Source organism: Equus quagga, chromosome 1 (genome assembly GCF_021613505.1).
Source record: "Equus quagga isolate Etosha38 chromosome 1, UCLA_HA_Equagga_1.0, whole genome shotgun sequence".
Lineage (NCBI taxonomy): Eukaryota > Metazoa > Chordata > Mammalia > Perissodactyla > Equidae > Equus > Equus quagga.
In genome coordinates, this window is record NC_060267.1 from 59785106 (window position 1) to 59919101 (window position 133996).

Below are 133996 nucleotides of genomic sequence, written 5' to 3' on the forward strand. Positions count from 1 at the left end.
GAGCCCCGGGCCGGCGGGCGGGCGGGGGAGCCCGGGGCACGCGGCGGCGCCTCCGCGCGGGGACAGGGCTCCGGCGGCGCCGCGGGACCCCCGGGTGCGGGCTGGGGGCGCGCGGGCGAGGCGCCCGGAGGCGAGGCGCGGGCAGTTTCCGGGGCAGCCAGGAAGCCGGGTGGCCGCAGGCGGCCGGGAGAGAGGGAGGGAAGGCGAGACCGAGGGAGGGTCCCCCTGTCTGCGGGCCAGAGATTGCGTCAGGGAGGGCTTCCCGGCGCTGAGGGGTGAGCGCTCAGCGTCCCGCCAAGGCGTGGCTTTTGCTTTGTTTCAGGAGAACAGAGTTAGAGTTGGAAAAAGCTACCAAACTGTGACAGCATCTCTGGCTGCAAAGCAGCTTGCCCCAACTAACCCTCCTAGGGACAGCTCTGAGCATCCTTGTCTTCTGTCCTTCTCCCTCCTCCCCTGAGCGCCCCCTTTGTGCCAGGCTGTGTGCCAGGCTCAGTCAGGCTCCACCGGGTACAGACTCCGCTTCCACGTTCTCTCTTGCCTCTCCCCGCCCATCCTCAGCACTGTGGGTGTCACGGTGAATGCAGATTCCCTCCTGTCACTGTCTAACGCCTTCCATCCACTGTCTACAGGTGAAAGAGTACACACTCCTTAGCTCCTCCTGGGGCCCCCCTGAGAGTTAGTGGTCCTACTTTGCTTCCTCCTCCATTCAGCTGTCCTGCGGCTGGCACACTGGTGCCTTCCGCTGGCTTCCATTTCCCAGGGCTCATCGCCCCCCACTCCTTAGATTGAAAATCCTCCCGGTCCTTACAGGCTCAGCTCCTGACCTGGGAGTCCCCCGCTGCTTTCCCCTCCCTCGAGAGGGACCGGCCCACCTGGTGTCTTCTTTGTGGTGGCCCGCCCAGCGGTCAGCTTGGGACACTACCCAACCGTAGACCTGTTTCCCATACTCACCTCACTCCTGACGTCCAGGGCCCTGTCTATCTCAGCGTAATTCCTGCCTCACAGGAGGCTTAAAGAACAGCTGCAGAGCAGAGTCCGGAAGTCCTGCTTCAGGGGAGGTTGCGGTTGTCAGCCTCAGGTGGACGAGGCTGGGTCCCTTCTTGAATCTGTCCTCCAAGATCTGGTCTCACGAGGCACCAGTGTTGCGAGTATGTGGCTTTCCCTGACACTGGTCCCAACCTACCTTATCTGTAGTCATAGGTCTGGCTTTCAGCACTGGCTTTGCCAATGACTTGCTGTGTGATTTTGAGCAAGGCTTTTTCCGTCTCTGTGCCTCAGCTTCCTTTCATGTACAGTGAGGGTGGCCCATATGATCCAGGGTCCTTTGCAGTATGGAAGGGTGATGTAAGGAGTCATGTAGTTAAAGAACTGGATGAAGGCTGGTGGTGGGGCAAGAGCATGGCAGGTGTGAGAGAGCATTTCGAGAAACCAGCTCCTTTCTCTGTAGGTTAGGGGAACATCCACAAATTCTCTAAAGTTACATTTTAATCAGTTGTTTCTGGCTTCTTCCCTAAGAAACAGTTTTCCAGAACTGCCAGTACTCAGCTGTGTTCTCATCCTTCTCTCTGTTCATCCGTCTATCCATCCATCCCTTCCTCCCTCCTTCCTTCCCTCCCTCCCTTTCTTCCTTCATTCCTCCATTTGTCAGCTCTGTACCAAGCTGTGGACCAGGGCTGTGGAGGGCGTGGCCCCTGGCCTCAGGATCGTGCATCTGATGGTGAAATAAATCGTTAAGCCGACTGAGGGGACAGAAAGGCACCACGTGGCTCCAGGAAGAGGTGAAAAGTGGTCCAAGCCCCCAGACAGTGCAAGTGAAGAGTGGTAGAGCTCAGGGGAGGGAGAGATCTCTGCAGGGGGCCCACGGAAGGCTCCTGGAGGAGGCGTTCAGATCCTAGAGGGCCTTGGAAATTGCAACTTTATCCATGGTACCTGGGGTGCCATTGAAAGGCATCGATCTGAAAGTGGCAGGACCAGAGCTGTGCCAGGGAGGAGGGTGGATCAGATGGGGAGAGGGTAAAGGTGGGGGGGTCATAGGAAGGCTGCTGCTGTGACTCCAGGCAAGAGATGACAGAGGCATCTGAGGGACTAGAGAGGATGGATTTCGAGATGGTAGCCTTGAGCAGACTTTGTGACCAACTTATTGTGAATGAGAGGGAAGGGTCAGTGGCGTGAGTCTGGATGCAGGATGGTGGTGATGCTTTCTAGGACTGAAGATGCAGAGTGGGGCAAGTTTGAGAGGAGGGGGACAGTGGCAGAAAGCAGATTTAAAGCTGGTTTAGGCAGGTGCTCCCCAGCCCCCCATACCCAGGGACTTTCCAGTTGCTGGCCAAGGCCTATCTCCCTCCTAGCCACATGCATTTTATTTGTCTTCCCCAAAGAGTGTGAGCCCCCAGGACAGTGTCTGACCTAAGGGTCCCCAAGAAAAAGTGACTATTCTGGGTGACCCAGGCCCCATCTTGAAGTTCCAGGCCACCAGCCTGAGGTTGTCTGCACCGCAGGGCGGGGAGCACCCACACACGTGTAGCCACCCAGGGCTCTATGTAGTTCCATAAAGACCATCGGAGACGCCAGTCCCTGCCTTTTCTGGGCCTCAGTTTCCTCATCACTGCATAGGAGACAGTCTCTTTTTAACCTTTAACCTCACATATACTCCAGAGCTGCTGTGGATCATGGGCATTGCTGAAAAAGTGTCACACAACTGACACAGCTTAAATTCCAGAAGACGCTTGCCCCGTGTTCAGAGACTCCCAGGTCCTGTCCTAGCCCTGATTTCCCTTAGGGCTTCAGTTTGCAGCAGGTGTCATGGGGCAGTGAAGGGCAATGGCCTTGGGCTCAGTGAAAGCCTCTAGTCCTCAGTGACAGCGACCGCCAATTATTCAGCTCCTGCTGTGCGCCGGACTTGGAGCTACGTATTTGATATATGTTACCAACTTTTGCAGCAGTCCTGCAAGGCAGTTCTCCATTTTATAGACCGAGAGAGGTTGGGTGCCTTGCCAAGCTCACACTGACCAGTGAGTGGACGAGCTGGGATTGGCACACAGCTCTCTGGCTTCCCAGCTGTGTGTACTCCCCGCTACCACACCAACCACTTGCCACCCGCTCCCCGCCTGCTTCTCAGCCTGGACTCCCCTGAGAATCTTAGTGTCCCCCTTGCCGTATGTCCCAGCATCAGGGAATATCAGAGCAGAAGGGCCTTTAGGGACCAGCTAGCCCAGGCACTTTCTGCTGAGTGGGACCCTCACACCTCTGCAGGGGGAGGTGGCGTGGGCTGGGTCAGGTCAGCAGTTCCATTTTCATCTGTTGATTTTATTGAAAAAAAGAAAAGTTCAAAGAAAGGGTTTCCCTGCTGTGAAGGTATTTGGAAAACCACAGATGCCATTATTCCTTCACAGCAGAAGCGGAAGCGGGCCCAGAGAGGCCGGCCCTAGTGTCTGCGACTAGCTGTCGCAGGCCTAGTGGAGCAGCAGGCAGGGCTGGAGAATGGACAGCCTCTCTGCTGGCCGGAGCAAGTACCTCCCTGCCCTGGCTCCTTCTGTCTTCATCAACTCCTGTCTGTCTGCAAGGGGCAGCCTGGGGCAAATTCCCTGGGACACCCTTGTTCCTGTAAGCAATTGAGCGACTCTTCATTGACTGTCCTTCTTGCTTAGGGAGAGGAAGATGTGTGGAAAGTGGAAAGCGTCTGAGATTTGGGGAGGAGAGGGGTGAAGGGAGGGACATTCTTAGATCTGGCTCTAACATGACCTTGGGCAATTCACATGTCCTCCCAAAGACCCAAGTGTCCTCATCTGTAATGAGAAGGTGTCTGTCCTAGTGCCTCCCCAGTGCAGGTGGGAGAACCTCGTTCATTTGTTCTCACACTCCTTCACTCAGCAAATAATCCAGCTCAGAGGTGCGAAAAGATGTCATCAAAGACCAACTTAAATACCCGCAGCCCTGCCCCCGTTAAAATCGGGGTGGGGGGTCTGACAGGGCACTTTCTCCTAAGGCCAGAGGCTAAAGGGTCTCCACCCTGTAGTGACGATGATGATTATAGTGGACATTTCGTAACTGTTCACTGTGTTCCAGAACTGTTCTGAAGCATTTAAAGATTGATCCTTTGAATTCCCAGGATCGCCGGCCAGGAGGAGGCAGGGCTGGGCTTCGCCTCTGGAACCTCCCGCAGCCCAGGCTGAACGAGCAGGGGCTGCTCATCTGGAGCTCGCTCTGGGTTTTTTTTTTTTTTTGGCAACTTTTTATTCTTCCTTTCTGAAAAACTAGCAAAAACAGCTGTGCCCCAAGGTGGGACCAGGTCGCTTTCCAGCCTCTTGCCAAGGGACAGAAGGGGCCTGCCCACAGTTCCTACCCTGGCCCCTGATGTCCTGGGCTTCTTGGTGGGGAGTCTGGAGGGGAGAGAAGTGAGTCAGGCTGGGCTCTGGGAGGCCTCAGAAGAGGATGGATGCTGATGGCGGAGCCTGTCCCAGCCAAAGCTGGGGGGTGGCAGGGAAGAAAGACCCCCTCAGCAGTTGAAAGCCCCGCCCCAAATGGCCTTTAAGTTAAGCGCCACCTAAGCTGCCTGGGGTCTCCCCCGCAGAGCCCGCGCTGCCTTCTCGTAGCGCAGGGAGCCATGCCCAGGAACGCCTGCCACCTTCCGGCAGCTCTAATCTTAAACCTCTAATCTGCTGCCTCTCACTTCTGCCCCACAGCCCCTGAGTTTCCTCTGGGGCCCCTCAGGCAGGTCTGTCCATAGCGGGCTTGGCGCGGAGGAGGCTCATGAGGAATCTTAGTCCTTTTCTCCTCTTCCTTCCTCCTCTTCTTTCCCCTCAGAGATCTGAAGGCAGCTGCCAACCTCGCTGGGCCTCACCCTCCTCCCAGGTCCGGTGACCCCTCTGTCTCTTCTCGGTGGTGTCCTTTGTCTCATGACCCTTGGGGGTGGTGTGGGGTTAAGGACAGGGTCTCCCTCCTGAGGGGCCTACCCCTGGACCAGTTGAGTGGATGTGGGCAGGTTACTTCCCTTCTTGATCCTCAGTTTCCTCATCCAAAAAATGGGTGCAGTAGTGGAAGCTGTCACAAAAGGTGGTGAGAAGTAATTAAGATCGTGCACAGGCCCAGCCCCTGGAAATGATTGGCCAGCAAGCAGAAGAAAGATCTCCCTCATTCTGGGCTGACCCCCTGAGGCTGTATGACCTCTCTCAGCCTCAGTTTACCCTCCTACAAAATGAGGACACCACTCCTACCTTCCCCCACTGGCGAGAGCCTCTCCCTGCCTAATGTGGGGATGGGTGGATTTTGACTTTTTTTCCTGATGTTTATCTGTATTCTTGGGTTTCTCTCCAGGAGGGTGTGTGCCTCTTGCTGGGTGTGGTCACCAGTGATATCTTGCCTCCCTGAGGCTGAGGCCCTGCCCGGAGGAGCCATCTGGGCTGGCAGTGGCTGCCCTGGTGGGAGGGGACTCCCGGGCCAGCCTGAGTGTGGCTCGGTTGGGGCCCCCTGCCTCCCAGCGAGGGTGGGGAGAGAGAGCTCCTCTCCAGATTACCGGAGTCCTCCTGACCCCTTCCTGGAACCCTGTTGGGAACTTCCTGGGAGCTGGCCCTGTTGGGGACCGTGACCAGTTTGTCTTCTGAGCTTAGGTTGGCCACAGGAACTTTCACTTTTGTTTCTCTTTACTTCCCACATTCTGGGAGTGCAGTGACCTAGTTTCTAGCAGCCTTTTAGGTCCCTCTCTGCCAAGGGGACTGCAAGGCCCACAGCACTGTGGGGTCCACTGCAGCCTGACCCCGACACTCAGGGCTGCCTCTAAACTGGCTTCGCCTTAGCTACCCCCACTACCCTATCTCCACCTCCTCCCCACAGCCCTGGGATACCCAGATCCCATCCACCCTGGCCCTTTCAGTGTCCTTTGCCTCCTCACTTCATGCCTCCTGATCCAGGAACACCTCCTCCAGGGAGCCTTCCCCCAGACACATGTGGTTCCCATTGCCCATGCCATTCAGTCCCATGCGTCTCCCGTGGGGTCCCTCCACGGCCTGCCTGGGACATGGAGCTGGGAGGGACATTCAGATGGGCCTGGCCACACCTGTCACTCGGATGGGGACCCTCCACCACCTGCCTGGGTGCACCCCGCCCTGCCCTGTGCGTCCACACACGCATCTCGATCACTCTGTCTCCTTAGAGAAGCCTGAGCTCCTAGAAGTCCCGGGCCAGCTGTTCATCTTGTCTCCTCCCACCGCCACCTTGAGGGACCTTACGGGATCTCAGGATTGGAGGGGCTTGAAGGTCATCTGACTGGGCCTCCAGTGCCTGAATCCTTCTGAGATGAGTCACCTGCTCGTATTCCCCCAGTGCTGGAGAGCTCACTACCTCGTGAGATAGCGCTTGCAGTCTTCAGAAAGCTTTGATGGAGAGAAATCTCTTTCTTAGGCTGAGCTGGAATCTGCCATCCTGCCCTTCCCACCCACCAGTCTGAGCTTTGCCCTGTTGTGGTCCCAGAATTCATCAGGGGCCTCCCCTATGTCTCCCAAAGTCTGACCTTCTCCAGGAGGAGCATACCCAGTACTTGCAGCTGTTCCTTATCAGACCCCATTTCCAGCCCCTTCTCCACATCGTCACCACCTCTGAACACACTTAGATTGTCACTGCCTCTCACATGAGGTGGGGATGGGCTGGGGGAAGCATCCCAGTGGGACCCTGGCTCGTGCAGGGCAAGCACGCATCACCTAGGAGCTCCTGGGTTTCTGGCCCCTAGGCCACCTGACTCCTTAGCATGCCTCAGTGAGTCGCTTCTCTGGTTCCCAGGAGTCACTATGGCTCCCGCCACTTCCACCTGAGATTCTTTAGAGGCCTCTGTGACCTCGTTATCCCAAACACTACATTACCATGCCAAACCCAAAATCCCTTTTTTATTATTGTGGTAAAAACACATGACATAAAATGTACTGTCTTAACCATTTTTAACTATACAGTTCAGTAATGTTAAGTATACTCACATTGTCATGAAACAGATCTCCAGAACTTTCCATCTTGTAAATCTGAAACTCTGTAGCCATTAAACAGTACCTTCCCTTTCCTCCTCCCTCCAGTACACCTGAAATCCTTGTCTCTGTACCAACAAGGCCTGTCTCTTGGCCACAAAGACCTGACGGCTTCAGGTTGTGGCTCGGTCCTCCGCCTTGTGCCCAGTTACCTCGCCAGGGTTTTCACCTCCGCACCTGTGTTCACAGCGTCTCCCATCTCTGCCTGTCAGCCCAAAGCTCTCAGATCCTGGCATTCAGTCCCAGACCGCCCCGCCACATCCCTGTGCCCCCCTTATTACTGTGACTGGACCTCATTGGCCCTCCCCGCAGGGTCCCAGAGTCCTCTAGGTCAGTGCTGCTCCCTCCTCAATTTATCGGAATGCCCTTGGACAGCTGGAGCATGGCTGGCCAGAGCTGCAGGAGCCCTCCCCTCTGCTGGGCCTGCATCGGGCCCAAAGCCCCTTGAGGGCCAGCCCTGGGCTTCCCCTCGAGCTCCCTCAGAGGCCCAGTGGGATTTGGTGTGAAAGCTCAGGAGCCCTAGAGGATCTGGCTGAGGCAGGGGAAGGAGCCTCCTTTCTGGGTCACTGCAGCCTCTGGGGTGAAAGGGCTGCCCGGCCCTGGTCCTCTTTTCTGCATCTGTGCCTCTGTCTTCTTGGTTTCTCCAGACCAGTGTGGGCACCTCTCCACCTCAGCCAGGCTTGTTGTCTCTGGGCTCCCACCTCTAGCCCTTTGCAGTCCCCCCGACACACCATAGGTCCAGTCTGAGGTGTCCAGCCCCCCAGCATCTGCTCTGCGCCTCCAGCCTGTCCTCCACTCAGCAGTCAGAGGGTCTTTCAGAAGCACAGACCCCATCAGCTCACTCCCCTGCTCCCATTCAGTGGCTTCCATTGCCTTGGATAAAGACCCACATCCCTGAAGTGGCCCATGCAGCCCAGCGTAATCCATGGGGTGTGGCCGTGCAGAGATGCAGAGGGTGCCACCAGGGATGGAGACAGGACGGGCAAAGGTGGGGAGCAGGGCGTCACGGTGGCCCCTCTGGCTGGGGTGCTGAAGGCGAGCAGCAGCCTGTCCTTGGGGCCTGAGCTGGGCGTCCCTTTGAAGCCTGCTGTCATCCTTCTGGTGGGTCTTTTCTCTGTCCTGAGACATTCTCCGCTTTGAAATCATTGCAGCTTCCAAGCAGTTTAATGACGAGGTCCTGAAGGCCCACAACGAGTACCGGCGGCAGCATGGCGTGCCCCCGCTGAAGCTCTGCAAGAAGCTCAACCGGGAGGCGCAGCAGTGAGTGCCCGAGGCCCTGGGGCGCCTCAGGCCCTCGCGGTGCTGCGGCTGCAGTCACGGAGGGGCCCTGGGGGCTGGAGGGACGTGGCTTTTGGGGGCAGATAAGCCAGGCTTAAATAATACTCTGCCGCTTACTGAGGCGGGTCCCTTTGTTCCTTGGACCCTCAGTTTGCTCCTCTGTAAACTGGGGCTGTTGGGGCTCAGAAGAGATGCTGATGCGATGCTCCTGATGGCCTCGGGGAGCCCAGGCCGGGAAGGAAGCCCAGCCCCACAGTGGAGGGTTCACACTTTGGGGCTTCCTGGGGCCATGCCGGCTCTGAGAAGCTCCGTGGCCTCCGGCAGGTATTCGGAGGCCCTGGCCAGCACGAGGATCCTCAAGCACAGCCCGGAGTCCAGCCGGGGCCAGTGTGGAGAGAACCTGGCATGGGCATCCTATGATCAGACAGGTGGGTCGCTTCCCCGGCTCCCCTCCTGTCTGCCCGAGCTGAGCGGAGGACACCGGGCATCAGGCCCCTCCTGGCCTCAGCGCCCTCGTGGTGTAGCCATGGTGTTGCCGAGGCTCAGCCACAGGCCCAGAAAGAGAAAGGAAGCCCAGCGTTCCCATGCTCCCAGGGCCTGACTGCACTTCTCCACAAGGCCTCTGATGGCTGGCTCAGGGCCAGGCCTGTGCTGGGCGCCCGGGACACAGAGATGAGTCAGGCTGCCCAGCCCGCACTTTCGGAAGAGCTCTCAGCTGAGGAGAGGGGGTGGGGGACTGACGGTTTCTACACAGAGGCTCAGCCTCACCCTGTGGGCGCTGAAGTAGCCCCAGCTACAGAAAAATTTTCCTTCCTTCACATTGTCCCTCCTTCCTTTCTTCCCTCCCTCCCTCCCTCCTCAGTGCTGGTCTCTTAACATTTATCATCAGAAAAAGCACAATAAAGCTTTGTCCATGTTAGAAAAAAAATAATGGGGAAGATAACTCCACCATCGAGGGTTGCAGCCTGGAATGCTGATCCCACCACACTGACCAAACTTTCTTGAGCTTCCTGGCCCTGACAGGGCTGTTGTGGCTTTTCAGGAAAAATGCTGGAGACAGCTGCATTGCTCTCGGAAGCTTTCTCCAATCCCAGCGGGAGAGTGAGTCCTCCCTCCGGGCCGCACATTCCTGGGAGTTCCTGGGGCGAGGGCCCTCTGGGTTTCCCCAGCGCGGCAGCCCTCAGGCGAGGTGTAAGCATGCTCCTGAGGCAGGCAGGAGCCTGCAGCCTGCAGCCCCCTCCCCAGGGCGAGGCCGTGGGCCTGAGTGGGCCCAGGAGAGGGGAGAGGGATGGGAAGAAGCTTGCATGAGCCATGGTTCCATCCCAGCCTTGCGCTGGCTCCCTGTGGAACCTGGAGCCGGTCCTCCCCTCTCTGGCCCCAGTTTCTCCCTCTCTACAGAAGAAGACTGGGGAGGCGGTTTCTAAGGCAGTGTTCCCCACACTGGCTGCACATCGGGATCTTTTGTGGAGCTTTTGAAAAATATCAATGCCTGGGTCCCTCCTCCAGAGACACTGATACACTTAGTCTGTGGCGGGCCCCAGGCATCAGTAATTGAAATGCTGCCCAGGTGATGCCAGTGTGTAGCCACTGTTCTCTGAGGCCTTGCTACTCAAGGTGTGGTCCACGGACCAGCAGCAGCATCTGGGAGCTTGTTAGAAAGGCAGACTCATAGGCTCCACTCTAGACCTGCTGAAGGCAGAATCTGCATTTAACAAGAGCCCCAGGGGACAATGTGCACACGCTGAGGTTGCAGACTTTCGCCCTGAGGTCAGAGGCTCCTGGCTCTGGCCCTGAGATCAGCAGCTCCCGGGGAGATGCTGTGGGTTTTCTCCTGTCAACACCTGCTGGGCCAGTGGATGCTCCAGGTGAGGACCCTTCTGCCTGCAGTGGAGACCCTGGCCCACCAGCCGGATTGCCTTTCCTCCTGTGGATATTTTCAGGCGCCCGACTTGGGGTGGGATAGGCCAGAGTCTCCCGGAAGCTCAGAGCATCATCAGAAGCCCTTGGAGTACGTTGCGTTCACCCGTCTTGTACAGCGGCCCAGCGAGAGGAAGGCCTTGCCCAGGATTACACAGCGATTTAGTGGCAGGGCGGGGACACAGATGCAGGTCCCCTGACCCCAGACCAGGGCTCTTCCCAACCCCCAACAAGGACCTCTCTCCAAGCTGGATACGCTGTTGGGCAGGAGTCCCTGTTTCAGCTCGTTGGTGTTTCTTCAGACGTCCAGTTGTGCGATGGGAGGTTTGGGGTTCATGGGAGAAGGTGGAAGGAATCGAGTGGGTTGACTTTGCTGTTGAGTTTAAACAGTGTCTCTTCCACACAGGAAAGGAGGTCGCTGATAGATGGTACAGTGAAATCAAGAACTACAACTTCCAGCAGCCTGGCTTCACCTCCGGGACTGGTGAGTGACGGGGTCACAGCAGGGGCCTGGCCCTGGGTGGGGCTGCAGTTGGGGCGTCTAACCTCGGAGAGGAACTAACCCTCTGAAAAGCAATCATTTCCTTCCTGTTTTACTCCTTCCATACTTTTCTGGCTTGATTTTGCCCAAGAGGAAAAACTCTCTTTCCCCCAACACACACACACACACACACACACCCACCCGTCCATCTAAGCACACAAGCTGCTGGTTCCTGCCCCCCAGCTCAGAGTCCTTCAGATAACTGGCGAGTGTCCTAAGGGGGCTGTGGGTTTTCCAGGCGGCTGTGTCTCTGCTCCAGAAGCGGTGCCTCAGCCTCTTAGCTGCTCCCCTGCTTCTACTCTTGCTCGGCTCCGTCCAGCCTCCTCCCCAGCAGCCAGGATATTCTAAAGCGCTCTCTGCCTGTGTTGCTCTCCTGAGTAAACTGCCAGTGGCTCCCTGGGGCCGTCAGGAAAAGGGCCAAGCTGCTCACTCTTCTCCTGGTCTTAACTCCCTCCTCCCTTCTCACCCCCACATCCTTCCTGCATGACCCACGCCTCAGGGCCTCCCAGGCATTCTGGCTTCCCCTTTATGGTCTAGTTGGTGGTTCAGAGAGCTTAGAATGCAAAAAGCCTGGATCTAGTCTCAGCTCTGGCACTATTAATCGTGGGACCTTGGGTCTACTTCTTGTCTTTCCCTGTCCCTGAGGGAGAGGGACAAGCTGGTGGCCTCTACAGGCCATTCTGAGAACTGGTGCTTAGATGCAGGGAGGGCCACCTGTGGGGCCATCCAGCCTTTCCCCCAGGCCTCCACGGTGACCAGCAAACATTTGGCCAGCAGCTGCCCTGAGCTCAGGGCTCCCTTTTGCCCCTCCCCAGGCCGCCCCAGGCTGCTGTCTTGCGTCAGACCCCACTTGGATCCGCCTGGGGCCCAGGATGGTTGGAAGGGGCCATGAGTTTGTCCGACCAGAAGGCACTGGGAAACTGGAAAGGGGATTCTCTGCCCTCCCCCCATCCCCCCATGGTGGGACCACTCCTAGCCTCCCACCCCTGGAGGCTTCTTCAGAAGTAGGAAGGGACACGTTCTCTGAACCAGTCACCGTTTCCTGTGGTTTGTTTGCTGCGCAGCCTTTTGGGCAGGGGTTCTTGCAGCCGTGTGGGCAGGACCAGGGGGAGGCAGAGCGTCTGCTGAAGCGTTTACCTCTTGGCACAGCAGGCCCACGACGATGAGGAGGCTGCTGTCAGGGCCCTGAGTGAGAACTGATGGTCCCGTGGCGGTTAAATCTGAGCGGGGAGGGTGGGAGCAGTAAGAGCCCCGCCCGGTGACTGAGGATGCACCGCAGAGCCTCGTCTTCCTCCCATGTGCAGAGGGTGTTTTATTTCATAGCATCTGCATTTGCTTTTCCCATAAGCAAGATTCATGAGCAATGAGACATGTGTCAGAGCAAGTTACTAGCATTGCTCATCTGTGCACAGCACTTGACAGTTATAAAGCACCTCTGCATCCATGGCCACGTAAGCCTCGCAGCACCATTTGAAGACAGGACATTTATTCCACCCATTTGGCAGAGGAAGAAACTGAGACCCAGAAAGGAGAAGAAACTTCTTTTATACCTTCTATCCTTGATCTGACACTTTTTCCATGGCCCCTGCTCCAAGGTGGGACTCTCGCAAGTGTCAGAGCTAGGAATGGGATCCAACTGTCCAGGGTCACTGACCGCCTGTTCCACCCATTGCCCCACATCTCCCACCTGTAAAGGAAAACTTCAGAGCAACTAGCCCCTCTGCCATCCCAGGTGCCAGTCGGCAATGCCTGGGGACAGACAGAGCCTGATCCTAGGAGGTGAGCACAGTTTTGGCTGGTGGTATACTGGGGGCTTGTGAGACCCTTAGAGATCCTCAGGCCCATCCCCCATGCCTCAGCCTCCCCCGAAGCTCTTCTTGCTGCCCCGTTCAGGGATTCCCTGGGTCCACGTTGTAGGTGAACAGGCCTTTGAAATATCTTATACTCTATCCCCACCCCACCCCAGGTCAGCATCTCATGATGAAGGACGCAGTTCTGTGCTCTGTGCTGAGTGGAGGGAAACGGTTTCTTGCAATTCCTTCGTTATATTCTATTTTAACGAGTCAGGTTTTTTTTTTTTTTTGAGGAAGGTTAGCCCTGAGCTAACTACCGCCAATCCTCCTCTTTTTGCTGAGGAAGCCTGGCCCTGAGCTAACATCCATGCCCATCCCCCTCTACTTTATATATGGGACACCTACCACAGCATGGCGTGCCAAGCGGTGCCATGTCCGCACCCGGAATCCGAACCAGCGAACCCCAGGCCGCCAAGAAGTGGAATGTGCACACTTAACTGCTCTGCCACCAGGCGGCCCTTAACGAGTCGGTTTTTTTGTTGATTCTGAATAAGTAATGCTTTTACATGACATGAAATTTGCAAGCCGTATACAGGCCTTTCCCGGCCTCCAGCACTCTCCCGCCCAACCCGTTTCCTGTGCTTCATTCTGGGCTTGTTCTGAGCGTACACCAGCATTCACGTGTGTATGTTCTCTTTCTCCATTTGTTATGTTCTGATGTCAGATGTAGGATCTGTCTTATACTTGTGTTCTTCACACAGCAGATTGGCAAGATTGTTCTACATCAACACAAAAAGAGCTGTCTCATTCTTCTGACTGTTGCACATTATTCCCTCGCAACGATATACTGTAACTTATTTAATGTGTTTTTCAAAGATATATTCTAGGAAGTATGGGTCCATGGCTGGAAAGAGGATGTGCTCCTGTTAGGAAAGAAAGAAAAAGAAGGAAGCTGTGGTAGTAGTCTAGGGTTAGAAATCAATGTGTATGTGATGGTTGCTAAGGAAGTTGTGTCCTTTGATTCATCTTTAAAGACCCATACTTAGTGATCTCTGTGCCGACAGAAACCTCCCCGGCCAGAAGAAAGATGACTGAGTCTCCTCTGTTTGGAAAGGCTTCCCACAGACATTCATGCTGCTGATAGTCACCTTGTGTTTGTAATCATTTTCTTGGCCACCAATGGATAAATGGCAGCTCTTCCCTGCCTAGGCGACAAAGAGAGTGGGTGGGTCAATGGCCAAAGCATTTGATCCCTTAAGAGAAAAGGCTAATATGAAAAAGGGCTCAGGTGCCGGCCCCGTGGCGCAGTGGTTAAGTGCGCACGTTCCGCTTCGGCAGCCCGGGGTTCACCGGTTCGGATCCTGGGTGTGGACATGGCGCTGCTTGGCACGCCATGCTGTGGTAGGCGTCCCACATATAAAGTAGAGGAAGATGGGCATGGATGTTAGCTCAGGGCCAGTCTTCCTCAGCAAAAAGAGGATTGGCAGCAGTTAGCTCAGGGCTAATCTTCCTTCCCCCAAAAAAAAAGAAAAGAAGAAGGGCTCAAGCCTTAATGAAAAGGCAGCCTCTAGAAGCAGGGTCACCTGGCAAAGCTGCCAGAAGCCCGGAGCTGTGACTCAAAAGAATGAATTAGCAAGAAGTGTTTCTCCTTTATTCTAAGGTGAAAATCAGAGTTTATTGGGAAATGATAAGTGCTGAAGATGCATAATTGTACTTGCGGTTTGTTTTTTTCATTCTTGCCTTGATGGCATCACATCAGCTCTGCTGATTTCTTAGGGTTCATGTTTGGCTATTTTCATAAAGAATTTAGTAACCTCAGATCTTTTGTAGATGAAGACAAAGAAATAAACTATACCTAAGTTGAAAAATGATAAAAATGGAGTTCAACTGTAGGGGAAAAAATACAGTTTAATGAGTAAACATTTATTCAGTCCTTACCATATATGAGACACAGTGGGGGATGTGACTTTGTCTCTTCCCTGAAGGATGGGCAGAGTGTGGAGGCGAGCCTCTCTCTCTTTTCCTCTTTCTTTCATTTTGTGGTAAAATGTACTTAACATAAAATGTACCATTTTCACCATTTTTAAGCATATAGTTCAGGTGGGATTAAGTACATTCATATTGTTGTGCAACTATTACTACCGTCCATCTCATGAACTTCTTTTTCGTTATCCCAAATTGAAACTCTGAACCCGTCAAACAATAACCCCCTCGCCCGTCCCCCGCAAGTAACTACTATTCTACTTTCTGTCTCTATGAATTGGACTATTCTAGGTATCCTATATAAGTGGACTCATGCAATATTTGTCCTTTTGTGTCTGGCTTATTTCACTTAGCATAATGTCCTCAAGGTTCATCCATGTTGTAGCATGCATCAGAATTTTCTTCCTTTTTAAGGCTGAATAATGTTCCATTGTGTTTGTATACAACATTTTGTTTACTCACTCATCTATCAATGGACATTTGGTCCTTTCTGGCTGTTGTGAATAATGCTACTGTGAACGTAAGTGTACAAATATCTGAGTCCCTGCTTTCAATTCCTTTGGGTATATACCTAGACGTGGGATTACTGGATCGTATGGTAATTTGATGTTTAATTTTTGAGGAACCACCGTCCTGTCTTCCACAGTGGTGGCACCATTTTCCATTCCCATCACTATTGCACAAGGGTTCCAGTTTCTCCACATCCTCACATTTGTTATTTTCCGTTTTTGTTTTTTTTAAAAATAATATCCATCCTACAGGGTGTAAAGTGGTTACCCTCTCTTTCTTAACCACCCTGTGGGAAGCTTGGCTACTCTGATCATGATTTTTCTCCTTCCTCCTTCTCTCTGTCTCTTTCTTTCCTCATCAGATATTTATTGAGCATCTAAGATTTGGGGAGTGGATGGACTTGAGATGTATTTTGGAGTTAGATTCTTCAGGACTGAATGATAGGTTGTTGTGGGGAAAATGAGAGAGAGGGAGGAATGCAGGCCAAGCCCTAGGACAGTGTGTAGAGGCACCGTTCATGGAAATGGGAGAGAAGAGAGAGGAGTAACTCTGGGGGGACCAAAATCAAGAGTGGGATTAGAGTGGAGATGCCTATGAGTCATCCAACTGGAGATGTTGAGTAAGTAGCCTTGTCTGGAACACAGAGGAGAGATTCGGGCAGGAGGAATCAATTTGGGAGCCAGGGAGAGATGAAATTGCCCAAAGAGTTCAGCAAGAAAAGAAAGGAGAGCCCAGAATTGAGTCTGGGGAAATGCAGGTCCTCAGACATTTACCAGTGAGATAGAAGAGGAGGAGGAAGAGGCAGTGAGACGGGAGGAATGCCAAGCGAGGGGGGCATCGTGGAAACCAAAAAGAAGAGTGCTTTAAAAAGGGAAGGAGTCCACGCTATTAAATGTTCCTGAGCTGTCGAGTAAGATGAAGACAAAAAGTGACCACTGGGGAGGAACATGGAGATGGTTGGTGACCTTGAAGAGTACAGTGTGTGGGGAGGGGTGGAGGCAGGTGCCAGGTAGGGTGGCCTCCTGATTATTGGGGTCACTGGGCTTTGTTATGATCTGTGGGAGAGCATGAAACCTTTGGGCATCAGAAAGTGGTGAGGTGAGTAGGGTCCATGTGGGTGACTGACGGGATCTGAGGCTTCAGAAAGTCAGGCAGTTGGCATGTTTTGTGTTTCTTTCTTCTGACTGGGGTCTGTGAACATTAAGCTTCCCTGAGCCTGGCAAGATGGTGCAGGGGTTCAAGAACCCCTTAAACCATCCTTCTCCAGGCTCTGCTAACTAGCCTGTTTCCCTCTCCCACCCCTCCCTGCCCTGTTCCCCTACAGGACACTTCACAGCCATGGTGTGGAAGAATACAAAGAAGATGGGAGTGGGGAAGGCATCTGCCAGTGACGGGTCCTCCTTCGTGGTTGCCAGATACTTCCCAGCAGGGAATGTTGTCAACCAGGGCTTCTTCGAAGAAAATGTCCTGCCTCCAAAGAAGTAATTTGTCAAATGTAATGGGACGGTAGCAAACTTAAGAACATAGATATGAAGTGCCTAGAACAACAAAAACTCAGCTGTGTGCCTGTCCCTGTGGGGGTGTGTGCTTGTGTGTGTGATGCGTGTGTCTCTTGCACACATGCTTGGATATACAGTTCTGCATGAACTCACTCTTATCAAAGGAATAAGCATATGAAGGCTTTACCCTAATGGTTACCTACACCAGAATTATTTGGACTTTGGGGGTAAAAATCAATTTTTAAACGTTTTTTGTTATTTTCTAAGCAAACTTCTTTTATACCTTTCTTACTTATAATACCCATCCTTGGGCCTTTTGTATTCCACATGTTTGTGATGCTAAGAAGTGAAGTTCATTCTATGTGATCTTCGTGCATTGTAATCTACTTTTGGTAGATATTTAAAAAAATCAAACTCTCATTTAAATGTGACACAAAATACGGCTTTAAACATGTAAATATAAAGGCAATTTCTGTCAGAAACATGGGGCAGGCAGGGGCTCTATTTCACAGAATGATTGAGATTTCTCAGTTGTGAGACCTGATGTCATCTGCATGCCTCCTGGAATTCTCTAATGGGATTGCCAAAGAACAGATGGAGAAAAAAGCGTTACTTCCTCGCATTTTTCTGCCTTTAAATAGCAAAGTACCACCGCCACCCCTTGCCCCCCACCCTTTTGTCTGAAACTCCTCTGGCATTCGAGAGTTCAGCATGCCCCCCTGGTTTCTGAGGAGCTGGGCTAGGCCAGAAATACACGCCTCCCCCTCCTCTTCTAGGTGGCCCGGGGCCTGTTCTGGGAGGGAGCCCCTTACACGCCTGGGCTCTTGGCCAAGCAGCCTTGGACAGATGAAGTCAGAGAGCGTAGGAGGGAGGGTGAGCTCACTCTGGGCCCCAGAGGAAGCCCTCCAGCTTCAGCCCTCCCCCCTGCACACAGGGCGGGAGCCCAGGCCTGGCCCTGGCAGCTGTGGCTGCAGCTGTGCTGCTGCTCTTCCCTGGGTGTGTGACAGGCCCAAATGTTCCAGGGAGACACCCCATGTGGGGGCTTAGAGTCACTAATTTAGTTCTGTGTTTTGCCTCAAACTGCACAGAGTTCCCCTGAATAACAATTTCACATGGTCCTTGTGGGAGGGACCAACCCAGATACCAAGTGGAGTGTCCCTGAAACTATGGCGTGTCCCGGTGGGAAGGCAGCGGGGTCGGGAGTTAGGGGGTTGCCAGCTTAAAACAGGAGTCTGAGCGGCCAGTCTTTGAGAGATGCTTCCTGAAGGTGGATGTTGCACTGTGAACACAGTCGCCTGCTGTGCCCTTCATTTCACCCAGGGATATTGACTAAAACCACAATAAAATCTTTCTTTTCTGTGATATCTTCCTCCCATGTAATTCGTGCCAGACTCTTAATTGGTGACTAAGGTAATCCATAACGCTGAGTTCTTGTGTTAGGTAATTCAAGCTTCTGAATACCTCCAACCTCTCTATGTTTTAAACCATACGACCTACCATCACACAGCTGATTGGACTAAAGTGGACACATGATCCAAGGGCAGCCCATTCCTGGGAGGGCCATGGATCAGGAATTTGAGCTAAGAAATACGGAGAGAATTTACCAGTGGAACTGAAAAAATCAGGATGCCATGAATTTGAATTTGGGCCATGGCAAGCCAAAGCTCGATGCAGGCCAAGTTATGAGCTGGACGTAAACAGAAGTGAGAAACCCAGTTAGAGGGACAGAAGAGGCGCAGACACTAAGAGGCTGATCCTGAGAGTGCTAGTTCCAGGCCGAATCTGTGTTCATTCAAACATGCCCCTCATTTTCTTCAGGCCTCCCAGCAAGTTGATATCAACTGATGGTTTCCAGGAGGTTAGAATATTGGGGGCCCCTCTAAGCAGTCGCCATGAGAAAATGCTGAGCTGGGCAGGAAGCTGAAGATGGATGGGGTAAAGACACCTAGCTGAGGCCTTGGGCTGAGGTCCTTTTCTGGCCACACCTGGGCAGCCACCAGGTGCAACAGGGACTCTGACCAGTCAACTTCCTGGTGGCTCCTAGAGACACTCTCCACCCGGTACACACACATACATCACCAGGTGGTGGACACTGACATGCAGCCAACCTCTTTAGGCCAGAGTCTGTTTCCTCAGTTGGCTGGAGTAAGGAAAAAGCTGACCAAGGGAACTTTCCAGGCTAAAGAAAAGCCTGACAACAAAGCTGGCTGAGCAGGTGGGCACTACTCTCACTTCTTTAATGGATTTCTTAAAGACGGCAACTCCCACAAGTTCAACAAGAGCAGAGGACAAGCCAGATTGCCAGCTCTCCTTTGCAGCCGGATTGCAGAGAAAGGCGTCAGGAACCTCGGCTCCAAGCCCTAGTTCTGTGCACTCCAAGTTGAGCAAGCCCCTTCCCCTCTCTGGGCCCCAATTTGTCCAGCTGTACAAGGTCTGGTACATGGAGTCAGGTCTACTGGACCCTTTCAGGTCATCGTGACACCCCCTAGGCCCAACTTTCTTACTAGATGGAAGCATCTGATGAGAGACCTTCCTGCTCTAGTCTTTGGGGGCTTAAAACAACAAGGGCATAGCCACCTCCTCCACCAAAATGTCCCCAAGGCTGAAGGGTGTGGGGACAAAGGAGCAGCGAAGCAGCGGGGCCTGACCCACCCATCCCCTAGCCCTGGGTAGGGAGGCTCCAGGAGGTAAAGTCTGCCAGCCTCTCTTAAGGGCAGGCCTGGAGGCCAATGGGAATGAGAAGGGTTCTGGCATCAGCACCAAGAGGCCTCATCCTCTGCCCAAGTCGCTGCCTCCTCTCATGAGATAAGGGCTGGAGAAGCAATTAGAGCTCAATTATTCCCACAGGGAGAGAACAGAAGGGGAGGAACTCACCTAAGCCACGCAGCCAGTCTGTGGTGGAGCAGCTGCGGTTAAGCCTTCTTCCCACGGGGAAAACAAGTTCTTAGCCTTCTGCAGACAGATATCTCAAGAGACTGAGTACCCCTATGCCCGTCAGGCATCAAGGTGAACAAATTCAACGCTAAAAGGTAGGTGCTTTGAAATAATTTTCAAGTTACCAAATCCCCAAATGAAAGGCTAGGTCTGGAATCAAAGGATGAGGGAGAAAGACAGTAAATACCAATGAGAACTTGACTAATCCAGGAAGGAAAGGAGCTGGCAGGTGTACATTCCCCAGGCTCTCAGTGACACTGCACTTCCCTAGTAGGACCACTGAGGACAGCTTGAGGGTCAAGAGTGGGGTTTAGGGCCCGGCTGGAGGATCAGGGGTGGGGGCCGAGCCCAGGGCCTCTCTGCACCGTCTAGCCAATGTGGCCAGGGCCTGCGTGTTGGGCCCCTTTCTGGGAGCCCCCAGAGGGGTCCGAGTGGGGCCCCCTCCGCGGGGGCCCTGCTTGGCCCTGCTCCTCTCCTTGGCACGGGCCCACCATAGGAACCCTCGGGGCCCCGCGCCCGCCTGAGGCGGGGATCCGAGGTGGCCTAGCCTGCGAACACCCCACCTGGCCCGGCACGAGGGGCGACTCCGCCGGCTGAGGCTGCTGCTCCCTGGCGGCCCAGGCTGCGCACGCCCTCTCGGGCTCAGTACTCCCCTCTGTAAAGTGGGCACAGGCGTGTTTTGTGGTGATCGTGAGAGGCCTTGCCATTTGAATTCGGGGTCGCAGCTGGGGGACCTGCGCTGGCGCATCTGCCCTGCGGCCACAGGCGCGTGGAAGCCCCGCGGGAAAGGGGAGCCCCTGCTGCTCTCCTCGCCGGAGGGGCTGCGCCGGGGTCGGGGCGCAGGCGCTGAGAGCAGTCGGTCGGCCGGCCGGCGGGCTCCAGGCAGGAGGTGACTCTCCAGCCCCACCGCGTGGCAGGAGGTGGCGCAGGGAGCCCGCCCAGAGGAGACCGAGGATTCCAGACTCCCCACCACCGTGAAGGAAGAACCAACCACAATGACAAGTATTTATGAAGTGAGCAGCCAGGAATGCCAGCTCTGGGCAAACTGATACAATATTAACCAAATAATTGCAGCAGGCAGCCAGCCCTGGTGGTCTGGTGGTTAAGATTCTGGGCTCTCACTGCCCTGGCCTGGGTACCTTTCCAGCTCAGGGAACCAGACCACCACCTGCTTGTCATACTGCTGTGGCTGCATGTTGCTGTGATGCTGAAAGCTATGCCACCCAGATTTCAAATACCTGCAAGGTCACCATGGTGGACAGGATTCAGCGGAGCTTCCAGACTAAGACAGACTAGGAAGAAGGACCTGGCCACCCACTTCCGAAAAACTTGGCCATGAAAACCCTGTGAATAGCAGCAGAGCATTGTCTGATGTAGCAGACGGTGAGAGGATGGTGCACAAATCCAGGCAGGGTTCCGCTCTGCTGTCCACAGGGTTGCTAGGAGTCAGAATCCTCTGGAGGGCATTAACAACAATATGGCACCTAGCCTTATGCGTGAGATTCCTTATGAGGCCCAGCAGTGTGCTTCCCTCTCATCACCAGTTCCAAATGTTCCAGGGGTGTCCCCTGTGTGCTACATGTGTCCTTCTTTTATGACAGGGTTGCTCTTGCTGCAGGTGCACAGGGAGGCTAGGCTGTCTACCTGGCTCACTGTTTGTAATGCTCAGCTGCATGTGGCTGCTATGGTCCCTTCCGTTACTTTATTGGCTGTGGGGAGCCCCAGGACTGTTGGCTGCAAGGTCTGATAGCACATTTGTGCTGCAGTTTTTCTGTGAAGTGTGTAGATCCCTAGCATGGCTGGTTGCTAGGCTCAGGGACTTACAATTGCTATAGGCCTCCCACCTGCAAAGTTGTTATCAGCTCTTTCAGGATTGCAGCTGGGTGGGCTGGCCTCAGGCCTTTCAGCACCCAGTTATTTCAGGCGTTGGAAGGTGGGGCAGATCCCTTATGTGGCTGTTTGAGAAGCACAAGTCTGCTGCAGCTGACAAGCCCCACCGCCTGCAGGCCCACACACCCTGTCCATGTAGTCCTGCCCCGTGCACCTACCCCACCACACTGAAGCGGACCCACCCGCCCTGCTGCAGAGGTCCCATGCACCCCGCATATGGGGCCCACAAGTTTCCTGAGGGCTTGCTGTTGGGGCTGGCCAGTCCCTAGGGCAGGCTGCCTGCCCTGGCTGACCTGGATTAAATCAGTGTGCTCTAGTGGGTGGGGTAGACCCCTGCACAAAAAACAGGTCAAGGGAAGAACTCCAATGGTGTCTGCTAGTGTCTGTGTCATCACACCAGTCCTAGGTCACAACAATGGCTGCCGCCAATGTCTCAGTCCCTGGGGAGGTGGTCTCAGCCTGCGGAGGTCTCACCTCTCACCAACATGCCCCCAGAGGCTATCGAGTGAGTCTCTTTTCACCAAAGGACTGTGTACCTCTTTCTGGTGATTTTAGGTTGCTTTCAAAAAGGGGTGAATCTGTATGTGGGCCCTTTAAGAGCAAGCTTTTTCCCCCTTGTGTCTGATAGCTTTTCTGGGGGTATTCCCCATTGTTGTTAATAGCCAGCAAAGCCAGATATTATGATATTCATCTTGGTTGTGCTGAGTCCAAAAGCTGCTTATAGTGGCAAAGCTCTCCTGCTCAGATCCCCTGCTCCTCCAGGGAATGCTTAATACCTTAAGATTGCCTCCAGCTGTGAAGTGCCATGCTAAAATGTGGCTTTTTCCTCTCCAGAAAGAAATTTCTGCCTCTTCCTCCTCAGTTAGTACTCTCCCTTGTTGTGGGGGTTCTTTTCATCTAGTTTTCAGTTATCTCTCAGGGGCAATTTTTCCAAGAGTAGTTGTAAATTTGTTGAGCTGTGAGGGGAGGTGAGTTCAGGGTCCACCTATGCCACCACCTTCCCAGAAATTCAGCATACTACTTTCAAGGTTCATGCATATCATAGCATGTGCCAGTACTTCATTTATTTTTATGGCTGAATAACATTCCATAGTGTGGATTTACCACCTTTTATTTATCCATTTATCAATTGGTTGATGGACATTTAGGTTGCTTCCTCTTCTTGGCTATTATGAATAATGTTCTATGACATTTGTGTACAAGTTTTTATGTTCACATGTGTTTTCATTTCTCTTGGCTAAATACGTAGGAGTAGAATTGTTGGATTAAATGGTAGCTCTTTGTTTAATCATTTGAGGAACTGCCAGCCTGTTTTCCAAAGCAATCGCATCATTTTCGTTCCCACCTGCAATATATGAGGTTCCAATTTCTCTGCATCCTCACCAACACTTCTTATTGTCTGCCTTTCCAAATATAGTCATCCTAGTGGGAGCAAGTGGCATTTCACTGTGGTTTTGGTTTACATTTCCCTGATGGCTAGTGATGTGGAGCATCTTTTCATGAGCTTATTTTTGATGATGTTTATTTAATAACCTAGTCTCTTCCATGCTCAATGATTATCAGAGAAAGTATGACTCCTGAGGGAGAGCTCTGTGAGGACAAAACCAAGACAGCATGGCTCAGAAACATTGACGGTCATAGTGCATTATTTCCTTCAGGCCACAGAATCATGACAAGTTTCTCTATGTTCCTACCTCTCCATCTGTCTTAGAATTACAATATCCAAGCTTTGTTGCAAGTATGTTAGAAATATTCCCTACCAAGAGGGTCCTCTCTGCATTTTCACCACTCTCTGTGATGAGAAAGAGCTCCCCTTCTCCCATGTCCAGGTGCCAATTTAGCAACATTTAAGGGATGATGTAAAAAGTTCCACATCTACTTCCAAAATGGCAGTGTTAGATCTTTGAACAAAACTAAATATATCACATGTAGGTTAAAATGCTCATTCAGCCTCGTAAGAAACATTTTAAACCTTTTTTTATTATGAATGTAACAAACATAAAAAGTGACCACACATAATTGTGTAGCTTAATGAATTATTGTAAATATTCACATAACCACCATTGAGTTCAAGAAATAGAACATTGCCAACACCTCCAAATTCTCCTGTGTAGCCCCTTCCTGATTATAACCCTTCTCTCCCCTCTGACCTTTATGATAATGTGTTCCTAGCTTTTTTATATTGTTTTGCCATCTAAGTAGGCATTTCAAATATAAAGTTAGTTCATCCTGGTTTTGAACTTTATATAAGAGAATTGTAGAGTATGAATTATTTTGTGTCTGGCTTTGTTCACTCAAAATTTTGTTTTTACATTTTATCCATGTTGTTGTATGTAGTTGTAGTTCTTTCCATTCCTCTTCTGTATAGTGTTGTGTCACAGGAATCCATCATTTTATTTATCTAGTCTCCTGTTGATGGACATCTGGGTTGTTTCCAGTTTGGGCAGTGTCAAACAATGCTGCTCTTGTGAATGTATCTTGGTGCACCTGTACTCAGGTTTATCCAGGGCACATACCTAGGAGTGGAATTGCTGTCCTCATTGCTAGATAATGTCAGACTCTTTTGCAACGAGATTGTGCCAGTTCACATTGCCATCAGCAGTGTACAGGAAGTCCCGTTGCTCTACATGCTTGCCAATACTTGGTATTGTCCGATTTCCTGATCATAGCCAATCAGATATGAAGTAGTATCTCAATGTGGTTTTAATTTACATTCTCTTGATTGATAATTAGTTAAGCATCTTCTCATGTTATTAATGATTTGAATGTCCTCTTTTGTGAAATCTCTGCTTCTTTATTCTATTTGGTTGACTATATCTCTTATTGACTTGGAATTCTTAATATATGCTCGATATGAGCCCTTTATCAGTTACACATGTGGTAAATGTCTTCTCTCACTCTGTGGCTTGCCTTTTCACTCTTAATACTACATTTTAATTTAATTAGTCTGATTTGTCTTTTCCTTTTTGGTTAGTACTCGTTGATACTTGAAGAAATCTTTCTCTAATCTGAGGTCACAAATTTCTCATATGGATATGTAATTGACCCGGCCCAATTTTCCCACTTCTCTGCAGTGCCACCTGTGTTGTAAATCACACATCCATACACCAGTGGATGTGTTCATGGGCTCTCTTATTCCATTGTCTATTTGTCTGAGCTGTGCCAATCCCACAGTCTCTGTTACTATAGCTTTATCATCTCCTGTGCAGTTTAGAATTAGTTTGTCAAGATTCACAAAAAACCTGTTAGGATTTTGGTCGTGATTGCACTGAATTTATAGACCAATTTCAGGAAATTTCATTGATTTACAATATCAGTTTTAAAACTTCATGGACATGGCATATCTCTCCATTTTGGGGAGTCTTCTTTAATTTCTCTTAAAGTTTCATACTTTACTATTTAGCAGTAAATAACTTTTGTCTCACAACTTTTGTTAGATTTATTCCTAGGTACTTGACACTTTAGAATTATATATATAGTATTCTTTAAAAAATTTATTTCCTCTTTGTATACTTAGGCTATAGAAATATAGTTGATTTTTATATATTGAATTTATATTTAGAAAATTGTAGGAGATCTTTAGATATTCTCAAGGTGAGCCCATTATCAGTTGTCCATGTGGTAAATATCTTCTCTCCATTCAAAATGAATCACAGCTCTAAATGTAAAATGTAAAACTACAAAACTTTCAGAAGAAAATGTGGAGAAAATCTTTGTGACCTGAGGTTGAGCAAAGATTTCCTAGGTTTGACACCAAAAGCATGATCTATTAAAAAACTAATAAATTTTATCTCATCAAAATCAAAACTCTTTGCTCTGGGAAAGACGCTATTAAGAATATGAAAGGACCAGCCACAAATTGAAGAAAATATTTGCCAACCACCTATCTGGCGAAGGATTTGCATCCAGAATATGTAAAGAATGTTCTAATAATTTACTTGTAGATGCTTCCATACTTTCCATACACAGTTATATCATGTATAAACAATGACTTGTTTTTTACTTTACAGAGATTTCCTCTTTTCCAAGTTTGTTAAGAGTTTTTATCATTAGATATTGAATGTTCTGCATCTACTGAAATGAGTACGTATTCTCCTTTAATCTATTAATAGGGCAAGTCACTTTTTTTTGAGTTCATAACAGTTTACATCATTGTGAAATTTCAGTTGCACATTATTTCTTGTCTGTCACCACATAGGTACTCCCCTTCACCCCCTGTGCCCAGCCCCCCTTCTCCTGGTAACCACTGAACTGTTTTCTTTGTCCATGTGCTTGTTTGTATTCCACATATGAGTGAAATAATCTGGTGTTTGTCCTTCTCAGTGTGGCTTATTTCACTAAGCAAAATTCCCTCCATGTCTTTCCATGTTGTTGCAAATGGGATGACTTTGTCTTTTTTCTGGCTCAGTAATATTCCATTGCATATATATATACCACATCTTCTTTATCCAATCATCGGTCCGTGGGTACTTGGATAACTTCCATGTCTTGGCTATTGTGAATAGTGCTGCAATGAACATAGGGGTGTGTATGTTACTTTGGATTGCTGATTTCAAGCTGTTTAGGTAGATACCCAGTAGTGGGATAGCTGGGTCATATGGTAGTTCTATTTTTATTTTTTGAGGAACCTCCATACTGTTTTCCATAGTGGCTGCACCAGTTCGCATTGCCACCAGCAGTGGATGAGGGTTCACCTGTCTCCACTCTCTCCAACATTTATTATTTTTAGTCTTGGTGATTATAGCCATTTTAACAGGTGTAATGTCGTATCTTAGTGTAGTTTTGATTTGCATTGCCCTGATGGTTAGTGATGTTGAATATCTTTTCATGTGTTTATTGGCCATCTGTATATCTTCTTTGGAATAATGTCTGTTCATATCCTCTGCCCATTTTTTGATCAGGTTGTTTGTTTTTTTGTTGTTCAGTTGTGTGAGTTCCTTATATATTATGGAGATTAACCTCTAGTTGGATATATGATTTGCAAAAATTTTCTCCCAATTGGTGGGTTGTCTTTTGGTTTTGATCCTAGTTTTTTGCCTTGCAGAAGCTCATTAGTCTGATGAACTCCCACTTGTTTACTTTTACTTTTGCTTCCCTGGTCTGAGAGGACTTGGTATTCGAAAAGATCATTTTAAGTTTGATGTCAAAAAGTGTACTACCTATATTGTCTTCTAGGAGTTTTATGGTTTCTGGACTTATCTTCAAGTCTTTGATCTATTTAGAGTTTATTTCTGTGCATGGCGTGAGATAATGGTCTACTTTCATTTTTTTGGACGTGTCTCTCCAGTTTTCCCAACATCATTTATTGAAGAGACTGTCTTTTCTCCATTGTATGTTCTTGGTGCCTTTGTCGAAGATTAGCTGTCCGTAGATGTGCTGTTTTATTTCTGGGCTTTCAGTTCTGTTCCATTGATCTGCGTGCCTGTTTTTGTACCAGTACCATGCTGTTTTGATCACTATAGCTTTGTAGTATATTTTGAAGCCAGGAGTTGTGATGCCTCCAGGTTTGTTTTTTTCCTCAGGATTGCTTTAGCAATTCGGGGTCTTTTCTTGCCCCATATGAATTTTAGGATTCTTTGTTCTATTTCCATGAAGAATGTCATTGGGATTCTGATTGGGATTGCACTGAATCTGTAGATTGCTTTGGGTAGTATGGACATTTTAACTATGTTTATTCTTCCAATCCACGTTCATGGAATCTCTTTCCATCTCTTTATGTCGTCATCTATTTCTTTCAATAATGTCTTATAGTTTTCATTGTATAAGTCCTTCACCTCCTTAGTTAAATTTGTTCCTAGGTACTTTATTCTATTTTTTGCAACTGTAAATGAAATTGTATTCTTGAGTTCTCTTTCTGTAAGTTCATTATTAGAGTACAGAAATGCAACTGATTTTTCTAAGTTGATTTTGTACCCCACAACTTTACTGTTGTTGTTAATTATTTCTAATAGATTTCTGATGGATTCTGTAGGATTTTCTATATATAAGCTCATGTCATCTGCAAACAGTGAGAGTTTCACTTCTTCACTCCCTATTTGGATTCGTTTTATTCCTTTCACTTGCCTAATTGCTCTGGCCCAAACCTCCAGTACTATGTTGAATAAGAGTGGTGATAGTGGTCATCCTTGTCTTGTTCCTGTTCTCAGAGGGATGGCGTTCAGTTTTTCCCCATTGAGTATGATATTGGCTATGGGTTTGTCATATATGGCCTTTATTATGTTGAGATAATTTCCTTCCATCCCTATTTTGTTAAGAGTTTTTATAATAAATGGCTATTGCATCTTCTCAAATGCTTTCTCTGCATCTACTGAGATGATCATGTGGTTTTTATTCCTCATTTTGTTAATGTGGTGTATCACGTTGATTGATTTGTGGATGTTGAACCATCCCTGTGTCGCTGGAATAAATCCCACTTGATCATGATGTATGAGCCTTTTCATATATTGCTGTATTCAGGTTGCCAATATTTTGTTGAGGATTTTTGCATCTATGTTCATCAGTGATATTGGCCTGTAGTCTTCCTTTTTTGTGGTGTCCTTCTCAGGCTTTGGTATCAGAGTGATGTTGGCCTTGTAGAATGTGTTAGGAAGCGTTCCATCTTCCCTAATTTTTTGGAATAGCTTGAGAAGGATAGGTATTAAATCCTCTCTGAAAGTTTGGTAGAATTCCCCAGGGAAGCTGTCTGGTCCTGGGCTTTTATTCTTTGGGATGCTTTTGATTACTGTTTCAATCTCTTTCCTTCTTATTCAGATTCTCTATCTCTTCTCTTGATTCAGCTTTGGGAGGTTGTAAGAGTCTAAGAATTTATCCATTTCCTCTAGATTTTCCATTTTGTGGGCATACAGTTTTTCATAGTATTCTCTTATAATACATTGTATTTCTGTGGTATCTGTTGTTATTTCTCCTCTTGTTTCTACTTTTATTTATCTGAGCTTTCTTTTTTTCTTTGTAAGTCTGGCTAGGGGTTTGTAAATTTTATTTGTCTTCTCAAAGAACCAGCTCTTTGTCTCACTGATCCTTTCTACTGCCTTTTTTGTTTCAATAGCATTTGTTTCTGCTCGGATTTTTATTATTTCTCTCCTTCTCCTGACTTTGGGCTTTGTTTGTTCTTTTTCTAATTCAATTAAGTGTAGTTTCAGATTGCTTATTTGGGGTTTTTCTTATTCATTAAGGTGAGCCTGTATTGCAATGAATTTCCCTCTTACTATGGCTTTTTCTGCAATGCCTGTGAGTTGGTATGGGATGTTTTCATTTTCATTTGTCTCCAGATATTTTTCGATTTCTCCTTTAATTTCTTCAATGATCCATTGCTCATTCAATAGCATGTTGTTTAGTCTCCACATCTTTGTCCCATTCTCAGCTTTTTTCTTGTAATTAATTTCTAGCTTTATAGCATTGTGATCAGAAAAGATGATTGTTATTATTTCAATCTTCTTAAATTTATGGAGGCTTGCCTTGTTTCCTAACATATGGCTTATTCTTGAGAATGTTCCTTGTGCACTTGAGAAGAATGCATATTCTGCTGTTTTTGGATGGAGTGTTCTATATATATCTATTAAGTCCATCTGGTCTAGCTTTTCATTTAGTTCCACCATTTCCTCGTTGACTTTCTGGCTGGATGATATATCCATTGATGGGAGTGAAGTGTTGAGGTCCCCTACTATTATTGTGTTATTATTAATGTCTTCTTTTAGGTTTGTTCATAGTTGCTTTATGTACTTTGGTGCTCCTGTGTTGGGTGCATAGATATTTATAAGTGTTATTTCTTCTTGATGGAATGTCCCTTTGATCATTATATACTGCCCCTCTGTCTCTCTTTACCTGTCTTATCTTGAAGTCTACTTTGTCTGATATAATATGGCAACACCTGCTTTCTTTTGTTTGCCATTAGCTTGGAGTATGGTCTTCCACCCCTTCACTCTGAGCCTGTTTGTCATTGGAGCTGAGATGTGTTTCCTGGAGGCAGCATCCTGCTGGGTCTTGTTCTTTAATGCATCTTGCCACTATGTGTCTTTTTATTGGAGAATTCAATCCATTTACATTTAGGGTGATTATAGATATATGAGGGCTTCATACTGCCATTTTATCACTCATTTCCCGGTTCTCCTGGATTTCCTTTGTTTCTCATCCTTGTGTTTTGGTCTACCAGTCGAGTTATGTAGTTTTTTATGTTGTGTTTCTTTGTTTTCTCCTTATTTATTATTTGTGTCTCTGTTCTGCTTTTTTTTTTTTTTTTTAGTGGTGACTCTGAGGTTTGTATTCAAGATCTCGTGGATAGGATAGCCCCTTTTCTGGTGACCTCTAATTTCCTTAGACTAAACCAATTCAGTCTCTTTCCTCCTCCCCTCCTAAGTTGTTTTTCTCACATCTTATTCCATCTTGTGTTACGAGTTTGTGGTTAAAATGACAAGATTATCTTTGTTTTTGGTATTTTCCTTCCTTTTGTCTTTAATGCTATACCTGAGTATTTGCCATCCTACTCTGATTCTGTCTACCTACTTAACTCCTTAGTCTATCCTTTTAACCCTTTTCTCACTTTTTTTTTCCTGGTATGAGGGCCTTCTTCAGGATTTCTTGGGGTGGGGAGTCTCATGGCTATGAACTTCCTTAGCTTATGTTTGTCTGGGAAAGGTTTTATTTCTCCATCGTATCTGAAGGATGTTTTTGCTGTTTAGAGTACTCATGGCTGAAAGCTTCTGTCCTTCAAAGATTTGAATACCTCATTCCATTCTCTCCTAGCCTGTAAGGTTTCTACAGAGAAATCCGCTGAAAGCCTGATAGGGGTTCCTTTGTATGCTATTTTGTTCTGCCTTGCTGCCCTTAGTATTCTTTCTTTGTCATTCACTTTTGCCAGTTTCACTACTATATGCCTTGCAGTAGGTCTTTTTACATTGACATATTTAGGAGATCTGGTAGCCTCTTCTACATGGATTTCCTTCTCTAGGTTTGGGAAGTTCTCTGCTATTGTTTCTTTGAACAAGTTTTCTCCTCCATTCTTCTTGAACATCTATAATTCTTTTTTTAAGATTTTATTTTTCCTTTTTCTCCCCAAAGACCTCTGGTACATAGTTGTATATTTTTAGTTGTGGGTCCTTCTAGTTGTGGCATGTGGGACACCACCTCAGTGTGGCTTGATGAGTGGTGCCATGTCCGCACCCAGGATCCGAACCAGTGAAACTCTGGGCTGCCGAAGCAGAGCGTGCAAACTTAACAATTCGGCCACGGGGCTGGCCCCTCAAACACCTATAATTCTTATGTTACATTTCCTAATTTAGTCAGATATTTCTCAGCGACTTTCTTCATTTCTTTGTAGTCTTAGTTGTCTCTCCTCCTTTGTCTGGAGCATTTCAACATGTCTATCTTTGGTTATGCTGATTTGCTCCTCTATGATGTCCACTTGAGTGTTCATGGAATCTGTATTTTGTTTTCTCTCTTCTATTGTGTCTTTCACCTCTAATATTTCTGATTGATTCTTCTTTATAGTTTCAATCTCTTTTGTGAAGTAGCTCCTGAACTCATTGAATTATTTTTCTACATTCTCTTTTACCTTGTTGAGTTTTTTGATGACAGCTGTTTTGAATTCTTTGTCATCTAGATTACATATTTCTGCATCCTCAGGACTGATTTCTGAGTACTTGTCATTCTCTCTCTGGTCTGGAGATCTAATAAAGTGTTTGATATTCCTAGAGGCTCTGTTTTTTCTTATCCTGGTGTTATTTGGTCGCAGTTACCACCTATTGCCACTGGGTGGGGGTCAAGAGCCCTATATTCTGAGCCCTCCGCCTTCAGCCGAAATCCCAGGGGCTCGGGCGGCACTCTGTGGGGGTGGGGGAGGTGGAAGGGTGCATTCTCCTGCGTGTTGCTGGGGTTTTCTCCCTCTGCTGTCCTGGGGTGTTGACTTGATGAGGTCGCCCCAGGGAGAGCTTTCGCCCTAGTAGAGGGCTTCCCTCTAGGCTGCAAGGGCCCTAGGGAGTCCTTGATGTTCCCATGAAAGACCATCCCGTCCCCCATTCCTTCCCTCTAGGAGGCCTCCCACAGTCCCAGTCACAGTCTTCAGGGGATGGAGCAAAGGTTTCTCTTACCCGGTTCCACCTCCAAGGGAGGCTCCAGCCTCTCCGCCCTCCATCGTATGGCTGCGTTTATCTCTCTGACGTTTTTATGTGTTGGGTTTGGATGTCCTCTGTTGGAGTATGAATGTGTTTTTCATTGTATATTGGAGGGAAAAGAATTCTGCAAGACCTCACTCCGCCAGGATGCTGATGTCACTGCAAGTCACTTTTATTAATTTGTCAGTGTAAAACCCTCCATCTATTCCTGGGATAAACCTAACTTGGTTATGACATATTATATATTTTTATGTAAAGCACTATATGTTTTAATAAAATTATTAGATTCAGTAATTATATAATTCCTTTAAAATATGATGATTCCATTTGCTGTAGATTCACTCAGGTTCTTATTTGTAAAGTTATAATATGCAGCTATTGTAAATGATATTTTTGCAATTTTATTTTCTAATTGTACATTGCCAGTACTGTATATAGAAATATGATTGATGATTATGTGTGGACCATCTTCCTTGCAACTCTACTAAACTCACTTTTTTCTTTAGGAGTCTATTTCTTCCTCTCTGATCTGCATGCCTTTTATTTCTTTTCCTCGTCTTGCTGTACTGGCTAGGACTTCCAGTACAATGTGGAACTGGAGTGATGAGAGGCAACATCCTTGACTTGTCTCTTGACTTGTCCCTGATGTTAGGGGGCGAGCATTCAGTCCTTCACCATTAAATATGATAGATTTTCGTACAGGCTGAGGATGTTCTGTTCTACTCCTAGTTTGCTGAGATTTTATAATTTATAAGTGGATGTCAAATCTTGTTGAATGTTTTTTTTCTCCATGAATTAGTATAATTATGTGCTTTTGATTCATATGACTGTGAATGTAGTGGATTACATTGGTTTATTTTTCAAATATTGGACCAGGCTTGGGTCCTGGGATACACTCCATTTTGTCATGATATGTTGTTCTTTTTATATGTTGTTGGATTCCATTTGCTAATACTTTGTTGGGAGATTTTTGTGTTTTTGTTCTTAGGGGATATTGACCTATAGTGTTTTTTCACTCCCTTTGTCCAGTTTTGGTATCAGAGTAATGCTTGCCTCATAAAATGAGTTGGAAAGTGCTCCCTTCTCTCTGTTTTTCCTGAAGATACTGTGTAGAAGTCGTGTTACTTCTTTAAAAATTTGGCAGAACTGGCCAGCAATACTATCTGGTCAAGGAGATTTTGGGGGAGGGGACGTTTTTAACTACAAATTCAATTTCTTAAATATTCATAGGACTATTCAGATTTTCTGTACCATTTTAGGTAAGTTTCAGTAGTTTATGGCTTTCAGGAATGTGTCCATTTCACTTAAGCTGTCAAATTTATGTGCATAGAGGTGTTCATAATGTTCTCTTATTATCCTTTTAATGTTTGCAGGGTATTTCATTTCATGATGTTGATAATTTGTCTCTTCTCTCTTTTCCTGTCATTTTTTTTTTTTTTTTTGGTGAGGAGGATTGGCCCTGAGCTAACATCTGTGCCAATCTTCCTCTATTTTGCATGTGGGACACCATCACAGTATGGTTTGATGAGCTATATATAGGTCCAAGCCCAGGATCTGAACCTGCGAACCCTGGGCTGCTGAAGCAGAGCACGTGAACTCAGCCACTACACCACCAGGCTGGCCTTTCCTATCAGTCTGGCTATAGATTTATTTTATTGATTTTTAAAAAAAAATCAATTTATTGATCTTTTCATTTCATTATTTTCCCATTTTCAATTTTATTGGCTTATACTCCTATCTTTATTATTTCTTTCCTTTCCCTTGCTTTGGGTTTATATCCTGCATCTTTTTCCAGTTTCTTAAGGTGGAAACCAGTTATTTACTTGAGGCCTTTCTTCTTTTGTTATATAAGCAGTAATACTATACATTTTATTCTAAAAACAACTTTAACTACATCCCACAAAGTTTATATTTGTGTTTTTATTCATTCAGTTCAAAAAATTTTCTAACTTCCCTTGAGACTTCATCTTTGACTTCTGGATTATTTAGAAGTGTTTTGTTTAATTTGCAAAGGTTTGGAATTTTCCTCGTATCTTTCTGTTGGTGACATCTACTTTAACTCCATTATGGGCAGAGAGCATACATTGTACTTTTTTCCAATTCTTTTAAATTTAAGGTTTGTTTTAAGACCCAGGACGTGGTCTATCTTAGTGAATGTCCCATGTGCACTGGCAAAAAATGTATATTCAGCTATGGTTGGATAGAGTGTGCTCTAAATGCCGGTTGGATCCAGTTGGTTGATGGTGCTCTTCATTCCTTCTGTATCCTTGTTCATTTTCTATCTATGAGTTCTATAGAGGTTTCTGGGAGCAGTGTTGAAGTCCCCAACTGTAATTGTGAATTTGTGTGTTTCTCCTTTCAGTTCTGTCAGTTTTTGCTTCCTGTATTTTGAGGTCATCGTTGTTACATAATACACATTTAGGATTGTAATCTTTTCTTGGTGAATTGGCCCTTTTATCATTGTGTAATATATGCCTTTATCCCCTGTAATGTTCCTTGCTTTGAGTCTACTCTGATATGAGTGTTTGCACAGTGTGTCTTTTTCCATCCTTTTACTTTGAACCTATCTATATCACTATATTTGAAGTGAGTTTCTCATAGACAGAATATAATTGGTCCATGTCTTGTTAATCGTTCTGACAACCTCTGACCTTTTTATTGGTGTGTTTTAAACAGTTACACTTAATGTGATTACTGATAATGTTTGGACTCAGATCTACCATTTTATTATTTGTTTTCCATTTTCCGCTTTTTCATTCCTCTGCCATCTTTCCTACCTTCTTTTGGGTTATATGGGTATTATTTAGTGTTTCATTTTAATTTATTGTGTTTTGACTACATCTCTTTGTATCAAGTTTTTAATGGTTGTTCTCAGGATTACAATATATATAATGAACTTCATAGTCTATTTAAGATTAATAGCTTACTTCTTCAAGTGGAATATAAAACCTTACTGCATCTTGGTCCCATTACCTCCCTTTATACGGTAGTTGGCTTATATACAACTACACACATGGAATTCCCAGCAGACACTGTTATATATATATATATTTGCCTTCAGACATCAAGCATATCTTAAAGAACTCAAGAGAAAAAGAATAGTCTATTGCCTATTATATTTACCCAGATATTTGTCATTTTTTTCACTCTTCTTTCATTCCTGATGTTCCAGGTGTGCTTTTGGTGTCATTCCCCTTCTCTCCGAAAAACTTCCTTTAGCAGTTCTCTTAGAGCACGTTGGCTGGCCCCGAATTCTCTTACTTTTCCTTCATCTGAGAATGTCTTTATTTCATCTTCATTACTGAAAGTTATTTTCACTGGATATAAAATTCTGGCTCCATAGTTCTTTTGTTCAGCACCTTAAAAATGTTGTGCCACTTCCTTCTGGCATTCATGCTTTCTAATGAGCATTCAACATTCATTCACATCTTTGTTTCTCTATCAATAATGTGGGGTTTTTTTTGTCTGGCCACTTTGAAGACTTTTTAATTTCCTTTAGTTTTCAGCAGTTTTATTATGATATGTGTGGGTATAAATTTCTTTGCCTTTATCTTTTTTGGGGTTCACTGAGCTTTTTGAATCTGTAGATTTATGTCTTTTGGCAAATTTGGGAACTTTCAGCTGTTATTACTTCAAATGTTTTTCCAGCAGTCTTTTCTCCTCTCCTTCTGGAAGTCTGATGGAAGAAATGTTGGATTCTTTTATTGTTCCACAGTGTCTGGGGCTCTTTTCATTTTATTTTCCTCACTGTTGTTAAGACTAGTTTCTACTAATTAATCTTAAGTTCACTGACTCTTACCTCTGTCATCTCCATTCTGCATTGGATTCTGTTCAGTCAGTTTTTAATTTCTAAGGTTTTTTTTTTTTATTTTCCAGTTCCAATATTTCCATTTTGTTATTTCTTTATATTTTCCATTTCCTTACTGAAATTTTCTAGTTTTTCATTTGTTCCAAGGGTGTTTACAATTATTTATTGGGTAATTTTTATAATAGCTGCTTTAAAGTATTTATCAGATAATTCCAAAATCTGAGCCATCTTGGTATTGACATGTGTCAACTGTCTTTTTGTTTGTGAATTTTCCTAGTTCTTCATATGCCAAGTAATTCTAGATTAACTCTTGCACATTTTGAATATTGTGCTATGAGACTCTGGACTCTGGCTCTTGTTGAAATTCTATGAAGAATGTTGATATTTTTGTATTAGTATGCAGTTGACCTAATTAGGCTCAGTCCCTAAGTTCCAACTGACCTTTGGTGGGCTGTAGTTAGAATTTCATTTCAATTTTCAGGCTTTGCACTGGTATTCAGATCTGTCCTGTGTGTGTGTGCCACCCAGTGGCCAGTCTGGGACCTGGCTGATGGTAAATCCAGTTCTTCAAGTCTTTTATATGCTGATTAAGACCAGATCAACCTAAGTACAGCTCAGGGCTGAGCCCAGGAGAGTGTAAACAATTTCAAGGGGTCACTTTCCCAAGCTCCTCCCTCTGTGATCTTCCTTGTACTATTCAGTTCTCTGGGGATTCTCTTTTTGGTTCCCCAGCGACAAAGCTGGAGCCCTACTCAGCCCACTCTTCCATGTGTTTCATAGCTGTGCCCATGTCTGAGGCCAAGCGGCAGGAGGACCAGAGGATAAAAAGTGGTGAACTCATTGCCAGTTCAGTACTTCATATTTTGGTCTTCCTCCCCAATTCTCCTGCCACTGTCTACTGCTCAGAGTTCTCCATAGCTTCTGCTCCCTGCTTCCTGGCTAGGTGTAATAGCTGCGTTCAGTGGGAAAGACCAGGAGGAATGTGCTTCCTCTATCTTACTCCCAATCAGTGTTTTTCCAGGTATATTCTCGAATGACTTTGCCTGTTATTTTCCTTTCTTTCACTGTCTTTGTTGGGTTTTGTATCAGGATTATGCTTCCCACAAGATGAGTTGAGGAGTTTATCCTCCTTTTTAAAATAGCTGGAAGAATCTTTTTTTATTGCAGTGACATTGGTTTATAACATTATATAAGTTTCAGGTGTACATCATTATATTTCAATTTCTGTGTAGATTACATCATGTTCACCAGCCAAAGACTAATTACAATCCATTACCATACACATGTGCCTAGTCACCCCTTTTGCCTTCCTCCCTCCCCACTCCCCCTCTGATAACCACCAATCCAATCTCTGTCTGTATATGTTTGCTGGTTGTTGTTTTTATCTTCTTTCTCTAGAAGAATTTATGAAGACTGGAATTTTCACTAATGATGCCAATGAAGTTTTCTTTGTGGGGTAGTTTTGAATCTATTAAAGTGTTTTTACTGGTTACAGGAATATTCAATTCTATTTCTCCTTATGTTATTTTTAAGTTTTACTTTTCTAAGAATTTCTCTATTTCATTTAAATTTTCAAAGTTATTAATATATAATTGTTTGTATGTCCTCTTATGATCTTTAAAATGTCTTTAGATTTTTCAGTGATCCCTTTTTTATTCCTGATTTTTAATTTAAAAAAATTTTATCAGCCTCACACAGGTGTAAGTTTTTATGACTTTGGATAGGCAGTGATTTCTTAGATATGACTCAAAAAAAATAAATAAGCATCTTCAAAATTAAAAACTTTTGGGCCTCAAAGGACATCGTGAAGAAAATGAAAAGACACAAATTGAGAAAATATTTGAAAAGTACATATCTAACAAGGAACTCGTATTAGAATATAAAAGAAGTCTTACAACTCAATAATAAAAGGTAAAAAGCCCAATTAAAAGATGGACAAAGGATCTGAGTAGACATTTCTTCAAAGAAGATACACACAAGGCCAAAAAGCACACAAAAAGATGCTCAATATCATTAGTCATCAGTTTAGTGCAGAACAAAACACACGACAATGAGATGCCATGTCACACCCACTGAGATGGCTATAATAAAAAAGACAGATAAGAAGTGTTAGTGAGGATATGGAAAAATTGAAACTTTTCACAATTTGGTGGGAAAGTAAAATGGTGCAACAACTTTGGAAAACAGTCTGTCAATTTCTGAAATGATTAAACATGGAGTTATCATATGACCCAGTAATATATATACTGGTTATATATACCCATTAATTTCATTCCTAGGTGTATATATACTCAGGAAATGAAAACATATGTGCCCATGAAAACTTGTACATGAATGTTCATAGCAGTGTTATACATAATAGTCAAGAAGTGGAAACAATCCAAATGTCCATCAACTGATAAACAGATGAATAAAAGTGGTATATCCACACAATGGAATATTATGCAGCTATAAAAAGGAATGCAGTACTGACACATGCTGCAACATGGATGAACCTTGAAAATATTATTCTAAGTGAAAGATGGCAGTCACAGAGGACCACATATAGTATTCCATATTTTTTCAATTTTTTTATTCAGGTCATAATGCTTTATAACATTGTGCAATTACAGATGTACAATATTATTTATCAGTTTCTGTATAGACTGCATCGTGCTCACCACCGGTAGTCTAATTTTTATCTGTCACCATATATATGTGCCCTTTTACTGCTTTTTCCCACCCCCAACCCCCTTCCCCTCTGGTAACTACTAATCTGTTCTCTTTATACATGTGTTTTTTAATCTTCCGCACATGAGTGAAATCATATGGTGTTTGTCTTTCTCTATCTGGCTTATTTTGCTTAATGTATTACCCTCAAGGTCCAGCCATGTTGTTGCAAATGGGATGCTTTTGTCTTTTTTATGGCCAAGTAGTATTCCATTGTATATATATACCCCATCTTCTTTATCCAATCACCGGTCGATGGGCACTTGGGTTGCTTCCACGTCCTGGCTATTGTGAATAATGCTGCCATGAACATAGGGGTGCATAAGTCTCTGAATTGTTGATTTCAAGTTCTTTGGATAAATACCCAGTAGTGGGATAGCTGGGTCATATGGTATTTATATTTTTAATTTTTTGAAAAATCTCCATATTGTTTTCCATAGTGGCTGCACCAGTTTGCATTCCCACCAGCAGTGTATGAGGGTTCCCTTTTTTCCACATCTTCTCCAACATTTGTTATTTTTTGTCTTGGTAATTTTAGCCATTCTAACAGGTGTAAGGTGATATCTCATTGTAGTTTCGATTTATATTTCCCTAATATTTAGTGATGTTGAACATCTTTTCATGTGCTTGTTGGCCATCTGTATATCTTCTTTGGAAAAATGTCTGTTCATATCCTGTGCACATTTTTTTTTGATTTTTGTTGTTGTGTTGTACGAGTTTTTAAAATATTTTGGAAATTAACCCCTTGTTGGATATATGATTTGCAAATATTTTCTCCCAGTTGGTGGGTTGTCTTTTCATTTTGTTCATGGTTTTTTTACTGTGCAGAAGCTCTATAGTCAGATGTAGTCCCACTTGTTTATTTTTTCTTTAGTTTCGTATGCCTGAGTAGACATGGTATTTGAAAAGATGCTGCTAAGACCAATGTCAAAGAGTATACTGCCTATATTTTCTTAGAGGATTTTATGATTTCAGGTTTTACATTTAAATTTTTAATCCATTTTGAGTTAATTTTTGTGTACGGTCTAAGATAATGACCTACTCTCATTCTTTGCATGAGGCTGTTCAGTTTTGCCAACACCATTTATTGAGGAGACTTTCCTTTCTCTATTATATGTTCTTGGTTCCTCTGTCAAAGATTAGTGGTCCATAGATGTGTGGTTTTATTTCTGGGCTTTCAATTCTGTTCCATTGATCCGTGTCTGTTTTTGTGCCAGTACCATGCTGTTTTGATCACTATGGCTTTGTGGTATATTTTGAAGTCAGGGATTGTGATGCCTCCAGCTTTGTTCTTTTTTCTCAGGATTGCTTTAGTTAGTCAAAGTCTTTTGTTGTTCCATATAAATTTTAGGATTCTTTGTTCTATTTCTGTGAAGGGTGTCATTGGGATTCTATGGGGATTGCATTGAATATCTTTCCATTTCTTTATGTCATCTTTGGTTTCTTTCAATAATGTCTTACAGTTTTCAGTGTATAGATCTTTCACCTCTTTGGTTAAATTTATTCTTAGAAATTTTATTCTTTTTGTTGTAACTGGGATTGTATTCTTGAGTTCTCTTTCTGCTAGTTCATTTTTTAGTGTATAGAAATGCAATTGATTTCTGTAAGTTGGTTGTGTACCCTGGAACTTTGCTGTTGTTGTTGATTATTTCTGGTAACTGATTATTTCTGAATAGTTTTCTAGTGAATTCTTTATGATTTTCTATATATAGGATCATGTCATCCACAAACAGTGAGAGTTTCACTTCTTCTTTTCCAGTTTGTGTACCTTTTATTTCTTTTTCTTGTCTAATTGCTCTGGCCAAAACTTCCAGTACTATGTTGAATAGGAGTGGCAAGAGTGGGCACCCTTGTCTTGTTCTTGTCCTCAGAGGGATGGCTTTCAGTTATCACTATTGAAATATGATATTAGCTGTGAGTTTGTCATATATGGCCTTTATTATGTTGAAGTACTTTCTTTCTATACCCATCTCATTGAGAGTTTTCACCATAAATGGATGTTGGCTCACATGAGATGATCATGTGACTTTTATTCCTTATTTTGTTAATGTGGTTTATCACATTGATTTGCAGATGTTGACTCATCCCTGTGTCCCTGGAATAAATCCCATGTGATCGTGGTGTATGATCCTTTTGACATATTGCTGTTCTCAGTTTGCCAATATTTGAGGATTTTTGCACCTATGTTCATCAGAGATATTGGCCTGTAATTTTCCTACTTTGTGTTGTCCTTGTCTGCTTTTGGTATTAGGGTGATGTTGGCCTCATAGAGTGAGTTAGGAAGCATCCTGTCTTCCTCAATATTTTGGAATAGTTTGAGAAGAACAGGTATTAAATATTCTTTGAATGTTTCATAGAATTCTCCAGAGAAGCCATCTGGTCCTGGACTTTCATTTTTGGGGAGGTTTTTGATTACTGTTTCAATCTCTTGACTTGTGATTGGTCTATTCAGATTCTCTATTTCTTCTTGATTCAGTTTGGGGAGGTTGTTTGAGTTTAAGAATTTATCCATTTCTTCTAGGTTGTCCAATTTGTTGGCATATCGCTTTTCATAGGATTCTCTTATAATCCTTTGTATTTTTGTGATATCCATTGTAATTTCTCCTCTCTGATGTCTAACTTTATTTATTTGAGCCTTCCCTCTTTTTTTCATAATGAGTTTGGCCAAGGGTTTGTCTATTTTGTTTATCTTCTCAAAGAACCAGCTCTTAGCTTTATTGATCCTTTCTATTGTTTATTTGGTCTCTATTTCACTTATGCCTGCTCTAATTTTTATTATTTCTCTCCTTCTGCTGACATTGGCCTTGTTTGTTCTTCTTTTTCCAGTTCTTTTAGGTGTAGTTTAAGATTACTTCTTTGAGAATTTTCTTGTTTGTTTAGATGAGCCTGTATTACTATGAATTTCCCTGTTAGAACCAGTACTGCATCCCATAAGAGTTCATTTGATGTATTTTCATTTTCATTTTTCTCCAGGTATTTTTTGCTTCTCCTGTGATTTCTGCATTGATCTAGTGCTTGTTCAGTAGCATGTTGTTTAGTCTTCGCATATATGTGACTTTCCTAGCTCTTTTCTTGTAGTTGATTTCTAGTTTCACAGCATTGTGGTCAGAAAAGATGATTGATATGATTTCAATTTTCTTAAATTTATTGAGGCTTGCCTTGTTTCCCAACATGTGGTCTCTTTGGGAATGTTCCATGTGCACTTGAGAAGAATGTGTACTCTGCTGTTTTGGATGGAGAGTTCTATATATATCTATTAAGTCCATCTGGTCTGGTTTTACATTTAAGTCCATTATTTCCTTGTTGACTTTCTGTCTGGATGAGCTATCCATTGATGGAAGTGGGGTGCTTAGGTGCCCTACTATTATTGTGTTGCTCTCAATTTCTCCCTTTAGGTTTGTTAATAGTTACTTAATGTACTTTGGTGCTCCTGTGTTAGGTGCATATATATTCATGCATTATGTCCTCTTGGTGGAATGTCCCTTTTATCATTATATACTACCCCTCTTTGTCTCTCTCTCTCTTTTTTTAACCTTGACGTTTGCTTTGTATGATATAAGGATGGTAACACCTGCTTTCTTTTGTTTGCCATTTTCTTGGAGTATTGTCTTCCATCCCTTCACTCTGAGCCTGTGTTTGTCTTTAGAGCTGAGATATGTTTCCTGGAGGCAGCATATTATTGGGTCTTGTTCTTTAATCCATCTTGCCACTCTGTGTATTTTGATTGGAGAATTCAATGCATTTACATTTAGAATGATTATTGAAATATGAGTGCTTAATACTGCTATTTTATCTCGTGTTTTCTGGTTGTTCTATATTTCCCTGGTTTCTCTTCCCTTGTATTTCTGACTGCCATTTCATTTTGGTGGTTTTCTGTGATGGTTTTCTCAGTATTTATTATTTGTGGCTCTGCTCTAATTTTTTCTTTAGCGGTTACTATGAAGTTTGTATAAAAGATCTCATAGATGAGACAGTCCATTTTCTGATAGCCTTTTACCTCCATTAGGCTAAGCATGTTCCATCCCTTTCCTATTCCCCATCTAACTTATTGTTGTCACAAATTATTCTGTTTTGTGTTGTGAGTTTGTGATTAAAATGAAGTGTTTATAGTTATTTTTGATGCTTTCTTTCCCTTTCCCTTTTATTTCATAATTAAGTGTTTGCTAACCTGTTCTGGTAGAGAGCTGTAATTATTTGATTTTGTCTGCCTATTTATCTCCTTGCTCAGGCTTTGTAAACCTTTGCCTTTTTGTTTCAGGTATGAGGGCATCCTTGATCATTTCTTGTAAGGGAGTTCTAGTGGTGAGGAACTCCCTTAGCTTTTGTTTATCTGGGAAAGTTTTTATTTCTCCATCATATCTGAAGGATAGTTTCTCTGGATAGAGTATTCTTGGCTGATAGTTTTTTCTTTCAGTATTTTGAATATATCATTCCATTCTCTCCTAGGCTGTAAGGTCTCTGCTGAGAAACCCACTGAAAGCCTGATAGGGGTTCCTTTGAAGATTATTCTCTTCTGCCCAGCTGCCTTTAATATTTTTTCTTTGCCATCTATTTTTGCCAGTTTTCTATTATATACCTTGAAGAGGGTCTTTTTGCATTGATGTAATCAAGAGTTCTATTGGCTTCATGTACTTATAAGTCCAGTTCTTTCTCCAGGTTTGGGAAGTTCTCAACCATTATTTCTTTGAACAAGCTCTCTGCTCCTTTCTCCCTCTTTTCCCCCCTGGAGTACCTATAATCCTTATGTTGCATTTCCTAATGGAGTGAGAGAGATCTGGAAGAGTTTCTTCATTTTTTTAAGTCTAACTTCTCTCTCCTCCTCCACCTGAGGCATTTCTCTATCTTGCCTCTAAATTACTAATTCCATCTTCCATAATGTCAGCTTTGTTTTTGAGGTTTCTAGATTGGTTTTTAAAACCTCATTCATTGTCTTCTTCATCTCCAGAATTTGTTTGTTTTTTGTTAGAGTTTCAATCTTTTTTAGGAAGAATTCCTTCTGCTCATTAACTTTATTTCTGAGTTGACTGAACTGTCTTTCTAAGTTTTCTTGTAACTCATTGAGTTGCTTTATGACAACTATTTTGAATTCTCTGTCAGTTAGGTTGTAATTTGTGACTTCAGGATTGGTTTCTGGAGACTTGTCATATTCCTTCTGCTCTGGAGTGTTAATGTAGTTCTTCACGGTGTTTGATGAAGTGACCCTTTGCTAGCACATAGTAGTAGTATCAGGTTGCAGATTCCACCTGCCACCATTGGTTGGGGGCAGGAGCTGTGTCTTCTGAACTTACCACATCGGCTGGAAGTTTTGCCAATAGGGCTCACCTGCATTTTCCCACTGGCTTCAGCTACGTGGTGGGTCACACATACACGCCCAGGCACTCTGGTGCAGGTCCACTGCCTTGGCCAAGGACTGGCCAAGGTGGTGTGCTAGGCAGGGGGGAGGGGGGCTTTCTTTTGCGTGCATGCAGGCCTGCTCTACACTCATGGCAGTCACCTAGGCTCTTGCATTTGTTGGGGGCACCCATGCAGTGGCTGAGCCTCACCACTTGGTGTGGAGTGTTCCTGTAGGCCGAGCTGCAACTCCAAAAGTAAAGGCATTCATGCACAGGCCTGCCTGCTCCCCCTCTTCCTCTTACAATTACCAGCTACTGTGTGAGGACCTGTGACCTAGGTCGCTGCCGCTTGGGAGGGGGAGGCGATCCACACACCTCCTTCCACTGCTTCCTGGAGAATCTAGTACCCCTGCCTTCAGAGGTATGGCTGCGGAGATCTCTCCGACATCCTATTGTGCTTTGTAGGGAATCTTCTGTTGGTTAATTAATGTCCATTTTGTTGTAACTTAGGGGGAAGTGACTAAGGGAACAGCTCACTTTGCCATGATGCTGACGTCACTCTGTATAATTCCATTTTTATGAAATGTTCACAATAAGTAAATCTATAGACAGAAAGTAGAAAATTAGTGGTTGCCTGGAGCTGAGGGAGTTGAGAGTGCTGAGGAGTGGTGACTAAAAGTGCAAAGTGTCTTTCAGGGGTAATGATGAAAATGTCCTAAAACTGATAGTGGAGATGGATGCACAACTCTGTGAATATACTAAAAGCCATTGAACTGTAAATTTTAAGTGGGTGAATTGTATCTAAATTGTATCTCAATAAAGTTGTTACAAAGATACCATGCCTGTGTCCCGGTCGTTCTTTCTTTCTTGGATTACTCACTCTAGACGATGTCAACCTCTGTGTCTTGAAAAACATTTTGGAGAGTCCCATGTGCAAAGGAACTGAGGCCTCCCTGTGAACAGCCATGTGAGTGACCTTGGAAGTGGATTACTCTTCCCCATCAAGCTTTCAATGGCTGCAGCCCCTGTCAACAGCTTGACTGCAGCCTCATGGGAGATCCTGGGTCAGTACCACCCAGTTACACCCTCTCAGATTCATCACCTTCAGAAACTGTGTGAAACAATAAATGTTTGTCATTTTAAGGTGCTATGTTCTACAATAACTTATTACACAGCAATAGATAATACAAGCTTATCCATCTCTTTCAGACAGGAATTTCTAATAAAATTGTACTTTTTACATTTGATAATTATTTATGAAATTCCTGGTATATTTTGTTGCTTTAATTAAATGTATACTACTAATAATTATAATGATGTCAGTCCAAAATAAGTCCATTATATTTATACTACGTATTTTTGTTACAACAAAGAACTACACATCTATCAATAAAATTCTTTCAAGCACAAAAACATTCTAATAGGATAGATCTTAAGGGTAGGTGTTGGAATGGTAGCATGTGTTCATGGAGCAAAGGCAAGAATCTGAAATTTCTTAATGTTAATGAATAGCTTTGTCGTGTATTTTTTTAATGGATGTTGGTGAGTATCGAATCACTGTGGTATCTAGCTGCCACTGGATACATTGGAAAGAGCAATGGAACAATTTTATTTGAAAGAATCAATATTTACAATATAGTAGAAAGTACATGCCTTGCAACCAATTAGTTATTATGAATATTTTAGATGTCAATTTAAACAAACAAGAGGCATGTAGATTTTTAAAAATTCTTTTAGGGAAGGTATTTTTCTCTTCTTGAAGTTCATGGTGATTCTTGAGTCTGTGGCTTGATTTCTTCATCAATTTGGGGAAATTCTTAGCCATTTTCTCTTCTAACATTGCTCCATTCTCTCCTTCCAGCTAAAATTACATGTTTTTAAATCTTATTCCTCATATCCCATTTGTTTTTTATGCTCTGTTCTCTGTTTTCATCATTTTGATTCTGTGTCTCAGCCTGAATATTTTTCTGCTCTATCCTCTGGTTCACTAATTCTCTTTTGAGCTATGTCTCACCCACTATTAAATTTACCTATCCAATTCTTACTATCAGACACTGTAAATTTGAGTTCTCAAATTATGAAACTGTTGAAATTCTCAATAGTTTCTTTCACTTCCTTGAACTCCTTAGTCATAGCTATTTTAAATCTGGTCTGATAACTCCATTATGTGAATTCCCTAGGATTTCTATTGTTGCCTGTCCCTGAAAATGTCTCTGAGCACGCATCTTTACGTGCTTAGTTATTTTTGGATGGAATTTTTTCATCAGAGAGAATTCACTTTTGCTTGTTGTGGGCTGCTCTAGGCTAAGGGCCCCAGAAAGCCTGGATCACGTTAATTCAACCAAGGATTGATATGATGCAAAGCTGGGCTTTAGTCTACTTTCACCTTTATTCCTAGTCTGTAGCCCACAGGGTCCCAACAAAAAGCCTGGTACATTTATCAGGGCCCCTCCCTCTTGGCAGGCCCTCAAGTGTTGATCTCCCCAGCCCTGTTCACGGAAGCTCTACTCAGCTTCTCGGCCTCTGCTTTCAGAACTAACAATCCCCTTGAGAGGAAGCTGGCTCCAAGTGTGAGGCTCACTTTCCTTGGCTTCCCTCCTCTCCTAGAACTTGGGCCCCAGTTCCTCACTGCTTTGGTGGTCCTCTGATGCCTTCAAAGAGGTGTTCTGAACCTTTTCCCCAGCTCCTCTGGTTGCTTTCAGCAGAAGAGTTTGCCCTAAACCCTTTGCCCACCATTGCTGGGATTAGAACCTCCTCTCTCCTGAACTTCACACCTGGATCTCCAGTATCCTGTTGAACGTCTCCTGAACATGCCACAGGTCCCTCGTGCTCAGTATGTCAGCACCAAACTCCACATTTGTCTCATCTCCTGGCCCTCCCACTCAACTGGCTTTGCCTGTTGTGGGTATTTCTGTTCATGGTTTTCCAAACTATGAATATTCTCTGTGAGTCTTCTCTCTCTCTGCCTCCTAAATGCCATCACTCACTAGGCACTACGTACATTACCTCCATTATTTTCCTTCCACCCACATCAGCCCACTGCTCTGTTCCCTAGAGTACCATCCTTGGACCCCTTATCTCCCGCCTGAACCACTGCAGCAGTGTCTTTCCTACCCCTCTTCCCTGCTTTCAGAACCCCCTCCTATGCTTACAGTGCCCTAGCAGCCAGAAGACTTCCGGGCATGTCACTGCCTGCTTAAAGCCCTTCAAAGGGCCTCACAGCATCTGCAATTAAGGAATAATCCTCACCTGGGCACTCAAGCCCTCTATGATTAGACTCCAACACAGTCTTCAGCTGTATCCATGTACTTTCCTAATTCTTCCATCCTCTAGCCAAATCACTTTCCAGAGCACAGCACCACCCTATGCCTCTCTTCCCCTCCATCCCATATCTCCCACAACACTTCTCCTTTGAGATCCTTCTCAAATGCTACTCCATTTAATCCACCAACAAATATTTCCTGAGCACCTGCTATGTGCCAGGCACAACAGAAAAGCCTGAGAATATGAAGGTGAGCAAGGCAGACATAGTCCCTGGCTCACGGAAAGGCCTAGTGGGAGAAACAGACACTGAGAAAGGACTTATCTCATATAAAACTCTTCCAGGACTTCTCAACAAAATATGACTCACCTGCCTTCTGTCCTTTCAGTACTTTGCTTGTTCACCACGGCCCTCTCCACACTCCCACCCCCATCACCACCAGCACCTATCTTAGAGTAATTTATATGCATTTCTTACTGACCTTCTGGATCAGAAACTTTTCAGCTTTAGAACGTGGGATCTGTGTCTTAATCTGTCACTCATGACCCTTCAAAAATCACTGTGTGACCCTTGGTCTGGCTCTGGCAGAGTGGTGAGGAAGGATCCTGCCTCCTCCTAGAACCGAGGGCTCTTCCGAGGGCTCTGTCACCCACTACTGGCCTCTCCCCATCCCTCCCATTTCAGGCCAGGAGCTCCCCCCTTGTGCATACTTCTAACTACTTCCTGGACGTCTCCTAAATCTCCTTCTACAACCCCTGGCAATCACCTGAGCTCCCCCAGAGCCTGTAATCTAGTAGTTTCAGCAATTTTAGACTCATGATTGATGATCTCATCTTTTTCCCCTACATCTCTCCCAGTCCCTCCCTCCAGTCAGCCGTGAAGTCAGCCACTTCTCTGTTGGGACCCACTTTCCCATCAGTGCTCCTCATCCAGCTCCACACCACTGCTCTGTGCAGACCTTCATCATGCCATTCCTCGAGTTCTCTGCCCACAGCCTCTCCTCCCATCCATCTTGCATACAGGGACCAGATTAACTTCCTAAGCAACACGTTGGTCAAATCGTTCCTTTCTCTGAAACCTTCCATGGTTCCCTATCACTAAGAAGGCTCCTTAGCATGGACTGCACTCAGGGACCCAGCATACGTCTCCAAATATACCTTCAATTATTCTTTTCTTAAGCTCTTTCAGATCCAGCCAAACTAACGTACTCTCTGTCCCCCAAACGTGCCAAGCTCTGAATCTTTGCACAGCAGTAACATTAGGCTGCCATTATTGACTCTTCCAAATCTTACTCATTTTCCATAGCAGAGCTCTGAGCAACCTCCTCTGTGAAGCCATGCCTAAGCACTTCAGCTGATTTCCCCAATTCTGAATGCATAAATATTTGTTGATTTTGCATGATGAGATGTGATGCCTCCACTAGCAAGTGACTCTCAGGCCAGCTTCCCCAGAGTCATGTACTCACCCCAGAGAGAATGCTATGGGGTGAGAATACTATGGGGGAGAAAAATCAGAGTTGTTTGAATCCATTCCATTTGAGTCAGGCGGCTCTAAGGAAGAAAATAATCTAGGCTGGGTGAATGTGTTAACAAGCACAAATTTTTTTTTTTGTAAAGCCAGTACACAGCCGTAAAAGGATCCCGTTTTCCCAACAATCCTGGCAGGAAGGCAGTGCAGGATTCTTGTTCCCATTTTACGAATGAGGAAACTGAAGTCCAGAAAGCCTAATTGGCTTGACTCTTCTGAGATCGGCCAATCATCGCCGCCCTAACTTCCCCTCACCTGTAGGTTCAGCAACAGAGTCTCCTCAGACGTGGCGGACCCGGCGGGCAAGGACGCTTTAACGCAAACCCCACTGCCACCAGCCCGGCCCGCCGGGCGCGCCACCCACCCCGCGGGCGCTGCCCGAGTCACGAGTTTTCCTCGGGGACCCGCCCCCCTCCTGCTGATTGGGTAGCTCTTGAACCATTGCTGTCCTCTGATTGGTTGCTGCCTTTTCTGCTCTCCCAAAGCTCCTAGACCGACCGGATATAGGGACAAGGTTTCCGTTTCCGTTTCCTCCTTCCTCCTGCTTGTCCTCCGGTCGCCGTCGCCACCACAGCGGCCGCTGCCGGGCGTCGTGTTGGTGGTTCGGTTGGCTGGTCTCAACGTCGGTGTCCGTGCCGTTGAACTGCGCGCCATGGCCGAGCTAGATCCGTTCGGCGCCCCCGCTGCCGGCGGCCCCGCGCTGGGGAACGGTGTGGCCGGCGCCGGCGAAGAAGACCCGGCCGCGGCCTTCCTGGCGCAGCAGGAGAGCGAGATTGCGGGCATCGAGAACGACGAGGCCTTCGCCATCCTGGACGGCGGCGCCCCCGGGCCCCTGCCGCATGGCGAGCCGCCGGGGGGTCCGGGTGAGAGGGCGGGCGCGCTTGGGGCGGGAGGCGTGGTCTGGAAACTCGGCCGGAGTGGGTCCGAGCGCTCCGCCTAACTCTTGTTCCTTGCTGCAGCGGGCGGGTTAGGAGGAGGGCAAAGAGGAAGCGAGACCCCGGCTCGGGGAGCCGGCTCGCTGCTCTGGGTGTGAGCGCCACTGGGCGCGGGCGGAGCGGGACAGCGAAGAAAATAGGGCGCCCGAAGAAGCCCGTTCAGTTCAGGAACTTTTCATTGAGCGCTTGCCGTGCTTTGAGCCTGGACTCTGAAGCAGCCGCATTGGCGCAGTTTGGCCAGACTTACAGGCAGCTCTGAGCCCAGCACGGATCCAGTTATTGGGAAAGGAGAGCAGAAAAAATAAGAGTAGTAGTATCGTTTTTGAGACATACAATCAGAAAGGGCAGTGCAATTCAGCATTTAAGCGCTTAAGGTGTACAGAATGAGGAGTGAATAGGGAACTCAAGAAGGATGATCTAGCCCTGGAAAAAGAAACTCTGGCCAGCGAGGGTTAAGAATTTCGCCATTTGTCAAAGGTAGTAGGGCCAGGACTTCTGGAGCCCTACTTCCTCTGGAAACAGCTTTGGTAGGCAGTGTTGCCTGAGCAGACCTAAGAGTGACCTGGACCAGTCTTTCAAGAAGTGAACAAAGAATGTAGTGTGGCCTTTTCTCAGAAAAACTCAAGGGGGAAAAAAAGCACACTAGGATGTCAATTTGACCTTTGAATGCCTTGCATGTGGGTGATGCTTAGGATTTTGATGGGAGGAAAGGTATGAGAGTAAGAGATCTTATAGGGAAGTAGAAAATTAGCTAGAAGAAATGAGATGTGGCTTTTCATTTACCTAAAAAAACTCCAATTAAAGGAGAATAGGATACTGGTGGGGCAGATAGGAGGGTCTGCTGCTTCAACCCTGAGGGGCCTGGGCAGGTGACATAAATGGAGAAGCGTGCTGGGCGTGAGGCAGGAAAGAGTGTCGAGACTAGGCTTTGGTGCACTAGGATAGTGCTCTGAATAGAAACTCTCAGACTCAGGAGTCTCAAATTACTATGCCAACCAATCAGAACCTCTTGGGAGCGTGGGTGGGGAGACAGCCAGTTTTGCAGCCTCTGAGTTTTTATACTACACCATGCCACCTCCTAAGCAAATTGGTCCCTCAGTAAGACTCTGCCTGAGGTCATGTAATATGCTTGAAAGTGCCTTTGAGAGCAGGCAGGTTGGGTTCACCTGGGCAGTGGCTGGGAGATGAAGTTGGCTTTAAGTGGTTGGGGGTTTTTTGTTGTTGGGTGGTCTTTAACATTTGCCTGAGAATCATAAAATTTACTTTTTAGATCCTTAGTTTGCCCCATTCATTTAATAGTAGAGAAAACTGAGTCCTACAGAGAAATAACTTGTTGAAGAAAAAAGGACAAGTTAATAGCTGAGCCCCAAGTCCCCACCCTTAGACTGTACCATATTCGGTTAGTTTTCGTATGGGTGTAGTGGAATAAGAGATTGTCATTTCTGAGAGGCGCTCGTGGCTGTCCGGGGTAGGACGGAGTTGGGGGAATCAGAACCTATAGTTAGAAGATTTTCCTGATTCAAGGACAGTGTTACTTTTGCTCGCTGTTGTATTTCCAGTGCCTAGCCCGGTGACTGGCACATAGTAGATACTCACAGAAATGGGCAAAAATGGCAGGTCCAAGGGTTCTATATAAAACCCGCAGATCTTGGTGATGTGCACCTTGAGGAGGTAAAAAGGGAGAGAATAGGGGCCAGCCCAGTGGCGCAGTGGTTAAGTTCACCCACTCTGCTGTGGTGGGCCAGGGTTCACCAGTTGAGATCCTGGGCACAGACCAACATACTGCTCATCAAGCCACTCTGTGGCAGCGTCCTACATATAAAATGGAGGAAGATGGGCACGGATGTTACTTTAGGGCCAGCCTGCCTCACAAAACAAAAAGGAGAGAATAGAGTCGGACATATGGGTCCCTTGTGCATCAAGCTTTCAGCAAAGGGAAGGAAGGTGTGATTGCTGACTTAGTTCCTAGGAAGGACTTGCTTAGTGAACTAAGCATTTAGTGACTTAAAGCCAGGCCTCTGACCGTGTGGTTGAGGTTGGTAATAGTGCAGTGGTCAGAAAAAACAAGAATGCAGTGGTCAGCACTTTGGGGATTAGAGAGCTGGTTGGACAATTTCCTTTTCTTTCTTTTCTTTTTTTCAAGAAGCACTCTAGTGGTTAAGAGTCCCTGGTATCTTAGACTGCTCAAGGATGAGTTTAGCTTTGTCGTCTCAGGCAACTTAAATAACCACCACTGCCCTGCCTCAGTTTTCTCCTCTGTAAAAGGGGCACATACATGCCACATAGGGTTGCCAGGATTACATTAGCAAGCACCTGTAAAGTGCTTACACACAGTACCTGGAATATTATTATTATTACTACACATAGTACCTGGCTACCATTTTCCTTGGAAGTAGGGCGAGAAAGGTGCTACAAAGCCTGTAGCCTTTGGGGTGTACTGAGGAAACATTTTAAGAGGGAGCTCTGTGTCTGTGTTATACTTAGGTATATAGGCAGGAGGCTCAAACAGAGACTGAGGAGAGAGGAACATAATCTAAACTCCCATGGAGCATGGGGACAGGCAAAACCCAGAGGGGTTAGGCCTGAGTCATGGATGACTCCCTTGGTTGTCGGGAGAACCAGACAAGGGGCCCTGAGTTGAGAGGTGAGAGGTGACAGCCGGGTAAAGTGGCTCTGAGGATGTTGAGGAAGAACGAGTGGTCCAGAAGGAGGCAGCATAAATCTAGAGCTGTTGCAAAGCCCTCAGTACTGAGGGGGGAGGAGAATAAGAGGCAGTTAAGGAGGTCCTGAGAGAGCATGGCAGTGAGGCACTATTGGTTATGTTTCTCACAAGTCCTTTCTTGGAGGAGGAGCAAGAAGAGCGGTAGAGGAACTAAGGAAGGCTTTCTGGAGGGAGAGGAATTTTGGTAGCAGTGGTGGAGAGAAGTTCAGAGACATCTCGTGAGTGGTCTTTAGCAATACTGCACATTTACGGTATGCCAGGTGCTCTCCGTGCTTTCGGATCCATGCAGTAACTGCAGGCTGAGTGGTGGTGTCATCCTATTTCAGATGAGAACTGGTCATCGTGGAAGTGAAGCTGTGTTCCCAAGGGAGCAAGCTGATATACGCATGGCTCAGCTGGGACTCAAACTCAGATCTGCTTGACTTCAAAGGGCTGGGGAACATGTGAAGTCTAAGATGGGTCTGGGACAGAGCCTTTCATCACTGAAAACATATTCTAGCCCCTGTTTCTGTCCGGAGTTCCTGAGATGCCCTCGGAAGTTTCCTGCTGGAGCAACAGCTTGCTTAGCTTAGTTGTCCTAGTGAGTCAAGGCCCTAGATGTCCTTTCTGCGTGTTTCTGTAGCAACAGACGATCCTTTGTCTTGAGCCAGTTCAATGTGAATATAGGAGTACAGTAACTAATATAGAACTCAAAGCACTTGCCAGTGGATCTGGAGAGGTCTTCAGACCTAAAGGACAGGCAGCACGTGCTTTAGGAGGAGGTATGCGATGAGAATTGCTTCTGGTTTTGTGTATGGACTAGTGATCAAAGGCTCTTCTACTGGGAATAGCCTGGGGCTCGAATATATTAACTGGATAGTTGGTGTGTTAGCTGTAGTACATTAACCAGAATGTAGGCCTGGCCAGACAGGCCACTGTAGGCTCTAGGATTTAAAACTATCTCATTCTTGGAGCTGACCCCATGGCATAGTGGTTAAGTTTGGCGCACTCTGCTTCAGTGGCCCAGGTTCGTGGGTTCAGATCCTGGGCCTGGACCTACACCACTTGTCAGCCATGCTGTGACAGTGACCCACATATAAAGTGGAGGAAGATTGGCAAAGATGGTAGCTCAGGGCTAATCTTCCTCAGCAAAAAAACCCCAAAAACTGTCATTCTTTTCTTACACAATAAATTTCAGGTGGATTAAAGAGAAGCTTTTTTTTTTTTAAGTACCAGAAGAAAAGTGAATATTTCAGAGTAGGAAAGGACTTCAGCATAAAAGCAGATGCAGAAATCATAAAGGAAAAATTGATAGTGTTTCTGTTACACATTTAGTAGTTCTAGGTGTTAAATATCACAAACCATACGAAAAAACAATAGGGAAAATATTTGCGATATGAGAGGATGGATAATACAGAGAGAACACCTGGAGATCAACAGATAGCAGAAAAATGGGCAAAAGTCAGTTTAGTAAAGAAGAAAACCAAATGTCAGATAAGTGATTGTCATAGGAAATAAGATTGACATAACAAAGGTATCTTAAGGTTATTTTCTGCTATCAGATTAGCAAAAATTTAAAAACATGGTAAAACTCAGTCTCTAAGTATCAATGAAGGTCTGAGAAATGGGGCACTTGTGCTGTTTGTTGTAATAGAAACTAAGGGGCAAGCGGGTGGTGGTTTAGAAGTCTTTAAAATACGTATGCTGTGACCCAGCCATTCTACAACAAGGCGTTTATTACAGAGGAGCAATTGAATATGCCCCCAAAATACTTTTATTAGTTTTTTGGTAAACACTGTATTTCTAAAACTTGATAGAATGCTTAAAAAATTGTATAGGTAGATGGCACACAAATAGCTTAAAGTGGCAAAAAGCCACTGACACAAACTGTGAGAAACTCATGTTTATGCTGTCATAAATAAAACATAGGAGTAAAACAATTAGGGAAATTAAGAACAGTATGAGAAATATGTTGAAATAATCAAGGTACATAACCAGTTGAAACATAGATCGAAGTCGAGGTAGTTTGGACTCGTGTCAGATTATCAGATGGTCTTTCCTCTTGACTCCGGGCTTGCTCAGGTTTTGCACCACTTTTTGAAGGCTGATATCTCAGAATACATGCATTTAATATTTTTCTTATGTATCTTAAACATAAAAATAAATTTAGGAATATTATCATTAATTATCTGGTCCTTTAAGAGCAACTTATTTACTTCTCAAGGAACCCTATGCATATTCTAAGGTCATTTGTGAAGGGCTGATACATATAGGTGTGTTGTGAGGATTAAAATTTAATGTATATAAAATGTTTAACACTGTCCTTGGCACATTGGAAACACACTTTAAGTGTTTTCATACTAAAAAAGTTGAGAATTTAATGATACAAACAAATGGATTACTAAAAACATATGTTGTAGGAATCCAGTTTTGCTGAAAGAAATTTTCTGAATATGCATGAGGTAAACTAAAAGGATAGAAACCAATAGACTGAGTAATGAAATTACATGGCATTTTCTTCTGTGTCCATTTTCCTTTTTTTAAAAGCAATGTTTTGGTTTTAGAGAGATACACTGGGGAAATGATCTATGAAAGTTTCAATCCTCCCAAAGCCAAGAGGAGGGTAGTTGGGAGAAACAAGAGAACCAATGGAATAGATCAAATGTTTGGGTTGATTTGGAAAATAGGCAGCTCAGGTTGGGTTTAATTAGTTAAAGAAGACCAGAGGAATAGTTTGATGAAATCTCTGCCTGTTAGAAGGAAAGAATGAGGCAGAGAGCACCCTGCCCCAGGCTTCTGGCACAGCTGTGCTGTTTCCACATACTGCCCTGTGAGGGCCTCTGATGGTGGCCCACAATGACTGCTTGGCCTTCCTTTTACTACTGAAAGATACTTCTTATGTCTTTTAGGTTCCTCTCTCAACTTCCCTCTCCCACTCCAGGCAATAAGATGGTCATCACAGTTTGAAAAAATTTGGACAAAATAATAGAAGTCCTGCAAAGTAGGTAGTAAATGTGGGTCAAAGAACAGATATAAAGTACAGAATATATAGGTAGAAGCTAAACTTTTTTTAATCACTGGTCTGTTCACTTTTTATTGAGGTGACATTGATTTATAACATGTAAATTTCAGGTGTACATCATTATATTTTGATTTCTGTGTAGACTATATCATATTCACCTCCCAAACGCTAATTACCATCCATCACCGTACACATGTGCCCTTTTACTCCTTTCACCCTCTCCTCTTCCTCTCTGTTAACCACCAGTCTGATCTCTGTATCTGTGTGTGCGTGGTTGAGAAACTCCGTTTTTATGGTGCCCGTGTTGAGGCTTTCAAGGGAAGGCAGAGCAGCCTCTCCAGAGGGATTAGGTGGGGCCCTGTACAGACTACCTCTTAGTGACAGCTGCTGGGTCAGGGCGGGGCTAGAAGCACCTGCTAATCGGGCTAATCAGATAACTGAACTAGTGAGAGACAGAATGGGTTTTAAAAAAAGTGTGGCTAGTGGGGACTGGCAAATTGACCAGAGCATGCTGCACGAAAAGGCTGTCTCATTTCAGACAGTTATTGCCAATTGAAGGCTGCAGGCCCAGGATTGCCAGATTTTCTTTCTGCCTTCCCCTCACCCCCAAAACCTAGAAGTCCTAATTTTGTGAAATTTCCTGACTTAGTACTTTGTGTTTTAAATAAAATACATTCAGCCTGCGGACTACCGTTTTGTACCCTATGGATGGAGAGTCTCTGGGTCTTACTTTCTCATATTTCTGAGATGGACTTTCTCCCTTAGCTTATGAATAACTAACTGTGCCAATAAGACCAGAGTGTACACCACGCTTTGAGTTTTTGCAGCTTGCATCCTTGAAAACACTGGTTTAATTTGGTATGTCCAGATCTTGCTGTTCTGGATTAATTCCAAGTGGGTTAGAGGAGTTAGCAAGGGGTCTCCATTGTAGACCCTTAGGTGCCAAACCTGCTCCAGCCACAGGATGGAGAACTTGACCCCCAAGAAAGCACCTTGGTTTCCCATGAGGCCACACGTCTCTGCTCACTGTGAAGAATTCCAGGCCACACTTTTTATTTGCCTTCTCCGGAGCTTTCATGGAGAAACACTGTTGCTCCATGAGACTGCTCTGCTAGGCTTTCATGTGTTGTCTCTCTAAGCCAGAAACCAGACTCAAGCTGTTGGGCTTGGGAGCGGGGTCCACATTTTGATGAAGTCATTTGTCATTTGTGTATCAGCATATCTTGGTTTCGTTAAATAGAAAATTGTTCATTGTTATATCTAGTACCAAGCACAGAGATAGCATTTAGTATCTTAACAGTACCTATGGCGTACAAAGAATACTGCGTTACTCTGTAACCCTTTTGCCCAGCATTTGGCCAGCCCTGACTGATAGACTGAATCTTCTGTCTTGCAGATGCTGTTGATGGAGTAATGAATGGCGAATACTACCAGGTACAGAGTACTCTGATTGTGTTGAATGATAGTGGTCAAGAGTCTCCCTTTCCTGTGATTTGAATTGACTGACCTAGAAAGGACCCTACTCCTTTGACTTTCCTGGATGTATCATTAGCTGGTATGTTACCTGCCAGAGTGGAAAGATTTGAAGAGAAGTGATGTTGATAGAACATTCTTTTAAAATGTTATTGACCTGGCCCTAGTGTTACCAACTTTCTTCTCAAGAAATGACCCTTCATCGTGATGATGGTGATGGCTCATTTAAACACTCTGCCGTGTGCTGTGTCAAGCACTGTTTTTACTTAATCTTATTTAATTTTCACAACAACCCAAGGGGCCTGTATTATTGTTATTCCTGTTTTACAGATGGGTAAACAGGCACACAGAGGTAAATCGCTAAAGTAACAAAGGTAGCATGTAGTGGGGCCAGCATTTGAACTTTTGGATTGTTGGGAGTGAAGGCAGCTGGTATTTGTGATGACTACCATTATTTTCTTTCTGTATCCCTAAGCTTTCGGTTGCCAGCCCAATTTGCATTGGCTTAAACATAGGGAATTTACTAGTATATATAATTGAAAGAGCTCTGGGATAGGGTAGGTGTCTTCAGACCAGGACTCTGACTCATTTCCTCGAATGCTCTGGCTCTCCCTGCTGAGTGTGGCAGATTTGTTCTCAGACTTTTTTCATGGTGGTGAGATGGCAGCCGCACTTCCCCGTCTCACATGTGCATGCGTGTCATATTATCTAGAACCAGATGGGGTTTCTCTTCTTCTCCCAGCTGCCCAAAAAAAGTCCTGCATTTCTCTCTGGATCAGCGGAAGGTAATCACTGTCACCTGGGGGAATAACCTGGTGCTTTCCTTATGCCTGGGTTTCTGCCCATCCTTCAACCAGTGGACTGGCAAGAAGGATAAGATTAGTCTAATTGGTTGAAACCAAAGGTGGACGAACTTTTTCTCTAAAGGGCCAGATAGTAAACATGTTAAGCTTTGTGGTTCGTAAGGGCTCTGTCGAGCTACTCTGTTGACGTACCATGAAAGCATCCATAGGCAGTATGTAAATGAACGGGCATGGCTGTGTTCCAGGGAAATTTAATTACAAAAACCAGCAGTTGGCCTAGACTGTGGTGTCCCATCCTTGGTTTAGAGCTTGGCCTTCAGAGTGAGACAGAACTGGGTGCAGAATCTGGCTTCATTCCTTACTAGCTTTGAGTTTGGACACATCCTTTCTCTGTGTCTTAGTTAATTCCCCAACGGGGAAGCGGGAATAGAAACTTGCCTGGCAAGGTGTTTGGGAGATAAAGCTTGTATTGCGTGGAAAGTGCTAGTAAGTTAGTTACTAATACTTGAAATATTCTCTTTCCAACTTTATTTATAGTCTGGTTAGGTTGACCTGGTAATAGTTCCTAATTCAACAGGAGAAATAATTCTTTAAAGATTAAATTCTGGTTGAGTCTTTACCAATTTGTTTATCAGCTCCCAAATCGAACCTGCTGTAAAGAAGAGTCTGCCCCCGCAGCCCCCACACGTCGTGACTCATATTTGCCTTTGTCTTCCCCTTGGTGTGACTGTAGTGACGATACGTTTTCTTTCGGACCCTCTCTGTCCTAGAATTCAGTATATTTTGAGGAAGGTATTAAGTGACCTTTTCCCTGCATTTAGAAGTCTCAGGTTCTAGGCCTTGTCTCTGCAAGGTAAGAAACAAAGGTACTTACCTTTGTTATTGAAGATACCGCATAATCTCTGTATCAAGTGGGGAAGCTAAAACTGATCATGCTGTTTCCTAGTCAGTCCATTACCAGCCCACCCCCGACTTTCCTTTCTCCCACTCACATTCCCTTCATTAACAGATAGGTGACAGCTCCTCCGCCTCCTCCTCGATTGTAAGGATTAAGTGCAGTAATGTTGAAAGCTCCCTGTTGGCACGGAAGGTTGTGTTGTTACTTTTAAGGTAATCCTTTAACATTTGCAATAGCCCTCAGTGTGGTACACAAGCAGGCTCCTAACCTGGAGGAAGCGCATTTCAGCAAGGAGTTTCTGGTACTGATAGAGCACAATTGTGTTTTGTGTTAGGAGAGTAATGGTCCGACAGACAGTTATGCAGCTATTTCACAAGTGGATCGATTGCAGTCAGAGCCTGAAAGTATCCGTAAATGGAGAGAAGAGCAGACGGAGCGCTTGGAAGCCCTTGGTAAGGAATCCCTTTCCGTCCTTGGCTGTCTGTTTTCAGTGGATTAGTTGATCTTGACTCTACTTTTCTCTCTTTGTAACTTGAGTTAGCCATAGTGTCCTTGTCTAGTCTTTAGGAAGGTATTGTTCTCAATCTGCAGGTCAGAGGGCCGCCCTCATGGAGATGCTTCATAATATGCCATTGTGTGCGGATTAGGGCAGCTCAGAGAGCGAGTGCATCCTCTCCTCTCAGGAGCAGAGCGGTGCTGTGGGAAGAGCCCTGGACTTGGAGTCTAAGACTGGGTTCAAGGCCCGGTCTTAACTCTTACCAGCTCTGGGCTCTTACTCAAACCTTTCGGAGTCTGTTTTCTTCATCTGCAGAGTAAGGTCAGTGTTACGACCCAAGGGTAGTCTGAGATGGTATTTGTGAGAGAGCTTTGTAAACTCGAAGGTCTTATATCCACATCAGATAGTCCATTTCACAGTCTATTTGTCATTTGACAGCTGAATTGAAGGTAACGCTTAATAGGAAAAGAGAGGTGTCTTAAAAAACATGTACGATTTGTTTTTCTTGCCTTAATACCCCTGTAAGGTAAGTTTGTACATTTTTATGGATGAGGAATGTAAGGATCATAGGTTGAATAAGTTTTTGAATCACACAGCTATGAAATGGTGCAGTCCGAATTTCGGCTTAAGTCTGCCCTGCTTCAGGGTGCACACTGTCCCTTCCGCCACACTGCATTTGCTGGTCAGGCCGTCTGGCCGGGCAGCTGAGCCCGAGATCAGTGACAGCCAGCCTGGCTTTTGGGGAAGAGCTGTGTGTGTGGATTGTGAGCTGTTGGTCAAGATCGGGAGAGTTGCTGTCCGTATGTGGTGGGTTGGGGAGGTATGTCAGAGTGTGGGGATGTTATCCACGAGATAGTCTTTTCTCAGCTTTTTATTAAAATTTAAAACACAGAACAGTTGAAAGGAGTAAAATGAACGTGTGTCCTATTGGGTTATCTTTATATAAATGAAGCGTGTGTGTGTTGTGTGTATGTATATGTATTTTGTACATGTATTATGTACATGTATTTTGAATGTAAACACACTTTTTTGCTGGTCTACTTTAAGATACAGACATCATATATTTCGTGTCTAAATATTTTGTTGTACATCTAGAAATAATGACGTTCTTGTATGTAACCACTCTGTCAACATTATTCTTTCTTCTTGGGAACCACTGAACTAGTAAAAACATAACTCCATATTTTTCAGATGGGGTAACTGACAGCTAGAGATAGGAAAGAACTTGACCCAGATAACACACCTGGTTAGTGCCAAACTGTCCTCTCTCCAATCCAGTTCATGTGGCTTTCAGAACAAAGGGCACATTTATATATGAAGCTTTAGAGTACTATCCAGTAGTAATTTCTGTGATGATGGAAATAGTCTGTATCTGTACTGTCCAGTTTGGTAGCCACTAACCATATGTAGCCATTAAGCACTTGAAATGTGGCTAAGTATGACTGAGAAATGGAATTTTAAATTTTATTTAATTTTACTAAGTTTAAATAGCCACATATGGCTATTAGCTCCTGTACTGGGTAGTGCTGCTTTAAAAAGATGAAAATAGGTCTCTCGTGCCAGCGGCCATGGTCCCTGCTGCTGCTGCTTGGGGGTCTCTTCTGAGTAGGCCTAGGGGCAAGAGTTAGCTGGTATTAGTACAGCTGGAAGTATTTTTCATGTTACAAAACCCAGCTTTATCTTTTCTCTTTCCCCAAAGTTTAACAAAGTTGTCTTCTCCATGGAGCCAAGTACACTTTGGCATCTGGAAATACTGCATTTTCTTTTGGGCATTTTGGGAATATTCCATGAAGTATTTTCTTCACGCAAGATGCCTTCCTAAGGGAAGTAAAACATTTGGCCTTGCATTCCACTTGAAGCAAATTAAACTGGCCCATGAACTAGGTGTTTCTTTATTGGCCCCTTTTATCCTTGCAAGAACTGAGAAAGCACAAGATGCTAAAAACAGAGAGCCAATGTCATTGGTTTTCAGCTTAGCTGCTGGCCACATTGTCAAGTAGTTTTCCTTTCTGTGAATGGCAGTGAGGGCAGCCAGAGGAGGAGACAGCTGCAGTGTGCCCTGCTCTCTGAGCAGACACTTCATCCTTCCCTCCCGCCTCTCCTTCGCAGATTCAGAGAGAGTGCATCATGGTTTGAATCTTGGTCCCATCCAGCTAAGCATTTAAGAATTCTAAATTCTTATTGCCATAATAAATCAGCAAAAGCAAAAATACAATTTAAAGTTACTGTTTTACGCAGTAACTATGATCTGCAGATGGTCACAATTTTTATCTAAATTAGATTAATTTTTCAGAGATAAGTTTCTGTAATATTTTGTTCCTAATATATAACAAGATTTTAGGGCCCACTTCGCCAGCCTGGGTTTGGTTCCCAGGAGCAGACCTACACCACTCGTCTGTCAGTGGCCATGCTCTGGCGGCAGCTCACATGAAAAACGAGGAAGATTGGCAGCAGATGTTAGCTCGGCAAATCTTCCTCAGCAAAAAAAATGAAACAAGGTCATCAGACTACATAGAAAATACTTTCCAATCAAAAAGTAATTTTTTGGAAGTAATTTCACCACTCTTGAAAAGAAGACCTTACATTTTAAATTTGCTATGTTTCGGTTCTTTGTCCACATGGCATGGTCGGCCCACAGCATCTCGCATTGCATCATAGTGCCCTCCGTTACACACAGACTTAATGCATACACTTAATGCCAAGGACAGACACGCACCAGAAGTTTACTGTATATACTTGAGTCATCCGTGGAAAACCTGAGTAAAATAATTCTCTTTCTGGGTGGTAGGTCATCTTCTGATAAGATAGATAACAGGGTAACAAATTCTTTATAATCTGAAACTTTGGGGGAGTTCCAAGCTGCTATTAGGCTGTTTCTTATAGTTACAGACACAGCCTTCTCCAGATTGTTACTCTAAGACGTTTCCTGCAAAGGCCCTAAAAATGCCCCCAAAGGCTTTGCTGCTTCTCTTCAGTTGGTTACTTGCCACCACCACTGCTTTCTACTCTCCTCCTCGAAGATACTAATTACAGGTTGGCCTCTGGCTCTGCACTGTCCACACTCTCATCTGGATCACTGGTGACTGTCTTCGGGTCACGTCTTGTATTTCTAGGCTTGCTTCCCTTTCTTTCCCTCCTTTGGAGGCAGCATAATGAGGTAGAAAAGTGAGAGCTTTAGAGTCAGACCTGGGTTTGAATCTTGGCTCCACCACTTACTATAACCTGGAGGAAGGTGCTCAAACATCCTGAGCTGTAGTTTTTCTCACTGCTGAATGTGGGACTAGAGTTTTCCTTCTTGGGATTGTTGTAAAGATTAAATGAGGCATGTGTAAAACACCTACTAGAGAGGACGTTGTTAATATGAAGTGTCAGTAATTTCAAGTGTCAACTGCAGCGATAGCTATGGCCTGTATTTCTTTCTCTCCCACTATTTAGTGACTTATGTCTCTTTAGCTAACTCTCTTAGAGGAACCCATGGTTGAACCCATAGTTAGTCCTAAGAAACTTTATGTTTGAGACTCCAATCTGGCAAACCTGCGAGGTGTGCGTTTTCTCTAATTTCTGTCACCTTTTGAATAGCTGTTAATAATGATCCCCGCCCACCCACTGCACTTCTCTCCATTGCTCTGCCACAGACGCTCTCTACCCTCTCAGCAGGAGCGGATGTTCTGCGCTCTTCTCCAACTCTCACATGTGTGTCTACCATTCCCTGCTTCCTGAATCCTCCCTACCTCTGGCAATTTTCTTGAAAGCTCCCCGCTTCTCCTAGACATGCTTGTACCCTCTTCAGTTAAGAGAGTGCCACCTTGTGTTACAGAACCGTTAGTTGCAGACCTGGGCTGTGGAATATAGTTTGTGGGAAGATTTTGTTAAAAGATTATCTAATATGCATAGTCCACCCAGAACTAATGTTAGCAGCGTTATGAAAGAATCGTTCCTAATTGCTTTTCCCCAGTTGGTGCCCCAAAAGGCTTTTTTCTGTGGAAAGTATTTCAACCTCCCCTTTTCCCAAAAACGCCCCCCCAAACTAGTGATTTACTAAGTTGTCAGTGGAGATGAACTGGTAAAACACCTTGAGTAGAATTGCTGAGATCCAAGAGCTGGATGTACCAGCAGGGACAACAGAATTCTGTCTTCCTTCCCAACTATTCTCCCTCCAACACGCACACACACACCTGCACACAGCGTAAGTTTAAGGAGACTAAATACAGGGCCAGCCCCATGGTGTAGTGCTTAAGTTCGGCATGCTCCACTTCGGTGGCCTGGGTTTGTGGGCTCAGATCCCAGGTGCGGAGCTATACCACTCGTCAGCCACTCATGCTGAGGTGGCAGCCCACATATAAAGTGGAGGAAGATTGGCACAGATGTTAGCTCAGGGCTAATCCTCAGCAAAAAAAAAAATAAAATAATTTTTAAAATCAGGCTAAAATAAACTGATGAAATGAACTTCAATTTGTGTTTTGCCTCATTTCTATTGTTCTCCTTTTTCTTCCCTTCAAAGATGCCAATTCTCGGAAGCAAGAAGCAGAGTGGAAAGAAAAAGCAATAAAGGAGCTAGAAGAGTGGTATGCGAGGCAGGATGAGCAGCTCCAGAAAACGAAAGCCAACAACAGGTCAGTCCTGGTGCTTCAGCAACAGCTGGTTTCCAAGGCTGTGTCAAATCCATTTCCAACAGCCAGTGTAGGTTCTCAGCTGCAGGTCTCTTTTTTGTGAGCACAATTGAGCCAGTTCTTTAGCTATCTCAATTCAGTGTTTGGTTAATGTGCACCACCTGTAATGGTATGATACAGCAAAAGGAAAAGTGATTTCATCGATCGAGTCCACGTGTCAGAATGTAACCCTGAAATGAAAGGCCGCTTTCATGAATATGCAAAGACCTCAGTATTTGGGAGATGATCGTGGACTTGGTCACGTTGCGTGTCCTGAACACAGCCCTGCCCTCTGAAAGCTGCTTCACGAAGGGGTATGTGAGCAGGGAGATGTGCTTTGTGATTGGGTAACCACGGGCCTTCCAACATAGGGACTTCAGAATTAAGGGTTCTCTGGGTACTTATCTGTGTCTAAGAAAATCTCAAGTTGACGTCTTAAATGCCCTTTTCAGAATTTACTCACTTACTGAAGGTTAAATAGTTGTGGGGAGAAACATTCATTCTCATATCACCACCGACCAGGAGTTGTGGTCTTTGCTCCGTGCGCGGAGTCCACTTGGAAGTGGCTTGGTGGGAGCGAGGCCGAGGCAGTGCTGCTTGCTTGGTCTAGCCAGTGGGCTTGGTTTCCCTGCTGGATCCGGAGTCCAGCTTTCACTCCATAGTTAGTTCACTCACTTCAGTGTAAAGAGAGGCCGGTCTGGGCCTGGGGATGTTTTAATTTCCAGGGTAAATATCCTTGGGTTCCTGTCCTTAGCGGCAGAGGTGGGTTTAAGTGCCCTTGTCTCTGGCAACTCTGTTAGATGGAAATCTGCCAGAAAAAGGGAACTGCCACTTTGCCGGCCACCCTCTGCCATTGTGGGGCAACTGTGGTCGAACGGATGGCCTGTGCCCCACAGCCGCCTTCAGCTGTCTCCTGTTGGCCTCCTTGGTTGTGTCCACTGCCCCGCAGACGCCAGGTTCAAACCTCAGGCCAGAGTCCTGGCCACCGTCCTGTGAGGGAGGCACTGGAGGCGTGCCTGTTGGGTTCCAGTGGAAGGTCTGTCATGAGTCTGGTAAGGACTGCTCTCTCGTCTGGGTGTTGAGTTGCTGAGAGTGGCATCAGCTCCCGGGGCTTCTGCTGAGCTTGTGGTCAGTTTGAAGAGCTGACAAGTCCAGGCTCCTTTATCCTGTGCTCATTCAACATGAGTTCCCCCGGATGCAAGTCCAGATCTCTAGAGAAAGCTGCGGGGGCACTTCGTGTAAGCACTGCGTGAAGCCTAGCGAGTTGCCCCGGCCCGTGAGTCTGCTTAAGAACTGGGCAAAACGGGACTGACCCTCCTTGTGTCAGGGTCCTTGACGCTTAAGCAAGTTGACATAACAGATTCTCTGACTCAGACAGTGGTTACGTTGGGAATGGTCTTCCCATTGCAGAAATTTTTTCAAGCCAGTTTTGCTAAACTGTATCCCTTCTGTAAAGCAAAGGATACCTGTCTGTACAGAATCGGTTCTCCCTGGAGGGAGTAATCACACCTGTTTTGAGGAGTTCAGTCTGAAAGGTTTCGTCCCTCCAGGCGTTGGTTTAGGGCTTGGCCACTTTGCTTGCCGGAATTGCAGTGTTATGTTGGGTGGTCTCACAGATGAACCTCTCAAGTTCCAGAGAGGGGAGGAGACGCAAACTCCCCGTTCATGGAGAGTGCGGAGCTGTTTAGAAACCGGGTCGCTTCCTTACAGAAACCGTGCAGCACAGGCTGACCCTGAATGTGGAAAGCTAGTGACACACTTGGCACTCTCACTAGGGTTCCAGGGCAGATGGCATGGTTTTTACACTTTATTCCAGTTATTCTTCAGTGGGCTGAGGTGGGAGCCATTCTGGAACCACTCTGGCGACTTTTTCCAATGGCATACCTCCTCCCCTGGAGATTTGACGTCACTGACTGCTCCCCTCCCCATCCATGTTTGACTCTAAACATTAGAGTCCCATAGGACTAAAGGAATAAGGCCCATATATTAGAGATAGATATAAAGTGACTCATCTTTCTCATTGTTTACAGGTAAAAAGTGAATATTTTGAGGAAAGAAAATGAGGGTATTCATTTCAAGCAGGTGTCATTCTCCCTGGGTAACTCTTGTCGCAGCTGGATATGTAAGGGGACCACAGAGATAAGGCAGAAAGGCAGACAAGTTCGAAAGAGGAGACTTGGGGTGGCAAGGGCCTGTTTTTGTAAGTGTGTGTCATCAGGCCTGCTGCCTTCCAGATGCCCTCACCTGAGGCCTTGGGAGCACACGTGTGCCAGGCTCTGTGCTGGGCCCTGGGTGGACCTGTCAGCAGACAGCCCCTATCTTCCTGGCTACTGTAGTCTAGCGTGAGTCCTCAGGCTGCATCTCCCTCCTTTTATTGTAAGTCGAGGCCTGAATATCACTGCACAAGAGCCATGCATTATTGAGTGACAGCCCATGGAAAAGAATTCTGTTTTCATAGGAGCCAGTCAGAAGAGTGGCTGGCTGCCACAGTTGGACGAGTTTTACCCATGGGGACAACCCCAGACCATGTCCTTTCCAAAGCATGAGAGAAACCTTTGCCTTTTTACGGGTAGCTTTGTTGCTGACTTCTCACTTCTTTCAAGGCCTGTTGTGAAAGTTTGGGGAATCCCCGATTCTCAGTGACGGCAGATTGAGCCCCGCTCTGGCTCCGACGTGGGGCAGCCTCCCGAGCGTTCCGACAGGCGTGAGGCCGAGCCTGCTTCGCAGGCCCCTGCCCTCGGGCCCGTGTCTGGCAGGCGAAGAGCAGGTGCACGGGCTGCCTGTGCTGTGTGTGATTTCCCGTTTGTTCTGATCCGTAACTTGACAGGGCTGTGCTGTCACCAACAAGCTCTCTCGTTTTGGGGCCAGCTGCAAAAGAGCAAAAAAGCCTGACATTCAAGCTTTTGTTGTCTCAGTGAGGCCTCGACAGGCGTCACTAACCTTTATTTTCTTCAGGGGAAGTCAGCACAAGTTGAAGTTGATTAGATCTAGTCCTTTGTGTAGACTAAAAGGATTACGGGCTCCCAGGCGGCCTGCCTTTCCTTTCCCTCCCACTCATCCTGCCCGCAAATAACTCTCTGTTTTCCTGCTGACTCAGTTTGAGTTACAACAAGGCTGCTCTTTTTGCTTTCTTTAAATTTCCCCAAAACACTTCCTATGTATAAACCAAAATGGGAAAGAAGGAAGGGTGTGTGTGTTTAAAAATAAACTGAAATTAAAATTACTAGAATTTCCGTTTAAATAAATAGGAGTTTAGGTTAATGACCAGGCATGATTGTCCTTAAAAAATGTCCCTTCCACTTCTGCACCCCAGACTGACCTGGCAAAGGACAGGGCAGACTCCTTGAGGGCGGTTCCCTGCCACCCACCGTGGACATAGTGGGCTGGCTGGGCCCAGGGATTCAGCCTGGGCGGTGGAGTCTGAACTAGCCTGTCCCCTGCGGTGTAGACTCTTCCACCCAGCTTGCCCCCTTTCCTTCTTGTCCAAGAGCCCTGCCGTTTTGATCCGTTCCCAGTGGGAGAGTTGAGGAGGGATGGAGCTGGGGCTCCTAGGCTGCACCTTGTCGAATCGGTCAAGGCTGGCATGGGCTGAGCAGTCAGACAGTTGTATTGAGGGACACACAGCGAGCCAGAGCCAGGACCCCTGTCTGTAGGTCTGTACACCAGACAGCTCGCTTCCAGCTGCTTTTTTGTCTAACATGGGGATTTTGAAATGACCATGTGTGTTTCCAGGATCCTGAAAATTGATCCTCTTCGGCCATTGTGGGGAAGCAGTAGTTGGATAATCCAAGATAAAACTGGCTTTGGGACCTGGCACGTGGGGGGCTGGCAGCGTTCATGCCCAGTGATATGTACTGAAGCAGGCAGAAAGGTGACACAGCTTCCTGAGCACACGCCAGCTGGCAAGAAGCATTAAGGTGCAGCCCTGTCTGTGACTTCTGCTGCCCCCGCAAAGTTGCCACTTGCTGCTGAGCAGGTGGTGTCGTCTCGAGGCCCCGTTAGCTCGTCTGTAAAGCGCGGTGAGAACACTCCGTGTCCTAGGTCGTTGGAGTTGAGGATTGAGTTGACACCATGTCTGTAAAAGGGCTTAGCTCCCAAGTGGGAGCTGCGGAAATGCTCCTGTTGGCTGGGGTGTGAGGCAAGGGGCTGAAGTTGGCCGTGCTCACTGTGAAGCCCCGTGGGGAAGCCCAGCGGAGGATCGGCGCCTGATGGAGTCTGCAGTGCCGGAAGCCTTGCTGGGTTAGGATGGAGCCTTGGGAGCGGCTCCCCAGAGCACAGTGGTGCCTCTATTGTGGGTTTGAGATGTTTCTGCTTCTCAATGTTCTCTCTTTTTTCCTGCCTGCTTGCCTGCCTTTGGGACCTCTTGCTGTCTAGGGTGGCAGACGAAGCTTTCTACAAACAACCCTTCGCTGACGTGATTGGTTATGTGTATGTTGCAAAACTAATTTCTTCTCTTGTTTTCATTCTTCTTTTCATTTAGAGTTAATACTCCTTTTATGTCACAAATTGCTTTGCTTTTTAAGTTATTTCAAATTGGCACTGTGGGGGCTGCATAAGAGTGGATAAGCTGGGGCTTTGATCCATTGATTGTCTCGCAGAATCATGACTCCCTGCTCTGCCGTTTCTTGTATTCGGGGTTTTGGAGGGAAGGAAGCTGGGTCCCTTGCAAAATGTGGGTCATTCATGATCTTGTCTGGGAAGGCTTTGGCACTGGGTGGGCTCTGACCTCTTGCTGCCTCCCGGCCCCGGGTGGGAAGGACAAGTGTCCCGGGGCGGGGGGGAGGTGGAAGTCCGGGGTTAGGGGCCAGTGGGGGCAGCATTTTACATTCGGTTCCTTCAAAGAATGCAGGGTTGGTTGCCTCTCCTTCGGGGCAGAAGAGTCCAGAGCCGACGGGGTTGTCTCCAATGGGGAGCTGTAATTGTTTCTCCATGGTCTTACATGTCGGAAATTGTCATCTAGTGGCCAGCTTCTGATGCCCTGTCCCCCACGCGGGCACAAAGAGGCCTGAGCCTTGAGGTTAGGGTAGCCAAAGTTGTCTGATAGGGGCCACTTTGGCTTTCCCCCCAAAGGAAAGTGCATCTTCTCTGGAAAAGTTTTTTGGTTTAAGGATTCCTGTTATCAGAGTAGTATTACCGACGACTTGGGAACAGTTCTTGCTGTTTCCTCCTCAAAAATTAGAACTAGCTTTCGATATAAGGGAGATGAGAGTGGAATGGAGGAAGAGAGCAGCTTTGGGGACGATGGACAACAGGCTGAGGGCCGTAGGGCTTGTGGTGTTGGCCTGTTCATCCCGTTAGAAGACGGGGCTGGGTGTCCTGGCCCAGGTGCATTTGCAGGGAGACTTGTGAAATGCTGGACTTACAGGTGGTGTTGGATTTGATTTTGCACATTCTCTCTGGAGTAGAAATGGAGACTGGAAAAGTCGAGTCTGGGTTTGCTGGGCAGCAGGTGGCCCAGCAAAGCCAGCTGCACGTTCCCGAGTAGAGTGGCAAGGGCATGTCTAGCTTACCATCTGCATTGAGCTCATTCTCATTTTCTATATCTGACCTAAAGTTTCTCTCCTTGTTTCTTTTCTTCTCTTCACCTTTAAGCACAAACATAAACCATCCTTGCTACAGCCTAGAACAGTTAAGTAAACCTTTCTCACTGCCCGTAACTGTGTGTGCCATGAAGTCGCAGTGTTGTAGTGGCTCTGGGCTTCAGCGGTGTTTGCCACAGCCATCCCTGTGAGTGCCGCCCTCCGTCCCCACAGACCAGTCATCTCCATTGCTTTCGCTTTGCCCGTGATGCTTGTTGGAGTAGATGAATATAGTGTGTCTTCCCTCCTTTTAACACTGTCCTTTCGGGCTGTAGCTCCCACCAGTTAGTTCCCAGCTCGGGGTGGGCTGACCTGGACGTCAAAAAATATTGGAGCAGCATCCTACCAAAAAGCAACTGACGTTGATTGGCTCTCCAGCTATTGGGCACCCACCCCTGCCAGAGTGTGCCCTGAGTGGCCCGAGGCATCTGGCTGGAGGGAACATGGCCACCTTTTGGCTGAACTGGAGAATGTCCTAACAAACACCCTCCCAGAACAGCTTCAGTCTCGGGTGTCTGCTGGATGGGAGCTTTGTCTTGAGTTCCTGTTGATCTGCCCTGTTTCTCTCCAGCCTTAGGAATAAATCCAGAGGCTCTTGTGCAGTGACCTGTGGGCTTTTTAGAAGTCTCTAAGTTTATTTGAAACTCACGACAGCCCAACATAGATACTCTCCAAGCTGCTTTGCTCGTGGTAGTGAAGGCAGTGTGCAGCAGCTTCAAGACCCGCTTTTTAATGCTCTGTATCACCAGACAGAGGAGAGCGCCCTGAGCCAAACACCTGTATTCCAACATTTTACACAGCAGTCCAGGCACCGTGCCTCGGAGAGCTGACCACGTGTCTGTTCCCGAGTCTGACTCGGGCCGGGGGTGTTAACTCTTTGGAAAGGAGAACGCCGTTAAGTCAGGCGTGAAGAGCTCACGGGGTCCTGCGTTACACCAACATGTTTTGTTGTTGCTTCCAGGGCAGCAGAAGAAGCCTTTGTAAATGACATTGACGAGTCGTCCCCAGGCACTGAGTGGGAACGGGTGGCCCGGCTGTGTGACTTTAACCCCAAGTCCAGCAAGCAGGCCAAAGACGTCTCCCGCATGCGCTCTGTCCTCATCTCCCTCAAGCAGGCCCCCCTGGTGCACTGAAGAGCCGGCTGTGGAAACCCTACACCTGCACTAGCTCAGTCCTGCTCAGTGAAGCTCTTCACAGTAATTGGGTTAATTATGTTGAGTTCTTTTGGACCAAACCTTTTGTCTTTAGAGTTGATCATTGTTGGTGATTGCATGTTTCCTTTACCTGTGTTCTCCCTGGCGTTCAGAGAGGAGGGAGCGGGCGGGCGGCGCGGAGGAGTGGGGGAGCCTCCCGGTGTAGCCACAGCTGTGCTTTTGTGCATTATTCTGAGAATAAATTTGTTTCCAAACAGCAAGCCCGAAGCTTCATTATTGACCTCAAGGTGCTGAGGTTTGGAGTGAGGAGAAGTTGCCTTTCATCATTTCTAGGGCTGTGAGGAGGCACAGCCATTGAGTGCCCCCCCCCCCCCACCTCGAACTAAAATAGCTCCAAGTTTCTGTTGTCTGCAGTAGGATTCTGTGGAGGTTTCCACTTGAAAAGGGAGTTCCCCGGCTAAACGTTAACCCCTTATTGCCACCTAAAACAGCGCTGTGAACCCCTCATCAGCCTAGACATCTTCTCCCACACGGCTGTCACTGTCCGTACTTTGGGGTCTTAGATAGTATATTTCAACAGGGGTCTCTCTGGGGTATAGAGACTGTAGTGAGACCCTCACTCCTGTGGGTTCAGCCAGTAAACCTGAGTCAGGATGGCGTTAGCATGGGGCCTAGCCCTGTCACTGGATTCCTGGAGCACGTGTCAGTGCCATCCCTAGTACTTCACTCATTTCTAGTGCCAAATTCTTCATCTACACCTTGCTGGCCAGTACAACAGCTGCTCGGCATGTGTGGCTGTTTAAATTTAAATTAATGAAAATTAAACATACATTTCTAGGCCTAATTACATTTCATAGGCTCAGTGGCCACGTGTGGTTAGGTAGTGGCATCTGAACTGCACAGCACAGATTACAGCACATCTCCATCATCACGGAAGTTCTGGATGACATTGATCTACACAACAGGTGCTTCGAGGAGACTGCTCCATTCAGGCAGCAACACACTGTCAGCCCTCAGAACCTGTCACATTTTAGGTGATGGTTCGAGCAGCTAATAAAGCCATATTTCAGAAATCTGCTGCTAGGTACCCGATAGATTTCCCAGTTGGAGCCTGATGTCAACTCTTGTACCACACTGCGGAAGGGGGTTGCTCTTGCCATTGCCAAGAAGGAACGTCTCCCATCTCTCCTGTGGTAATTATGTCTGGAAGGGAGAGGAACCTTCACTAATTTTCCACCTACATCCCCCTGTCCAAGCTGCTGCTTTGGGCATTCCTTGATCTGCCCCACAGTTCTCTTCATTCCTCCCCTTTAGCCACCTTTGATCGTACTGTTGTCCACTGACCAGCTGTCATCTCCAGGCCTTGCTAATGCCATTCAAAATGTCAGAATCCAGTTTAAGAACTAGCTCAAAGGTTTCCTCCACACTGCCTCTCCTTGCTCCTGCCCCTGAGCTCCCATGGCCCTCTACGTGGGGCAGCTTACCTTTTGGTATTGTCTTACTGGTATCATCTGAACTGGTCTTGCCTCTGACACCAGATGGTTTCTTGAGGGTGGATATGGCAGCTTAAGGTGTCAGTAAAGTTTGTAACATTCCCAAGACCAAGAGGTGACTAGATAACATGACAGAAGTTATACAAGAGGACTTCCAAGGCTAGGTCATAAAAGTCAACGCGGCTTATGGCTGGTTTGTTGGAAAACACAAGCTGGTAGTCCTTGAGCCATCAGGTAAAAAACTCTGCCACCCTGGAGCCACCATGCTGTGAGGAAGTGCAAACCAGCCCACGTGGAGAGACCAACAGAGAAATGCCTAGCCAGTCCCTAGTATTCCAGCCTCGTGCTGAGGTGGTTTGTTACGCAGCAGTGATCTGGGATTGTTTCTAATGCCTGCAATACCCCGTGGGGCTTCATAAAAAGGAGGGAGTTGGTCTAGGGACTCAGTGGGTGCTCATCATTTAGTTTCAAACCTCTTTCTTGGGGCCGGTTTGTTTTTTATGTCAAATTTTAAATGTTATTCAATATAGTATTAGAAGTCCTAGCCAGAGCAATTAGGCAAGAAAGAGAAAAGGGATCCAAATTGGAAAAGTAAAACTGTCACTATTTGCAAATGACATGATACTATATATAGAAATCCTAAAGAGTCCACCAAAAAACCTGTATATTGAAAACTGTGACACTGATGAAAGTAATTGAAGACACAAATAAATGAGAATATATTCCATGCTTATGGATAAGAATTAATATTGTTAAAAATGTCCACACTGCCCAAAGCAAGCTACAGATTGAGTATAATCCCCAGCAAAATTCCAGCGGGATTTGGGGTCAGCCCAGTGGCGCAGTGGTTAAGTTTGCACCTTCTGCTTTGGCGGCCCGGGGTTCCCCGGTTCAGATCCCGGGTGCGGACATGGCACTGCTTGGCAAGCCATGCTGTGATAGGCGTCCCACATATAAAGTAGAGGAAGATGGGCACGGATGTTAGCTCTGCGCCAGTCTTCCCCAGCAAAAAGAGGAGGAGTGGCAGATGTTAGCTCAGGGCTAATCTTCCTCAAAAAAAAAAAATTCCAGTGGCATTTTTCACAGAAATAGAACAAACAATCCTAAAATTTGTACAGAATCACAAAAGACTCCAAATAGTCAAAGTAGCCTTGAGAAAGAACAAAGCTGGAGACATCACACTCCCTGGTTTCAAACTATATTCCAAAGCTATAGCAATCAAAACAGGATGGTATTGGCATAAAAGCAGACACACAGATCAACAGAACAGAATAGAGAGCCCAGAAAAAAACTCACGCATATATGGTCAATTAATTTATGACAAAGGAGCCAAGAAGATACAGTCAGGAAAGGACAGTTGGAAAAACTGAACCACTGTGTTATACCACACAAAAAAATTAACTCAAAATGGATTAAAGACTTGAAGGTAAGACCTGAAAAATTCTTAGACGAAAACATAGGCAATAAGATCCTTGACACTGGTCTTGGTGATAATCTTTTGGATTTCATACCAAAAGCAAAGACAACAAAAGCAAAAATAAATAAGTGGGACTAGATCAAACTTAAACATTTTTGTACAGCAAAGGAAACCATCAATAACATGAAAAGGCAACTTAGTAAATGAGAGAAAAATTTGCAAATCATATCTGATAAGGGGTTAATAAATATCCAAAATCTATAAAGAACTCATACAACTCAATAGGGAAAAAAAAAATCCAATTAAAAAATGGGCAGAGGATCTAAACAGACATTTTTCCAAAGACGAGACACACATGGTCAACAGGTAGGTGAAAAGATGCTCAACATCCCTAACCATCGGGGAAATGCAAATCAAAACCACAGTGAGCCAACACCGCACACCTGTTAGAATGGCTGTTATCAGAAAAACAAGTTGGGGAGAATGTGGAGAAAAGGCAACCTTTGTGCACTGTTAGCAGGAATGTAAACTGGTGCCGCCACTATGGAAAACAGTATGGAGTTTCCTCAAAAAATTAAAAACAGAACCACCATATAATCCAGCTATCCCACTTCTGGGTATTTATCCTGAGAAAATGAAACTAACTCGAAAAGATGTCTGCATCCCCATGTTCGTTGCAGCATTATTTACAGTTGTCAAGCTATGGAAACACCTAAGTGTCCATCAAGATGGATAAAGAAAATGTGGTACAGCAGTCCCCTGACCTGTGGTTTCACTTTCCACGGTTTCAGTTACCTGCAGTAAACCACAGTCTGAAAATATTAAATGGAAAATTCCAGAAATAAACAATTCCTAGGTTTTCGATTGCACGCTGTTCTGAGTAGTGATGAAATCTTGCGCCATCTCGCTCTGTCCCGCCTGGGACGTGAATCATCACTCTGTTGGATCCCCAACCATCGACATCATGGTGGCGCAGTGAGCCTCCGGTCAGTAGTGGCCTTACACTCCATAAGAACGATGCCTACATTATTCCCCTCACTTCCTCTCATCACGTAGGCTTGGATCATCTCACATCATCACAAGAAGAAGGGTGAGTGCAGTACAGTAAGATAGTTTAGTTTGAGACAGAGAAACCACAGTCCCGTAACTTTTCTTTCAGTACAGTTAGAATTGTTCTTAGTTGTTAATCTCTTGCTGCCCAACTTATAAATTAAAGTTTATCATAGGTATGTATGTATAGGAAGAAAACATAGTATATATAGGATTTGGTACTATCCGCAGTTTCAGCGGTTGGAATGAATCCCCCAGGGAAAAGGGAAGCCTACTGTATATTGTGGACAATGACGTATTATTCAGCCACAAGAATGAATGAAACCTTGCCATTTGCAACAACATGGATGGAGCTTGAGGGCATTAAGCTAAGTGAAAGAAGTCAGAGAAGGACAAATACCATCTGCGCTCACGTACACAGTCGGCCCTCCACATCTGCAGGTTTCACATCCGCGGATGCAGAGGGCCGACTGTATTCGTTGTACTGCACCTTGTTATATAAGGGACTGGAGCATCCATGGATTTTGGTATCTGCAGGGATTCCTAAAACCACTCCCCCACGGATACTGAGGGACCACTGTGTAGACTCTGAAGAAAAACAAGCTCACAGATACAGAGAACAGATTGGTGGTTGCCAGAGGCAGTGGGTGGGGGTTGGGTGAAATGGAAGAAAGTCAAAAGGTACAAACTTCCAGTTATAAGTCATGGGGCTGTGATGTACAGCATGGCGACCACCCTTAAAAAGACTGTTTGAAAGGTGCTACAAGAGTAGAGCTTAAAAGTTCTCATCACAAGAAAAAACATTCTCTAACTACATATGGCGATGGATTTTAATTGGGTTTATTGTGGTAATCATTTTGCAATATTTTTTAAATGTTATGTAAGAATGCTTTCTATTATCAGTGTGGTTTTTTGGTTAAGAAATCAATATTAGATGCCTTAAAGAAGGTATATGATCTTCAAAAAATAAGCACTGCAACAATGTAATAGAAATCTCTTCTGGAAAGAGAAATGCTTTTAGCTAGTGAGTGAATTAGGACAAAACAAAACAAAAGTGATAGGATTTCCACAAGGAAGTATATTTATTTTTTCTTTAGAATTTGGCTCAGAACAGTAACATAAGAATATTTACATTAAAATAAATTAAGATGTGATTAACCATATATAATAATTATGTTGGAATATTTTAGCCTTTCCATGAATTTAATAAAAACTAAGATTTGGTTTTAGATTCAGTGCCATCCTTCCTAATATTTGGTATGAAACTTGGGAGCAATGCAGTTCTCTAGGGTACAGAGTGGCAGATTTCCCCACAGAACCACAATGCCCCTCACAGTACACCGTCTCACCCCAGACACTGACGGCCGCGCAGACTGGCTTCCTTCCCAGGAATCAGCGTGGAATGTTTCAACAATAACCAGGACCTGAAGATGATTTCAAGACTAGGAGAGTTCTAGCAATCAGCCAACCCGCCTTTTCACATTTATCCACCAGGAAGGAAGCAGTTCACATGCAATATTCATTATTTCACTTTATTTTATATGCTAACTCTGAATATGTTGTAGAAACCTTCAAGTTTTCCTAAAATTAATAAACATTTTGAAGAACATATGCATATACTCCTTTAGATCATCCAAAAGTACCCATTAAAAAGCTGTCAGTAGACCAATACTGTATGTACTGGCAAAATTTCCACAGCATAGAGGAATTTGATTAAACTCCCCGCTGAGAGTGTCAAGGATAAATCGAGTCATTTGCTAATGAGATATTCTTATTAAAGCTTTTGGTAGCCTAAAGGAAATTCGAATATATTCACGTTTTGAAAGTTTTTGATAGGAGAGGTTATGTGGCTTAGCAAAAAAGCACAGAGGGATCTGGGATCAAACCGCGTCTCTAAGACTCACTGGCCACATAGCTTTAGGTATGTCAGTGAAACACATAAAACTTAGTTTGGGGTTCTATGAAATGGGAATTAAAACACCTACCTCACAGGTTGTGAGAATTTAGAATAATGTAATATGAAGCACCTAGTTCAGAGTCTGGCATACAGTAGGCACTTAATAGCGGTGGCTATTAGTATTTCTTTCAGATTGCAATTGGTAGCAAGAAGGCTGGCCTTTGGATCTTGACACTAGTGAAAGCACAGAATCTTACTCAGCCAGAATCCAGATTCACAGGTGTGAGCTCTGGGTATGACAGACACGAACGCTACATTAGTAGACACTCCAGGGTCATATTCCACACAGTATGAAAAGCTACTGAAGGGAGAGGTATCCGCTTGTCAGTAGCAAAGATCCTTTTAGAACAGATAATCTCCTCTCAGAAGCTGTAAGTCCTAGTGGCTTCTCAGCTGTCCTTAAGAAGATAAGGACAAGGTCACTAAGGCCACTGTAGATTCCTGTCTAAAGTTGCTTAAGGTTCTGCGAGAGTAATAGCAAACAACATCTTTCAACAAGTAACATTTGGGGGTGGCAGATGTCCAATGTCTTGATTGTGGTAACGGTTTCACAGGTATGTATATACATATGTCAAAACTTATCAAATTCTGCACTTAAAAAATACATCAGTAAAGCTGTTTTTAAAAAAAAGTTTACATAAGCCTTTCATGGTGAGATTTCCTTCTGTTCCCTGACTGGATCCCTTTCTGTGATCTGTGCTCAGGGTGAAAGGAAAGATGACTATCCAGACTCCAGGCTCCTGCTCACATCCCAAGCAAGGCCTGCAGGTCCCAGCGGCACATCTAGGAAGCGGAGTCCTGAGGCTCCCTCGTCTACTGGTGTAGCTCCTTTTGGCACAGAAGATTGTGATTGGTACTTACAAAGTTTGAGCTGAAATGACTCCAGGAAGAGCATCATCTACAAAAATGCAGGTTGGGAAAGGTACTTTGGAAGGGGAGACTAAAAGCAAACTCCTCTGCCAAAGTCGCCTGCCAAATATCAAATTTAAATAACAAATTGGCTTTTCAAGAAATGCTCATCTACAAGACAACCTGAATCCGCTAAGGAGCTCTTGAGTCTTGGTGCGTGTCCACCCCCGGGGGGCCTAGTAGACCCTGCGAGTCGTGTAGTCCAGAACCATGCTGGCGGCACCAAGCAGGGCAGGGTCCACCAAATCTGAAACCACCACGTCCACGTCCTGAACCGAGGACAAGGCCTGCTGGCGGATGACGTCTTTGACGATGTGGATATAGTGACTGGCTAGGACTCCAGAGAGGATCACGAGCGAGGGATTCATAGTGTGGAGGATGTTTACAACCCCAAGACCCAAAGCCGTTCCAGCTACAGGAAAACAAAAATTAAAATCAGTTTTGGGGGGAGAGCCAAATCAAAAACGCCAAAGAGGAAGGGGGAAAGGGCTAGCAGCCAGGAAGAGGCAGTACATTCGCACTGCATAATGGGAAGTGCTACTTTTAAAGCTGTCCATGAGGTATTCTTAGCATGAGAAAGTGATCATATGATACTTCGAAATGAAAAAAGCTGGGTATAAAATTGTATATATTATACTGTACGATCTCAAGTATGTAAAAAAAAAAAAAAAAAGCCCGGAAGGAAATGTTAATAATTGGTATCTCTGAACAGTAAAACCTGACGTGATACTTTTTCTTACTCTCCTGTATTTCTCTAAATTTCCTATAAAATGAACAAGTAGCTTCTTCGTAGTTGTAAAACGAAACAAAAATCTGTTTAAAAAGGCAATGCTGCTAAATGCCTTGAACGCGGTTCCAGAGGGCTGGTCCTGAGGGAAGCTGGGACCCGTGGGAGCCCCGGGCGCTCGAGGGCCCGCCCCCTGCAGCAGAGCGGCCCAGGACCGCACACTCACCTGTCCTCAAGATGCTCTGGGCCTTCACGTTGCCAAGTTTCGCAGCTTGGATGAGATGGAGGGCACCAACGGCTTCATCTTTTGGCACTGACATCCCTTCCACCAACAGCAGGTCTTCTGTGTGAACAGAGGGGAGGAGGAGAAGCTGTCATTACTGCGCTGCGGCAGCCCTGTGGGGAAGCCGAGCTTACCACTGCGCCTGCAGGCAGCGAGCCCCCACGTGGGAAGACAGTGTTTTCTTTTCACATTTGCAAAGCTTTTTATCAGCCGTGAAAGTCTACATACATTGCCCCAGAGGCCTCTGCCACCCTCTTGCTGCCTGGTTATACATCACCCGGAACTTCCCCACCTGGAAAAGCCTCGACTCTGGCCACAGCCTCCTCCCCAGCCCTCCAGGTTCTTCACTTCTCACTTGAAGAACTCATATCAAAGAGTCCTTGAGATGTTTTTTCCCCAAATTGTCAGACTCTGCTGCATTCATCTCCTTCATCTCCTTCCTTATCCACCCCGGATGCACTGGTGCCTTATTTGCCAGCGCTCGTCTCTGTCAGGAAGTTACAGGCCCTAAGGAACAGACACAGACCAGGGTTTAAGGCCAGCTCTGCCACTACTAGCTGCATGACCCTGTCCATGTCACATCACCTCTATACGTTTCTCTTCTCTATAAAATCGGGGTAACAATACCCACCCTAGCAGGATTCTTTTAGGGATTAAATGAAATAATGGACATACAGTACCTATGTGCTGGCCAGAGTAACTGCTAAATAAACAGGAGGCATTTCTATTATGTATCATCCTTGTCCTTCTGACCGTCACTCTGCCAGTCACCAACCAGGAGCATCTGCCTCCTCCTCTGCTCTTATCCTGGGTCCTGCTGGGAGGAATCTCAACTGTGCAGGCTGTTCCCCGGAGACCAGCCTGTGCTCTCCTGTGTTCCAGGGGCCCTCACAGCTGCCCTAGCTGGCTGGCTCTCCCATTCTCGCTCATTGCTCTTCTTAGCCTTCGCCTCCTCAGACCTTCTCCCTTCACCCCACTACCAAGAGGTCTCTGTACTTCTGAGCTCGCAGGAGGAGGACACACCAGGTGCCTCCACCATGAACACGTCTGTGTTTGCACGCCTCCGCTCCTTCCTTCCCCTTCTTGGGCCGTCCACCTGGGCTTTGCAGCTCCTCTCTTTCCCGCCCTTCAGTGCCCTCACTGTAGGGACTCGACCACCCTTTCTTGCATTCTCAACCTTCGCTTCCATTCCACTGTGTCCTTTCCATCAGCATGTGCTCACAAATTCCATGTCCTCAAAGGACTTCTTCCCTCCTACTCAATGTAGTTAGGCTTCTGCTCCCACTATTTGACTGAACTTTTTTTTTCTGTTACTTTTTTTTAAAGATTGGCACCTGAGCTAACATCTATTACCAATCTTTTTTTAACTTTTTTTTCTTCTCCCCAAAGCCCCTCAGTACATAGGTGTGTATTTTTAGTTGTGGGTCCTTCTAGTTGTGGCATATGGGACGCCGCCTCAGCGTGGCCTGATGAGTGGTGCCATGTCCGCACCCAGGATCCGAACTGGTGAAACCCCGGGCTGCCAAAGGCGGGGGCAGCCCCTGAACCTCTTCTTAAGACATGTATTTGCCCCCAAGGGGCAAAAATTAGTTCTTGCAGGCAAAAACCCTTACTCTTTTTATAGCGATGGTACATAAACACAAACAGATAAACAATATATCTGTCATACTGAAGTTTCATGGGGTGGCATGATTAGGAAAAAATGTCTGAACAGGCTCCTTAGGGGGGTGATGATAAAAACAAGGTTAAAAAACAGTTTTCATGGCTTCAAATGATGTCCTCGTGGCCAAAGCCAGTGAACTTTTCTGAGTTTGTCTTACTCGTAAGCAGCCCTTGACACCACCAGCCACTCGCTCTCTGAAGTGCTCTCCCTTTCCGGCTTCTGTAACTTCACCCTGTCCTGGTCCTCCTCCCTGCCCCTCAAATGCTGACGTTTCACAGATTCCATCCCTGACTCGTGCCTCATTCCGAGTCCCATTCCTAGGTTTAACTACCACCTCAAAGAGTCCCAATCCTTACCTCTAGCCCAGTCATCTCTCCTGGGCATCAGACCCCTGTAGCCAGCTGCCTTCAACACCTGTCCAGCCGGATGTCTCACGAGCACCCAACCATCATCTTTTGCCAAAATCTGTTCCGCCTCTCATATTCCCAATCCCCAAGCTGTCCACCTAGAAAACTGCCTGTCATTCTAGAACTGTCCCACAAAACCAGCCTCCATTCAAGTATCATTTTCCCCCCAGAAAACAAAAAGTTACAGTTTAGTGAAGAAGCTAAATTCAGATCTGACCGTGTCTTTCCCCTGAGCTTTTTCAGTGCCTTCTCCACCCTCTGCTGGTCCTAGCCCGCCTCTTTGGTACACTGTGCCCTGCGCTGCCCTTTATGCACCAAGACCGCTGTTTCCCATGCTTGGAAGTGCTCCCTGGCTCATCCAGACTTGCCTCGCTAATCCTGTTTGTCCTCTGACTCTCAACCCCCAGGATGGCACCCTAACGCTCTCTTCCCTGCTTCGAGAGGGCGAGGAGGGAACGCTGGTGTCCTTCTTACATGCGTCTACATTCCTTGTCCATCATTCTCCTTGCACTTGACACACTTTATTATACTGATATTAAATGACTCCCTCTTGCATTAGACTAGAAACCATCCTAACTTCTATAACATGTCCAGAAACAACTTTAGTTCAAGTAGACCTTTCAGAGTTCAAAAACTTTAATATGTTCTCCCATTTAATTCTTCATTAAGATGTGTATTAAGTACCCACCCTGTGCTAGAGGCTGAGAAAACAAAAATAAAAGACATCTTCCCCGCTACCCAGGGGCTCAGGGCCCATCTCCATCACTGGAGAGGAGGTGTCAGCATGGCTCCGCACCCAGGAGACGTGGGAGCTTCAGTGCGAGGAAGAGCCTCTGCTTTTCCTCTAGGGATCGAAAAGGTTACAAGTTCTGGCTCCAGCGTTCGGCTCTCTTTGGAATATCTACTTTGAAGTACCTGTCCACCATTTGGCTATTTGATTCCTCAGCAGAGAGAAACTAACCATCATGCAGTTTTTTCGCTTCCCTCTGCAAGGCCATTCCAGAGGCATATGCTTCAATACACCCATGGCTTCCACAGGAACAATCAGGCCCATCCAGAGACACAACAAGGTGGCCGAGTTCTGCAGCACAGAAGGAGCTTCCGTGGATCAGTTCATGCTGATGGATGATCCCCCCGCCAATTCCTACGGTGAGAGACAACAATCACTAAGGCGCCCCTTCCCCTGAAACAGAAGACTATGATATGGCCATGCCTCATCTGTTTAGCAAAGCTTTGCAATGTGAGGTTCTATACAATGCCTGCTTTCCTAGAGAGCAGAAACTTACCAAGTACCAAAACTTTATCTGGAAGCATTTTGGAGGGAAAATGTTTTCAGCAGATCCTCTGATGCTCCGGGTCGCATCTGCCTGGCTCACTACTATTTCAACCACAGCTGTCTGGGACAGTTCCACGCAAGCTCAGACTCAGCTTGCAATGACAGGATGCCACCTCCAACACACATCGCCCATCTTCTCCCCAAGGCCTTCTCCAACACTAAGAGCTCAGTCAGCCATGCAAGCACAGTGCCCAGAGGCAATCCTCAACCAAGGCGAGACAGGAGCCAGGAGATTCAGTGGACAATTCTGGATGGTATTCTGCAGGCTTCCTGGGAGCTTCTGGTAGATTTCAGCCCTGCTGCCCTCAGGGCAACTTCGATAATGCACCCTCTAATGGCTTCCCTCCTACTCTGTTCTAGTCTTCCCACTCCCGCACTCCCACTTTCCAGGATCACCTCCAAAATAAATACCTGCATCTAAATCCTTGTCTCAGACTCTGCTCTGGGGGAAACCTGAAATAAGATAATCTCACCAAACCTATCATATACCTACTTTCTTAACCAGAGAATATGAAATATGATTTTGCCTCTTCTTAATGCCACTATGTCTAAAAATCTGATTCAGTAATCACGAACATCAATGACGGTCTTTTGTTGCAGAGTTTAGGAGTTACTAAGGAGTACAGGGCATTTTGCCTTAGAGGGCTCTGCTTCTTAGAGCTGTCCTGCCCTCGACTACTTCTTGTGGCACTTATTCCTCAACCTCCACCCATCTAATTTGCAGCTCATTATCTGCTCTGAGCTAGGAAATGATACCCAAGCTTGCTAAGACTGTGTCCAAGACTAAGAAGAAGGGCGTCAGCTTAGAGAGGAAGGAGTATAATGTAGAGTTTAAGAGCACAGAAGTTTTGAAGTTAGACATATCTGCGATGAAATGGCGGCTCAACCACTTACTAGCTGGGTCTGTTTCCTCATTTAAAAAACAGATTGGGACAACAGCAAAAATGGCAGAGTAGGGAACCCCAAAAGTCCATTCTCCACTAAAGCAATGAATAAACTGGCAAAACTGTCAGAATCAACTCTTTTGGAAATCTAGAAACTAACCAAAAGTTTGCAACAAGCAGGGGAATGCTCAATCAAGAAAAGCTGAAACATTCTAAGAGAGCTTTCTGGTACTTTGTAGTCCCATCAGCCACCTACTCCGCAGCCTGGCGGTGGCCTTGAACAACAAACCCCATCCTCAGTACAGATGGCAGTACTGGAGGGAGCAGGATGAACCTTATTCTCAAAGAATTGTAGTGGTTTGTTTTGACCTGCTTGGCAGCTCCTGGAGAACCAGCTCAAAGGGCTTGCCTTTATCTCACACGCCTCAGAACTCTCCTGGGGCTGAGGGGGTTACCCAGGGGGCATTTGTCAAAAACATTTAAAGGCAAAACATATTTATTAGTCTCTGCTGCCTAGAGTAATGGATAACAATTGGGGCAAACAATATACTAACCAAAAAAGACCAAGAGGAAAAGCTGGGGAATGAGAAGCTTCAGGGAATAAGGGCTCTGAGTAGCTCTGACAAGTTCCTGGGAATTCAGAAGGTCACAGCAAGCCCAGGGCAGGGCACACACACCGAAAAGCCCTGAGCAGGCCTAAACTCTCACATGCAGCTCCCCTTCAGGCTCTACTCAAGGGGGAAGTGAAGGCTAAGGCAGAGTCGTAAACTGCCTGCCTGCGTGTTGAAGACGTGCCCCAACCCACACTCAAGCTCCTGAAGCAACTTTCTCTTAGTCCTCTTACCTGTGCCTGTGATCAGTGTCACAAAGTTTTCCAGGCCCTTTCCTTGACCAAATTTCCTCTCCGCCAGGGCAGCACAGTTGCCATCGTTGTCCACCCACACGGGGAGATGCAAAGTGTCAGATAGGGGGGTCCTGAGGTCCACAGAGTTCCATTCTTGAATCAGTTTGGTTGAATGGAGCACAATTCCTTCCCGAGGATTTACACGGCCACCAGTGGAAATGCCTGAGCTCCACCACAAACACAAGGCAAATAATTCTGATGAGAAATCTTAGAAAAGTGTGCCAACCTTAATTCACCCAAGATGTCCCAAGACAAAACTACCAAGGACTGCAAGGAAAAGTCAAGCAATTCTGAGCTAAATCCACAGCTTCCCACAGACTCATAGTACCATCAATGCTTCTTCCATGTTTATTGGGAGCTTCTCCCATGTTTGGGGCCCACAGATCGGACCTGGAGCCGTCTACACACAGGGCAGACAGTGACTCGATGTTCAGTCACACATCAGAACTCAGAAGACAATAAAGTGGACATTAAAATGAATATTTCTTGGGAATGTAATTCACAGTCTCACCTACTCCCAAAATTCTGCAGTTCAGTTTTACAGCTTCTGATGCAGCTTCTACACACATCTGTAGGATTAAATTAATCCTCTCTTCATAGGTTTTAGGATTGAATTGAGTATACTTCTTAACTATTTCACCCTAAAAGAGAAAAAAACAATGAGATCTGTCTCACTGGTCTTAGCTAAGGAGCATGTGGTCAATCTTTTGACCTTTTTCATAATAAATTAGACTTTGCTGTAGGACAGTACTGCAGATTAACATGACTGCTGGGGAAGGGAGTCACCGTCTGGCTTGGGCTGGCCCTGGGATACACCCAAGTAGCTTCCTGGGAAGCCATCCTGGCATATGGCTGTTGAAGCAATGACAACTCCAAGCCAACCAGATGTGCCCCTCTCTTAAAGTGTAAGGTGAATGTTGGCTAATCTGTATCTTCATTAAAAGGTCATATTTTACTCTTAGAGATTGACAAATTTTCCTTGCTTAAATACTGAAGCAGCTAAGCAAATATCCTAAGTAGTTAAGCTTTAAACATCTCCCGTGACTGAAGCCAATAATGGTATGGCACCACGATGTTCAAATTACTGTGCTTTGTGGCATGTGTTAACACCATTCAGGGATAGTCCCTCCTAATTATTCTTGTTTTTAAAATTTTTCTTTGCTCTTCTCACTTGCGCATTATTTTAAGTAGATTTCAGAGTAATGTGATTAACCTTAAAAATCCCATTGAGATGTTGACTAGAATTATGTTAAACTTACAATTCAATTTGGAAAATGCTGAAATTTAAAAAATACTCAGCCTTCCCATCTAGGACATTTTTCAAGCCTTTATATTTTACAGTACAGTTTTATAATTTTCTTCACATAGATCACAGTTTTCTGGTTGAGCTGATTCTCAGTGGTTTTTGCTGTTCTTGTTCTGAGCAGGGCCTCTTTTCTTTTGTTGTTAACGGACTGCACCCATCTGCGAGGGCTAACGGCGCCAGTAAAGACTGGCATTACACACAAACCTGCAGCTGTGCCTCTCTGCCTCCACTGTGCGTCAGAACCACCTGGGCGAGCTTTGAGCAAATACTGATACCCGGCCTCCACCCCTAGAGATTTCGATTTACTTAGTTTGGGATGAGAGCCAGGCATCTGTATAGTTTTTTAAGCTTCCAGGTAATGTTAATGTTAACGTGTAGTCAGGGTTGACAGACACTCACCTAGAGGAAAACCTGAATCTTTGCCTACAGTTTCATTCAAGTAGAAAGTTATTGATATTTATATATTTACCATAATATCTAGCCATTTTATTCAATTGTCTTATTAATTCTACAAGATTTTGGTTTAGTTATATTGTCTATAAATACTATTTTTTATTTTGCCTTGTCCACAACCTCCATTTTTGCTGTTTGTTCTTTGCTTTATTCCCTTCATAACTTCCAGAATTACATTAGCTAAAGTTGCAGAAAACATCTTTCTTTCCTTCTTGATTTTAACAGTAATGTCTCTAGGATTTCACCACTACAAAGGGTGTTGGCCATTCATACGGAATAGACCATTTTGTGTTAAGAAAATATTCTTCTATTAATACTTTTTAGAGAATATCTATAAAGGAGACCTTTTGGCTTCTCCTGAGAAAATCACGTTTCGTTTTGCTTTGCTTTATTTAACCTAAACAACTTTGTGTTTAAAATCCTTGCTACTTCTCATGGACTCCTAAAACTTGATACATCTAAACTATTTCAAACAAAGGTTTTTCTCCTAGGTTTATTCTTCTTTAAGAAGTCATTAGAGGTCATTTTAACATGGACAATTTGGTGTTTTTATGAAGGCTCTCAGCCTCTGTCAACACTGCGGTGATGGGGTCTGGTTAAGGGATTGAAGGTACGCTCTACTACTCAACTACAACCGTGTTCTAGAGGAGAAGCGCTTCTAGATAGTAATAAGCATCCTCCATACTCCGAGCTGTTACCAGGTGTGGAATTTCAGATCTCCTGGGTGGCAAGAGCCCTCTCTGGTGCCTAAGGGGTCTCTCATTGTCAGCTGAAGTCTATTAACTTGGATTCCCTGAGAATTTTACTTCTTTAAAATGTTAATGATTACTAAAATAGCGAGACAAACATCGTACTGGATCCAAAAGTCAACACCGTGGGGACATAATTACAAGCTCTCGTGTGTGTTTCTAGCCCTGCCTTCCAACCATACTTTTTAAAAATCAATTACTGAGGATAGAAAGTTAAGACCTTAGGAGTTATTTTACCTTCATGCTGACTATTGCAACTCGGAGGTTTGTCCCACCAAGATCAACAGCCAAGGCACTTAGCGTTTCAAGAATATGGTCAATATCTTGAGAGATATTCTCCTTCACAGGAGGAAAACAGAATTTCTTTTGTAGTGGCTCTTGAAGATCAATAGATTTGAGAAACTTCAAAATCCTTGGAACAGCATTTCCATCCCCATATATCTTTGAACTGTAATATCCAAAAAGTAGATTAAATTAAATGCTTCTCTCATACATATTAAGTGATATTGAGAACATGGTATTAATGGAATCTGAGACTTGGGGTAATAAATAGTTTGCTTTTCTTCCTTTGAAAATAACATCTGAATCTCTTCAGCAACATAGTAACTAAGTACCCGCATACTACCAATGCAGTATCTGATTCTGTTGTTGATTGAAACACAACTAATTCCAGCCTGAGATACCATTAACAAAATGCCTGTATCATCAAAGAAAAATTCTCTCTCTTAAGCCAATTTCAGAATATAACATAGTTTGGGACAGTGAATTTATTTAGCTTTTTTTTTTTTTTTTTACATAGTTGTAGATTCTAGTTGTGAGTGCCTCTGGCTGTGCTGTGTGGGACACGGCCTCAGCGAGGCCTGATGAGCGGTGCCATGTCCACGCCCAGGATCTGAACCAGTGAAATCCTGGGCCACTGAAGCAGAGTGTGCAAACTTAACCGCTCGGCCACAGGGCCAGCCCCTTTATTTTGCTTTTTAATCTTTATATCTGTAGAGGAAAAAAGTTACTTTCAGAAAAAAACATTCAAATATGGGAAATCTCATTAATTTGAAATAGAAAGGAGGGCAGTCTCAATTAATTAGAATGCTGAACTAGACCTTTTTTTTTTTTTTAAAAGACTTTATTTTTCCTTTTTCTCCCCAAAGCGCCCCCGGTACATAGTTGTGTATTTTTAGTTGTGGGTCCTTCTAGTTGTGGCATGTGGGATGCCACCTCAGCATGGCTTGATGAGCGGTGCCATGTCCGTGCCCAGGATTTGAACCGGCGAAACCCAGGGCCGCTGAAGTGGAGCACACGAACCCAACGACTCGGCCACGGGGCCGGCCCCTGAACTAGACTTTTTAAAGAAAACCAGTTACATTAATTTCTAATATTTATAGAAATTCAAAGTAGGCTAAAGAAGTATTTCCTAGCAGAAGTGCTATATTAATTAACTGAGACAAATAAAAACATTATTCTCCATTGGAACCCTGGGTGGAGTAATACAGGGTATCTTAGCAAGCCCTGTCTCACCAGCAGCTGGAGACCCCAGGGAAGTAGAATGAGAGCTCTGTTAGGAGGATTAAACAGTGAAAATGGTGCCAGAGGCAGCTCCCCTTTTAAATCACTTTTTTTACACGGGTATATACTCACCAAGGGTACTGTTTACCGAACTGAAGGTGCAGCGCTTGCAGTATTTTGTCTTGGGTATCAGCATCCCGGACATGAAGGACATTTTCCCCTAAGTAAATCCAGTGACACATTATAATGATTCAGAAGTGGGAATATTCAAAGAATAAAGAAATTAGCAGTGTGTTGTACTCACAATGGACCCTGAAACCCAGAGGACTTCAAATGAGTCGTCTTCTGTTAGAGAAACATCAACTTTTCTACTTTCTACCCTTTAAAGCACTCACAGCAAGATTTCCGTATATCAAATACTTAAGGACGCGAGGGTCCTTTATTCCCAAAGAGAATAAATTAAGCTTTTGTTTGTTTATTGAAATAAATAAGGTTGGATTAATCTAGTATCCTCTCACCACTCATCTAGCCATCTACCATGCCCACTCTTTCCATCTGCACTGCCTTCCATCTACTGAGCCAGTTGTTCAATCAGCTGGTCAGGCCAGGTTGGTCAGTTAGTCAGTGAGCCAGTCAGCTGTTCAGGCAGTCACTTTTTCTCCATACATTTTCTGACCAATGTGAGGAAGTAAATACAATGAAAATGGCCATGTTTTTCAACAGACTTGGCTAAGAAGAGGAGAAGAGCAGAAGAGTGGTGGCTGGAGAGAGGTGTGGGCTCACAGAAGGGGATGTTTTGCACTGTTTTGTTTTTAAGATGCGAGAGGCCTGGGTATGTTTCAATGATAAAGAAGCTAAAGACACATGGCAGAAAAAGGATGACTGACAGGTCCTGAGAAGGCAGGAAGGGTGGGGATTTAGAACACAGGTAGAAAGTTAGGTAGTGGACAGGCAGGAGAGACCAGACACCCCACGCCCTCCAATGTAAAGAAGGTGAGAGGGAAGGAAAGGACGGATGGGCCTGTGTTTATATAAGTGTGGTCACAGAAAGCACAGACTCCTTTTGAAAAAGGACCACGTTGCCAAATCCAGCGCTCAATTCTTTGTTCACATCTTATTTGAGCTCTCAGCAGCATTCAAAGCAGCGTCCGTCTCTGTGAAACACTATTTTCTGGGCTTTAATGATTTCACACTGCTGGTTTTCCTCATTGGCAGTTCCTTTTCAGTATGCTTTGCTGGTCCTTCCCTCCTCACCCGAACTCTAAATATTTAAGGCTCCAGAGGTTGGTCCTGGGCTCCAGTCTCTTCCTTATTTACACGTTCTCCTCGGGGTAATCTTATTTAGTGCTTTGGTTTTAACTATCGTCTCTGGCAGAGTGTGCCATTATCCTCAATATCTTTTCTCCATACTACTAACAGAATTTTTTGCTGGGCGTCTGGTCACCCAGCTAGACTATATTCTTCAGCATCCCATGCAGCTAGCTGTAGGCTTGTGACTTTGTTCATCCTTGACATCTTCACCTCTCCTCCTTCCCAGTGGCTAAAATGTGAACTTAACAGCAAGAGTTGCAGCACCCATCAAGAAGATGAATGAAGCCTAAAGTCTTTGACTGTGGAGCTGCCATACTAATGAGAAACAAAGAAAATCTAACTTTCTTAGACACTATTATTTTGTCTCTCTGTTACAGCAGCAGAACTGATATCCTAACTAAACACCATCTATATGCCAATCATTCTCAAATTTATATCTCCAACTAAACTCTCTCTGGAACTATCTAGCTGCTTACCTGTCTTGTCCACTTTGGTATCTAATAGGTATCGCAAACTTAACGTGGCCATTCAAGAACTCTTAATTCCACTCCCTCCCAAATCTGTTCCTCCCTCAGTATCCTCCATGTCAGGAAAGAGTAACCCCACTGCTCAAAACAAACATCTAAGAGTTACTGTTGATTGCTTTCTTCCTTTCACCGTTCACATCCAAGCATCAGCAAATACAATAACAAACCCCAAATCTAACTTTTCTCCATCTCTAATACCACCATGTGGTCTAAGCCACTATCGTCTCTCATATGAACTGAAATAACCCCTTCACTGGTCACCCTCCTTCCACTCCTGTCCCACCACGTCCCACTCTCCATATATGGAGAGCGCAGCCAGAGCGATCTTTCCAAAATGCAAGTCATATCGTCTCATCCTCTCCCTTAAATGGCTTCCTATCATCCTTAGAAAAAATTCCAGATCATTTACCCTGGCTCACAGAGGCCTGCCTCCTCCTCTAACATAATCTTGTATCACTCTTCCTTTTGCCTATTACTCTACAGCTCTGCTGGCCCCTCTGTTTCTCAAATACATCAAGCTTGTTCCTACCTTAGGGTCTTCAAACTGGCTGCTCCCTCTGCTTCTCCCTGATCCTCACACAGTTGATTCCTTGTTATTTAGATCTCAGCTTAAGTGTCATCTCCTCAAGGAGGCCTTCCCTTATCCAATCTAATGTAGCCCATCATATTACCTTGTGTTACAGCTGGCACAGCACACAGAAATTCTGATTTTTTTCTTTCTTTCTTTTTAATCTATCATCTATCTCCCCTCCAACTAGAATGGAAGTTACACGAGTGCTCAGCCTTTGGTAGTCTAGTTTACTGCCAAACCCAGTGCCTAGCGCATAGTAGGTGCTTATAAATAGTTTCTTTTCTTTTCTTTTTTTTTTGAGGAAGATTAGCCCTGAGCTAACTACTGCCAATCTTCCTCTTTTTGCTGAGGAAGACTGGCCCTGAGCTAACATCCGTGCCCATCTTCCTCTACTTTATACGTGGGATGCCTACCACAGCATGGCTTTTGCCAAGTGGTGCCATGTCTGTAGCCAGGATCCGAACCTGTGAACTCCGGGTCACTGAGAAGCGGAATGTGTGAACTTAACCGCTGCGCCACCAGGCTGGCCCTAAATAGTTTCTTAATGAATGAATTACTGAAGTTGAAAGAATTTTCATTTGATGGCTTCTATTTTCTCTGTGCAGTGGGGAGCAAAGTAATATGTTGGGAATGAAAGGGGCAGAAGGTCTAAAGATAACAGAAAGTTAGGGTAGCAATTACGAGGAATAGAGAAGGAGCAGAGCTGGCACTGATCTCCTTGATTCTAGTGCAGCTCTTCTCCCATAAATGGCACACATTCTCCATCAGCTACAGAAACACATTTCCACATATAGTATCAGAACTGTGACTAATGTTATTAACAGGACCTAGCGCAGTTAGCAAATTCATTAATAATAACCCTACTTATGCTTGAGTTATTAAGGGGTCATCTTACTTAGAATTGCCATGCTCTAAAGCCCCCTTTAGGGACTCTACTGGGCCCAGAAAGTGAAAGATAATTAAGAAACTCTTAGCTCTAACTGATATTACAAAGACAATAAAAATGTAAATAAGTAGAGCCCTAAAAAAATTTGATAATCACTGTGTACTATTTATAGATTTTAGGCTACAATTGGTCATTAACTTCATTCACTCGTTCATAAAAATATATGCTAGCACTGATACCTGCATACCTTGTCATAATTCATATGAGTATCAAGCCTAGTCACGTGAAATAGAAGCAAGGGTAGATACCTGTTTCTCTTCCAATCTGACGTGTTCCTAGGTTGATCACGGGTGTCCCAAAAGCTCCCACCTCTCGTACCCCACAGCTGCTGTTCCCAATCATACAACCAGCATGGGCAACCAACTGGATAAACTGGTCAAATGGGACGTGTTTAACTGCACGAAAATTGGGATGATGCTCAATGCCCTTCTTCCGCATCACTCGTACCATCTCTTTGCTCCCTGTGAAAATGAAGAGAACCAATTCTTAAACGGTTTATAAGATAAAGAAACCATTTTCATTGGCAAGTATAGCCCCACTTGAAGAAATCTCCCTATAAAAATTCACACTGGTTATTAGGGAGACAGTAATTTTAGTTACTGATCTTTCATGAATGATGTATATCTAAATGTCTGGTCAGCTCTCTGCTTCAGCTCATCTAAGAACTTCAAATAGCAGCAGTTGGGACTTTTCAAACAGCACCCAGCAAAGCAAACACAATGTATGAATGCCCCAGTTAAAGCCTTTACCTTAACAATTAAGAGGCTTGGAACAGGCCAACGGTCTCTCTCTTAAGCTGAGAGTTCCTAAATGGAAAGGTCTCGGGCTCCACACACCCAGCTGATCAGAGAGCCTCTGCCTCAGCTATGCACACATTTACACCAACAATATACCTCAATGGGATAGCACTCCCACTTATATGGACTAAGCTCTAAGAAAATAAAGATAGATTCTGATACCGTGGCTCCTATTTTATTTTAAATGCATGGTTTTAAAAAATGTTACATATGTATGAGGGAGAGGCAATATTTAATGCCTCTCTGCTCACCCTTTCCTAGCTACGGCCTACCAAGGGAGGCAAAGGTGGTAATCTGATTGGTTAGAAGGCAGGACAGCAACCATACCATGATGTTCACCGAGGGGCGGAAGGCACTGATTTAACAGAAGCTGGACATGCATGCCTTCTCTCTCTCTTGAATTTTCTCTATGTGGCAAGCTAGGTAATAGACTCAGGGTCTAACTCCTCAGAACAGGCCTGGCCACTTCTCTCCTGCCAGAGCACGCCAGTCAGCACCCAGAATTACTGTAGTGCAGGGCACACCAGAAGATTCAGATTTGGGCTCAGGCGAAGGCTTCCCTTTGGCCTTAAGACTAAACCACAGGCACTAATCCTGTTTTCTAGCAAGCCCTACCTTAAGGAACTGGGCACTAAGCCAGATGATGAGAAAGTGATGCCCTGATTCTTATTTCCCTATTGTTCCTTGTGTATTTTATCAAAAATCCTGTGAGGAGGAGAGGCAAGTGGCAGACATAATTTAGGCATTCTAGGACCCTTTATTAGGGGAAAGGATCTCTAATTCTAAAGTGTATACAAGCAGGAAAGAATATTATAAGCAGAATATAACTGACAATGAATATTGAACAAGAGAGATATATAATATTACAAATATTTTACAAAACTTTAAAGAATTAGAAAAGGATAAACATTAAGGTTTTTGAAATATTGACACATTACCTAGACAAAATCTGGGTTGAGGGTTCTTAATTTTTCTTTCAACTAATACCCTACTTTGTTTCCCCTAACAGAAAAGATTATTCAAGAAGCCCTAAGAGAAGGAGTCTTTCAGAGTAACATGGCGACATCTTGGCACTGCAGAAAAGGGTTCCTGCCTCCTTTACCAAAAATGCCTAAGAGCTCAGCAATGAGTGTTGTTGGCTAATAATAACCAGTATTTGCAGGTTCCTCAATGTCAGGCCCGACTCTGGCATTTCTCACTTATACATCACATCCCATTAACCTGCTTAAGGTCTCATAGCACCAAAGCTGACAGTACCATCCACCAGGAGGTGATCAACCATGTCAGGCTTCAGGACCAACTGGCTGGGGACTCCAGGTCTAGACCGCTTAAGTTCGATCTTATTTTAAGGTATCACAGATATGCAAGAGAACACAAAATAACAGGAAAGGCTATTTTACTGAGGTCAGTGGCACCATTACTTTCCCAGGGACACTCTTTCACCTTTTAAGGTATATGTCTCTTGGCTACTGCATTTTCTTGTTGGTGGAAACCGGAGGGAAGACCAAACATGGAATTAGAATGGAGATTAGAGAGATCTTTTTTTAGTATTTATTTTTTTCCTATTAAGTTTCTACTAAACTTGACAAAAACATCACAAACTCTTTGATCTACTGCAAAATTGATGATCCTTTGAAAATCGGAATAAATTTCAGAATAGAGTGGGCTTCAATGATAAGATAAGCAAGATAGGAAGGGCAGTAAAAAGAAGAGATAATAGAAACATAACACGGGACAGGTAGCTGGCATACTTTCATTTTCAAGTTCAATTACCTGCATCAATATTTGGAAACAGAACTAGGGTCCGCTTGTTAAATGAGATAAGTGCATCCAATGTTAATTCAAACATTTTTATGGAATGCTTAATGTCAGTAGTCACAGGGTGCTGTAGTGCAACAATGTAATCTTTAGATTTTACATCATCACCTGTTTAAAGAAAATCAAACCACATTGCTTCATTAGTTACGAATCTTAAAGGAGGAGGAAGCAAATTCTAAAAAGCAAGACCGCAAAGTCTGTGCTTTTAAGAATTCTAAGGAATTCACTCTCTAAGCAGGACATCCAAATTAGGATCAAACAATAAGAACTTAGAGCAACATGTCCAAGGATTCAGCAAACAACATCTTACAAAGGCGCTTGCTACCACAAACAAAGTATATAACTTTAAATAGCAGACACCAGAATTCACCGTTTTAAAACCCAAAATATTTCAAAGCATTAGAAAAATGTGAATCTTCTCAATCTCTAACTAGTGTTTCTAATGAATTATCAGCCATATTAGTGAATAATAATGTGTTGCATTTAGAGATCGAATGAGCATTAAATATACTTCATCTAATGCAGAGGAGCTTCCCATACCATCGCCCACCAGATTCAACAAACGGAAATGTTTCTAACTCTATTCACAGGAACTAGAAAGGTTTTACTCATCCCCAGGCTAGGATCCCAAGGACAGTTCCTCAGCAAATGCGCAAAGTGTAAAAGGTTCAAACAGACAGTGCTATGTCAAATAACACAAAACCTTTATCAAGAGAGCCTATATTATCCCATAAAACTGAAAATGAACTCCACTGCTTATTTTTAATGAAAGAATATATTTCTTTGTGATATTAATTTTAATGATCAACTTCATCATGAACTATAAGTTTATCATTAATTTCCGAATTCAACTAGTAGCAATTTTTTATGGTTTAATGGTAACATAATTTTTACTAAGAATCTTCAGTAGTATTGATTTAAAAGACTGCAGTCTCCAAAATTTTATTTTAAAAAATTATTAGACCCATCTTATATTATAAACTGAGAGTGGGGATGATATAATTATTAAATTTTTGTACAAAGCAAGAAAAAGACCTAAAGCCCTAAAAGAATCCATAAGAAGCAATAGTCTAGAAGGATAAGATCAACATAAATTCAGATAATCTACTAGCCATAAATCAGGGCCATTAGAAAGAAACTATCTCAAAGAGAAGAAAAACTTGGGAGGAGGAGTAATAATAAAATAAGTATCTTCAGGGCAAGGATATGGAAATGCTATGTATATGTGGCAATCTGACCGCAGGCACAAGCTAGTCCCGCTACAGTGTGTATTTCTGCCATATGAATTAGCTCATCTGGGACTGGTGAACAGAGGAATGATGTCAGCCTTTAATGGAGCAGTTGAGTTATTCATATAGGATCCCTCATGGCTGAATCCAAAGAACCTTAACGTAAATGTACGCGACAAACGGATTTCTCTGTGGAGAAATACGGTACTCGTTACAAGGCCCCTTCACCCGGCATTCTCTCCTTGGCTCAGTTTGCCCATGTACTCTGTCTAGAGAACACTTTTAGGGCAAGTCTCTCTGATTTTTGTGCTTTCTTTTTGGTGACAGTTTTTCTTTGAGAGTGAGGACGTTATGGAGCTTCTGCAGTCCCATGCAGGGGATCATTCTACACAACTTATTGCTACAAGTTATGGCCAAGGGCTAAGTGAAAGGTGAAAAGGAAGAAAAATTCCAGTTTACCCCACGAGAGCTTTCCACTTCTCATTTATCTTCTACTTTAAGTGTGATTAAGAAACATTTGTAGTACAGAGAAAACAGCCATATAATGTAGAACGCAGCAGGACTGCACTTTGTCACTTAAGGTTCCATATGGAGCCATTTAAGCAGGTTCTTTATAAAAGAAGGATGGTAAAAGAACAAAAACTAGATGTCTTTTTTTCAGCTGGTGAAAAAGAAAATGAGACAACGAGCCAGAGCTACTTGTCCCCGACAAGGATACATGCAGAGCCCGTGCCTGCTTCTCCATGGGCGACTTCTGATGGTCACTCTGCCTTTGTCTCCAGAACTCAGCAGCTTCAGCCCTTCCACAACGCCCTTTCCATGAAGGCATCATCGTTTTGTTTTGTGTTGTAAAGTTCCATATTTACTGTGGTATTTCTTTCATTGTTAGGAATAACATGTCTTTTTAACTGTGCTAATATTTTTATTAGGACTGTTATTTATTAATGTTCTGGTTATAATCTGCATGTTCTGAGTGCCCTACTCAACCTTATTTTTCCTATAAGCAAAGTAAAACCATCAGAAGTTACAGAGGAGAAGCAGTTACAGGCTTTGCACCAAATGTCTTATTGCCAGCAGTGAAAGGTGCAGACTCACTGTCTTGTGTTTTCTTTTCCACTGGTTTAAAAAAAATCTAGTTTTTACTATTTTTTCATCCTTCTTTTCATAAGGAAACTGCTTCGACAGTTCCAAATATAACCTTAAGCCCTACAGGTACAATCTTGCATTCTGCTTTATAAGGGTTATTTTCCATTCATTACAAGTTTTTCAAATATACAGTTTTTCAGAATATATAGAGAGCTAACAGTATAATCAGAGTAAAATGCAAGACTGTTTACTTAGAAGCATATAAAAAAGAGAGACTGGAGAGAGAGAAGTTTGTTCTATCAGCATTATCTAGAAAGGTTCCCTGATAACTACACATTTGTCCAAGAATAGGAAATATATAGAATGGATTAACTTATATAGTAGGAAAAGCCCGATTCCTTTCCTGTTCTAATATTATCTGGATTAAAAATATGCACAATCACTAGATCAATTTTCTATTCATTAATTTCATTATTCAATAGATCTTCCTCTTAAAAAAGGAGAGTCCTTGATTGTTCTGGAGAAAAAACCAGCAATGAGGGTTCCCTTCTCTCCACACCCTCTCCAAAAGAAGGAGAGTCCTAAATAGATGATTAATTGATTTGTCCTCTAGATAGTACTTTCACTATAAATTAACCAATTGACATTCTGTTTATAAACCTATCATTTTTGCCTCTAATTAGCAAAAGGTAATTTCCAGAAAGCTAGATCATTGATAAGTGAAGATTTTAGAGCTTCAGGCTTATTTACAGTGATAACAAACTCTAACCAGACAATTATGACTTCTTCTTAATAATCATCATCATCTCTTATATTAATAAGTACTTATGGCCAATTACTGCTTTCAACATTTATCATCTCCAACAGTCCCATAAGAAGGGCACTAAAATTTAAAATAATTTTTTTCATTGTACTGAAAAACAAAATATAGGAAAACAAAAATCAAAACACTCATAAATCTACTAACCAGAAATAAATGACTTGGTATACATACTTCCTAACTTTTCTAATATTTTAGAAAAGTTAATAATTTTCCTAACTATTATAGTTTTTATAAAAATGGCATCATATTTTACATATAACTTTGTAACTTGCTTTTTTTTTCCCTTTTTGTTATATCAGGATCTGTCCTTGTAACTAAATACTCACCTATAACATTATATTTAATGTATTAAAAGCATTCTATTCTATAAATTATAGCATAGATTTTAAAAATTCAATTCATTAAGCCTAATTTACAGAAAAGGTGAGTCTCAGAGAGGTGAAGTCGTACCATAGGGTGAGATCTATGAACAAAGACTTTAGTGTTCTGATTGAAAATGGAATATTCTATCCACAATAGTTTCTGAAGACTGAAACGTACCCAACACTGACAAAAACCACCATTAGACTGAATAAAGTCTGATACGTACCTAGCCACATCCGAATGATACTCATGTAGTCTTTGTTCTTGGCAGAGAGAAGTTTATCATAGGAAGGGCAGCCTGCCAAAAGGATGCGATCATGGTCCTCACACATGGATATGAGGTGTTGCTCAGCACTTCGGGTGCAGCACACATGATAATGAGCCAGTTTTGTTATAGCATGTCTGATAGAGTCATCAATGGTTCCACTGACTTCCCCACCTTCAATGTGAAGGATTCGGATGTTCATCAAGGCAGCAGACGTAGCCAGAGCCAGGGCATCAAACCTGTCTCCATGAACAATCATGATATCAGGCTTCAGGCGATTAAGGACATCTGGTAGCTTCACTAGGGCCAGGCCTACTGACTCCACCATAGCTGCCTCATCTTCCCCTCTAACGATCGTGTGTAGCCTGGTGTTAATGTCAAAGTCATCTTGTTCAATCATGCGATATGTGTTTCTAAAGCAGGAAAGAAAGAAGGATGTGAGAGCATGTTCTTAAACATAAGGTCATAAAAACATAGGAGGAAAGCAATCTAACATCAACCCTGAAAGGAGAAGTACTTTATAAAATTTACTTGTTAAAATAAATAAATGGAAGTATAACACACACACAAATTAAAAGCACAGACCATAAATGCACAGACGGCTTGATTAACTATTCTACACGGACACCTCAGATCAAGACAGAGCACACCCAGCACCTTGGCAGTCCCACCCGCGCCTCCTCCTGGTCAATACCTGGAGGGAGAAATACCTCAGGCACAATTTTTTTATTAGGAAAAAAAGAGACCACACTTTTAAGAATGGTCACTTTTTTTTATATTTATAAATCTTTAAAAAGCAATATGCTACTTAATAGAAAAAACTTTAATTTACAAAGGCAAAGCTCTTTTTTTTATTGGAAAAAAAGGGAATCAGGATACCTGGCATGTCACTATAATATAAATTTCTGAATGATGGCAATTATCTCCTGAATTTTCTTTGTCTAGTACAGTCAATGCAGCATAATTCTGCATGGGGTGAAATGTAGGTTTCACAGCATTAAATTGGCTGTGAAACGCAGTTTTGTCTCTTTCATGCTTCAATAACAGCAGCAAGTGTCAATGCCTTCAAATTTCCTGTTATGACTAGATTGCAAAAGAGATTGCTTTTTTCTAAATAAATATACTAAATTTATTATTTTAAAATTGGAAAATACAGAAAGTTAACATCCCTAAACCTACTACTCAGCATTATCAGTGTTATCATTTTGATTTCTTTCTTTCTAGCCACTCTATGCATATTTTAACACAGCTGAGAAGACATCATACGATTTTGTAATCTACTTAATCCATTCAGCACTATATTATTAGATCATGAAGGATTCTTCACATACTTCATTTTACACCACAGATGTTCTCATAGCCATTTTATGGACTCCTCTGGATTTTCCTACACAAACCATCATGTTTTCTGTAATTAAAGACAATCTTTGTGCCTTTACTTCTATTTCTTGCTTTTTTGCATTGGCTGTTATGTCCAGTACAAGTTGAAGAGTAGTAGTCAAAGTAGAAATCCTTACATTGTTCCCAATCTCAAGGGGAAAGCATAATTTTATATTAGCTATAGGTTTTTCACAGGTGGCCTTTACCAGACTGAGGAATTTCCCTTCTATTTCAAGTTTGCTCAGAGTTTCTATCATAACTGGTTGTTTAACTTTGTCAAATGCTTTTTTGACATCTGTGAAATGATCAGGTGTTTCCCCTTCCGGGGTTGTGGGGAGGGTCCTAGAACCAACATCCCCTCAGATACTGAGGGACAACTGTATGTTCACAAGGGATACTGGTCTGAATTTTCCTTTCTTATAATGTACTTATCAGGTTTTGATATCAGGATTATGTTGACTTTATATAACAATCTGGCAAAGTTCCCTGCTCCTCTATTTTCCTAAAGACTTTGTATAAGATTGATGTTATTTCTTCCTTAAATATTTGATATAATAAGTGAAGCCATCTTTGTGGGAAATTATTTTTATAGGAAGTGTATGATAATGAATTCAATTTCTTTAATAAATATAGGGCTATTGAGATTTTTCTACTTTTTCTGTGTCAGTTTTGGTAAGCAGTGTTTTTTCAAGGAGTTTGTCTACTTTATCTAAACTGATTGCCAAATTTATTGGCCTACTATTCCCTTTTTATTCTTTTAAGGCTGTAAGATCAGCAGTGATATCCTCTTTGTCATCTTATATTGTTAATTTCTGTGTTCTCTCTCTTTTTCTTATGCTTTGCTAGGAGTTTGTCAATTTTATTAATATTTTCAAAGACCCTCTGGCTTCGTTAATTTTCTCTATTTTTATATTTCATTGATTTTCACTCTTCATTGTTTCCTCCCTTCTATTTACTTTGGGTTTAATTTTCTCATCTTTTTGTTGTTGTTTAATAAAGTGGTAAGAGATCATTGACTCTGAACTTCTCTTTCTTAATAAGTATTTAAAGATATAAATTTCCCCCAAGCACTGCTTCATCTATACCCAAAACTTTTGATATACTGTAATATTTATTATTCAGTTCAAAATGTTTTCTAATTTCCCTTAGGATTTCTTGTTGCATCCAGAGGCTTAAAACTCAACAATAAGAAAACGACCCAATTAAAAAATAGGCTAAACATCTTAACAGACACCTCACCAAAGATGATATAAAGATGGTAAATAAACATATGAAAAGATACTCCACATCATATGTCATCGGGGAAACGCAAATTAAAACAACAAGGAGATACCGCTACACATCTATTAGAATGGCCAAAATCCAGAACACTGACAACACCAAATGCTGGGAGGATGTGGAACAACAGGAACTCTCACTCACTGCTGGTAGGAATACAAAATGTCACAGCCACTTTGGAAGATAGGTTGGCGGTTTCTTAGAAAACTAAACGTACTCTTACCATACAATCTAGCGATTGTGCTCCTTGGTATTTACCCAAAGGAGCTGAAAACTTATGTCCACACAAAAATCTGCAAAATGGATGCTTACAGCAGCTTTATTCATAATTGCTGAAACTTGGAAGCAACCAAGATGTCCTTCAGTAGGTGAATGGATAAGCTATAGTACATCCAGACAATGGATTATTCAGCGCTAAAAAGAAATGACTATCAAGACATGAAAATACATGAAGGAAACTTAAATGCATATTACTGAGTGAGAGCAGCCCATCCGAAGAGGCTGCACACTGTATCATTCCAATATGTGGCGTCCTGGAAAAGACAAGCCTATGGAGATGCTAAAAAGATCACTGGGTGCCAGGGGTTGAGGGGAGGGGGATGAGTAGGCAGAGCAGCCTTTTTGGGCAGTGAAACAACGCTGTATGACACTATAATGGTGGAAATATGTCATTATACATTTGTCCAAACTTACAGAATTTAAACCACCATGTTGAACCCTAAAGTAAACTATGGACTTTGGATGATAATGACGTGTCAATATTGGTTCATAGTTGTAACAAATGAACCACTCTGGTGGCAGATGTTGGTAATGGGGGAGGTGATGCATGTGTGAGGACAGGGACCTATATGGGAAACCTTTGTACCTCCTGCTCAGTTTTGGTGTAGACATAAAACCACTCTAAAATGTTTTAATATTTTGTATTACCAACTCATGCAGGAAATAAATGAACACATGAATTTCTAAGTAGTTGATTGGTACTTATTTGATTTCCTTTTTTGCCAATTCTTAAGAGTGTAAAAATGCTATTTTTAAAAAAATATCCAAGTAGTTGAAATAGAAGGTAGCTGATTTTTTCTGCTGTTTTAATGTCTTTTTAAACTAGATAATACATTCATGTGGTTTAAAACTCAAGACACAAAAGGTTCTATGGTGAAAAGGCTACCTTCTCACTTTTGTTTCCCAGTCATGCTGTCCCTCCTCCCCAAAGTAACCAATTTCTTATATGAGAATGCACTTTAAACATACATCTCCATTAAGTAGTAGTCAAGTTTCCTATTTAACAGCCTCACCAGACAAATACTACCTTTCCAGGCTTAATTACTGTGGTAGCCAGATAAGAAACCTACGACGGTTTCTTTAAGAGCCTCTTTCCCATTAGTCTTCCTGTTAAACTTTTCTCACAGAAGTAAAAGGACCCACTTAGATTTTCATCTCAGGCTCTAGCTAAGATTTTTCTTCTGCTTTGTCCTATCTTTGTCCTGTGTATGTAAGAACCAGTGGATTTTCTTAGATAGCCAGAATTCATGTCATATGTTTTAAATCTGATTTTCCTGAGCTATCCATAAGTTTCTTCTCTACTCTTTAAGTACTTTCTTAGAGCAAATTGGTTTTTGGAGGCAAATGTTATTTGTTTTTTCTGTTGTTATTGTCTCATTCTTAAAGAACAGTCTGAAAAAGACAGTTTTACTTTAACACAAGCTTTTTTCACATACAATCACGTGACACACAAGGACATTTCGGTCAACAATAGACTGCATATACGAAGGTGGTACCCTGAGTGCCACAGAGCCTAGGCACGCAGTAGGCTGTACCAGCTAGGGTTGTGTGAGTGCTCTCTGATGTTCACACAACAAAATCGCCTAACAAGCATTTCTCAGAATGTGTCCCCATCGTTAAGTAACACATGGCTGTGTAATATTGTATTTCTGACCATCTTAGGAGGATGCATTAACATTTTCATGCCACAAGGGTGCTCTAAATGCCATTTTATTACATGTGACACAATGAGTGTTCATCTTTGGTTTATACATTCTGCTCCCTCAAAGACTTCCCAACTTTCATTTTTCAAATTTAGACTGCAATCTGTAACAAACCTAATATCACCAAAATAAATACCAATGGTAATGGTAATATAACATTCTACTTTACCTTGTAGGTCAATTAGATTTTAAAATCTTCTTCCACAGCTACTACTTTATATGCTGTTGATCTATATACCGGTTTTAATGTAGAATTACCATTAGAACTCACAAAACAGATTGCATGGAATCACATTATTATAGTCACACAATATGTATTTAATTTCTCCTGAATGTAATAACAAATAAAAATATTTATAGCTATCCTTTATCAAGCATCTATTAAGCAGCATCAGTGTGATGGACACTTTATGTCACTATCTCCATTCTTCATAATAACATACAACATAGGTTTCCACTCCATTTTGTAACTGGGGAACCTGAGGCTTAGAGATGCTAAGCAACTTCTCCAAGGCCACGTAAAAGTAAGTGGTAGAAGTGGGATTTGAAGCTAGTTCCACATGGCTCTGAGATGCAAGCTCTCTCCAGTACTGCCACCAAGTTCCAATGAAGAGTATCATAGGAAAATGCTTTCATCTTACCCATAGTCATCTATCAGGTGAGAGCCAAGTACCACCACATCAAGTTCAAAGAACTCAGGTTCTGTTTTAATGCCAAACATGATCGGGGCAAGTTTAGAATAATCGGCACGGTTGCAAGTAGCAACGCAAACCCGAAGCTTTCGGTTATTTCCATTCTTCTCCATGACTTGTTTTTCTCGTCTTGAGAGATTCTTAAAATAGAGTTCCTGAAGTTGGAAAAATAAAAATTATTTATAATCAGAATGATAGGTCCTCGATATAAACATAAATTTTGCAGTTCTAAGTCCTTAACCACCATTTAGTACAGTGATTCTTAACTTTTTCGCACCAGCACTCCTGTGTGACACGTCCACTGGTACACCCAGAGCCCTGAAATTCCAGCAGACCAGCTATAACCCCACCCCTTTCTTATACTTAAGAAAACACACTGGAATGCAATTAAGAAACATAAATCTACTCTCATTTAAAAGGCAAGCAAACATCAGTTCTTTATTATTAAAAATGACTTGCCATACCTCACAGCTGATCCCAACATACCAGACTGTTGCAGACTTTGAGAACAACTGATCTAGTTCAACTCTCTCACTTGCAGAAAGCGAAACAGGTCTTGAGAGAGGAAGTTACTTCCCCAAGATTCAAGATCACATCTTATAAGGGAGGAGATCTATTCACACCCCCTATATACAAAGCACTGTGATTAATGCTGAGGAAGAAGAAGATGAGTAAGATTCAACAACAACTAATCTTCAAGGCCTCGCTGGCACCTATAGCCAGTGCCTACAAACTTGACAACTCCAAATGCCTACCAGGTATCTCCTGTCCCATACACACCTTGAAGTCAGTGTTCCAAAGTAAACTCATTTTCTTTTCCAAACCTGCTCCTCCTTCCTTGTTCTCTTACTCAGTTATGAACTTCCATTCCTCCAAACACCCTGACATGCTTGTCTTCTCTGTTCCTACTCTGTACCTCCTAAGCCCTATCAATTCCACCTCCCGAATATCTTTCAAATCTATCTCCTCCTCTTCGTCCCCACCAGGACATCCCCTAGTCCAATTCCTCCTTTTAGGTTTGGACTATTCTAACAGCTGCTGAAGTGGTTTGCCTGGCTCTAGTCTTGCCCTGCCTCCCACAAAGTTCATAAATCTGGTTATCGTGCTACAGGATACACCACCTATGGATAAAGTCCAAATTGCTGATCTGGACCTGGCTCATCCTTCCAAATGCTTCTTCCCTACCTACAATTAACCCTTACTCTGTGCCAAAGCTATATCAAAGTGTCTGCAGTTCAACCAATGGGACTCCATCTCTGGCTTTCTAGATCCAAGTATCTCTACCTGAAACTTCCTTTCCCTCTTGCCTGGACTCCTCCTCCTCCTTCACAGCTCGGTCTAAGCGTCACCTCTTCTGGAAGGCCTTCACATAAACTTCAGTTCCTCCGCACCCACCCCTTTTAGTGCTGCCTCCCTCTGAGCATTATGGCCCTACCATACACACAGATGCTATTGCCCAACTCCTCTGCCCACCCTCTCCTGCCCCCTGCCACCTATACCCTGCATTCACAAAGTAAAAATCAGGGACAAGGGATAAGAGAGATGTTTCATGAAGCATTTTAAACTTCTCTATAGCCACATAAAGTTCCACCTCACCGACTGATCTCAATGTGTAAGTTTCAGGAACGCATCAACACTTAGAACTGGCAATCAGGAATACAGAGAAGTTGGAGTACAGACGCCAGTAATAAGGGAGGTGCCCTGGAGATCAGCGCAAACACTGAAATTTCACTGGAAATCCCCTCAGTAGCCCTCTGCTGTTGGTATCTCATCTCTCTCAGGCTAGAACTTCTGTGAGCACACAAACTGCCCCATCATTAGGCCCATGCTGAACTTAATCTCCTTCCAACGCTAATTCCACCCGATGGAAAGCATTCATAAACTAATGAAATGAGCACTGTGTCAAGAGAGTTGTATGCATAAGATCTAAGCGCTACCTAATCATTAAAGGGACATTTTTTTTAATGGTTATCTTAAGTGTTCTTGTACATAATCCTTCTTCCACTGATCATTAAATTTGAGCTGGATAAATTGTTGGTGATATTTAATTTTCTGGGAGAAGCAAAGCAAATCATTCATAGTTGGTCAGCTTGTATTTATTTTAACAGAACAGTAAACTTTCCATTTGGCAATACTAAAATGCTTAGTATTTACCAGGTAACTCAAAGGTTATTCTACTAAAACTGAGAGTAAGTTAGCCAGATAAATAAATGAAAAATACAGTGTTACTAAGGCAAAAGCTTTTTTAAGGAAAGAAGTTAAATCTTAAAAAAATAATAATGGTAAAATGCCTTTTTAAGGAGAGAATTATTTTTAAAAAATAATTTCAATTTACTAACTTACTTTTTGATTAGGTGATACATTCACATGGTTTAAAATTTATAAGTCATAATAAGAGGCTATACAGCAAAAAGTTTTCTTATCTGTGTTCCCCAACCATACAGTTCTTCTCCCTAGAAGCTAAGAGTTACTAGTTTCTTATCTATCCTTCTACAGATATACATAAATATATAAATATATATAAATGCAAATATATACCCAGATATAAATAAATACAAATGTATTTACTTATAAATACATATAGTGTATATTATGCAATTGGTGACATTCTACAAACTGTTGTTGCAAACCTTGCTTTTTAAATGCTTTTAATTATGTTTCTGAATTAAATCGTAAAATGGGAAAATTATAAGCAGGGGTCTGAAACAAAAATAGTAACGTTAATATCTGTGAAATCTTCGTGATTGGTAGATGGTGTCATATTGTCTTCTGTCCTCAGGATGTTTGAAATATTTCGTTATTAACAACAAAAAGTCTTTTAAATAGACTGTGAAGGAGGTGTGTTGTCCATAGTCCCCTCAAGCCTAAAGCTCAGCAAGTCAGGAGGGATTAGATATTTGTACCCATTTCATCATCAATTCCATGATTGTAACCAGAGCCACTAATATATAGATACACAGACACCAGAAAAGTGTGCCTTCAGCTTGAACTCACTGGCAATCTCTGAGAAACCCAATTTCTTTTTTTTTAAAGATTGCCACCTGAGCTAACAACTGTTGCCAATCTTTTTTTTTTTTCTGCTTTTTCTCCCCAAATCCCCCCAGTACACAGCTGTATATTGTAGTTGTGGGTCCTTCCAGTTGTGGCATGTGGGGCGCCGCCTCAGCGTGGCCGACAAGCGGTGCCATGTCCGCGCCTGGGATCCGAACCGGCGAAGCCCTGGGCCACCGAAGCCAAAGTGGAGCGGAGCACACGAACCCACCCACTCAGCCACGGGCCGGCCGAGAAACCCAATTCTTGAAGATTCCTTCCTGCATTCTCTCAAGGCTGACTATTTTAAATACTGACAAAAGTGATCACTCCTTTCCAGAAAAGTAATGTCCCACTCAGCTGTGGAAAGAGATGAACAGCTGGCCACGCAGTCACTGAGCAGAAGCTACAGGGACAGTGAACATTTGTCATCACTTCTGAGGGCGGAGCACTGTTAGCAGCTCTCCGAGCATCAGCTCCTTTCCTCCTCACAGCCTTCTTCTCAGCCCCATTTCACAGGCTCCCCTGCCCGCCCTCCCCCGCCCCCTGCCCCTGCACCCTCCGTTCAAAAAGTAAAAATCAGGGGCAAGGGTTAAGAGAGATGTTTCATGAAGCATTTTAAACTTCTCCCTGTCAACATAAAGTTCCACCTCACGACTGATCTCAATGCTGAAGTTTCAGGACTGTAGCAACATTCAATACAGAGAAGTGTGAGTAAGGACGCTGAGGTACAGAAAAAATAACTTACTGGCCCCAAATCACAGTTAATAATTGCCAGCACCAAAAGTAAAACCCAGCCCAGGGGTAAGGAGGGGGCTGCGCAAAAGTGGTCTGACAGCCAGAACCCTGTTCGGTTTGGCTTCCACCAGGGTTTCTTGTGTTGGGTCAGTCATCTACACTGCCAAACCGTGCCCACCCCTCCTGTCCCCAGAGGAGCGAAGAACACTGCTCCCTGCTCGGACGCTCTGCACGTGTGCTCAGGCTTGCGCAACAAAGAAACGCGCATCCAACTTCCAAGGCAGGCCGACTCCGAATGTGGCCCCACAGGCGCGGACCTTCAACACCGCCTTCTGGGACTCGCCCAGTGGGCAGCGGTGAAGTGCGCAGGGTCCGCTTTGGTGCTCCGGGTTCGCGGGTTTGGATCCGGGTGCGGACGTGGCACCGCTTGGCAAGCCATGCTGTGGCAGGCGTCCCACATATAAAGCAGAGGAAGATGGACACGGATGTTAGCTCAGGGCCAGTCTTCCTCAGCAACAAGAGGAGGACTGGCAGCACATGTTAGCTCAGGGCTAATCTTCGTCAAAAAAAAAAAAAAAAAAAGACAGCCTTCTAGTGGAACCCTTTCCACCCCGGGGCAACCTGTCTGCCAAGTGGCTCCGCCCCCTGGCACACCTGCGGGACGGGACACTCCCCAGCTTCCAGGACGGCGCGTTTCCTTCCCGGACCGCCCGTGGGGACGGGGTCAGGCCCGGCCTCCCTCCCACGCCCCCGCGCCAACTCCCAGGGTACCCGCCCGGGAGCCGCCCTGAACCTGTCTGCCCACGAGCCCGAGGCGGCGCCGCGAGGGGACTCGAGAAGGTCCCTGGCGCGGAGGCCCGCGGGAGACGAGGCCGGGCGCCCGGCGAAGCCGCGGCGCGGAGCTGAGGCCTCGGGGCGGCGCCGGCGGAGGAGGCGCGGGGCCCGGAGGATGCTCTCCCCGGGGCCCGGCGGACGCGCGGCTCTCACCAGACGCGGGTCCGAGGCTCCCTCCGCGCCGCCGCCGCCGCGCCTCGCGGGCAGGAGCCGAACGCAGCGCCAGACAGCAGGCCGGCGCCAGGCCGCCCCTCGGCTTCCGCAGCCAGGCCCCGCGGCTCGATGACTCGTCGCTCGACCCCCGCCCCGCACGCCCCTGCACACCCACCGGAGCACCGAATCGGCGAGCGCGCCCTACGTCACCGGAGAGCGGGCCCGTGATTGGCTGTGCCGCCCGCGCCCCGCCCCTCCCTAAACGGTCCTCCGAGGCGGCGGCTGCGGCCGGTCGAGCGCCTTCCGTCGTCGTGGCGTCGCCGCGCCGCCCGCTCCAGTCCCCTCCCCGACACGTCGTCCTCCGCCGGCCGCGCCCGCTCGCGAAGCCGCGTGCTCCCGCGGTGTGGTGGTTTTGGCCTTGCGCCCAAGGTGGGGTTTCTTGGGCCTTCCGTTCCTCCACCGTTTCCTGGGCCGTGACCGAAGCGACGCTTCGCGGGGCCCGGCCACCCCAGAGCCGGCCCCGAGCCGCCGGGCCTTGTCTGCCAGGAGGCTCTGATGGGGTGTGGACGGCGACCGGGCGAGGCGGCTGCCGGCTGGCGGGTTACGGCGCTCGGCCTCGGCCTCCCCGGCGGCCCCCAGCCGGCCCTGGCGGAGGGCGCACACCGCGCCGGGCAGACGGCAGGTTAGGCTTCCAGTGCCCGAGTCACCATTGACAGCCTGGGAGGGAGCTGCTGGTAGGAGGCATTTTACAACCATTGAATCATTTACCACGGGTGAAACTGTTTAAACAATGTGACGACTCATTGACGAGTTCTTGCCATAAAGTGAATTTCGAACCCAACCACCCTTTTTTTTTTTCTTTTGGTGAGGAAGATTCGCCCTGAGCTAGCACCTGTGCCACTCTTCCTCTGCTTTGCACGTGGTCCTGCCACAGCCGCTCCCAGGGGCCTAGGTCTGCGCTGGGTCCGAACCCGCGGACCCGCAAGCAGAGCGTCGGGCGCTGGAGCTGCTGGGCCACACACCACGCCTGGCGCGCCGTGTGCACTTGATGTCTTCCAGCTAACGAAGCGCTCTTTGCAGAATGCTCATGAACCGTTCGCTCCTCTGGCCGGGAGCCGCCAGGAAGTCCCAGCCCCAGAAGGACAGACGTTGAGGGGTTTTGTGCCAGGAGGTGCCGTCAGATTTCTTTTTAAAATATCGCTGTGGGGGCTGCCAGGCGTCGGAGCGGTTAAGGGCGCACCTTCCGCTTCTCACTGGCCCGGGTTCGCCGGTTCGGATCCCGGGTGCGGACATGGCACCGCTTGGCAAGCCATGCTGTGGCGGGTGTCCCACATATAGAGGAAGATGGGCACGGATGTTAGCTCAGGGCCAGTCTTCCTCAGCAAAAAGAGGGGGATTGGTAGCAGTTAGCTCAGGGCTAATCTTCCTCAAAAAAAAAAAAGAGTAGAGAACTTTCTCTGCTGGTGGCAAAAGAGGAAGTCCAGATCCAAAGTGCGAGGAAGACTCAAGGCCCCGCGGCCAGCTTGCAGATAGAAAGCCATGCGTCAGGGAGTACAGCCAACCTCTGGAGCTGAGAGAGGCCCCAAGCTGATGGCCAACAAGAAAATGGGGGTCTTAGTCCTACAACCACAAGGAACTGAATTCGGCCAAGGACAAGAATGAGTGTGGAAGCAGAGCCCGCGGGTGAGAGTTCAGGCTGGTGAACACCTTGAGTTTAGTCTTGAGACGTCCTGGGCCGCTGAAGCCGAGCGCGCCAACTTAACCACTCGCCCGGTGCCGGCCCCATAGAAAGATAAAGACTTTTACTAATAGGTGATACCATTTTGAGAATTTGTGCACTTATTAAGCCGCGTGTAGACTTTGTTTGACCAATATTGAGAATTTTCTATTTCCACATATATCCAGTAGTTCTGTGTTCACGGAGTCATTTAGCCTTAAATGAAGTGACCCTCTTTTTAGAATTTTCCCTTGTGTTCTCTTGAGATGAAGTTGCAGCATAAGAGGCATATTCTCTTGACTTTTGGGGATCACTCTTCTATGGGTAAATATCGCAGTTCTGGGTCTCTGTTACGTTGCTATTTAATAGTGTGAATTAAAGTATCAAAAATCTTCCCAAGTCATTAAGTTTTGTCTGTTTGGTTTGGTTTCCTTTGGCTTTAATCTGAGGGCTCTACAAACTGCAAAAAGTACCTACGGCTTTGTAGTATAATAAAATCAGGTTTTCCTAAGGATTTCCCCATAAGAAGAATCATAGCTTAAAAGTGTTCAGGGCATACTTAGCCTCTCAAAGAATTCTAGACCTTAAAAGATCATCTAATCCAGCCTTCTCATCAGAGGAGGAGACCTCTCGACAGCATCCCTCACAGATGTTCATCTGGCCACTTTGGGGACATTTCTTCTAAGGGGGACTTGTCTTGCTCTATGGTGATTTAATTATAAAAATACTCTGCATCTCTGTAAATTCTACTCACATATTAGTAACCTACTATTCTAAACACTATTTGTATTCACTCAGTACTACTAACAACCTTACCATGTAGATTCTATCACCCCCATTTTATAGACAGGGAGACTGGAGCACAGAAGGGCAATTGCCTAAGGTCACACAGCTGCCGAGCAGAAAGCCCAGCCCTTGATCTTACATGCTGAGTCACTGCCCTACATTTCCTCTTTGTACTAAACAGAGCCCTTAGGCCTACTGTTAGAAACCTATCTTCAGGTTGATCTTGATCATTGATTCTGGAGTAAGTTGTTCCACTAGTTAGGAATTCACATAACTTCTGTTATCCAGCCCACATCTCTCTGAACTGCTCACATAAATGGCTTACGAAATTTTTAAAGATTATCTTCTTTAAAATCAAGATGTACAATGTCTATGACATTCTCCTGATGTACAGCTTGACAAAGCCTTCAAGAAAGAAAATGAGATCAGTTTGGCACTTTTTTAAAAAAATTGACTTATTATTGAAGTATAACAAAGAAGCTTGTACATAATAAGCATGTGTTGAATTCTGAATTTTCATGAAGTGGACACACCTGGATAACTACCGCTGAGATAAAGAAAGAAAACATTGCTAGCGTGCGTGAGCTGCCTACCCAGCAGCTGCCTGTGCAGGACCCATGAAAAGACCTAGCAGCGAGGCTGTGCTTAGGAGCAGACGCAGAGGTGTTCACTAAGCACGTTAGACTAGCTCTCTGCAGCGTTTAGACTGTGGCGTGCAGACAGGATTGGCCAGCTGGAAGCGAGTTGGAAGATGGGGCACGCTAAACCACAGACACAGATGTGCTAGGAGAGGTAGAACAGGTGGGCCGTAGGGAGAGAATCCAGTCCCTGACTGGCCTTGAATCCTGAACAACTGACTTCAATCCATGTGTATCCTTAAAATAAATCCCTTTTCTTAAAGTGCCCTGTTCCTTGCAATCGGAAGATACTAACAACAAAATCGTAACCCAGGAAGAATCCCCAACCCCATCATTTCGATTCCCCACTCCAACCAGTTGGTAGTGGCTGCCTAGAGAACTGTATGGAAAATGACCCCGAGGTCGAGTGCAATGGAAAAGAATATTGTGGTGTCTGCAATGTTGTTTTTTGGGGGGAAATGAAAGGGAGGCAGGGATGGTGCCATGTACCTCCATTCCTGCCCTTAGCCAATGTCATGAAAAAAATCAAGAGATGGAAAAAAACTGACCAGTTAATCACCCTAGTAAGCTGGATATTTCTGTTTAATATTCTTCCCTTAGCTGTTCCCCTCACCCTACTCTATAGCTCAGGCACACTTTTTTTTTTTTTTTAAGGAAGATTAGCCCTGAGCTAACTGCCGCCAAGCCTCCTCTTTTTGCTAAGGAAGACTAGCCTTGAGCTGACATCCGTGCCCATCTTCCTCTACTTTATATGTGGGACGCCTACCACAGCATGGCTTGTCAAGCGGTGCCGTGTCCGCACCCGGGATCCAGACCGGTGAACCCCGGGCCACCGAAGCAGAACGTGCACAACTAACCGCTGCGCCACTGGGCCGGCCCCCAGGCACGCTTTGCATTGCCAGAGTCTCTTGAGTATATAAAGAGGTAAGGCACATCTTCTAAAGCAGATGTCACTGCAGAAGCCAGATTGTTTATAGCCGAAGCAAGTGGCCTAGGCACCTCCCCAGAACAGAGCGAATTGCTCCTGTTGCTCTGATAAAGCCTACACTACATAGATGGGAAAGCAGTTCTTTTCCCTTTAGGAAAAGCATGTAAGGATTAAGTTTACATTGGCTAAAAGTAATTCAGGAACATCCTAAACTGTATGAGTCAACTTTAGGCTTGCAAGAGCATAAGATTGAAAACTATGCTTACAAATCTGCTGATTAAGATACTCAGCACAAAATGAGAAGCCTTTTTTTTTTTTTTTTGAGGAAGATTAGCCCTGAGCTAACTGCCGCCAATCCTCCTCTTTTTTCTGAGGAAGACTGGCCCTGAGCTAACATCCATGCCCCATCTTCCTCTACGTTATATGTGGGACGCCTGCCACAGCATGGCTTGCCAAGAGGTGCCATGTCTGCACCCGGGATCCGAACAGGTGAACCCCGGGCCACTGAGAAGTGGAACGTGTGCACTTAACTGCTGCGCCACCAGGTCAGCCCCAAGAGAAGCCTTTTTGAAATTCATATTCCAGGACTATTTAATCACTATTCATATCCCCAATCAGTTTATCATGTCAGCCAATCCGCTTTTTGGAGTACCTATAAAGGTGAGCCATCTGTGTGCTAGCTTTCCCACTTATAGAAGAAAAGTACAAATAAATAGAATGTGTGAAATATTGACCTTTTGGAGAATTTTTAAATGTGTTTTTCTTTATGGGCTATGAAAGTATCATATTTTAAACAAATAAATAATTTTATTTCTAAGCTGTCAGCTAGGAAAGCAAGGTAAGTCAGAGTGCCCCGTCACCCCTGACTAATAGGAGTTCAGAAAGTTTAATTAGCACTGCTATTCCGGAAGAACTGGAAAAGCGTTAAAAACTAGTTTGCCTTTAACTTTGATTCTGTTATAAAAAGTTGGATCAACAAAATGATGTTCTAAAAGAACTGCTCATTAAGGAGTTATGTGTGGAGTATGTTCTGGGTTTTAAACGATCTGGCAAGGATCGACAGTGCCCAATTCCAGCAATAAGCCTTCAGGAGAACTTCATGATTTCTCAGCATAGGCTGAGGAACCAGCCAAGGTAGGCGTCCAAAACTCCCGCAACTGAGGAATGGCCCCCATGTGGTAATTAGCGTGCAGCTAAGGAGGAAGGGGGTCCCCCGTGGACATTCCTTTGGAGTAAAGTGGGCTTCTTAGTACCTGTGTGAAGGCCTAAGACACATCCAAGTCCACGTAATTGATGTCTGTCCATCCTAAGCACGAACCTAGGGCCTCAGCCTCTGCTCATGCCTTTCATGCCGATACTCTGGAATGAATCTCATTCAACCTTTCAAACCATTTCTGCTTTTCTTCCCTGCCCTGTTTCCTGTCCCTAAACGCGGGCACTCCCTTACGATTACACCTCCGCCCCTGCTCCTCCACATGCTTGACCTTTGACCAATAGAAATGGCAAGCAATAGGATATATTGGAGACAGGAGGAAGCCATTTCGTGTAAACCTAATTTGGCCTGACTTTGTTTTTCCAAAAGGGCCTGATGTGGCCATTGAACATGCATTGTATATCTGCTTTAAGCATTTGCTATGTCCCAAAGACGAGAACAAATGGCCTTAAGATAAAGATGCAACATCCCCCCTACATTGGCATTTCCTAAGGATCAGCATCTCTCCCTAGACTAGGAACTGATTGCTGTGCTCACCTGTGACCAACCAGCTCGAGGCAACAGACCTGCCACCCTATGTCCACCGAGACAGCAGACCTACCTGCTGTGTCCATCAATCACTGAGCTGACAGAGCAGTCTCACAAATGTTGTAAAAGGGAGATTTCAGTCATATGTGAAACATCCTCTTTGAGGGTATATAACCACTCTGCACACCCCACTTCTTTGGTGCCCTTCCTTCCTTGGGGAAGGAAGGCCCTGGGCTTTATGGTCCTCACGTTTGGCTCAGAATAAACTCACCCCAATTTTCATTTATGGATGGTTGTGGATTATTTATGTCGAAAGCTTTCAGAATTCCATTCACTCCCAAGCGTCCCGTGTTGACTTCCGTGTCAGTATTCCTTGGATGCATGCTTTAGCCTTATCTTTCTTCCTAGTTCTAGGCCCCTATCTTCAATTGCCTGCTAGATATTTCCTTACTTCAAATTCAATATAAAAAACTTAGTTTGGCTTTTTTCCTCTTGACTTCCCCACTTCTTTTTTTTTTTTTTTTTATAACTTTTTTTTTTTTAAAGATTTTATTTTTTCCTTTTTCTCCCCAAAGCCCCCCGGTACATAGTTGTGTATTCTTCGTTGTGGGTTCCTCTAGTTGTGGCATGTGGGACGCTGCCTCAGCGTGGTCTGACGAGCAGTGCCATGTCCGCGCCCAGGATTCGAACCGACGAAACACTGGGCCGCCTGCAGCGGAGCGCGCGAACTTAACCACTCGGCCACGGGGCCAGCCCCCCCCACTTCTTTTAATGGTACCAACTTGCCACCTTCATTCAGATTCAAAATCATGGAGTCATATTTTAATCTTCTCTCTCTCTGTTAACATCCAATCTCTCAAATTCTTCAAAATGGTTTTTTTTTTTTTGCATCTACTCTTCCCCTCCCATTCTGGCCATCACCACCTTAGTTCTGATCCTCATTCTCTTATTTCCTTAATTCTGAGATGCCTATATTTTCATGATTTTACATACATAAAATCAAGATTTACTTTCTAATCAATGTACACATTTAATGTAGAGTTTTTTTATTACAGAGATCTGTTACGTCAATATGTCTTAGAATTAAGAAAATGTGGCGTCTCAGACCTAGATTACTGCACCTCTCCTTGTTCTCCTGGCCGGCATTCCCGTACATCTCTAGTGTCCTGCACGCTACTGCCTGATAATCTCCGTAAGAGACTGCTTTCAGTAAGTCATTTCTTTGCTGAAGAAAAACTTCAGTAGCTCTCCATTCCCAGCTAAGTGAAGGATGCCAAGTGGATCCACTTTGGCACTGAAGGTCACCCACCATCACGCCCTGACCTCTTCCTGTCCTTACCAACGTTATCCCTCTCCCCAGGTTCTTCTGCCCTGAACGGATTCTTCTCTGCCTCTGTTTGTGTCATCCCCCACAAAGAGAAGGCTATTCCTCCTCCTCCTTACACCCTACTCACGCTCCAAGTCCTATCTCTGCTGTGCAACCTAACAAACACCCCATCCCAAAATAATCTCTTCCTCATCTGAATTCCTGCAGCACTTATCTTAACCACTCGTTTCATTCTTACTAATTACCTGGTATCTTTGAATGTGTATATTTCTGACTGTAAAGTAATGGGCCTGATGTTTTATAAGGAGCCTGAGAAAGTCAGTCACCTTAGTTACCTCACCCTGTATGTCCTCTTTCTCTCATCGGGTCATAAATTCCTTGAAGTTGGTTCTGTTAGGTATACTTGTCTCCCTCATAGTTCCTGGAATCGTGACTTATTTAAGAAATACAGTCTAATAAGCATTGAGTCGAGGATAGGGATCACATCTCTTATCAAAGAGTCATTGCCATCCCTGTTCTTTTCTCTATGGCTAGTCCAAGTAACTTGAATCAACTTTTCCCATCTCCCCTCCTCCAGCACCCAAGCTGATGACATTAGTAGTTCAACATTGTTGCTCAGTCTTTATAGTGAATCAAGTGTGAAAAGAGCACGGTGAGTTGAAGAACAAGGAGAAACTTAATGGTGTTATAAGATAGATGTATGGAGGCAGAAAGTAAGTAGAAATGCAGCTAAGGTACGGGGTTAAGGCCAGGTCAGCAAAAACCTTGTGTTATGCCTTGCTAAGGAGGTCAGACTTTCTCCTCACTAGAATTGGGAAATCAGGGGAGTGACATGATCAGATTTGCTTAATTAGAATCGTGGATGATAGATTGGGAAGAGGTGGAAGGACCAGAAGAAGGGAGATCAGTTACGAATAATATTTCAGGACCTGAATTAAGGTAGCGGTAGTGGAAATTAAAAGTGAGAGGACAGAATCAAAAGCATGTGGAGAAGAATGGACAGAACTTGATGGTAGAGATGAGGGGGAAGGCATATGATGGAAGGGAATGACTGAGATTTCTACTTCAAACAACTGGATGGCTGACGACGCTGTTATCTGAAGCAGAGGAGAAGCATGTCTGGGGCTGGGCTGGAGTAGGGAAGAAGATAATGAGCCCTGATTTGAACGTGTTGAATTTGAGCATCTACAGGACATTTTTATGATCTTGAGGATCTGAAGAAAGATATGGGTTGGAGATACAGATTGGTGAAAGGCATAATTCACCCCAATAACATTTACACCTGTTTGAAATTCACTGCCCAAGGCACTCAACTACATTTCTTGTTCTACCTGTTTCACCAGATTTTTCTAAGGCCCCTGACTTCCAATTTGTTGTACTTTTACTCTTGGCCAATTCAGAAATCTTTTATAATACTTTTCATATAGCAGTTGTCTAAACCTTAGACAATCAGACCCTTAGACATTATGAAATTTAACTTGATGGGGGGAAAGTTCTGCGGAAACCCAGGTACTTCAGTTGATTGCGCTTTATGTTAAACATTGGCTGGTGCCTTCCTGGCCACGTTCCCTCTTTTCCCGCTCACTCTTTCCACCTGCCCATGCACCTAGTCTTTCTCCCCTCCAGCTTCTCTCTTAACCCCTTCTTCACACTGAGTCGCTGCCTCCTTCTTTAACTTTCTTCTTCCTGGGTGCCCACGACATCTCCTGATTCCCCACTCCCTCCAGCCTCTCAAACCCTTCCTTAAAAGTTCATGTTTCCTAGGATGCTATGTTTAGCTTTCCTTTCCTTTCATTTTAGTAAACATTTAGTGTGATCCCGTCCACTTGCATGGCTTAACATACAACCATTTTAAATTGTTTCTAAATCTGAATCTCTAGCCCGGCCTTCTCCATTCAAACCCAATTATCCAACTCCTTTTAGGACATCTTTATTTGGATGTGTTCCATAGGCACTTCAAGTCAACCTGCCGAAATGAAGTTTTCTTCTTCCGCATAAACCTGGCCCTTCTCCATTCTAATTCTTAGTCAATGGCATCATCACCCCCTCAGTAACCTGGGAGGCATCCTTGACTTCTCCTCTTTTACCTCTCAAATTCAGTCTGTCGTGAAATCCTATCAATTTTACATTTCATTTTCCTAGAAGAGAATATGGTGTGATTGAAGATAAGAAGAAGAGAGTAAGAATAGCATACAGAGGAGACTAACCTGACAGGAGAAAATTTTGTTGAGGACTATCGGAAAATACAGTTGGATTATTCAGTGGGAGAGTACCCGGGAAGGTAATTTAAAGGCCACATAGAGTATTCCCGAGTTGATGTGGTCATAGAACCACCATCATTAGGCAGATGAATGCAATGGTAATTTCAAGGCGTGTTAAAAAAAATCGGTCATTTGAAAAATAGGTGAAGAGATGAGTCAGAGCAACTATTATCTTTGTAACTAGAGACAACTATTTCTTAGATTTTGTTGAAGATATGAGATATAAAAACTAAGAAGTTCCAACTGGAGGCTCAGAAAGTCTGACTTTAAGTTTAAATGTCAGTGCAACTGCTACTAAAAAATAAAAGTAATAAATTCTCATTGAAGAAGGCAAATTTAAAGTAGGCATTAGTGATATAGCTAGAAATAGACTATGTTGAAAATAATTGCAAGAATGACTGAAAAGTTCTTATAAGCCCTTCCTTAACATAGATGATCTTTAAATTGAATATATATTTTTTAATCACTAAATTGAAATGTGATGATTTCCTAAAACATCTGAGTTTCCACATGCCTTAATAAAAATTAAAGGTTAAATAAACTACATTATAGTACAGCACAGTATATGACATTTATATATTAATAAACATAGTAGTTTCCATTTTATTTGGCTTAGATACTAATTAACTCAGAGTAAATATACTCCCCTCCCCAAAGCGGTCAGTCAATAGTTAAATAACTGGGAGAAAAAGAAGTATAAGCCAAGCAGCTATATATATCATCTTTCAAAAACAAAGGAAAAAATAAAAATTGTTGCAGCAAACACTGCACCTTTAAGAAATATACTGCATTTATGAAGCAGAAGATTTAAAATGTAAAAGCAAACCCACTTTATCTGATGAAAGCTTCAGGAATCTAAAGGAAAGAGTTCATTTTCAGCTTCCAGTTTAGAAATGCAAAGAGACCAGGAGTTTTAAATAGCAACCATAGAATGACTAACTTGAGCTACCAGTAAAAAAACGACATTTAAAAAAAGTGATGGATGTGATAGACTTCAAACCAAAGCTTTCCTCTTCCTCCTTGTGATGTCCCCCTTTTTTTCTGATTGCAATTTCAATGATAAAGCTCTACTGAATTGCTAAGTTACTTACGTGAGGTCCTTGAAAGCCCCACTGGCTGTAAGGATACACGTTGATTTCCATCCCGTAGCACAAGCTCTGTACCCCGGTGTTTGAATTAACGAGCAGAGCAGCTGTTCGTTCTCTTGGTTTAGCTGCCACAGAACAGTCTTTAAGAGGCAGCTGAATTCCTGACTAAATCTTGAGCCCCGCCTCTCTGAAAAGGAAGAAAAAAATGTGAGTCAAACTTCTTTCTGTGTTCCGGGACAGTAGCTTGACAGTAGGACAGTGTCTGACTGTTGCCTCCCCGTCTTTGATATGCCATTCTATCTGATAACTTTATTTTCCCCTAGAAAAATTATCTTCTTCTGAGTTTCTTGAAGCTAGAAACAAAAATCTACAATCAAAATCTCAAGAGTCTTTTTCACATTGTTTTCACACATGGGTACATTCAAAACGTTTACTGATACTCTACTATTTTGAGCAAAGAAGCAAAATGAAGAGATTGAACTAGAGGATTTAAGGTTCCTTAATAGTCACAGACCTTAACATTTTTAGAACCGTTAGTTTCATGAGATTGAAGAGAAAAACAATATTATTGCATTTTATCTAAGCTGTATTAGAATAGAAAACTGTTGCTACATTTTATAAAGGATGCACCTTGCGCTTTGGGTGCTCAGGGACCCCCGTAGTCAGCTAGTGGCAAGGGATATAGGCTGATGCTTTGCTTATTTCACTTCATTGGCATATGCTCATTTGAACATATCATGAGCCTAGGCTTATCTACCACACAACTTTACATTCCGGGAAAGGAAAGGTAAAATAAAAAGTAATCCACTTTTAAGACGAGATCACTTTATGTTGCTATTTTAGAAAATGAATGAACAGGATGGGAAGCACATGGGCTAGCACATTTACTGAACTAGCACAGGCTAGCACAGACCAAAACATAAAACTGATTCAAAGAATCCTAAATAAAATATTAGGAAATAAAATCCAACAATGTATGTAAAGAATAATACCAAATGAACAAATAACATTTGTCTCTGGATTGTGAGGGTGGTTCAGTTTTAGAAAATCTTTTGATATGATCTGTTATATTAACAAAAGAGAGAAACTATTTAAGTTAGATTCTGAAAAAGCATTTGCTACACCCATTTCTAATTTAAAACAAAACAAAACAAAAACAAAAGCTCTTTCTGTCATGTAGGATACCTGGAAACATCTTTAACTCACTAAAGAAAAACTAGTAAAATCTATAGTAAGCAGCACATGTGATGGCGAAACAAATTTTCTCATGCTATTGCCATCACTAGTTACACTGCACTGAAGCTTCTGACCAATGCAACAAGACAAGAAAAATATATGAAGTATAGATATTGGAAAGTAAGAACTAAAGCCATTCTTATCTGTAGCTTGCATGGTTGTCTACCTAGGTATCCCAAGAGAATCAACTGAAATAACTGTTCCAATTAATGAGAGTTTGCTAAAGTGATTGGATACAAAATCGCTAGTAATAACTAATATGAAAACATAACAGGAAAAAAAAATCCCATTCACAAGAACCACCAAGACAATAGAGTATCTAGGAATTAACCTAATGAAAAATGTGCAAGCCTTCTATGAAGAAAACTCTAAAACTTTATTAGAAGACTTAAGATCTCAATAAATGTACAGACATTCTATGTTCTAAATGGGAACACTCAATATTGTAAAGATGTTGATTCTTCCCAAATAAGCTATAAACCCAAGGCAATCCCAATGAAAATTTTCACAAGATTTTTAATCAGTTATGACAAGCTGCTTTTCAAGTTCTTTTAGAAGAGAAAATAAGCAAAAATAACGAAAGAAGAATGAGAAAAAAATGAGGTGGAGAACTTGCTCTACCAGATATGAAAACAACCTATAAAGCTACAGTAATTAAAACAATGCAGTATTGGAGTAGGAATAAACAAATAGATTAATGAAACAGAATATAGTCTAGAAACCGACCCACATACTCATAGGAATTTAGCATATGATAAATGTAGATAAATCGGAACAGTAGGAAAATTAGGTTATTCAAAAAATAGTACTGGGACAATAAGACAGCCACAAGGAAAAAAATAAAGTGAACCCATACCTCACACCATACTCAGAAATAAATCCAAACTGATTCAAGATCTATATTATAAAAGTATTAGAAGAAAACACAGGGCAATATCTTTATAATCAGAGGGTGGGAAAGACTCAGTAGTCATAAGAAAAAACAGATTTTATTAAATAGAAATTTAAAACTCCTCATAGTGAAAGACCAGGAAAAATATTTGCAAAACATACTACAGATGAAGGCTTAGTAACTATAATATATAGAATTCCTAAAAATAGCTGGTAAAAAATAAGCAAGATAATAGAGAAAAAAAGGCAGAGGAGAAAAACAGAATTCTTGGAAGAAGATATACAAATATTCCAATAAATATTTGAAAATATGCTCAACCTCACTAGCATTCAGGGAAACATAAAGGAAAACAAACAAGGAGGAGTTTTTTGCCTAGCTAATTTAATTTCTTTTAGTTTTCAATTTTTTTTATTTTTTTAAAGATTTTATTTTTCCTTTTTCTCCCCAAAGCCCCCCTGGCACATAGTTGTACATTTTTAGTTGTGGGCCGCCAACTTAACCACTCGGCCACGGGGTCAGACACTTGCCTACCTAATTTTAAAAAGCTAAAAGGTGGGCTGACCCAGTGGTACAGTGGTTGGGTTTGCGCACTCTGCTTCGGCAGCGTCGGGTTCGCAGGTGTGGATCCCAGGCTCGGGCCTACCCACTGCTCATCAAGCCATGTTGTGGAGGTATGTTATGTACAAAGTAGAGGAAGGCTGGCACAGATGTTAGTTCAGGGACAATCTTCCTTACCAAAAAAATAAAAAAATAAATAAAAATAAAAACAGGTTAAAAAAAAGCTAAAAGGATTGATAATATTATAATGATGGTGATGGTGTTGGGGGAATAAGATCTCTCATACTCTGTAGATGAGACTATACATGTTTACATCCTTTTTGGAGAACAATCTGGCAACATCCATCAGAATTTTTAATGTTCATACTCTGACTCACGGCTTCCACTTCAAGTCGCCTATTCTACATGTAACATACAAACGTGTACAAAAATTTATGTGCAGTTATGGTCATTGGACCTTTCTTAAAAATTGAGATAACCTAAATAACTTTTGATAGGTTAAATAAATACAGAATAGCCATGCCGTAAAATACAATAACTTGCTATACATTTTATAGATATATAGACATGTAAATAACTGTATTGTAGTCACTAAACCATGCTTCATTCCTAAAGCAATTTAACCTTCAAGAAACGCAATTCGAACAGGAATTCCAATCTTCACTTAGGCTTCTTAAGAATAAAAGAGAATTCAGATATATAGTCTAGATGCTCTTTACTGTTCTGTTTTCCTCTACTCTTTGCTTTTCCACATAAATTTTACGATCAACTTGTCAAGTTCCATGAGAAATCCCAACTGGGATTTTTATTGGTTTAATTAGTTTTTAAATTATCTCTATCCCTAGGCTGAAAGCCCCTTGATGACAAGAGACCGTGTCTGTCTTGTTCTCACTGTGGTCCCAGCACTAGCCCAATGCCTGACATAAAGTGCTCAATAAATATTTGTGGAACGGCTGGATGACCTACAATAGCATAATGACTAAACAGAAAACATTCTGCAGGCATTTAAAATTTTATTTTCAAAGTATAGTTAATTATGAGAAAATGTTCACAACATATTAAGTGAAAAAAGTAGGCTTCAAAACTTTTTATTAAAATGATCCTACTATTGTAAATATATATATATATATATAGTTATAAAAAAAAAAAAAAAAAAACTTTTGCAATGCCAGGAATTGTCCTGCACAACAAAAAAATTCTCTTGCCTCAAACAGCAGGCCCATTCCCAGAGAAGTTCTGCTAAAGTGTTACGGCCACTCTCCTTTCATCACATCTAGAACGCTTAAGGAATTTGTCCTTACATAGAAAATAATAGAATTATATTCTGCAATTTGGCTGGGAAGTTCAAGGATGTTACGCATCACGGGTCTCCCCCCAGGCACAGGAGTTCCTAGTTAATCATTATATATTTACAGATTGTGAAGTAATCCACGGTCTGAACTTAAAGCAGTGTTGCCCTCAGAGAGACCAGCTGGGCCACCGAAGAGTAATCTAGAAATAACTCACAGTTTTTCTTTTTTCTTTTTTTTTAAGATGAGAACGTTTATTTTTAAAAATTTTTTTGCTGAGGAAGATTGACCCTGAGCTAACATCTGTTGCCAGTCTTCCTCTTTTTGCTGAGGAAGATTGGCCCTGTGCTAACATCTGTGCCCATCTTCCTCTATTTTGCATGTGGGATGCCACGACAGCACGGGTTCATGAGCTGTGCATAGGTCTGCACCCAGGATCCGAACTTGCAAACCCTGGGCTGCTGAAGCAGAGCACACGAACTTAACCACTATGCTACTGGGCTGGCCCCTCACATTTTTTCTTACATTTCTCAAATAGGATGAGGGGTAGCCCTCATCAACATATTTTAGTTAAATCTCCACTCTTCATTCGCATCCATTTCCTCACATCCAGTGATCTCTTCGCTTAACTAAAAACTCTGAAAAAAGTCCTTTTCTCTCTCTCCCTTTTTATTCTCTGTCACTAAAACTCAGCTGTGAGGGCTAAAACTTGAAGAATGTTCTCCTCACTGGATTTCAGGCTGGGGGGCGGGGGTCAGATGGCCCAGCCATGAGCAGAATACATGGGCAGCGCACCCATCCAACATCTGCCCTTTGGCCTCTTGTATTTGTCAAGAACACACCAGGCCAAGGATGAGGCCTAACTGGTGGAAGAGTAAATACACAACAAGCCACTTGTAGGACACCCGCTCTGCTGGTCCTTGTCCCACATACCAAAAAGGATAGCACAAAAGCAAAAAGGGCCAGTTGACTGCAACCTGAGTTGAGGGACACCCGTTGACGAGGAACGCATTCTAGGCTGCAGCTGAGTGGTTCAATATTCTGAGGCTCTGTTTTGAGGGGACTGGAGCAGAATGCCACTTACCTCATCAGAACCTGGAAGGGCAATAGAAATCGTGTCATGACGCCCTCCCGGCGAAGACAGGAAGGTGAGTGGGAGATGGCCTACAAACCTCCCATCCTCTTGCGTTAAGGTGTTTTTAAACAGACACACACAAAAAACAAGGTTTTATATGGACCAGTTGACAAAAATGTTGTGACCAGAGACTTGTAGGAACAGAACTCTGCATTTCACTTAGGAGCGATAGTTCACTATTCGCTAATGCAGAGTGCACAGCCAATGTGCAGAACAGAACTGCTGCAGATCATGAGAGGAGGCTATGTTATAATCAATAGAAGAACATAGTTGGGCTTCACACACAGCCCAAAGTGTCTCACGGACTCCTCCTCCCTTCCCGGAGGCCCCCAGACCACACTTTGAGGACCACTGCTCCAGGGCGGGGCATGTTGAATGGACTAGCACTTCCAGTAGGCGCTGAACTCCATCAGAGTGGCCACAGCTATGTCGTTCATCTCTATACTTCCAGAATCTCGCATGGTGCCAGGCACATAGCAGACATTCAATAAATTGTGAGTTAAATTAAAATATGATGAGATGATTTCTGATAGAAATGGGAGTAAGATATTATGAGGAGGCTAAAGAAACCCGAAAAGGACAGAATGGTGTCTCTGGTGAAACCCTGAGCCCCAGGCAAACCAAGATGGTTGGTCACCCTACTGCTGGTCCACGGGTGACACTTCAAGTAACAAGGGGCTAGAGGGCCCTGTCGGAGAGGGGAATTGTGACGACTTGAGCCCCCCGTCCAATATGGGGAGAAGTGTAAAAGCATCTTGCAGTGGATGGATCCATAGGTGTTGATCCCCAGCAGGAGGGGCCCTGGGTGGTTGCACACCAACTCTGAGTGTCTTCCTTTCCCAGGGCTTTATTTCTCTTAATGTCTGTCAGATCAGGATGAAAGCTTCAGTCAGGGTGACTTCTTCTCAAATTCCTCCAGTGGCTCAGTAGATGGATGCACCACCGCACTGCCAGCTTCACGGACACAGAGAACCCCCCACGGAGTCTCCCGGAGCCCCTCCCCCAGCGGGACGCTTGTGCACACTGACTCCCGCTCCCCTGCCGGGCGGCTCGAGAGGAGCCAGGCTGTGAAGTCAGCCAGAGCTGTGTTTGAATCCTGCCTCTGCCCCTGAAGGCTGATTGATCTGGAACAAGTTCCAGAGCTTTTCTCAGGTTGATAATACTTCTGAAGAGAAAATATTCCGAGGGCTGGTACGAGGTTGGAGGAGACACCTGTGCAAAATATACACCCTGTGCTGACACTCATTCAGTTTCCTTCTTGTCCCCCAACCCAGACAGAACGGCGACAGGCTCCATTGCTGGGTGATGCAGGCTACGGGGGAGACAGTGTCTCTGGGTCTGATGACAACCCTATCTGCTTGGCATGTTATTTCACTTACATTTTTCCTGAAATCAACTTTAAATCAATTCTTTTTTTACTTAGACTTGTCCTAACCAATAATTTTTGTGAAAACATGAGTTTAGCTTGCTAATTATATATTTTTTCCAATGCACAGTAAAAACATTAGTCACCCATTCAAGAGATGTTTAGAGTGTTTTTTTATGCTCTTGACAGGATTAACATGCTAGATGTAGAAATATACATTGTGACAAACGCATTCAGGTAGGCATTCATTCAGCAGCTATTAGAGTGCATTTTTATGTTAGGACAGCCTGGCATGGTTCTAGGCTCTTAGCACCCATGCAGAGGCACTGGACCCCAGACCCCACTCATTCCCAGGACTGAGGAGATCGATGACTTGTCACACTGGTTAGGAAGCTCTGGTCTGCGTTTGCTCAGGAGCCCGGTCAGGGTGCACTAAATCCTGGCCTTGGGCTGGAGGCTTTCTTCTACTCCTCGTTTGCCTCCATGCCGTGGGAGGGCAGTTAGAAGGGATCTATTTTAGAGGCTGGGCATCTTGTTCTTGCTTTCCATCTAATGCTTCCTTATAGGTGACTGAAAGAAAAATTGACTCAAAACCTGTTCTGTGGGTTTGGCCATCATGTGGTTGGGGGTGGGGGTGGTGTTTTCTCTCCCTCCATTTCCTGTTTCCAGGAGGCTGCATGAGTGAATTGGCTCAAAGCCTACCGAGACTGGGCAAGCCAGCCACACTTACCCTCTTTTCTTTTCCTCAGGGGCCTACATCCTTCTCACAATGTTGCTTTGGGCTCCAGGTCTGAGCACGGATAAGATGCCAAGATTCAGATTTGAGATAGTTTAGGAGACGCCACCTTTAGGCTGAGCCAAGGGCTCCAACCCGGCTCTGTCAGACCCTGTCAGACTTTGCACCGGGGGCCCACACCCTGCTTCAGCGAATACAAGGGCTCCCACTTTTAGGAAGACCTTCCAAGGCTTCTCCTTCCCTGGGACTTGGCCTTGTCAATTACCTCCTTTGTCTTTCGGTCTCCTCCTTTCTCTAAGGGCCCTCCTCTCTGTATACCAACATGTTCCTCTAGGCAAAAACAAGCACAACCAGGTACACAATGGAATATTATTCAGCCATAAAAAAGAAGGAAATCCTGCCATTTGCAACAACACGGATGGACCTTGAGGGCAGTCTGTTAAGTGAAATAAGTCAGACAGAAAGACAAATACCGTGTGATCTCACTTCCCTCTAGAATCTAAAAATAACTGAACTCCTGGATACATGGCAGATTGGCGGCTGCCTGAGGCAGCTGGTGGAGGGTAGGCAAAATGGGTAAAGGAAATCAAAAGGTACAAACTTCTAGTTACAAAATGAAATAAATAAGTTATGAGGATGTCATGTACAGAAAAGAGAAGAAAAAAAAACCATAATCAACCAAAACCAGCGCGCTCTAGTATATGCCCTTTGCCTGTTGGCGCCATCTCTTTCCTTCCTTTCCTGACAGAATATTGGGAGAAAAGGTTGCACTTAGGGTTGTCACTTGGCAGCCACTGGCTCCTCCCTTAACTTTTCCAGGCTGCCTTCAGGCCCCACCATCCTCCTAACAGTCAGCAGTGCCCTTCCTTGTGACGCCTCTTCTCCTGCCCCCAGGAGGACCGTTCCCCGGCCTTTTTTCCTCTCTGCCTGGCTTCGTCCTCTCTCAGGGCAACCCCCTCTGCGCCACCCCTGCCCTTCCGCACAGTGTGCCTTCAGCCTCCGCAGGACAGAAAGGCTGTGGCATTTGGTCCCATTCTCATTCCCTCTCGGAGCCCAGAACTAAAGGTAGAAACGTCAGAAACCTCATGACAAGGCCTCTGGGAAGGTCAGTGGAACAACTCGGAGTTCCAGAAAGGAAGCGTGACCCCTGGGGGTCAGGTGGGTCAGAAGAACGAGGAGATTCGTAAAGAGCGAGACATTCCAGACCAGCCGCCGTGCCGTCCGTGGGCAGGAGGCGCAGGAGTCGGCGGGCCGCGCAGCGCGCAGACACGGGCCCGTCAGAGGGGTGTCAGCCCAAGCTTGTCAGAACAGACTCCCGGACGAGGGGGAGACCTGGGGGCCAGGTGAGACGGAAGGAAAACCGTTCACCCTGGACTCGCGGATGGAGCTGAGGGAGAAGGAAGAGCTCCTGAGGCTCCAGGACCGTGTCCGAATGACCTGGGGCTCCTCAGTAACGTTGACGGGAAAAGAGAGGCCTGAGACGAGCTCCAGGGACAGCCCGTGGGCAGCAGGCACGGTCCCTGCTGCGGTTCAGTCCCCTCAGCCACCCACGCTGCTCGCGGACTCCGTCTGTGGAGACCTGGAGGCCCTCAGAGATGCTCCTTTTCAGCAGGGCCTGGCAAAACCTGTTTAAACGTCAGTGGGTCCTGACTGCAGCCGGCACAGAGAGCTCTGCTGTTCAGGACGCAGGTGCCCTGGGAGGGAGCGAAGAGCAGCTTCCGAGAGTCGCGCCCAGGCGCCCACTCCTTCACTCCTGGGGCGGACGTGCGGAAGGTGATGAGGCCGTAGAAGCAGGCGGGCTGCCCCGTCTGCCCGCCCCGTTACAGCGGCAGCTTTCAGAGGCAGGGGGGCTGTGGCAGCAGCAGGCAGAAGGAGGCAGGCCCGGGCTCTGCCTTATTACCAACAGATGCTTGTGAGTAAGTTGCAGAACCCGTAAGGCAGCGGGCTGGGCAGCGTGCGTGTGTGTGTTCGATGGCAGATATGTTTCTGAGAATGTCAAACAAAGCATGCAAGCCCAGAGAGGCGTGGAAGGTGCGGGGGGGTAGGGCAGAGTGAGAACTGCAGTCAGGACTCGGAGCTGGTGGAGGAGACGAGGCCTGAAGAGCCTTTTGTGGTCTAAACCAGCAGATCTATGTGTAGCCTCTCCACGCGCTGTCCTGCATTTCCAAGAGATGGTGTCCAGGAGGACGTATCTGTCAAGTAGAAGACAAAAGGGCTATTGGCCAGGGGGCTGGACACTGAGGAGAAGAGCCCACGTCTGGCGTCTGGACGCCGCAGGGGCAGCACCAGGTGCCCAGCGGGTTAAGAACGCCTGGCCCCGCTCCCACCTTCCCTTCCCCTCTGTCTCTCTCGTGTTAGAGAAGGGGTCAAATGAGAACAAACAATTTAAACCTCCTTCTCTCCAGATTTCCCTTAACAATAAACTTGTTTTATATGAAATATAGAGGCAAGAATAGAGAAAAATATAATAATCCAGCTTTTAAATGTTAGAATTATGCCATTTGGCATCAGATCTTGCAGTTGAGAGAGTAAATGTCACAGATACAGTGCAGGAGGCCACTCTGTTGACAAGAGGCTACTTCATTTCCATGAGCTTCTGCTCGGCGGCCGCCTTGCGCAGTGCACATCCCTGTGGGAGTCACATCCTTAGGTCTTGATGTAGGAAGGCAGGCACTGCACTGGACCCTAAATTCCCTCCTTCCTACCCAGGAAGGCAGGCGAGGCGGGGGCGGGCATGTGGGCGGCTCTGTGGTTAAGTGAGATCTACGGAAGCAGACCGCCTAAGGAGCCTTCAAGCTGTGCCTGTGTGAGGGCAGCACCGGCCCAGCACTGGCCCCGTCTTTCTTGTTTATGCCTTTAGTCTGGCTGGCGGTCCTTTCACTCACATCTTTATGGAATTTTACACCTGTACTTGCAGTGCATCCTTTTAACCACTGTGGTTCACAGACCATTACTGTAATTTTCCACTTATATGACTTGATCTGGGTATTACCACACCCACTCCAATACTTCCTGCTTATTCACCTGAAAAATTAGGACAATAATACCTATTTCCAAGGTTTCTTGAGGATGAAGTGAGATAATATGTAAGTCACCTAGCATGGTTGTTGGCAATATACATAGTAAATGTTTTTTCCCTTTCTTTTCTAATTTCTCATGAAGCATCTGTGTAAAACTCCATTTAGAACCCTCCAAGTGTTGCCAACAAGCACCACGATTAGAATTTCTGGAAACTACTTTTGGTCCACTAATGGAAATTGTGGCATTTCCTTTCTTCTGATTAACCTAGATGCTGGAAAACCTGCAGGAATTAACAGTGTTAAAGTATGATTTTCAAAGATGTAAAAATACGACTTTCAGGCAAATATAAAATGAATACAGGTCAAGGATTTTATTCAGCCTATTAATTACTCAGGGCACCAGTAACATATTAAGATTGTTTCAAAGGAGAATGTTAGGAACAGAGAGACAATGAAGAAAGATAAAATGGTTTTGTTAATACATTCAAAACTGATTAATATCCTAGTGCAATAAAATATAATGTTTAGGGTTATCTTTTCTGCAGGGGAGAAATCAAATTCCTTTCTGTTGCTGTGGACAAGAGCCATTTGCATTACTATCAATTTTGTACACTTTAACTCCCACAGGGCCAGAAAATAGCCACATCAATGTGAAATCAGTCAAACTGCACAACCCCGTGAATCAGAAAATCGCAGGGGTTCCAGGAGGCAGTGATAAGCATCCCACTGCAAGGAAACCTGGCAGTCTCTTTTGCCCATTTCCATATGTTCGACCATTTTCCCGAACAATACCTGTTCCTTTAGGATGTGGTCTACGGGGAGGCCTTGGAATTTTCTCACTCTGAATTGTGGGACCACAAAAGCAGCCTGGGACAGCTTAGATCTGGACACCCAGGCCCCTGCCATCGCCAGTTCCTCCCTGCCGTGCTCTGATTACAGGAATTCTCCTCTGCCTGGGCCATGATGGGGATTCGGAAGGTGGCGTGGGGGCAGCAGTTGCAGCATCAGCCATTTGTCCCTGTGTTTGGTAGCCCACGGACCAGCTGTGTGTGGGGCACCGTTCCTTACGGCTCCCTCCACAAACCGCCCCAACAGCCTCGCCCGCTCTGCCCTGGCAGACCCGCAGCCCGAGCCGAGGCATTCACTAATCCACCCTGAAATGTGCAAAATTCCGTAAAAGGGTTTGTTAGAGAATTCATCACGTACTACCTTAGAACATCTCTTGTTTCATTTTTTTAAACTTGTCTACAATTTTAAAGTGTTATTTCTTGTGTCTTCAATTCAGTTGTACTTTGATAGTGAAAACGATTCCCCTCTACCAGCATCCAATAGCAGGTGTTCATTAAATATTTAACAGGTGTTAAATTAGGTGTTTAAACATGTGTTTAATTAGATGCTAAATAAATATTGGTTTTTTTTTTAAGGTTTTATTTTTCCTTTTTCTCCCAAAGTCTCCCGGTACATAGTTGTGTACTTTTAGTTGTGGGTCCTTCTGGTTGTGACATGTGGGACGCCGCCTCAGCATGGCCTGATGAGCGGTGCCATGTCCGCACCCAGGATCCAAACTGGCGAAACCCTGGGCCGGTGAAGCGGAGGGCACAAACTTAACCGCTCGGCCACGGGGCCGGCCCTAAATGTTGATTGAAGAGATAGATAGAAGCCGTTAGAACACAGTCCTCCCCTGCTCAGAAAAATTCTTTAACTTCCCAGTGCCTCCAGGATAACATGCAAACAACTTATCAGAGAGCTCACCCCACCCCAATATTGTCCACCCCGATTCCTGCTATGCCAGGCGCTTATCCCCAGAACATTTTTTTGTTGCATCTCTGTGTCTACTCTCCCAAGCTGAAATACTCTTTTCCTTCATCCTCAGGGCTTAACTCAAATGCAGTCTCTTGCATGAAGCCTTGCTCGATGCCCTCAGTTAGAACTTACCTCATCAGCTGCATTCTCTTCTGAACAGCGAAGTGAGATGATGAAAGACGCAGGCTGGGCAGCCAGCCGGCTGGAATCCCCTTGTTAGTTTTGTCATCTTTGGCAAACCATTCTGTGCCTGAGTTTTCTAATCTAAATTTGGGGAGAATACTACTGCTCACCTCATAGGGTTTTTGTGAAGATTAAATAAATTAAAACAGGTAAAGCACTTAGACGATGCCTGGAACACAGTGAGGGCCCAGGGAGAGCCTGTCGTTAGCACTCCTTTTGGAGGCTCTCCTAATTCTGTCCTGGTGCCTCTTGCGGTTAGTTCATTCTGTCTCACACAGGTTTTACGTGCCTTTTACATTTCTGTCTCCATCACTGAAGGGAGCTCCTTAAGGCATGTTTAGGGAACATTTGCTGAATGGATGAATGAATGAAAGAATAAATAAACGACTAATTGCTGCCCTGGCTGTCAGTAAACAAATGCTAAAAAAAAATCAGACTTTTTGCTCACGGTATGTGGGACTTTTTTCTTTTAAACCACCAAAACGTCTGAGCTTCTATTTTGCAATTTCAGGCTTCTGTTTGCTTGGAAGTGTGACGGTTGGGTCGCCCTGACCCCTGCCACAGCCCCTGGGTCTTTACTACATAAACCATCTGGGTGTATTTGTTTTCTGGGTGTATGCCAGAGTAGGAACTTGATAGTCAATTTGTCTTGCCTTCTAAAATACACACATATAGTTAATTTTTTCCTAACGGAGGTCCTAGGTTGGAAGGAAGGAACATGACAGCTGGCAAGTTATGTGACCTTGAACAATTCACTTCCACAACCTGGTTTTCTATTTCTCATTTTTTTTTATTGAGGTCATGATCGTTTACAACATTGTGAAATTTCAGTTGTGTATTATATTGTCAGTCACCATATAAGTACACCTCTTCACCCTTTGTGCCCATCCCTCTTCCTCTCTGGTAACCACTAAATTGTTCCCTTTGTCTATGTGTTTGTTTATCTTCCACACATGAGTGAAATCATATGGTGTTTGTCTTTGTCTGTCTGGCTTTTTTCACTTAATGTAATACCCTCAAGGTCCATCCATGTTGCAAATGGGACAATTTTGTCCTTTTTTATGGCTGAGTAGTATTCCATTGTATATATATATACACCACATCTTCTTTATCCATTCATCAGTTAATGGGCACTTAGGTTGCTTCCACATCTTGGCTATTGTGAATAATGCTGCAAGGAACATAGGGGTGCACGAGTTTCTTTGAATTGCGGATTTCAAGTTCTTTGGATACATACCCAGTAGTGCGATAGCTGGGTCATATGGCAGTTCTATTTTTAGTTTTTTGAGGAATCTCCACACTGTTTTCCATAGTGGCTGCACCAGTTTGCATTCCCACCAGCAGTATGTGAGGGTCCCCTTTTCTCCACACCCTCTCCAACATTTGTTATTTTTTTCTCTTGGTGATTATAACCTATTCCACATTTTTAAAAGGGGATTATTTCACTAACTGTGAGGAGCAAAGGGTTTGGACCATATATCTAGCACCCCAACTTTTAAGACTCTCACCTGAAGGATGGGCCCCCAAAACACCTAGTTCTGAAAGCCAATGGGGCTCATGTCCGCAAGACCCACAGGACTACAGCAAACAAAGAAACAGTTCTCAACTGCCGCAGCTATCCCGGCAGGGCTCAGCACAGAGGGAGCAGGCAATAACGCCCATCTCCCAGGCTTTCCCTGAAAGAAGTTTGATGCATCCTTTCAAGCTGCCATCTGAGGCTCTGGCTTCTAATTTCGTGTGCATGGAGGGGCTGGCTGCCATCCTTCCCAGAGTCTGGGGACGCTGGTGGGCACTTTTCCAGCCTTCTCCCTCCAACTTGCTCTGACAATAAAATAAAGTCATCAGTATCTCCCTGGAAGGAGCTTGTCCACACAGCTAGCACCCCAGCTTTTATGGCTGCCACCGTAAGGACAGGTCCACCATAAGGACAGGCCCCAAATCACCTAGCTCTGATAGCCAAGGGGGCTTGCACGCATGAGTCCCACAGGACTACAGCAAACGAAGAAGCAGTTTTTAAATGGGCTGCCCAAAGCCAACTATAGATTCGGTGCAATCCCTATTGAAATTCCAGCGGCATTCTTCACAGAAAAAAAAAATCCTAAAATTTGTACGGAACAATAGAAGATCCCAAAATAGCCAAAGCAATCTTGAGGAGGAACAAAGCTGGAGGCATCACACTTTCTGATTTCCAACGATATTACAAAGGGATAATAATCCAAATAGTATGGTACTGACATAAAAACAGACATACAGATCAATGGAACAAAAGAGAGCCTGGAAATAAACCCACGCATATAAGGTCAATTAATTTTTGACAAAAGACCCAAGAATCTACCGTGGGGAAAGGAGAGTCTCTTCAACAAATGGTGTTGGAAAATTAGACAGCCACATGCAAAAGAATGAAATTGGACTACTATTTTACACCATATGCAAAAGTCAACTCAAAATGGATAAAAGACTAGACCGGGAACCATAAAACTCCTAGAAGAAAACAGAGGGGTAAGCTCTTTGACATTGGTCTTGGCAATGATTTTTTGGATTTGACACCAAAAGCAAAGGCAACAAAAGCAAAACTAAAAGTGGGACTACATTAAACTAAAAAGTTTCCACAGAGGAAAGGAAATCATAAACAAAATGAAAAGGCAACTTATGGAACAGGAGAAAATATTTGCAAACCACATGTCTGACAAGGGGTTAATACCCAAAATATACAAGGAAGTCATACAACTCAATAGCAAAAAAACAAATAACCCAATTAAAAAATGGGCAAAGGAACTGAACAGACATTTTTCCAAAGAAGACATATAAACGGCCAACAAGTACACGGAAAAGGTGCTCAACATCGCTAATCATCAGCGAAACGCAAATCCAAACCACAGTGAGACACCAGCTCATAGCTATCAGGGTGGCTGTTATCAAAAAGACAAGAGATAATAAATACTGGCCAGGATATGGAGAAAAGGGAACCCTTATACACTGTTAGTGAGAATGTAAATTGGTACATCCACTATGGAAAACAGTATGGAGTTTCCTGAAGAAATTAAAAATAGAACTATCCTAGGATCCAGCAATCCTACTTCTGGGTATATATGCAAAGGAAATGAAATCACTGTCTCCAAAGGATATCTGTACTCCCATGTTCATTGCAGCATTATTCACAGCAGCCGTGGTATCAGAGCAAGCCAAGTGTCTGTCAGTGGATGAAAGGAGAAAGAAAATGGTGTATATATATATATAGAGAGAGAGAGAGAATGGAATATTATTCAGCCACAAAAGAGAAGAACATCTTGCCATTAGTGACATCATGGATAAAGCCGGAGGGCATTATGCTAAGTGAAATAAGCCAGACAGAAAAGAGCAAATACTGCATGGTGTCACTTATATGTGGAATTAAAAAAAAAAAAAAGTCAAATTCATAGAAACAGAGAGTGGAATGGTGGTTGCCAGGGCCTGGGGGAGGGGGAAATAGGGAGAGGCTTTCAGCTGTACATGAAGAAGGTCTGAGGACCTAATGGATGACATGGTGACTATAGTTGATAACAGTGTGTTGTATAACTGAGATGTGCTAAGAGAGTAGAACTTAAGTGTTCTTACCACACACACAAAGAAGAAGGTAAATATATGAGGTGATAGATAAGCTAATTAACTCAGTGGTAGGAATCCTTTCACAACGTATAGGTACATCAGATCATCATGTTGTATACTTCAAATATCTGACAATTTTCTTTATCAATTATATTTCCAAAAAAACTGAGAAAAAGAACAAGGCCTGGCATAAAGTAGGCTCTGGACGCTAAATGCTTACATTCAGGGATGAAGTGCAAAGGGCTTGGGCTAACTAGAAATAAGGTTCAGATGTTAGAAATATTCTGAATAAGCGCCTACAGAACTTGGAGAGAAGACCTTGGCATGGCTGAGTCATAAATAACAGTCACGTTAAAGGCAGACGAGACAAGAACGCAAGAGAGGTCATAAAGCTCGCATGACCCTCATCAGATGAAAGCACAGACCGCAGTAGGTCCATACAAAGGCGAGAGCATCCACCTCCCCGTGGGCAGGAGAGGCGCCGCCTGGGCTGTGAAGGACCGAAGATCCTCAAGGCGGGAGCAGGGCCACACTTCCTGCTGAGGAGGTGGTATAAGACCAAGCCAGACCAGAGCTCCTGGAGCCGAGGGTTTACATAGGACGGTACTGAGAGAATAGAGGGGACTGTCCCATGGCCATCCAGAGGGCCCTGGCTACCAGTGGAGAGAGGATAGACCTCCACACTTTAGTCCTTCAGATCAGAACTGAAGCTCTGTTTTGTATTTATAACCACCAACCATAATCCATAGACTTAAATATAAATTGCTTTCTGACACAAGCTACCTTCTTTTAAAAAGTGTTTCTAGAAAAAATAAAAAGCATCACAAGAATATGGCTTTAAGACCATCTTAGGGGCCAGGTGGTGCAGCAGTTAAGTGCGCATGTTCCGCTTTGGCAGCCCGGGGTTTGCGCTTCGGATCCCGGGTGCGGACATGGCACTGCTTGGCATGCCATGCTGTGGCAGGTGTCCCACGTATAAAGTAGAGGAGGATGGGCACAGATGTTAGCTCAGGGCCAGTCTTCCTCAGAAAAAAGA

General features: G+C 44.5%; 3 protein-coding genes across 8 annotated transcripts in view; 2 read left to right on the top strand and 1 right to left on the bottom strand.

Moving 5' to 3' along the window:
* The window catches only part of GLIPR2 (GLI pathogenesis related 2), an 18377-nt gene extending 487 nt beyond the window's left edge, over positions 1-17890 (top strand). Inside the window, exons 2-5 of the mRNA XM_046643084.1 lie at positions 8159-8267; positions 8610-8713; positions 10609-10686; positions 16354-17890. Coding sequence (XP_046499040.1) covers positions 8159-8267; positions 8610-8713; positions 10609-10686; positions 16354-16514 — 452 coding nt within the window. The 3' untranslated portion in view covers positions 16515-17890. The remainder of the gene's footprint in view (positions 1-8158; positions 8268-8609; positions 8714-10608; positions 10687-16353) is intronic.
* Positions 17891-48624: 30734 nt separating this feature from the next.
* Positions 48625-96537, top strand: CLTA (clathrin light chain A). Of its 4 annotated transcripts, XM_046675986.1 has the most exons (6): positions 48625-48960; positions 56152-56189; positions 58264-58381; positions 62927-63038; positions 68667-68702; positions 69615-70064. In XM_046675986.1, the coding sequence occupies exons 1-6, from the start codon at positions 48750-48752 to the stop codon at positions 69784-69786; spliced, it is 687 nt and encodes a 228-aa protein (XP_046531942.1). In that variant the 5' UTR covers positions 48625-48749; the 3' UTR covers positions 69787-70064. The 4 variants fall into 4 exon arrangements, with proteins under 4 accessions (XP_046531942.1, XP_046531967.1, XP_046531958.1 ...); XM_046676011.1 differs by lacking the exons at positions 68667-68702; positions 69615-70064 and adding an exon at positions 94709-96537; XM_046676002.1 differs by lacking the exons at positions 68667-68702; positions 69615-70064 and adding an exon at positions 76429-76562.
* Positions 76810-117311, bottom strand: GNE (glucosamine (UDP-N-acetyl)-2-epimerase/N-acetylmannosamine kinase). Of its 3 annotated transcripts, none has more exons than XM_046675957.1 (12): positions 117161-117311; positions 101866-102071; positions 96546-96997; positions 92774-92926; positions 90452-90664; positions 86981-87068; positions 85583-85793; positions 83349-83478; positions 82778-82999; positions 80675-80857; positions 77587-77703; positions 76810-77045 (listed from the first exon to the last, which is right to left on the bottom strand). In XM_046675957.1, exons 1-12 carry the CDS (start codon positions 117209-117211, stop codon positions 76810-76812), a joined length of 2262 nt encoding a protein of 753 aa, XP_046531913.1. In that variant the 5' UTR covers positions 117212-117311. The 3 variants fall into 3 exon arrangements, with proteins under 3 accessions (XP_046531913.1, XP_046531930.1, XP_046531922.1); XM_046675974.1 differs by lacking the exon at positions 117161-117311 and adding an exon at positions 106339-106844; XM_046675966.1 differs by lacking the exon at positions 117161-117311 and adding an exon at positions 106672-106827.
* Between the last annotated feature and the right edge of the window lie 16685 nt (positions 117312-133996).

Excerpts from the sequence above, each read along its gene's own strand:
- CLTA (XM_046675986.1), top strand. The coding sequence starts at position 48,750 with ATGGCCGAGCTAGATCCGTTCGGCGCCCCCGCTGCCGGCGGCCCCGCG. Across the intron at positions 58,382-62,926 it reads GGAGCGCTTGGAAGCCCTTG|ATGCCAATTCTCGGAAGCAA; the intron begins GTAAGGAATCCC and ends TTCCCTTCAAAG. Across the intron at positions 63,039-68,666 it reads AAAACGAAAGCCAACAACAG|CACAAACATAAACCATCCTT; the intron begins GTCAGTCCTGGT and ends TTCACCTTTAAG.
- GNE (XM_046675957.1), bottom strand. The coding sequence starts at position 117,211 with ATGGAAATCAACGTGTATCCTTACAGCCAGTGGGGCTTTCAAGGACCT. Across the intron at positions 102,072-117,160 it reads GGGGCTTTCAAGGACCTCAC|GAACTCTATTTTAAGAATCT; the intron begins GTAAGTAACTTA and ends TTCCAACTTCAG. Across the intron at positions 77,046-77,586 it reads CCAGAGCATCTTGAGGACAG|CTGGAACGGCTTTGGGTCTT; the intron begins GTGAGTGTGCGG and ends GTTTTCCTGTAG.